The sequence below is a fragment of the Dendropsophus ebraccatus genome, chromosome 6 (assembly GCF_027789765.1).
Source record: "Dendropsophus ebraccatus isolate aDenEbr1 chromosome 6, aDenEbr1.pat, whole genome shotgun sequence".
Lineage (NCBI taxonomy): Eukaryota > Metazoa > Chordata > Amphibia > Anura > Hylidae > Dendropsophus > Dendropsophus ebraccatus.
Window position 1 is genome coordinate 130,543,323 of NC_091459.1, and position 144,179 is coordinate 130,687,501.

Here is a 144,179-nt window from a genome sequence, read left to right on the forward strand (position 1 = left end):
GCTTCTATGGTTCCACATGTCAGTTTTTGCCTACAACCACACGTTTTTCTTTGGATGGCTGCCATTTTGTGCCGAATTAATGGCTGTTGTTTTGCAATAACAGCTGTTTTTTGGGGGGTCACAAAATGACGTCCGGCCATTAAAGCTCCAAAAAAGATGTGTGATCGTGGCCTAATGGTGCTGTAGGGATATTGGGGGAGATTTATCAAACTAGTGTAAAGAAGAACTGTCTGAGTTGCCCCTAGCAACCAATAATATTCCACTTTTCATTTCTCACCGATTCTTTGGAAAATGTAAGGTGGAATCTGATTGGTTGCTAGGGGCAATCGAGCCAATGCAACTTTACACCATGTTTGATAAATCTCCCCCATTGTTTCTGCTTTAGAAGTAATTATCTCATTCAACTATAATACATGTTGAATTTATTACTAGCAAAAAACAGGAAAAGGTCACACATTTTTGTGCAAACCCCTAGTTTGTGTATACACTTTGTAGCAGTGATGTAGCTACTATGGAGGCAGACCGTGCAACTGCTTTGGGGCCCATGCGGCAGAGGGGCCTGTCCCAGAAAAGCATAGTCTGCCTGCATCATACTAGCTATGGTGCTGACAGCAACCAATCCCCACCGCAGACAGCAGCTGGCAGAGGCTCACACCAGCACCCCCTCCCAAACCAACATACTTAGGGCCCTATTACACCAAAAGATGTCTGACAGATTATCTGACAGATTTTTTCAGCCAAACTCAGGAATGGACTATAAACAGAGAACAGGTCATAAAGATAAGACTGAGATTTCTCCTCTTTTCAAATCTGTTCCTGGCTTTGGCTGAAAAAAAATGTGTCAGATAATCTGTCAGACATCTTTTGGTGTAATAGGGCCTTTAGACTAACCTTGTCCGATGTAGTCCCCCAACTCTCGTTCTCTGAGCTCCTTGGCACACAAGTGATGTCACTTCTGTGCCAGGGAACTGAGCAAACAAAGTAATGTTGGGAGGTTGCACTGGGCTAGGTGAGTATGTGGGGTAAGGGCTGTACAGGATTCATTGGGCCCATGGAGCCCCATGAACCCTAGCCACACCCCTGCTTTGTGGCTTTTAGTTGGCCTGCATCGGGGTTGCTAAGAGGGTGGAAAGGGGTTGAAACCTCCCCATACACCCTATGTATTATACCTTAAATTGTAGTTAAAATCCACTGGATTTCTGTGGCTACAACCTTAGATGCGCCAGACTTTTTGAGAGGCAGCCCTATAAATCCAGCGCAGTGGTTGGAGAAGTGGTGTGTGAAACATCGCTCTCTGTAAATTTCCCGATATATTCAGGTGTGGGGTTAACATGGTCAGATGTTTGGCTATTATACAATTTAAATTTCAACTCACTTGATTTCCTTTATCTTTGACTGCACCCAGCGAGCGCCAGGAGTGGAGCAGATAACCTTTCCCTCACTGGTGATAAATCTGAATGGAGAACAAGATTAGTAATTAATATCTATCTATCGTAGTTATATGAACCTCTGGTGGACACGTAAGTAGTCAGCACCTTATCTTTTAAAGGGAAAGAGTATGTTCACACTGGGGAAAACAGGCAGAAATTCAAGCTGAATCCCCGCTGTGGACGCTGGGAATAATGCCGCTCAATGAATTGACATGTCAATTCTTAGAGCGGAGAGCCCCAGAGTGCAGAGGCGCCCTATACATAACATTGAGTCAGTGAGGCAGATGTAGCACCATAGCCTGGCGGCCATCTTGTGTCAACGTGTCATGCTGTGAGGATTTGGGGGCTGGCTTAACAGGAGACGGGCGCTAGGACAGCTTGCAAATCTTCTCAGCTTTACACGTTGACTGAAGATTTCCACCCCTGTTTGTGACGTGGGTGCCAGCGGTCACATGATCTGTAGCTTGCTCCAATAGTTGAGCAAGCTACAGATCATGTGACCAACGGCACCCATGTTATACTTTGTCATGTGGTGCTAGACTACCCCAGTGCCGCACTACCCCTTTAAAGGAAATATGTAATCTGAAAATTACCCATTGTTTAAACAATTTATTTATGTTTTAGTATCTGGCTCTAATCAGTAAAAAGAAAATCTTACACCCCCTTTAAACTTATCCAAGTCATTCTGAGATTGTGACACTATGTACTATGTATCATGTTAGCAGTAAATTTTGATCGATACATTAACCCCTTTTTTTGTGCAAAAAATGTCATAAAAAGTTGAACAATTAGCATTTTTCTAGGTTTGAAATTCTACATGTGATAATTGATATTCACACTAATAATTGATATGTGATAATTGATAGTCACACTACACAAATGAGATAAGAATTCCTAAAAGCTCCTTTTACTTTTCAGGATCCTATATGGCTTAGAAGTTTAGCAGCAATTGTTTTCAAATTTCACAAACATTACTAGCAGCGACAATCTGGTACAGTAACAGGAGTGAAGATCACATACACTAACAATGGTGACAATCAAATATACTAATGAGCCGACAATTAGACACACTAACTAAGATCAGGTACAGCAACAGGAGACAGAGACAACTCAGCTACAGTAACTAGGGTGACTAAAGGGACAGTAATGGGAAATAGGGGAGACTATCAGGTACAGCAACAGGAATTACTGTTAGATACAAAAGATACAGAAACAGGGGCAACTATTAGGTACAGTAATGGTATGTACAGTAACAGGAGTTTCTATAAGTACAGAAATGGGAAATAGGGGAGACTATCAGGTACAGTAACAGGGGTGTCCATAAATACAGTAATGGTAGATAGAGGACACTATCAGGTACAATATTAGGGGTGTCCATAGTTAAAGCAATGGTAGATAGGGGAGACTATCAGGTACAGTAACAGGGATGTCCATAGATACAGTAATGGTGGATAGGGGAGACTAAAAGTGCAGTGATCATATAAAGTCTAAGAAATAACCTATGGCAGTAACACAAATATAGAGACCATTTCCACAGAAGAGTGGTGTTCAGGGCTTGTAGGCAGCATCTTTTACAAGCTGATTCTTGACTACACAGTAAGGGTTTGTGCACACTACAGAATCCTGACAGAACACCCGTCACGGATTCCGCAGCTTGCACCATCTCGTCGACACTGGCGGTCAAACGCATCTCTGCTGCTCTCATAGACTCCATTCTATGCACCCGCTCATTCTTCGAGCGGAGAGCGGTATCTGGCAAAGCCATAGAATTAAGCCTATGGTAAGCAGCAGAGATGTGCGCGGCCTCCAGAGTCCACCAAAGGGACCAAGCTGCGGAATCCGCGACAGGTGTTCTGTCAGGATTCTGTAGTGTGCACATACCCTAATAAGGTAAGACACAATGGAGAATTGTTTAAGTAAAGAAACTTAAAGGACTGGATACTTTACCTCTAATTCATTCCCTCCTCAATACTTACAGGACAGCATGAACACATGGATCATCTGCTTGTTGAATGATGAAATTTCGAAGTACAGTGCCAGGCTTGGGTTTGGCTGCTGAGACCTTGGTACAGCAAGTGTTAAAATTGTCTGTATATAAAAAATATAAGCACAGAGGGAGAATAGTTTCAAGAGTTGCTGAAGGATCAGGCTGTGTTAGACAATAATACAGATTCAAGTCATACAACCAATTGGTAATAGGTAGAATGTGATTGGTCATGAAAACTAGGATAAGAAAGTTGTCCATTATAAGTCTACTTACCGCTGGAGGCCACTTTGGTTACACATATGGCTAGCAGAGCCAACCCCAACAAGACTCTCATGGTGAACATTTTACTGTGTTCTCTTACTGCTGAGTCTCCTCTGTCCTCTGTGATCTCCACTTATAGTCATGAAAAGAGGAACTTCACCAATTCCATGGTAATACATTTGAACATTCTGATGAAATTTTACAAATTCTGCAAAAAAAAAAAAAAATTAAATAACAGAACATCCTAAAGATAGTAGAACATTTCTAAACTTTAATAAACTAGTAAAAAAAATATATATATATATATATATAAAAGGGGTACTCTGACCAGGACTACTTTTTTGGCAATGCCCGGGGGGGTGGGGGGGGTGGAGAGGGTGTGTGTAAAAAGAACGACATCTGTCATTGTGTGTGACAGTATAATATTGATAGTGTGCATTGTAGGGGGCTTTTCTTAGTTTATGGGGGGGGGGGGGCTTTTCTTAGTTTAGTGGATGCAGATCTTCTCCAGAGGTCAGGAGACAAATATCTCTGGGCATGGTACTGTAGAGGAGACATAGATGGATGAAGGTATGGTGGTCTGGATCAGATGAAATAAAAAAGAAACAACTGCATGGAAGACGTCACCTCCGAGTAAATGTTAGTCCAATCTCAGCCTCTCCCCTATTCTATGAAGAGGCCATGACTAGTCTATATAGAATTCTGCTGCGTCCCTTACTGAAATTCTCTGAAGCGCTCTCTTGCCCGATCTTACATTGGTTGCAGAGAGGAGCCACTGCATGCCAGGCAGCACAGTTGCCAAATCCATGGTAGAGTTGCCATGGCCGGTGACTATCGTGCGTGGGTCTCATTTATAAGAATATGATCTGCCCTTGATATTCAGCAGGTGTCAAATAGTTACCCCCAGCCCTGCGTCCAATTGATTGGGTGCAAGGGGAGCAACCGGAATCTAAAAGTCCTCTATGTTATGGTCGATAATCGTTTGGTGTAATAGATACTGTTAAAAGGCAACAATCAGACGACATGCGTGATGTCAGCTGATCCTGTCTTCTGGCCTTCACTCCATGTAATAGGAGCGGTGGCGGCAGAGCTAAAGATCATCTGGGGAATCTCACCCTCAACTCCCCTCTGTCCCCCGCACCTCCCTTTGCCCTCCCACAGCCCCTTCACGAATCGTGAATTTGCAGTAAAAACAATTGTGCAATTTTTTAAAAAATTTACACTAATCATGGGAAAAGTGATGCATGTAATATAAAATGTAATAAAACTTAAATTTTGATGCATTTGAAAAATGTGCACCAATCGTGTAAAACGTATATATATATATTTTTTTTTCCCACAAACTTTCTATTAAAAATTGCACAGTTCTAAAAAAATTTCTGCCAATTGTAAAAGAATTGTGTCATTTTTGGTAGTGAATTAGCCGTTAAAAATTGCTAAATTTTAGCCAGAGTCGCAGTAACATTGCATAATTTTAATATTTCTCAATATAAGCATAAATGTATGATGTAAAAAAAAATGAAATGATAGATGACACAATTATATACACACAACATATAGGATTGGTTCAGCTTAGAATAAAAAAAGACAGCTCTCCATGGTACAGGAAGTTCAGTGTGAATAGATGAGAGAATGAACAGGCACAGCAGGACGGAATCTCACCTGCTAGTGCTGTGCAAGCAATGAGGCATAACTCTCCAAAGAGAGAAAAGAGAGAGACATTGAGATAAAGGCCATGTTCACAAATTGTACGAACAACAGCCGTTGTTGCAGTGAAAATTGCGTTGATTTCAATGCACAACGGCCAGAAGTAATCGACATGTTCGGTGAACAACAGCCTATGTTTGCATTGGCTTCAATGTAACCCATTTTTCTTTGACAAGAACGGCTGTTTAATTGAAGACAATGGACGTTCTTGTCATAAAGAATATGTTGTGTGAATATAGCCAAAATCTCACGGATAGCAGCTACTCCTGTGTAGCCCACACCGGGGTATAATGTGACGGCTAACCTCCACTGCAAGGAAAACACAGTTAAAACGGGCACAGGACGTCAGTTTGAGGCAAACTGCAAAGTAATAAAATTTTATTGAAAATTCAATATAAAAATACTGATAAAATACACAAATACACACTTTGGGTTATGGCCTCTTCCTCAGTGAAGGGACAGATAAAACTAAATATACCACTTGTTAACAAAAATATTTTTTATATCACCTGTGCGGCGCGGAGATCCCGGTTTCCAGACATACAAATTGGGCAGGCACTGAACAGGGCATGTGAAAAAATTTTTGGGTTAGCAAGTGGTATATTGACTTTAAGATTTTTACATCAATAGACCAGCCCCGTTGCGGGGATACCGGTGCCGCGGTTCTTCTTTTTGAACTGCGGTCTGGTTCCCACCCACGGCGCCAGTCTATTTCCAGTCACCGGCCCGGCCTGAAGCACTGGAGACAGGCCGCCACCCCCAGTGTCACATTCTGCCCTCCCCTCTGTGACGCAGCTCCATTGGTTCTAATGGGAATGAAACACATTTTTATGTAACAGAATTACACGAGGCGCCATCCTCCCGACTCCTTTTTTCTTCTTGTCTTATTTATAGGAAACCAATAAGTCAGGATAGCAAATCACAGGGTAGGAAGCGAGTATAGGCACACTATGTATAGGCTATAGTCAGCATCAGGCACAGTGAGTATCTGAGTCTTAACTCTTTAAAGGGAACCTGTCACCCCCCGTGCCGGGGCAGAGCCTGGCCGACCCCCCGCTAAAAACCGTCGGAATTATCACCGTCGGAAGCCTGGCGCGCGCACATCAGAGATAACAGGAGTCGTCATTCTCTATGAGCGTCGGACTTATCTGTGATGTGCGAGCGCCGGGCTTCCGACAGTGATATCTTGGTGGTGGGAGCGGCTCCAGGATCGGGACTAAGAAACTTCTTAGTAATCCACAGAGATCACCGGATTTCAGGGGACACTGCACAATGTTGTTGGGTCTCCAGGCAGTGGGAATTACCCAGAAAACTGGGGTTAAAGTTCCAATATTACATATTACTAAAGTTTCTATAGAAAAATGAGAATGCCACGCATAGATATTGGGGAAGCCGTAAGTAGAGATGATCGAACAGCGCTGATGTTCAGGTTTGTACGAATTTGAACAATCGGTATTTGACTCCCGCAGTCTTCCCGTTCTATGGGGAAGGTGGAGACAGCCCGAGTCCCGCCTGGAAAACAGGAGTACAGCCGATGGGCTAGGCTGTATTCCTGTTTTCCAGGCGGTACCCAGCTGTCTCCACCTTCCCCACGGAACGAGAAGACTGCGGGAGTCAAATTCCGATGATTCGAGTTTGTACGAACCTAAACATCAGCGCTGTTCGATCATCTCTAGTCGTAAGTGCTCAAAATCAATCCTCATTTATTAAGCAGAAAATGTTTTTCATTCTAAAAAAAAAGGACAGAAACAAATCTACTAAACTGCCCCGAAAGTAAAGAGCTAAGTGACTTTCAACCGACGATCACATCTTTTTAGTTTTCCTTTTTCAATAGATTTTTTCCTGTAAAGAAAAAAAAAACCTTTAGTATAATGGATAACAGAAAAAATAAGGAAAATAAACAAAAGCTGATGGATGGAATTTACTAATGTTGTGATATCAGTTTCCTAGCAGAGAATGATCTAACATTTTGGTTAACCTTTTTTTTTTGTGTACATGTTAGCAATTCTTTTCCATCACTTTTTTTTTTCCTTTAAAAGGTAGGTGGGAGCTTAGAGATAGGGGCGGGGCCTTCAGAGCCTGATGCTGAAAGGGGGCGTGGTCTTCCAACTGTTCATGCTGAAAATTAATAAATCTCTGCATGCATTATATAAAATGAAAGAGTTGGCTATTTCTGTAACGCCTATAAAATGTGTAATTTTTGCTTTCACATTTTACGTTTTTCCCCTCTTTTGGAGATTACTTGTGATCGCCTGAGGAGGATATAAAGAGCCCCCCTCCCCCCCAGAGCTTACGTTGTAAGGCTATGTTCACACTTTGTAAGTTTTGTAATAATCACGGCCGCGGCCGTTGTTGCCGATTTGCAACAACGTCCGTAATTACTATGGAACTGACATTGTGCTGCCATCTATGGAATCCCAGCTGGAGTGTATACACATAGTATACACTCCGGCCAGGATCCCTAGCGGCACTGCAAAAAAATTACATATCAGTTTTCTGCAGCCGCTATTCATATGTCAGTGCACACAATGGAGCGGCGAATTGGGATGCGGGCGCACACTGATGCCCCCGCATCTCAATTTATCATAAATAAAGATCATCCGGCCGGTACTGCAGTACCGGCCGGGATGATCTTTTCTGTCACCGACTGTTCCGTGTCTTACGCCATGTGAACATGGCCTAATGGTGCAGTAAGGACACTGGGGGAGCAGTCTTACAATAATCAATGTTTTTTAGACCCGTAGCAAGCAATCTCAGCTTTAAAACATTCATGACATCTGGCAAAATGAAAGCTGAGCTGTGATTCGTTAAACTGCTTGATAAATCTCCCCAACAATTCCAAAACCTTCCCAGATCCTACTTTAGTATTAGTATTTATCGTGTAAAACTATCATATATACAGTATATCTATATGCACCATAATACAAAATAAGGGGGTCTTTTTTATAGCGTAGACCAGGAAACAGTAAAAAAAATTATAAATTTTATGTATATATAATTTAAATACATAATATATATTTTATATATGAATATATAAATTTTGTGACTTTTCCGCACCGAGCCTCCCCATGCATGATCATTTAATTTAAAGTTCAACTCATCTGATTTCCTCTATCTTTTCCGGAACCCAGCGAACACCAGGATGGGTGCAGACAATGTTACCTTCACTGGTGAAGAACCTGAATGGAGAACATATTGCTGCAAAATTAGTAAATAATCGCTCCTCTCTTCTGTTTTGTACTGTAGTTATATGAGCCTTTGGTGGCAACATTTTTTCCATATAGTACAGAAACAGAAGAGGAGATTTTGATCCCCTACATCTCTATAGCAAACCCACAAAAGTAGAAGCAGTATGGAAGACATAATAGATCACAAGTCAACAGTGTAGGCTGTGAATATAACACTGGATCTTTCAGCAGCCTCTCTGTGTTTCTCTCCACTTTTACCTCCTTTTTACCCTCTGCTCTTTTCTATATGCAGCATACTGTATAGCCTGATCCCTCAGTGATTTGTGAGGCCACGTTCACACAGCGCAAGACGCCGACAGTTCTGTGACCCGTCCGGTGTCAGTGAAGTTTAACCCTGCAGTACCGTCTGGATAAACTTCATTTCTATTGAATTGGGATGCGGGCTATATACTACGTGGGGGCACAGAAAGGGACATTATTACTATACGGGGGCACAGCAAGGGACATTATTACTATATGTGGGCACAGGGACATTGTTACTATATGTGGGCACAGGGACATTGTTACTATATGTGGGCACAGCAGGGGATCCTACATACAGGGGGCAACCCAGATACCTACTGACTTTACTGAACCAAACAGCATAATTACTACTGTATGGGAGCCTACAGGAGAGAAAAGGGGTATAAAGTTGCGAGAAAAGTTTGGAGCCTAAGATGTTTGTCTGGCAGGTTGTGAAGAGACGGATTGTAGCTGCAAGAAATCATCATGGTGGTCTGGGCATGGTGGTCTGGGGAGAACATTATTTGGTAGGAGTGCTGCGCTGCTCTATGCCGCAATAACAGTAACAGTTCATGAGGAGCAGTGAGTGCCGCACTAGGTAGCAAATGTTTACAGTTTAGAAATAAAATGATCATATTAATAAAGTGAAGCGGGAAAGGCGGTGTCCTAGAATTTAAAATAACAGTAAATATGAAGTTGTGAACAACACCTCCCAGCATGCCCTGACAGCTATAGACCTTCAGGAACTGATGGGAGTTGTTGTTCTTCCTACAAAATATTTTTTTATTAATGTAAAATTAATACCCCAGAATTATGTAATACCTAACACCATCAATTGTGAACTACAACTCCCAGCATGCCCTGACAGCTATAGACCTTCAGGAACTGCTGAGAATTGTAGCTGCTGGTATTGTCTAACAAGATTATATGGTATATAGTGTCTGTGCTGCAGTGACATTTTATCACATAATTTCCCCCGTACGGTAAGTGGGCCTGTGTGCGTTGAAATGCCGGAGCCGATTTTCAGTCCCAGTCCGGCTAACACTAATCTCCCATTATTACCCTACTACCCACCACACCAGGGGTACTGGGAAGAGCCGGCTACCAGTAGTTCTGTAGAGTCAAAAATGGGGCTTCTGGACTGGGCAGTGGCAGGCTGGTATTATTAACCCCTTAAGGACAAAGCCCAGAATGGTCTTAAGGACTGGGACAATTTTCAATGTAATGTTTTTGTTTTTTCCTCCTCTTCTAAGAGCCATAACTCTCTTATTTTTCCGGCTACAGGGCCATGTAAAGGCTTGTTTTTTTTCAGGAAGAGGTGTACTTATGGCGCCTTTTGATCTACCAAACCATGCATGACGGACCCCCCAAAATATATGGGATGAAATTGGGGGGAAAAAATACAATTCTGCAAATTGTGTAAAACTGACATTGTATCTTTATTCTATAGGTCAGTCTGAATACAGCGATATGTTTTATTATTTTTATTAACGGTAAAACTTTTTTCTTGCAAATAGATGTGATTACAGTGGAAGTTTTTTGGCCCTTTTTTATAGCGTTTCTATTTTTTCACGTACGGGGCTGTATGGGGTGTCATTTTTTGCGCCCTGACCTCTAGTTATTATTAATACCATATTTGTGTAGATTAGACATAATTGATCAATTGGACAGAGAGGAGGATCCAGCCCAATGCGTCGCATTGCGCAACGCAACGCGTTGGGCTGGTTCCTCCTCTCTGTCCAAACTGTGATGCTCTATGGTGCAGGTTGTATGTCTTGCCTTGCAGGCTTTTGTATTAATATGCTCTGGAAATTTTTGCACAGAGAATGAGGTAGCAGTGTGTAATGCATCATTTATACAAGGATTGTGTACTTACTTGCACCTATATGTCTATTTGCGCTAGTGTATTCATCTTGCTTCCCCTATCAGGGATATGGGCGGTTCATGTTTACTGCCAAGGACAGGGTGGATAGCACACCGTATCATTGGTTGTGCTATATGTTTGCATGTTTTTAGGTGTTTTTATAAATTTTCTGTTCTTCAATAAAATTATCATTTGCTAAATATGAAGTTGTGCTCCTGAGCTCACTGTAAAGCACCGCCAGACTCCATGAGGTACGGGTACAGCATGGGTCCTTAAGTGACAGAATTCCATGACTTAACTGTATGGCATGGGTCCTTAAGGGGTTAAAGAGGATGTACCATAAGGTACACTCTCTTTAAAATTACACATGAATCAAACGGCGCCGGCACAGGGAAGCCGGTGCCGCTGTCCTTTTTTTGAACCGTGGCCCGGTTCCCGCATTCTATTCATGGTAACCGAAACGGGGGTGATGCACTGTGGGAAGACGAGGATCCATTCTAATGGATCTGCGTCATGGAGGGGCGGGGGATTCCTTCCACTGGGAGTGGGCCGACCTGCCTCCAATGCTTCACCCCCGGCCCGGTAACCATGAATAGAACGGTGCTGTACACGGGAATCGGGCCACGGTTCAAAAAAAGGACAGCGGCACCGTTCGATTCATGTGTTATTTTAAAAATAGTGTACCTTATGGTACATCCTCTTTAAGCTGTGGAGAGGAAAAAAAATTGCTCTTCCCACCTGGTACTACTAGGCTGATGCTGTAAGGCAGGAGTAGAACACCCATCATTGTGACAGGTGTTCTGCTCCTTACAGTATGCAGCATCTTTACAGATAGCTGCTTACATTCTGGCAATCAAGGGGGGCCCCTGGGGGCCAGACTTATTTCACACTGCATCCATACCAGCAAGGAAGGGGGTTAAGTGCCCCCCTCCCTTGCTCCCTGGGCTGGGTGCAGTGCAATATACAGGCATCTTCAGGACACAGCTTGGCCCGGGGAGGAATGGGTTTAATAGCTTTAACCTCTGCCTCCCTGGGCCGGGCTACATACTGCACACTCACGAATTGGTTCCTTGGCACTGATTGCGGAGGTGTCAGACTTTCTTAGATCCCGCTCTCTGTTCCCAAGTTACGGCCTTCCGTACATGCTAATAAATCAGATCTGACCATCAGCATACTAAGAAGGCCGTAACTTATATTTTTTCTGGCAGCCCAGCCCAGGGAGGCAGGGTATAAGGCTATTAACCCCATTCCTCCCCATGCAAGGCTGCAGGGACGTTATTAACAGTGAGAGCTACAGAGCAATCTCATAAAATTGCTATAGCGCCTCACAGAGGCAATACATATCCGGTGATAGGTCCTCTTTATGCTTTCTAATGGTAAGAGTCTCTTTGTTGCCCATAGCAACCAATCACAGCTCAGCTTTCATATTCCCAGAGCAATGTGAGAAATAAAAGCTGAGCTGTGATTGGTTGCTTTGGGTCTCTTGTTATAAGACAGCACAATAACTTTCCCTTAATGTTCTTTGTAGCCCATAGCAACCAATCAGAGCTCTCTTTTCACTTTACCAGGGCAACTTAATATGTGGAAGCCAAGCTGTGATTGGTTACTATCTGGAAACAAGGACACTGTGTGATAAATCTACCGAGAGCCCACCGGGCAGAGTATACTGCCAGCAGGGGAGAGAAGAGCTGGAGAAGGAGAGTGACCAGCAGGGGGCGCTCCTGTGTGCCGTCCACCATGGTTGTAGTTCCCCTTTCCTTCTCACCTCACACAATAACGGTGAGCACGGCAGAGCGGCCATCTTTGGGGGGGCAGAGCTGACAGGTACAGTGTAAGAGAGGTGGTGTACGGTGTATATAGTGCCCCACACTGTCATATTTACACACTTATACCCTTGGGACACCTTACTCCATGCTGGTGTATACCAGATCCCCCCCTATGTCTCTTTCCTAATAACAAGAAGTACACATTTTTGCCAAATAAAAACATTTATTTAACATTTTAAATTATCCGCTGTCGGCGGTAGGGATGCCCCTCAGAGCGTGGTGTGGTGGTGGTGGCGGGGAAGCCACGGAGCAGCTCCTGGGATATCATGGCGATGCATCTCCTTAGCGCCTCGGTGCTGGTAAAGCATCGCAGTAATAGTCTGGTGCTGTTGATACAGCTAATGAGCATCCTGCAGGTGGTATTGATCCAGCTCAAGGTCTCACTGGCGGTTATGAGCCAGATCCACCTGTTGGAGAGGCTGGTCACCCACGTGAGAAGCTGAATAGTTGTTGCAATCCATACTAGCTTCTCGCTGACCATGCCCATCAAATGTATCAACTCACCGATGGTAGTTGTGGTGATCCAGCTGGTAACAGTTGTCCAGATGTGCAGGCAGCTGCTGTGGGTGAGGGTGGTCGTCCAGATGATCAGGTCGCTGGTGGTGCTGATCCAGGACATTATATCATTGGTGGTGGTGATCCAACTCAGCTGCTGAAGAGTGGCAGTGATCCAGATGAGCAGGTGGCTGTCAGTGAAAATCCAGCTCAGCAGGCGGCTGGTGGTGGACACCCAACTGAGCACATCACTGACAGCACTGATCCAGCTGAGCAGGGTAAAGAAGGCACTTTCCACGCTGGGCAGATGGCTGGTGATGGAGATCAGGCTTATGGGGTCTCCGGTGGTCACATTCCAGTTGAGCAGCTGTCCAGTGGTGGTGTTTGGACCCTGTAGGCTGCTGGTGCTGGAGCTGGGCCTCTGCAAATTTCTGGTGGTAAAGTTGGGACGCTGCAGGGTGGTGGTGGTAGAGTTCCACATGGGCAGGTCTCTGATGGTAGCATTTGCCCACTGCAGGTCGCTGGTGACATTATCCCAGCTGAGCGGGTCGCTGATGGAATTGCCCCAGCTCAGTGGGTTGATGAAGGGTTCAATCAAGGCTAGTGGGTGTCTAGTGGAAAGACAGCCCACCAGGATTGGAACCACATAACACAGGAGGTTGCCAAAAATAGCAAGACCCCTCTCAATCCTCTCCTCTCTCTCCATGGATTGACAAAAGTAAGAAACACTAGAAATAACTGGCAGTATACGCAGGCAGAACGCAAGGTAGTACAGACAGTGTGATCGCTAGTGAGTTCCTAAGAACAGAGAGTCTGGGGCTCTGCACCTTCTTTTCTAGGGCCCTGGGATGACATCACCAATTATGTCACTTACTTGATGTCACTGCGTGTCATGTTCTGATATGATGTCATGAGCGTGCCCAGACATGTTGTTGCCAGGCAACAGTGCAGACACAAGCTTGCCTGCAAGTGAAGTGAAAATCAACTGCCAGTACTAACGAGACAGACCATGTGACTGTGATTGAACTGAGCATGTGCAACGCAAGAAAGAGGATGCCTGGCTGGCTGTTACCTAGGGCAACAGGTTATGAAACTAAGCAGCACATGGGGGGGATGACTATGGAGTCTATGGGGCAGATTTATCAAACAGGGTGTAAAGTGAAACTGGCTCAGTTGCCCCTAGCAACCAATCAGAGTCCACCTTTCATTTTCCAAAGAGTGTGTGAGGAATGAAAGGTGGAATCTGATTGGTTGCTAGGGGCAACTGAGCCAGTTTCACTTTACACCATGTTTGATAAATCTCCCCCTATATCTCTGAAACAATACATTTAAGTCATGCTTGTACAATAGAAATATGTTTGATTTAACATAATGCATCACTATAGAAGTAGTTGTGACAAAACCCCTTTAAATGAGCGGGGAATGATCTCTAGCGCCAGTGACAGTGACAGTGAGCACACTCAATTTATATAAGAGGTCAGGATGGGTTAGTTAGCTGTGTAGGAGCTTGTATTCTTTTAAAGGAGTCTACCCATTAGGGGGAGGAGGCAGTGCTCCTGCAACTTCTGTACCTCCCTCCCCCCCCCCAAACGTTGTCTGTCTCCATGGTAGCTACAGCACAGCACCCACTGGCAGGGTAAGTATTGGGGGGTGCATACAGGATTTATGAGGCACCGTACAGTTTCTTGCTGTGAGGCCACATGGATCCTAGCTAGGCCCCTGGCAGTGATTTATTGCAGCAGTTACTGTTAACTGTGGAACCTTATGGGGTTAAATGGCGTGATGTGAGTTATCTCTGATCCCGGCTATTACAGCAGCTCGCACCTTCCAGTGATGGTGCAGCCTCTGTGCCAGCTGTGCCAGTACCTTCCCACACCTCTGAACCATCTCAGGTCCACTATTTGAGGACTGTACCTATTTGTCCCGATGAGCAATCAGTTATATGTAGCACAGTGTATCACTACGCTATAGGGTCCATTTACACAGAGATTATCTGACAGATTATCTGCCAAAGATTTGAAGCCAAAGCCAGGAATGGATTTGAAAAGAGGAGAAATCTCAGGCTTTCCTTTATGACCTGATCTCTGTTTATAATCTGTTTCTGGCTTTGGCTTCAAATCTTTGGTAGATCACCTGTCAGATAATCTTTCAGTGTAAATGGACCCATAGGCTCCCCACTCCGTACACTCCCCTTGTGGCCGCAGGCATCATTATGCCTCCAGGTGCGAGAGGCCGCTCCTTTCCTCAGGGCTGTGACACACGTCACTTGTGTGCTGAGAGGAGAGGAGATGTGGGACGTATGCTGCGCTTCAGATGGGGTGGGGGAAATGCCCACAGGAGCTCATCGCTGATCGTCCGGGCAGCCCATAGGATATACTATACTACACGGAGCTACGGCAGCAGATCGTTGCTACATAACTCGTTTTTGTCTTTCAACATGTTGAAAGACAAACGGCTTCAACAATCAGCCGACATGAATGATGTCGGCTGATCGTTGCCTCCCATTCCATGGGACAATTATCGGCCGTAACGGCCGATATCGGGCGAATACGGCCGATAGTTGTTCCGTGGAATAGGGCCTTAAATCCCTAAAGGGGTTAACCAACATTAGAAAAAATATAACTTTGCTCCAGAAACAGCACCACTCTTGTTCTCAGTTTGTGTGTGGTATTGTAGTCCAGTACCATTGAGGTAAATGAAGATAATTTGTAATCCCACACACAACCTGAGGACAGGGGTGACTTCGGATGTGTGTTTTTACCTGACTTTTGTGATGTTTATCTCTGACTGTGCCCCCTTGATCTTGTGTTCAGTTTTGTATTGAAACACTTTCCTCTTGAACCTTATTTAGTCCTTTTACTTATATAAAGGTTTCCATCATGCCCCCTTTCCCTTCTGTCCTCTAGAGTACAAAGATTTAGATCAGTCATGTCAAGCTCTGGCCCGCGGACCAAATCTGGCCTGCGGTGCCATTATTTTTGGCCCGCCAGGCAATTCAGAGTTTGAGTTACATAGCCCACTATGGCTACTATGGCTATGAGACTATGGGGGAGGGCTGGTTACTATATGAGACTACTCGGAAGGGCTGTCTACCATATAAGAGACTATGGGGGAGGGCTGGCTACTATATAAGAGACTATGGGGGAGGGCTGGCTACTATATAAGAGACTATGGGGGAGGACTGGCTACTATATAAGACTATGGGGAAAGGCGGGCTACTATATGAGATTACAGGGGAGGGCTGGCTACTATATAAGAGACTATGGGAAAGGGCTGGCTACTATATAAGAGACTATGGGGGAGGGCTGGCTACTATATAAGAGATTATGGGAAAGGGCTGGCTACTATATAAGAGCTATAGGGGAGGGCTGGCTACTATATAAGAGACTATGGGGGGGGGGGCTGGCTACTATATAAGAGACTATGGGGGGGGCTGGCTACTATATAAGAGACTATGGGGGAGGGCTGGCTACTATATAAGAGACTATGGGGGGGGCTGGCTACTATATAAGAGACTATGGGGGAGGGCTGGCTACTATATAAGAGATTATGGGAAAGGGCAGGCTACTATATAGGAGACTATGGGGGGGGCTGGCTACTATATAAGAGACTATGGGGGAGGGCTGGCTACTATATAAGAGACTATGGGGGGGGCTGGCTACTATATAAGAGACTATGGGGAGGGCTGGCTACTATATAAGAGATTATGGGAAAGGGCAGGCTACTATATAAGAGACTATGGGGGAGGGCTGGCTACTATATGAGACTATGGGGGGGGGGCTGGCTACTATATAAGAGACTATGGGGGAGGGCTGGCTACTATATAAGAGATTATGGGGGAGGGCAGGCTACTATATAAGAGATTATGGGGGAGGGCTGGCTACTATTTAAGAGACTATGGGGGAGGGCTGGCTACTATATAAAAGACTATGGGGGAGGGCTGGCTACTATATAAGAGACTATGGGGGAGGGCTGGCTACTATATAAGACTATGGGGAAAGGCGGGCTACTATATGAGATTACAGGGGAGGGCTGGCTACTATATAAGAGACTATGGGGGAGGGCTGGCACTATAAACAAGACTATGGTGGAGGACTGGCTACTATATAAGAGACTACTGGGGAGGGCTGGCTTCTATATAAGAGACTATGGGAAAGGGCTGGCTACTATATAAGAGACTATGGGAAAGGGCTGGCTACTATATAAGAGATTATGGGAAAGGGCTGGCTACTATATAAGAGATTATGGGGGAGGGCAGGCTACTATATAAGAGATTATGGGGAGGGCTGGCTACTATATAAGAGATTATGGGAGAGGGCTGGCTACTATATAAGAGACTATGGGGGAGGGCTGGCTACTATATAAGAGACTATGGGGGAGGGCTGGCTACTATAAACAAGACTATGGGGGAGGACTGGCTACTATATAAGAGACTACTGGGGAGGGCTGGCTACTATATAAGAGACTATGGTAAAGGGATGGCTACTATATAAGAGATTATGGGGGAGGGCTGGCTACTATATAAGAGATTATGGGGGAGGGCTGACTACAATATGAGACTATGGGGGAGGGCTGGCTACTATATAATAGACTATGGGGGAGGGCTGGCTACTATATAAGAGACTATGGGGGAGGGCTGGCTACTATATAAGAGACTATTTGGGAGGGCTGGCTACTATATGAGACTGTTGGGGAGGGCTGGCTACTATATAAGAGACTATTGGGGAGGGCTGGCTACTATATAAGAGACTATGGGGAAAGGCTGGCTACTATATAAGAGACTATGGGGGAGGGCTGGCTACTATATAAGAGACTATGGGGAAAGGCTGGCTACTATATAAGAGACTACAGGGGAGGGCTGGCTACTATATAAGAGACTACAGGGGAGGGCTGGCTACTATATAAGAGACCATGGGAAAGGGCTGGCTACTATATAAGAGACTACAGGGGAGGGCTGGCTACTATAGGAGACTGTTGGGGAGGGCTGGCTACTATATAGGACACTTGGGGGCTGGCTACTATTTGGGCCCTACTGGGAGGGCTGGCTACTACGTCGGGCAATTTTGGTTGGGTTAGCTACTACATGGGGCAATATTGGGGGGGTGGGGGGGTGGTTATAACCTGGGTTGGGGTTTAATCGTATCATAGCAATTTATCATCTCATTTATCATAGTGCACAGCGCTGGGGGACGCACACCACTGACCGCCGCATTCACGCTTCAATAATTATCACGGGTGGTCGCCACTTTGTCCAATTTTGGCCCACTGTGTATTTGACACCCCTGATTTAGATGCTTAAAGAGAACCTATCACCTAAACCTTACTTTCTCTACTGTTAATCTATCTCCCTGCCTATGTCTGCTTATGAAGATACAGAGTGCCTTTGCAGTCTGTATCTAATATTTTACCTAATCCTCGTTTCCCGGGCTGTACCGTCAGTACGCAGGCAGTCATCAGAAATTTCGGGTCCCCATACAGCCAAAAAGTCTGGGCCCCCATTAGCAAAAGCAATAATCCCAAAAATTTGCAATGTATCTTTAACTGATGTCTTTAAAGTGGCATGCAGACACAGTTGCTTTGACAGGTTGGCGCTCGCTTGCTGTGAAGACCAGGACGTGTAATAGGGGCTTAAAGGGGTTGTCCAAGGGGTGTAATAGGGGCTTAAAGGGGTGTCACAAAGTTATATAGATTTTTAATTTACTTCTATTTAAAATCTCAAGTCTTCTCATACTTATCAGATGCTGTATGTCCTGCAGGAAGTCTTGTTTTGTTTACATTCAGAAACAGTGCTCTCTGCTGCCATCTCTGTCCATGTCAGGGACTCTCCTGAGCAGGAGAGGTTTTCTATGGGAATTTGCTGCTGCTCTGGACAGTTCCTGACATGGACAGAGGTGTCAGGAAAACTAATTTTAAAGGTAAACTATCAGCAGGATTGTCCACAAGACCCTACTGATGTGTCACTGTAGCTGCCTCGCTCCTCATTCTGGCGCAGGTTTTCTTTGTGCTGCTGTTTTGAAGCCAAAATAAAAATGCAGATGTGTCTGCTTATGCATAATTGAGTATGTATATGTAGGTGTGCACTTCACAACCAGCGTGCAGGTGGGACGGTGCACTGAGGGACCCAGGAGCTTCCCCAGTACATTAACCCCTTTAACGACGCATGACGGATATACCCGTCATGCGGCCGTCGAGGGTAAACAGAGAGGGCTCCCGGCGTGAGCCCTCTCTGCAGCCCGCGGCCCCCGGTTGCAATGTGCAGCCAAGGACCGCGGGTATCAGCCGGCGTGGTCCAATCGCCGCGGACGGCTAATTAACTATTCAAATGCAGTTGTAAAAGCTGACAGCTGCATTTAAATAGTGTATGCGCCCCCTGTCCCTGGCGTCTAGCGGGGGATCTCCCCTCCGCGATCGCATCCGTTGTAATGTAATGTTGTTTTTGTAATAAAAAGCCACCTCCCCTAATAAAAGTTTGAATCACCCCCCCTTTCCCATTTTATAAATATAAATAACTAAACAAACAAACATGTTTGCTATCGCCGCATGCATAATGCATGCACACACTATTAATTTATCACATTCCCGATCTCGCACGGTAAACGGCGTAAGCGCCAAAAAATCCCGAAGTGCAAAATTGCGCATTTTTGGTCGCATCAAATCCAGAAAAATTGCAATAACAAGCGATCAAAAATAGAGCGATTTTAAGGAACATACAGTATATTTGTTAACAATGGTTTGATTTTTTTATAAGCCATCAAATTAAATAAAAGTTATACATGTTACATATCGTTGTAATCGTAACAACTTGAGGAACATATATAACATGTCAGAATTTTCCATAGGACACACTGCGTAAAAACGAAGTCCCCCCAAAGAGAAAGAATTGTGTTTTGTTTTTTCAATTCCACCGCACATATAATTTTTTTCTGGTTTCGCAGCATATTTTATGGAAAAATTCAGCCCGTCTTTGCAAAGTACAATTAGTGACGCAAAAAATAAGGGCTCATATGGGTCTGTAGGTGTAAAATAGCAAGTGCTATGGCCTTTTAAGCGCAAGGAGGAAAAAACAAAAACGCAAAAACGAAAATTAGCCTGGTCCTGAAGGGGTTAAAGGAACTAGTTAGCATTTTTATTTTGGATCAAACTGCTTCAAAACAGCGGCACCTAGAAAAATAAGGAGACCTGCACCAGAATGAGGAGCGAAGCGGCTGCAGTGACATATCAGCAGGACGGTCATATGGACGAACCTGCTGAACTTCATCTACAGAATCCTACATATACTGACAGTCATACATACAGGTTATATACTTGTACACACACACACATGCACATACCATACATCATATACACATAACAGCCATACCTGAATAAATTACATACAGTCACACTTTACATTTAGTTATATATGTCCAGGAGGAATAGCAGAACACCAGTAAAGGAAATAAGCTGCTGAATTTTTACTTTATAGGAAATATTGGAAATGCTTCTAATACTGGCCCACAAGAAGTCCTGTATATTATACATTAACCCTTTCACGCCCATGGGTCATTGATGCATGAATGCCCAGGTCATTTTTGGACATCAGCTTATGGGATCATAATGATCCCATAAGCTGATGTCCCTATGTCTGCCCCCTCTCCTCTGTCCCCTTCCGCTGTCACAATCTTGTGACTGCGGCAGGGGAGAGAGGGGAGGGGGCAGAGCACACGGCCGTGTGCCTGGCACACGTCCTGCCTTCCCTTCCACCAGCCTCCGTAGCCAGGAAACCAGATGCCTGAGGCTTCCGGTTTCCATGGCTATCATCGGGTTTCCATGGCTATCATCGATGGACACCGTCAGGAGCCCTATAGATGCTGCGGTCGTGCTGACCGCAGTATCTGTAGGGTTAACTCTCAGCACCAGAGTGCGTCTCCGGTGCTGAGAGTTTCAGCGGGTCCAGACCTGCCGCGGATGACACAGGCGCAGCTTCTACGCCTGTGTCATCCTACAGTGTAATTTAGGCGGGAGGGGGTTAAAGTGGTACTCTGGGCTAGGGGTATTTTCCGTATATGGCTGCGGAGGGGGTGTATATAGAAGCCACCAGGTCACTTACCTCCCCGGTTCCAGCGCCGGTTCCCAGATCGCGCCGCCCCTTTATCCCGTCCCGCTGTCGCTTCCTGGTGTGAGCTGCGGCTTGAGACGTGACGTCTCAAGGCAGCTCAGCCATTCAGTAGTTGTAGCAGGGTTCTGCCTCAGCCGCTGAATGGCTGAGCTGCCTTAAGACGTCCCATCTCAAGCCGCAGCTCACACCAGGAAGCGTCAGTGGGACGAGAGAACGGGGCAGCCATTGCTGTGTAGTAGCACTGAGTCTGCGGGCGGTGTGGCCCATAGCTCAGGAGGGCTATATCTGGTAGTAGTGGGGCTGCTGGACAACTTGGCTGATCCCTACCGTGCGCAGTTGTTGTTGTGGTTGTGGTCGCCACATGTGGCTGCGCCATTTTTAAGTTAGAGACCCAAACTTTTTCAGAAACCTTGACGTGGTGTGTGGGCCTATGCCGTTTGATCAAAATGTTACTAACTCCTGATGTTAGTGGTAAATGTTGCTGAGAAGCAGGTGGTCAGTCATAAGCATTGGGATGTGTGGCCATGTCTATTTTTTCTCTCCATTGAGTCCTATATGTAACTGCACTGTAATCACTGTATTGTCACTATATGGAGGCAATATCAGTCTGTATATTCAGTAGAAGTAATTGTGATATTTTTCACTCATTTGGCAGTGGTAATAGGTGGCCAGAATGTGGCGGTATATTTGCCCCGTTGTATAGTGTTATTAGTGTTATTATTAGTAATATTGGCCTCTACATACCAGGTTTTATTTAGTCACTCTGTAGTGGTAATATGTGGCCATGGGGTGGAGGTATTATCTAGCATTTATATAAAGTTGGTCTTGGCAATATGACTGGTAATATGTTCACTTGGTAATTGTATGGCTATGATTTACAATTATTATTACAAGAGATTTACATAAAAAAAATTAATGGGTGTTATTTATTATTGGCAGGGTGGAAAAGTGAGGTTTGCACAAAAATTGTTGAGTTTTGCCAGGGCAGGGAATGATAACTTCCCTTTCACTCCTCTTATGAAGTCTTTAAAGAGGCCATGTGAGCATGAATTTCATGGATTTTCTAACTAAAGTCAACCCACATTTAGATATGTCTGTCCACTCCAGGGCCAAGATATAGCTGGTTTTATTTGTATACAGATGAGCTAGAAGAGCCCAGGAAGGCGTTTCCCATTCCACAAGAGCCCGGCTCAGTATAGCCCATGGCCATATGGGAACATAACAACAGGATAAAGTCTTCTAACCTGCTGTTAGTTTCCCTTTAATATTGTAGCCTCTTTGGCAAAAGTGGCCATTGACATTCCCATATTTATATGTATTACCTACAGTATGACCATTCAAGTTTAGCTTCTCCACCTTTATACATCCTATCCTTTACCCTCCCATTTATATACAGGGTGGTCCAAAAGTAGGTGGATAGTATGTGTAATAGGGTTATGAAGAGGGAGATTTATCAAACATGGTGTAAAGTGAAACTGGCTCAGTTACCCCTAGCAACCAATCAGATTCCACCTTTCATTTTCCAAAGAATCCGTGAGGAATGAAAGGTGGAATCTGATTGGTTGCTAGGGGCGACTGAGCCAGTTTCACTTTACACCATGTTTGATAAATCTCCTCCACATACTCTCCACCTTCTTTTGGACCACCCTGTATATTTTTGAATATGAAGCAGACATAATACACACCAAATAAACCTCTAAGATGAAAATAAGAATATATTTATTTGACCGATTTTCACATACATTAACATTGGGGATAAAATTTATAACTTAGCAATGAACCAGGATTATTTGTGAAAACCTGCAAACCTGTCTATAGCTTATTACATTATATAAGTAATAAATAAAGTGTACGCTATACCTTTCCTGTAGGAAGGATGTGCTCTATAAATATAAATTCATTTTCCAGATAAACTAGCATGTTACATTGTAGCATGACTCTATAATACATACAATACTCTCATATATCTATATATCTATATATATCACAGATATCTAATGTGACTTTTGTATGGGGTCTCTGTCTGTGCAATAGTTTGTTTTTTTGTATCTTCCGAGTAGCGGAAACCTATATGATGATATTATCCTGGGGTTCAACAAAGTAAAATAAGTTGTGCAAATTATGTATCCTAATTTTTACAAAAAGATTTGTAAATATCCTATAAGGGTATTGTGTAATAATAAAGGGGGTACCCATGTTTACAAATGGAGATGAGCGAAGCAAATCTAACGAATTAGTCTGATTCACTTTCTTAATCGTTCGCTGTAATTCCACATTTGTTCGCTGTTATTCTGCATTCATTCCCTAATCGTTTAGTGTAATTCCACATTGTTCATTCTTTTGCTGGGATCAGTTGGAGTAAACGATCATAGTTACGAACGTTGTAAAAATGAGTGAGATTCGTTTGTATGCAATTCAAAAATATTTGCAAATTCATGTAAATATTTGCGAACTTCGCTAAACTAATTTCCGAGTGATTCGCTCATCTCTATTTACAACCCTCATCTATTAACCAGAGTGGGGAGGATTTCTGGAGAACCCAGTATTAAACAGGCAGCCCTTCAATATTAATGTGCACTGTGTAATACTTAACCTCCCCTATGGGGGCGCTGTAGGAAAAATTAACATTTGCTACCAAATTCCTCTAAAGTTCCCAGCTAATTGCTGGGGGTTTGCAGCTGAGGGACTCACATTATTGTTTGATGACATCACAAAGGCATATGAAAACTGGAAATTACAAAGTGAGCAAATGTCCCACACGTGAACCCAGTGTTGGACTGGCCCACCATAGGACCATAGGCCCCCCCAGCTTTAGAACCTGCACTAACATTGTCGTCTCTCACTGGTTCTTCATTGATGGACCCCCAGGATCATTTCCTCTGGTGGACCCCAGATACCCCAGTCCGACACTAAGTGAACCCTTATTTTCCAACTACAAAAATGATCACAAGAAAACAGAAATAACCCCCCCCAAAAAATCTATAAGAACCCTGCACAAAGATACAAGGACTGGAAGTAAAGGTTCTATGTAAATACACATTTATAAACAACAACCTTCAGCATTTTAATAAATAATAACATTTGCTTTCTAAAACGCAAAAAAACTGATAGAAATAAATTAAGTCAATGGCAATAAAATATGAAATTAAATATCTATAAATTACTAATAACTATTCTAGCTTCGGTGGGTATGTAGGAAACTTTCCTTCGGTCATCAGATACTTCTAGTCTTCGTTTCTTTTTCATTCATTGGTTTCTTTTTCATTCTTTTCCCTTAAAAGATAAAGATTTCCCTCAGTATAATACACAACAAAAACAAGATACTCAACAATCTAACATAATAGTGAATAGTTTTAATTTATGGCAACAAATTGTGTAAATGATAGCGGAGATGTATTCCATTACTCATAGGTTCCTCGTAAGATGTTATATGTACAGATGTACATATAACCGCCAATTTGATCGGTGGCATGCTTGGCTTTCAGTGAGACAATGGGAGGTACTGTATATACAGAAGTAGGGGTCGTACAGAAATATATAAAACAATTATTCCATCAGACTATTCTTTCTATGTTTAAGTGGAATGTGAAGCTTTTCTAACATTCCGATAAAAAAACATGAAAATTCATGTATCTTGTGGTTCATCTCACCTGATTTCCTGCATCTTCTCTTTGACCCAGCGAGCACTAGGAGTGGAGCACATGATTCTCCCTTCATTGGTGATAAACCTGAATGGAGCACATATTATAAAATTATTAGCTATTATGTAGCTATATCTAATTTTTGTACCTAAATTATCATATATTTAAGATGCCAGAAGTAAGAAAGCCACTGCTGAGCAATAGGGAACATATGGAAATCCAAGATGCCCGACACTTTTCTCTGCCAATGGAAGCCATCAGGGGAAAGAATTGTTGATCATAGTGGATTTCTACATTGTAAGCCACATTGTACACATTAGATGGTTGGCCAATCCCACCAAGTCATGCTAACATAGACAGTGACAAGTGCACCAATTCTGTTGATATTTTCTACCCTAAGAAACCATGGAATGTAGAAGAAACACAGTTTTTCATCCATGGCTACATAATGTCCAATGAAGAATTATATGATACATATTAGCATGATAAAGCTTATACAGACAGTGTACTGTACGCATATTCCCTTCCCTTCTCGATACTTACATGATGGCATTAACACATGGAAGATCTGCTTTTTGGATGAGGAAATTTTCAATGATGGTGCCAGGCTTGGGTTTGCCCGCAGAGACCTTGGTGCAGCAGCTGCTAAACTTGCCTGTGTATTCAATAGAAACATTTCAAATGTTACTGGAGAGTCCCATTATATAAGACAATAACATTAAACATTACAATAATATAAAGGAAACTTATGAATTCTACCAGTAGATTTCCTGCTTCATCTGTACAATAAATATGGCGGTCAACCAGCCGGCCTGGACTTCATGTAATGTCATCCATACACTACACCCATACTACTACACATACAATAAGTCAACTCTATGTTCTTGAGACACATCATGAAGTCTTCTAAAGCTTCTATAATGTCCATCATAACTTACCGGTGGAGGCCGAGCACAGTGTACATGTGGCCAGCAGGGCTAAGCACAGCAATACTCTTGTGGTGAACATCCTTCTCGGTTCTCGAACTCTCGTTCTTCCCTTAAAGAGTTTCCTGTGTCTTAGAGGCAGAGCAGCTATGTTGTGTGATCTTTACTTGGTGGCAACTTCTTTATAAGCCATGAAAAGAGGAACTCATTAGGCTAAAGGAAGTGATGACCTAGGATTTTCCATGCAGCGGCATCATCGACATCATCAGCACATTCAGGTGGAATTTTCATTGCCCAATGGCAAATCATTTTCTATTATATTTTCTTTGACTTTAAAGATGAGAATAAAACTAGTGTTTATTTCTATTGCTGGCTACTTATCTCATCCATAGCATGTTCATAGCATAGCAATCTCCGACGTAAACATTAATAACCTCCTATGTGGGCCAAAATCCAACATCCTTGTATCAGTAAAATGGACCTGTCAGCAGCACAATGGGGATGTCAATAGGCTTCATGGTTTGATAGAGCTGTTCAACAAGATTCTCTGCAAACATTTTTATTTCAAAAGTCCTGTGATGTTCCTATACTCACCGCTTGCAGAGTGGTCCTGGCCTATTGGTCACGGTACATGGCTGGTGTCCACCCTTATTCCTTGTGGCCTGGGATCCATGCTTCCGCCTCTACCGCCTATACTGCAGTTCCTCTAGGGTGTGCACAGCCTTCCTAGGCTGATAGGGCCAGTCTGCTCTTCATTATTCTTTCTCCACCTATCCTTTTTCTTCTGCACCTATTTAAAGCTGCTACGACTGTTCCCTTCTTGCCTGACCCTTGTTGGTTCTTTGTGTTCCTGAGCAAAGTTCCAGAGTTGTTCCTGTGTCTACTATTCTATGTATCCTGACCTGTGCCTGTTCTGTACTCTTTGCTTCTCCCCATGCTGACTTTGACCATCTTACCTACATTTGAGCCACCTGTCCTAGTTGACTATGCTGCTGCCCCATCCCTCGTACCATTCTGATTCTCCATGGTGGACCTGGTCTGCTTATTACACTATACATTCTGTCTGTTTCTCTAGTGCTTCACACCAGCACCGTCTGGTTCTTAGAACCAGTCACTACACGCACCAAGACAAGGCGTGTGGAGCGACCTGGTGTCTTCTAGCTGCAGAAGTCTACATTCTAGAGGGGGATAAACAGTGAAGACCCAGAGTGCCTGACAAACTGGTTTGGTAGTACAGCAGGTGCACATCCATTGCCCGTCCTCTACATCACAAGATAGTCTATTTTGTTAGGCCTCGTTCACATGTCAGTTTTTTGAGTGGAGAGGCGCGGAGAGCAAAGGCGCATGAGCCCTCCCATTCAAAGAGATTGAAGGCAGGATTCGGGGGGGGGGGTTCCGTACAGAATCTTGGTGCCAATTCCGTAGTGTGAACAGGGCCCTAATTTGCAAATATCGAGGGTACCGATGACAAAAAGTTGTAAAAGTGGGCCCTATGCCACCAAGAGGGTAAAGAGGGCAGTAGCCTTGACTTGGGGACTTGGCCTCCACACATATTGTATTGAGCACAATTTACACCTGCATACCTACACCCTAAAGTTATTTGGATCATTTAAATTAATCATATGTCAGTATGTAATTTCTATATTTTACCAACCTTCCAGAGAACAGAGCCCCCCCCCCCCCCCCCCCCAGCTATGAGGGACTGTCTATAATATTTATTTATGTGCCCCCCCCCCTCCAGGGAATATCTAGCTGGTGACCCTCAGCAATCTTTAGGACGGAGGTCAGTGCATGCTCAACTCTATTTACTGTCACTATTGGACTTCTGAACATAGTTTAATGCTTGACAATGCTCAGAAGTCCCAATGGGAATGAATGGAGCGGGGGTTGAGTGTGTGCGCTGCTGCTCTATTCTCTGCTTGGACTAATAATCTCTGTTTTTGTGGATCAGTGGGAGTCTCCTCAGTTGGACCCCTGCCGATCAGCTACTTTACCCTTATAAGAGGAAATTTTAATCTTATAATAACTCTATTTAATAAGTTTAAAAAGCTAAAAAAAAACCTTTGATGAGTCATTGAGACATATGAAAAAAAGATTTTATTGGTCATGTTCAGAACGTGACCAGTGAGGTGAACAAGCCGGGAGAAGCCTGTGCTAGACAAATACTGGATATTTAGTTCCATGGAATATATGTAAAATTAAATAACCTCCACATATTTGGTATCTCTATATAACATACATATATATATATAATGAATGGGGTAAAGAATTAAAAGTTTCTTTTCATCTTGAATTCCTTAAATTAAAGTAATATAACTTCATGCTAATGTTTTCACTTCTCTTTTTCCTCTACTTCTTGTGGGTTTTCAGTTTATACTATTACTTTTTTAAGTTGGTTACAAGTCTTTGCATTCTGGTCAGTATGACGTCCTTGCCCGCCTAAGCTGTTATGCCTTGTGGTATTATGTAGATAAGGTATGTGTGATCTATCTATCTATCCATCCATCTATCTATCTATTATCATCTATCTATCTATCTATCTATCTAAAAAAAAAATTGGCCACCACACTTAAATGTAAATATATATAGTGCAGATCTCACATACTATATAAAGCTACCATATACATGTAAATTGGAAATTACCTTGTCCAAACAGCTCAGATAATGCATAGTAGGAGTAGTAGTGGTCCAATGGTAGTGATAGTAGTGGTAGCAGGCAAAGAGTCCGATATGTCAGTGTAGCTAGAAAGTCCAATCTATTACTGTCGATTGGAATATTGGAATATTACTGTATGTAGAGTTCCCTCCAAGGCTGTTAGAATTGGGATGCCCCGGCTGGTGGCTATTCCCTACAAAAAAGCCGCTGTGAGCCAGAATCAAGATGGCGGGTTCGCGGAACCGAGTGACATCACTCTCTCCCTTTACGGATACCTGTAGAGTAGAGATGAGCGAACCTGGAGCATGCTCGAGTCGATCCGAACCCAAGCGTTCAGCATTTGATTAGCGGTGGCTGCTGAAGTTGGATAAAGCCCTAAGGCTATGTGGAAAACATGGATATGGTCATTGGCTGTATCCATGTTTTCCAGACAACCTTAGAGCTTTATTCAAGTTCTGCAGCCCCCGCTAATCAAATGCCGAACGTTCGGGTTCGGATCAACTCGAACCCGAACCCGGTTCGCTCATCTGTACTGTTGAGGCTAAAAAAAACAACAACCTCAAAAAACCAAGGACTCTTTGCCTGCTACCACTACTCTCACTACCATTGGACCACTACTGCTCTTACGCGTTATCTGAGCTGTTTGGACAAGGTAATTTTCAATTTCTATGGCAGCCTAAGGCTATGTTCACACTGCGTATGTTTCCGGCTGTAGTGTGAACCGCGAATATACGCACGTAGTTTTGAGGTTGATGCGTTCGCTTGAAAGTATACGATATACGCCCGCACAATGCACACTACGTATGAGCTTACGGCCGGATCATATGCGGCTCCGTGAAAAATGAACAAGACCATTGTTTGAGGACGGAAATCTTCCAACTCACGGCCGTGGATTTCCATGCGGTCCCGTACGAAGTACTTATTTCAGCCAAATTGAACTAGATTTTTCGATCCAAAACGTTCTGTGTGGTTTATTGGGCTGGGCGAAGATTTCCAAGTAAATGACCTGTTTCAGATCGCTTCAAAACAAGCTAGGGAAGCATAACTGTACTATGGGCGTATGTTCGTGGTTCCTACGCATCCGGCCGCATGTCTATTTTTCCCACGCCCGTAGTTTTAGCCGCACATGTACGGCGACGTATGAAATGCGGCTGGACTCATACGCAGTGTGAACATAGCCTTATATAGTATGTGAGGGAGGCATTATCGCACTTGTAGTACTGCAGCACATGTTTACTTGCGCTAGGCACTTTTTATTATTTATTAAGTCCACTGCATTCAGGAGAAAGGCGGGTCACCCCCAGCCTATTAGCTGCAAGGCTATCACAGTGCTAGTGTTTTTTTAACTTCTGTTGGGGGCTCCTATACAGTTGTTTCTCTGTGAATATATAATGTGCAATGTGCATAAATATAAATCACGCCAGTGCTCAAAACTTTCTAAAATACATAGAAATCCCAGTATGATACACTATAAGATAATCTCTCTCTATTATGAACGATAGAATATCTGTGTATGTAAATCACTACAGTATAATGGGGGGAAGAGACCGCTCACAGCATCTCCATGTAAATTTAGGGCAGGGGCCAGCGGGCATTTCTGAGGTTTGTTACGTAACCTGGACACATGATGCAGTATGCTTCTATAGAATAGATTGCCTGTTGGTGACTAATATCTACATAGGAGATATAGTGGTAAGGAGGAAAGTTTGTCACCACAATGTCGTCCCACATCCACTAGAGGCTACATTGCCTCACGAATAATACTGCAAAATCTCCACTACATAAAGTGCTCCGTCCTGGAGACAAAAAAAAAACATATGACAAGCAGATCCAGCGCTGCAAAAACATGGCTACTTCCCCCCCTCACTTGTCTCCAGTTCAGGTGAGGTTTTCAATTAAGCTTAATTTACTTCAATGGAACTGATTTTGAAACCCCACCCAATCTGGATACAAGAGAGGGGGAAAGTGGCCATTTTTTAGTAGCAATGGATAACCCCTTTAACCCCCCCCCCCCCCCCATATTACACTGCTGCGGCAATTAGGAAAGTGCTCCATGGCCAAAGATCCCACTTGCTGCATGTCTAGCATGTATGTAGGTTGATTATATTAAATATATATGACCTGGGCTGAAGGTTGCATTCTGCACACCCACCACTAGATGTCTCCCTATGGTGTCCTTTTCTTCCAATCACCTGCCAGCTTCTTGAGGCCATATATACTGGGGAAGCAGGCCATGTGGTTAGTTTAGTCTGTAGTGGTTGGTTGGGGAGTAGTGTAGAGAGGTTTCAGTAAGTGAGTTAGTGAGTATCTCAGTATAGTTCCAGTACTAGCCATGCTAGGCTAGTAACACCTGCAGTGAGGCTACTAAGGATAGGCAGTAAGCCTCATCCACACTGAGGGTCTATCTGGAACAAGACAGCAGTTAGATAAGTGCAAGTCAAGCCGAGAACTCTGCTAGGTTTCCTTAGGGGTCACCCCGATAGCTAGCTTTACTCAAAAGGTGGGGCCTATATTCCTAGATTTCATGTCACTCCATGCTCTTGACCAGCAAAAGGCGAATTGTCATAGCTGTGGATACAGATACTGTTATCACCACCAAGTCAAAGTGGTTAGAGCCCCTCCAGTTGAGAAAAAAAGGAATGCAAAAACAGTGTGAACCCATGTGGCAGTGACTAAAAGTCAAAAGTATTTCAAGCATTCAATTACAAGTAAACTCAGTCAGCAAAACCTCAACTCACTGTATTCTGCACCTTAATTGAATGAACTGTGAGTTACTGTGTACCGCTGCTTTGGGAAGTTTTACAAATAAACGTTCCAACTTTTTAAGTCTATTCTAGACTCCTCGCACTACACCTGCACCTCCCAACTTTTAATGGGCATGTGTCTAGGACTCGGGGAGGACACATACCACTCAGGCCCCGTAACAAGACCTGAGAAGGTATCCTACTACCTGCCCTAGCTAGCACCACCTGTCTGCCCTGGGTTACCACACTATGACATACTGATAGACTCCCCATGATGCTGGATATAGTATGTGTGTATTTGAGATATGAAAATCAGATTATCAGCCAAGTACAGAAGACTGTAATAGAGGCTCTTACAGGGTCATCTTTAAAACAACTTGTAAAGTCACCAACCAGAGGAAGGAAAGGTTTAGATTTAGTATTTCCTAATGTGGATTTCATATACAGACTCTCTGTAAGCAATCCTATGCCTGGGGGGAGCAGCCTGTGTCACTAGCCCTGCAGGTGTGGCAGCATGCGGCCTGTAGCTGACAGTGACTGAGTTATCCCTGTTCTCTCTGCTACTTTGTGCTGTGGCTGCAGCACTACTGACACAGACGGCTTTTTCAAGTCAGTTATCTTTTCTAAAATGTATCAGAAGAGACATTAGGAGAGGCTCAGTATCATCGGCACAGTATTGAAGGGAACCTGTCACCCGGCATTACGGCGCAGAGCCCGTCCGACCACCCAGTGCAGTCTTGGATACTTACCCTTTCTTGCAAGTCTCGCTCCTGGACCCGGTCCCGGGATGGAGATATCGCCTTCGGAAGCCATGTGCGGGCTCTTCAGAGATGTGTCCGAAGCCTTATAGAGAATGACGGCTCTAGTCATTCTCTATGGGCATCGGACTCATCTCTGATAATTTGCATACACCACGCGCTCACCTTCCGGTGCCAATATCTCCGTCTGGGGCCCGGTTCCAAGAGCGGGACTTGCAGGAAGGTTAAGTATGCGGGGCTCCACCAGGGGGTCGGGCGGGCTCTGCGCCGTAATGCCGGGTGGCAGGTTCCCTTTAAGTGATAGGTAACTGGGCCAGGATCAGAGCTTGTGCAGCCCTGCAGTTCCCAACACAGCCATTGGTGGCCGCAGAGGGGCCACATCACATATAAATGTAAAAAATCAGTCCATAAATGTAAAAAAAAAAACCCTGCAAGTTATATAACTTTCTTATATAACTTATAAACGTAAAAAAGAGTACCACAAAGCTGGGGTCCCTTTTGCAAAAGTGTATTTCTATAAGCATGCCCATATTTTCATGAACTACCTATGACTAGGGATGGTCCGAACCGAGTTCGGTTCAGGTTCGTACGAACCCGAACCCTCGGTAATGATTCCCGCTGTCTGCCCGCTCCGTGGAGCAGGCGGATCCAGCGGGAGGACCGCCTGGAAAACTGGGATACAGCCATACGAACCCGAACCTCGGCAGGTTCGGACCATCCCTACCTATGACCATTGAAGTTTTGGCTTCTCCACCTTTATACATTCTGCCTTGTACTGAGATTGTACTATCTATCTATCTATCTATCTATCTATCTATCTAGCAGATATAATACATACAACATAAACCACAAAGATAAAGATGACACAATATTTATTCGGCCAATTTGCACATACATTAGCATTGGGGATGAAGTCTATAACTCCGTTATACACAGGAACATATATGAAAACCTGTTTACAGCCAAGTCCATTAAATAAGTAATAAATAAAGTTACGCTGCGTCTTTCATCTAGGAAGAAGGTTGTGTTCTATAAATACTGTATGCATTAAAATATAAATTCATTTTCTAGAAAGCACATTGACATTATACAGTGTAACACGTCCTCATACTACATACAGTGCTCTCATATTGTACATGCGGACATGACTATGCTATGGCGGTTCTCTGACATCCATAGAAAATAATGGGTTTCAATGGTTACTGTTTTGGGACTATTGGACGCTGAGCTGCAGAATCTGTTGGCGCTACAAAAATAAATATTATTATTATTGGACAATAGAACTATTTAGGGTTCTTTATATTGTCCAAGTAGCCATAACCCGCAATAACTGAATTATATAAGGACTCACTTTTCTAGGGGATGAGTTTTTTTTTTTGTTTGTTTTTTAGCACCATAAAACCAAATTGGAAACCCAAATACTCTATACAGATGTGGGAACACTACATATATAAGGACTGTAAGGTACGGTTATGAGTAAATAACCATGTAAAATCCACATAAACAACAACCAATCAGAATTTAATAAATAATAAAATGTTTTTCCTTCCTAAAATTCATAAACGACAGGAATAAATTAAGGAAATGGCAATAATAATAATAATACTACCCAACCCCCAAATTAAATATCGATAAATTACTAATAACTATTCTAGCTGTGCAGCGTGTATGTAGGGAACTTTCCTCCAGTCATCACATGCTTTTAGTCGTCCTTTCTTCTTCGTTGTTTTCTTGTTCATTCTTTTTCCTTAAAAGAAAAAATATTTCCTTTAGTACAATACATGACACAAACAAGATATGTGTCCCTGCTTCTGTATGGTGAGCACCAAAGCATAAAATACTGTATACTTTGTTGTTAACACAGAAACATAGAAAATTGTTGGCAGAAAAAGACCACTAGGTCCATCTAGTCCATATACAGCCTAGCATACCATTATATATATATATATATATATATATATATATATATATATATACATATATACAGCCCAGCATACCATTATGTATATAGCCCAGCATACCATTATATAAACAGCCTAGCATACCATTATATATATACAGCCTAGCATACCATTATATATATATATACAGCCCAGCATACCATTATATATACAGCCCAGCATACCATTATGTATATAGCCCAGCATACCATTATATATACAGCCTAGCATACCATTATATATATATATATATATATATATATATATATATATATATATATACAGCCCAGCATACCATTATATATACAGCTTAGCATACCGTTATATGTATATATATATATATATATATATATATATATATATGTACAGCCCAGCAAACCATTATATATACAGCCTAGCATACCATTATATATGCATACAGCCCAGCATACCATTGTATATACAGCCCAGCATACCATTATATATAAACAGCCCAACATACCATTATATATACAGCCCAGCATACCATTATATATACAGCCCAGCATACTATTATATATATGCAGCCCAGCATACCATTATATATACAGCCCAGCATACTATTATATATACAGCCCAGCATACTGACAGGTTGTCTCAGCACCTCGACAATACCATTATATATACAGCCCAGCATACCATTATATATACAGCCCAGCATACTATTATATATACAGCCCAGCATACCATTATATATACAGCCCAGCATACTATTATATATACAGCCCAGCATACTATTTATACCATTATATATACACAGACCAGTGGATTGAGTCAGGGAGCAGTGTTGTACTTGGCACTACGCTGTACACATTTGCCATTCCAGGTGTGATTTTATAGAACTTTTTTTTTCTTCTTCAAATTTAAGCTTTCCCATCCTTTTGGAGACTATTCTTCTCAAAGTAATTGTTCAGAAATATATAAAGCAATTATTTCATCAGACTATTGTTTAAGTGTGGAGGTATAAAGTGCAATGTGAAGCTATGACAACATATTCAACAAGGTCAAACATTTTCTATGAAAAGTCATCTCGTTTGTAGTTCAACTCACCTGAGTTCTTGCACCTTCAGTTTAACCCAGCGGACGCTAGGAGTGGAGCACATAATGTTTCCATCATTGGTGATGAACCTGAAACGAGACAGATATTGTTACAATTTATTCCATCTATCTATCCATCCATCTATCCATCCCTCAACTTGTATACATATAGATATATACCTCTAAAACTGACCATATATTTTAGATGCCAGTCCAGCATATAAGACGTGAGAACACTGTTGCTAGACTCTTCTAAAGATGGCTTATCTCCCCAAGAACAAAGTGATTGATGCAAAAACCCATGTGGGCATGTGGAAATCCAACATACCCGACTCTTCTCTCCACCAGAAGGGTTGAGCACATAGGACATCACATTAGATGGTTGGACAAATCCTTCAAAATGGCAAGGTTTATGCAACTGTAGACCACCATCAGAGTGAGGGTTGTTTATATTGGACGGCCTATATTAGTGATTGACTATGGGGATTACAGTATTTGATCCAGGTTTGAGGTATAACAGGAAGGAGAGAGCAGTGGAGAGCAGGAACCATAAGACCAAGAGCTGCAGGAGATTGGGATGGAGAGTAGGATTAGTTTTTTAAGTCCATTATTAAGCTTTTAAATTTGTATGCACTCTTTAGCTGAAGATAGACAGTGGGTAGTCTTAAAGGGAATCTATAAGTAAAATGCTAACCTTAGGCAGCATGAGTTGTCTACTTAAAGAGGTTGTCTGGGAATAATTAATACTTGGCCAGGATGCCAGGGATGTGGGAGACATGTTGGTAATGCATACTTACTTATCCTGTCAGTGTCATCGGATGTTATGAAAACACAGGAAGCAGTGCAAAGCAGGCGGCCCGGTGGAGGAACGGGATAAGTAAGTATAAATTACCAACATGTCCCCAGGCAGCCTGGCCAAGTAGTCATTATTCCCAGACATCTTTTTTAAGGAAAACAATGAGTTAGGTTGCATGGTGATATTACATAATGTCCAATGAAGAACTACCTGATACATATTAGGATAATAAAGACCATATGGACAGTGTACTGTACGCCCATTCCCTTCCCTACTCAATACTCACATGACAGCATGAACACATGGAAGATCTTCTTTTTGGATCATGAAATTTTCAATGACGGTGCCAGGCCTGGGTTTGCCTGAAGAGACCTGGGTACAGCAGGTGCTAAACTTGCCTGTATATTAAATAAAATAAAAAACAGGAGTTGTTGGAGAGTAACATCATATAATACAATAATAATAAACATTACAATAATAATAAGAAGCCTATGGATTCTCCAAGCAGATTCTTTGCTTCAGGTGTACAACAAAGATGGCTGCCAAACATGGCGGTCAACTAGCCGGCCTGGACTTCATGTATTATACTCCATACACTTCTCCCATCTACAAAACCAGTGGATAGAATATAATACAACCAACGTATGGAATAAAAAATATCTATAATTTTTTAGGTGCAAAAGACCAAGTGAGATAGAATATAAAGTAGAATATATCTAGTAATATTTATAGAATCATGGTGAGCACCGGATGTATGACGACATTGTCTTCATCCGTATCCATCCCTAAACACTATAAAGTCTTCTAAAGCTTCTATAGGCTATGTTTACATACAGTAAGAGACCGGCCGTTCTGCAACTCCGGCCGGGTCACGGAACGGCCGGGATCCCATTCAACATAAGGCTATGTCACACACCGCAAAACTACGGCCGTAGTTTTACGTAGTGTGAACATAGCCATAATGTCCATCATAACTTACCAGTGGAGGCCGAGCACAGTGTACATATGGCCAGGAGGGCAAAGCACAGCAATACTCTTGTGGAGAACATCCTTCTCGTTTCTTGTTTCTCGACCTCTTGTTCTTCCTTCAAGGAGTTTACTTTGTTTTCGAGGCAGAGCAGCTGTGTAGAATGATCTTCACTTGGAGGCACCTTCTTTATAAGCCAGAAAAAGAGGAACTTCAACCGGAGAAAGGAAGTGATGACCTAGGATTTTCCATCACCATCATCAGCACATTCAGGTGGAGTTGTCTCCGCCCAATGACTAATAATTTTCTCTGATTTGTTTAAGTTTGTAATGACTACAAGTGGTTTCTTTTTTTCTGTTTTGGGGTTTATACTCTCATCCACAGAGCAATTGCCAGCATTTTCATTGATATCCTTCAATGTGAGCCAAACTCCAGCCCAGGTCCTTGCATCTGTGGAACACTATGGTTGGCCGGTCACTTGCCAGATGGTGTTGTGTGACGCCACTACTGTGGTGGTTGGTCGCAGTGTAGCTAAGCTGGATGGTAGGTTGTCATGACGCCAGTGCCGGTTGGGCACACAGGTATGGGGGCACACCTGCTTTTATTTTGGGAAGGCTGGCTATACCCTTCCGTGTGGTCGGTGACCTGCTGGGCTGTGAGGGGGTCCCTTGGGTACTTATCACGGAGGTCCGGGGTGGAGCTCTGCCAAAACCCCGCCAGGGTTGCCATTTGTATTTTCAGTAACTGCTTCTTCTTACCTTCTGATAGGGGATGGTGGAAACAGGAACAACTATGAGGGGGACAAAACTGTATAGTGGCATCACTATGCTGGTTCCTCCCCTCACTAAAGTGTGGCAAAGCAACAGGGGTGGGTAATAGGAATGTTCCCTGCCTAAAATAGTGTATGATCAGGACTAGAGATCAGCGAACTCACAGGAAGTTCAGGTTCGCTCAATCCTGTACGTGGAGCTGTGACCCACCTGGACTATTGGTGCTCGGCCTCCCACAGAAAGGTGAGATGACCCAAGGATGGAGTAATGACTGTGTAGGTGCCGGAAGAATAATCACTGAGTCCTGTTACCATAAATAAAATCTCCTTTACTTCAGGAATACTTAGTACAGTACCAGATAATAGACTTCTGACTTGACTAGACTCAATCTGCATTAAAGAAGAGCCTCATTAAAGAGTCTTGAAACACAGGACTGGCCAGATATCCCTCTGGGAAGGACAAAGCCAAGGGGTGGCTCCTGTAAGGAAACCACCAAAACCACCATATTAAGTGGCCCTATAAGTCAATATAATGACAAGGGAAAAACCAAGGCCAGGTATCCATCCACATATAGCTTTTTCGGGGTTTTGCCCCTCATCAGTGTGGAGCAGGATTCTGGCTGGGTGGGAGCAATGCCTAGTAGAGCCATAAGAGAAACAGATCGCTGATCTCAGGGAGACCAGCCAAATAATAACACTGCCGGCTGATTTAATCTGCGTTAAAGGAGAAGTCCTGTGAAAATTTTGGAGAGGATGATGGAAGGGGGCACAGGGCACTGGAGGGACACTGAGCATCCCTCTGCCATCATCCTCTCCAGCAGCCACAGCCTGCACAGCTCTGAGAGTCGGGTCGTGACATCACCATTTTGTCCAGGAAGTGAATCCTTGATGCAGTAGTAAGTGCAGGGAAAAAAGTGTATGTTGGTGACTTGTATAACTTTTGAGGGGCAATATAATACTTTAATAAAAATTTTTGCCGGACTTCGCCTTTTAGAGGTTTTGGGGCAGAAGAGCTGTGCTGACTTGGTTGCGTGCTGAGAAGTAGAGTGAGTTTAGAGCAGTAGAGAGGAGTTTGGGCTGAGTGTCCAGAGTAGTAGAGAGGAGTTTGTGCTGAGAGTCCCAACCCAGAGTAGAAGTGTGCTCTGCCAGAACTGTAGAAGAAGAAGAAATAGGATACTCAAGAATACTTGCAAGTAAAAGACTACTTGTGCCCATGTTTCTACCTTTGTTGTCGCTGCACCTTCGTTTTTGCCCTACAGTGTCGGGTGACCCGTCCTCCTAAGGTGACACAAGCCCCAGACCTTGTTACCTGAGTTGAGCAAGGTGGCCAAGATTACCTGGTTACTTCTGTGCTGCGAGATAGAGTACATAGGCTTGTAGCAACTTTGTTCTATCCCGATCAGTTCCTCTTGCTTCAGGATACTGTCCTGCACTTTTAGAGACGTTCAATGGCGTGGGTTGGGGTGATCTCGGACTTTTCCTTTCCTGAATGGTTTAGCACTGCATAATAAGAATAAGTGTTGCTTTGAAAAAGAAAAGAGTCTCTGTGTTTCCCATACGTCTGTCCACTACCACACACCCGACTAAACTACACTGGACTGACTAAGTGTAGGTGTGTACTTCCTCTACCCATGTGACAACTTCCTACAGGGTGTGTAATACCTCCTGTGAGTGATGGAGAAGAAAGTGCAGAGAAAAGAAAAGTGAATAGAGATGAAAAAAAGGAGCAATGATTGGCAGATTTTTCTTCTCTATCTTTCCTATTCAGTATTCTGAACTACTTAGACTTAAAGCAATGCTGACACTCCCTTTCGGGTAGGTCTTGTTTTTGGCACCATCAGGTACTGTGTCTGCCTTAGGCCATGTTCGCATGGCGTATGAGACCAGCCGTTCTGTGACCCAGCAGGGAACGGCTGGTCTCTGCAAAGATCATCCCGGCCGGTACTTAAGTAGATCTTTCCGGCCGCAGTGTTCAGATGCGGGCGCATCAGCGCATGCCCGCATCAGAACCCTCATAGTGCACAATGAAGCAAGCCCCCCGAGCCGCTTGCTTCATTGTGTGAATTGACAGGTCTTTCTGGGGCTGCTATTCAGTGAGTTGCGGCTGCAGAAAACTGACATGTCAGTTGTTTGCGGCGCTGTATGGGATCCCGGCCGGAGCGTATACTATGTGTTTACGCTCCGGCCGGGATCCCATAGAAAAACATACGCTGTGTTTAAGCGTACAAAGCCAATGGCAACAACGGACATACTTTTATGCTGTGTTAACATAGCCTTACATTGCAAAAATACCTTTGAGAAAGGTCCAATTGCTCGTTCAGGTAAAAATAATGCTCTTAAGAATTGGTGGATAGTGATACCCAAGGTGGGGCTCTCAGCCTTCAGTCTAAGAGAGGGGACTTTGTTAAGCTGTTATGCTGTCATTTGTGTTATTATTTTATTTTTTTTGCGCCAAATTCATAAATGTGGTGCATGCCCTGTTTAAACTAAAACCCGACCATACTAGAAGAGGCAGGTTTTTGGAATAGAAAACTTGTCAAAATAAATGAGGGTTTGCTTTGTTAATCTGTCGGTTGTGGCGGGTTTTAAAGGACACAACCACAGCACATCCACTTGGTGGGTTTTTGGACAAATATGACGGGTCTGTCAGGTTATTGGTCACATTGTGTCATATACCTTTAGTTAATGTGTCGATACACTAAAAATGTACAGAAACCTGACAATTTGCTGCCAGGAACACCATAGTAAATCAAGCCTAGTATTCCAGATGTGGTGTCACTAGAGCTCTGTACAGCGGTATCATAATCTCCCTCTTCCTACTGGTTATACCTCTAGCTATACAGCCCAGCATATCATTATATATACAGCCCAGTATACCATTATATATACAGCCCAGCATACCATTATATATACAGCCCAGCATACCATTATATATACAGCCCAGCATATCATTAGCTTTCTCCACTGCCTGGGCTGCCATTTGTATTTTTAGGAACTTCTTCTTCTTCTTCTTCAATTATGAGGGGGACAAAACCATAAAGTGGCATCACTATACTGGTTCCTCCCCTTACTGAAGTGTGGCAAAGCAACAGGGGTGGGTAATAGGAATGCACCCTGCCTAAAATAGTGTATGATCAGGACTAGAGATCAGCGAACTCACAGAAAGTTCAGGTTCGCTCAATTCTGTGTGTTCGGCATTTGACTTCTGGTAGCTGGAAATAAGGCTGCCTGAAAAAACATAGGTACAACCTATGACTGTGTCAATCTTTTCCAGACAGCTCTAGGGCTGCATTCATCTTCTCCAGCCACTGGGAGTCAAATGCAGAGAAATCAGGTTGAACCTTAAGTTACTGTAAGTTCGCTCATTAGGGGCCGACTTCTCACCGGTTTGGAGAGGTAGTAGTGATTTTAGGAAGTTGAGAAGTGGAAAAGCATCTGGACAGAAGCATAATTAGAAATCGCTGGGCCCCATAGCTATTTTTTTGATTACCCCCCCTTCTTGACTGACCACTAAGCTATCAAGTGTGGTCATAACTGCTTAACTGAAAGCACTCCTGATGAAGGGACATTTGCAGATCCCGAGAGGCCTGCTCGGCCACCGGGTGCTGCAAGTGATGACAGCTAAGGGGGCCTAATGTATTGCAGGAGCAGGCAATTGGGCCCCCTGATGCGATGGGCCCCATAGCAGCTGCAAAGCTGCTATAGTGGTAGTCAGTTACACCCCTGCATCTGGATCCCTCTCCTGACCTTCTGGCTTAGGTGGCTAAGAGTGTGCTGGTACCAGGCACCTCCTGGAATAGGTTTCATTTTTATCATGCCTCTGCTTACTCTTCACTATGTACAGCTATGATCCATTTCACGATTTTTTAATGTCATATATATTCTTCTACATTAAATGCATCATAAATCTAATTTCAAAAGAAAAGCTATGCGTCATGCAGAATGAGCTGGTAAGCTCACATGTCAGTCCCCAATGACCCGGCATACAGTACATCATCAGGCGTGCATAATGGATCCGAAAAGAGAGTCCACTGTATGAAGATATGAAGCAACAGGTTATGTTGTAACTTATGGGAAGTCAAATCACATGATGACAATCCTCTAGCATTCTCCTTTCTTGGAAAGAGCTGCAAACAAAAAACATCGATTGACTTTTCCTTTTCCTTTATAGTTTTAGGCAAAACTGTAAATGACTATGAATTACGTGAATAATTGTATTTCTATACATGGTTAAGATCAACTCACTTTCATCAGAGTTTAGATTATATAAGCGTTCAGGAGAAAAGGGGAGAGGGCTGGAAACTGGATTATCATTGAGTTGACATTGAGCAGAATGCAATAGGTTTGAATACAAGCAAGCCTTTAGGGTCAGTTCACACTGAGGAATCAGCGTCGAAATTCTGAGTGGAATCCCTGTCACGGACTCTGCTCTCCGTGGATCTCCGCTCAAAGAATTGACTTTTACCTTACATTGAGATGCTGAGGCAGGGGGAATTCCGCTTGGAATTTCAGCGCTGAATAGTCAGTGTGAACTGACCCTTAAACTATGCAGTGAAGGTCCCCATTGAATGACTGCAAACAGAGGAAACTGATATAAATATATTGAAAAAGTTTATAACTTTGGTGGCAGCTTCTCTCTACCGGCATCTACTTCCTTACTGCTGCTCCTGTGCTTCACTCTCCTTTACCGCTCATGTAATACTAGTGGATGTTCTTGTTGCTCCCCTCAGCCTCCATCACATGGTCTGCTCCCCTCTTGCTGTCCCATGGTCCCAGGTTCTTCTGGGTCTTACCATAAGGCCTCTTTCACACGTTCCATGACTTTTCTGGGCTGCAAAACTTCCTGATATGTCTTTTCCGTGATCCGTGGAAAATCACCTGTATTTGCATCCTTAATTGCATCCGTTTCTGCATCCTTAAAATGTGAACGCGACATCCGTAAAATAAAAGGATCCCATAGACTTCTATTGGTAATCCGTACTGCAATCACAATCTGCACTAGGACATGTCCTTTTTTTATGCAGAATGGATTACGGATCAAAATGAAAAAGGACTGTGTGAATAGTCCTATATAAATCAATGTGCTCTAAGTTGGACTGCTAGGAGAAAACTCTTATCACCTCCTCCCGGACTTGTGTCTACAGCCAACCGTGGCGTGTATAAATCCCCTTATTACTTATTAAACTATCGTAATAACCACACAAGATAACTTTACTCCTTTGTTGGGCGGAAGTATGTCCACCCATTATCCTGTGCCTGAGCATTGTTGTGGTTTCTAGTGTTCATTTGTCAAGGTACTCTACAAGTATATCTGATGCAGCTTTCCAGGCCCATATAGTGCATTGCCCCATGTCTGGCCAATGGTCGTCTGGTTCACTTCTCTGCCTGTATCACTGACTTGGATTCTTGAACCTCTGTCACCTACCTCGACCTTTTTGCCCGTAACTGTCTCCCCATGATCCTCGTGTAATGTGCCAAGTCTCCTGTGTCTGTCCCAGACAGTGACGAGTGAACATCCTGATGTTCGGTTCGGATCCCGAACGAGAACATAAAAAAAAATAATGATCGTGATCAGTTTGTGTTCGTTGAACATACAGTACATGAACAAATAACGAACATACAGTAGAAGCGTACATTTCGGTCTCGCACATGCGTACAGACTATCAGGTTCAAAGCGTAAATTACGCAGTTGCGTATGTTCGCAAGTTCAAATATGTTCGAAAGTATTGTTAGAACCATTCCAATCATCGAAAAAAAAAAAATTGTGATCGGCGAACATGAGCAATTAGCGTCATGTTTGTTTTCAAACCCTCTTGTACCACACACTAATACCATCTGGTCCTCTGGGCCATTTGCTTCCCACACAAGAGCCAGGCTTCTGGATTGACCTAATACTCTTTATGGTGCGTTCACACCTACAGGATCTGCAGCTGATTTTCTGCAGCAGATTTCATTTAAATAACTGAACACAGCATCAAATCTGCTGCAGATCTGCTGCAGATCCTGTAGGTGTGAACGCACCCTTAATGGGAGAAGTCAAGCTTCCATAAGGTAGGCTAATGGGTGAAGGCCTATAGATTACTTAGACTCTACTCTAGAGTATGGGCCACCAAAGCAAACCGGGTGAGGTAGCACAGAGGGTCCACACCTATTGGTTATTACTACTTTTTAATAAATAGTGAATATATTTTTTTGTACTGAAACCATAACCAGAATATGCTGAAACCATAATACACCTGAAGAATATTAGAATTCATTCAAACTTGTGTTTGATGAAGATAAGGAAACTGGACTGTTAATTCTGATGGGACTGATGTGAAAGTATTCTCTGCGGAATATTTTGTTGTTATATAATGGTATATACTGTATATAGTAATCAATATATCCACATGACCATATCATGTCCAAGTATCATTCTTTTTATATGAAGGAATTTAATCTGTACTTTTTTTGCAGAAAATAATCATGCAATTCCCTCATCTTGCAAAGAATCATCTTCAGAAAGACAATAGGAAATATCAGGATGCAGATGTGAAACTGCCACATGTTCAGTTTCTTACCAGAAGAGATCCGGCCGCAGGATGAAGTATTTATTAATAAAAAAAAAATGTGACTCTCTGACTAATCTCCGAAGTTGTTGTAGGCCTAGACTGACCATAGTTCATTGACTGTAAAGCCAAAAAAACTTCAATGAAATTGAAGAAGTCACAGACGAAACTCAAGGATGAAGACAATTTTGCAAATTCACTTCTAAGAATTGTAAATTCAGTGCTCAGAAAATTCGGTTTTAAAACTCTCTCTTCTCCAAAAGAAAGCCAAACCCAACCCAATCAGAGTCTAGTTCAAAAAGATGATGCATACATCTGCAGTTTCAGGTTTATTGCCTCTCATTAGTATGTAGGATCCCCTGCTTTGCCCCCATATAGTTATAATGCCCCCTGTGCCCCCACATAGAAATAATGTTTCCAGCTGTGCCCCCATATTGTAATAATGCCTCCTGCTGTGCCCTATATAGTAAGATTGCCCCCTGCTGTGCCCTCTATATAGTAAGATTGCCCCCTGCTGTGCCCTCCATATAGTAATAATGCCCCTGCTGTGCCCCCATATAGTAATAATGTCCCCTGCCCTGCTGTGCCCCATATGGTAATAATGTCTTTAGCTGTGTCCCCATAGTAATATCCCCTGCTGTGCCCCATGTAGTAATAATGCCTCCTGCTGTGCCTCCATATAGTAATAATATCCCCTGCTCTGCCTCTATTTAGTAATAATGCCTCCTGCTGTGCCCCCATATAGTAATAATAATTCCTGCTGTGCCCCCATAGTAATAATGGACAAAATACAGAAGGACAGCGCTCCATAGCGCGGATCAAAGGTATAACAGACAGGGAGGAGACAGCGTGTAAGGAGACACTCACCTGGTGGGGTTGTGCTATAGGTAGAGGCACAACACTCGTCAAAGCATGTATAAAGGACCGCAGCCACTCCCGCTATCCCAAAGGAATGATATGCATAAAAACCTCCAACACCAACGAAACACGGATCAGAGGGGGCAGGTCCGGGAAGAATGGAATAAATTAATATTAACGTATAAAATATATATTTATTGAGACTCGATGCGTTTCGGAATCGCACCGGTTCCTTTCTCAAGAGGAATTTGACAAAGGAAAGGAACCGCTGCGGTTCCGAAACGCGTCGAGTCTCAATAAATATATATTTTATACGTGTTTCGTTGGTGTTGGAGGTTTTTATGCAACCCATAGTAATAATGACGCTTCACTGCTGTGCCCCCATGGTAATAATGACCCCTTTCCTGCAGTGGGTGCCCCCTAGCTGTGGGCGACCCTTGTGATCTCCCGACTCACCTGGTAATAGAAATGACCCTGGTAAAAGGCTGATTGACCAGAAAAATGTCTTAGTTACTTCTCCGGCTGGTTACAGATTCTGAGAGTCCCAACCCAATTTAGTACTGTGCTCTGCCGGAACTTTAGAAGAAGAGATACTTGAGAACTTAACCCTTTAAGGACATGGCCCATTTTCGTTTTTACGTTTTCGGTTTTTCCTCCTTGTGTTTAAAAGGTCATAGCACTTGCATTTTTCCACCTAGAAACCCACATGACCCCTTATTTCTTGCGTCACTAATTGTACTTTGCAATTACAGGCTGAATTTTTGCATAAAGTACACTGCGAAACCAGAAAAAAATTCAAAGTGTGGTGAAATTGAAAAAAAAAACGCATTTCTTTTATTTGGGGGAAATGTGTTTTTACGCCATTCGCCCTGGGGTAAAACTGACTTGTTATGCATGTTCCTCAAGTCGTTACGATTAAAACGATATATAACATGTATAACTTATATTGTATCGGATGGCCTGTAAAAAATTCAAACCGTTGTTAACCAATATACGTTCCTTAAAATCGCTCCATTCCCAGGCTTATAGCGCTTTTATCCTTTGGTCTATGGGGCTGTGCGAGGTGTCATTTTTTGCGCCATGATGTGATCTTTCTATCGGTACCTTGATTGCGCATATACGACTTTTTGATCGCTTTTTATTACATTTTTTCTGGATTTGATGCGACCAAAAATGCGCAATTTTGCACTTTGGGATTTTTTTGCGCTGACGCCGTTTACCGTACGAGATCAGGAATGTGATTAATTAATAGTTCGGGCGATTACGCACGCGGCGATACCAAACATGTTTATTTATTTATTTATTTGTTTACTTTTATTTAAAACCTGGGAAAAGGGGGGTGATTCAGACTTTTATTAGGGGAGGGGGATTTTTACTATTAACAACACGTTTTGTTTTTTTTTTACACATATACTAGAAGCCCCCCTGGGGGACTTCTAGTATATACACTTGGATCTCTCATTGAGATCTCTGCAGCATAGATATGCTGCAGAGATCCATGAGATCGGCACTCGTTTGCTTTCGGCTGCTGCAGCCGGAAACAAACGAGTGCCGAGCCGAGGACGGCGCCATCTTGGACGCGTCCCCGGCCGGCATCAGACAGGGAGATCGCTCCTCCGGGACAAGGTCCCGGAGGAGCGATCTCCCCCACTAGACACCAGGGAAACGTTGCCTCCGGTAATCGGAGGCAGCTGTCAACTTTGACAGCTGCCTCCGATTAGCTAATTAGCGGGCACGGCGATCGGACCGTGCCCGCTAATAGCGGCGGTCCCGGGCTACACGCGGCACCCGGGATCGCGGCACTTCAAAGCGGGGCCGCCGCGCGGCCCCGCTTTGAAGTGCTAATGAGGACATAGGACGTACCGGTACGTCCTATGTCCTTAAGAGGTTAAAGGGGTATTCCCCTCAAAATTATTTTTGCATTAATACGTTGCCCACCCGTAGCTTTCCATTTTTCCAATATAAAGTTATTACGGATTCTGCACAGTTTTGCTGTTATCCAGCTGCATTCACCCCTACGGATTGCATAGAATCATCAGACCTCAGTCCACACCGACACACTCCCTGCTCCTGGCCCCCACCCTCCGTGTCGGCATCACGTGTCCTCAGTCCCAGCACAGTGAAGTGACTGAGAACACTGATGCGGTGGCTGCTGTTACAGAGGGAGACAGTGATCAGCGCAGCTGTGACAGCATCCCTCTCTAACAGCAGCCACCCGGTCACTGCCAGCCCAGAGCTCACCCCCTGTGTCCAGAGCCTCCCGGCACCATCCAGCACTCACCAGCAGCACACAGCCCCCCGCCCCACAACCAACCGCCCCCCCATCACCGGTGGTATCCCTCACTCACCGAGGCAAAGCCGCTGCACTCACCCACGGCACCCCCCCCGCGGCAAGCTCCGCCCCCCATCGCCCGTGGCAAGCTCCGCCCCCGCGATCGCCCGCGGCAAGCTCCGCCCCCATCGCCCGCGGCAAGCTCCGCCCCCCGCGAGCGCCCGCAGCAAGCTCCGCCCCCCCAATATTCCACGGCTCTGCTACACCGTCCCCCCCAACTCAGCTCTGCTACACCATCCCCCCAGCTCCGCTCTGCTACACCGTCACCGCTAACTCAGCTCTGCTACACCGTCCCCCCCAACTCAGCTCTGCTACACCGTCCCCCCAACTCAGCTCTGCTACGCCATCACCGCCAACTCAGCTCTGCTACACCGTCCCCCCCAACTCAGCTCTGCTACACCGCCCCCCCCAACTCAGCTCTGCTACACCTTCCCCCCCAACTCAGCTCTGCTACACCGTCCCCCCCCCCCAACTCAGCTCTGCTACACCGTCCCCCCCAACTCAACTCTGCTACGCTGCCCCCCCCCAACTCAGCTCTGCTACGCCGTCACCGCCATCTCAGCTCTGCTATGCCGTCACCGCCAACTCAGTTCTGCTACGCCGTCACCGCCAACTCAGCTCTGCTACGCCGTCACCGCCAACTCAGCTCTGCTACGCCGTCACCGCCAACTCAGCTCTGCTACGCCGTCGCCCCCAACACAGCTCTGCTACGCCGTCGCCCCCCAACACAGCTCTGCTACGCCGTCACCCCCAACTCAGCTCTGCTACACCGTCATCCCCAACTCAGCTCTGCTACATTGTCACCCCCAACTCAGCTCTGCTACACTGTCATCCCCAACTCAGCTCTGCTACACCGACACAGCCATCTCAGCTCTGCTACACTGTCATCATCTCCTTCATTGTCTCAGCTCTGCTACATCGCCATCATCAGGCAGAAGCATTGCATGATGGGAAATGTAGTTTCCTATCTTGGATATAGATCGGCTTTTAGAAAAACATGTAACTCAGGAACAGCTGCAGCTAGAAATATGGGAGACGGCTCAAAATACTCAGGGGGACTTGGTGAGTAAGGGCAGTTAGGTTTGGGAGCATTTCATTTTTTTTAGCTCTTGGGGGGAGTACCCCTTTAATACTTAAGAGAATACTTATGTCTGTGTTGACCTTTGTCGCTATAAACCACCTTCTGCCCTGTAGTGTCTAGTTACCCATCCGACGAGGATGACACAATCCCCAGCCTTGGTTACCTGAGTTGAGCTAAGTGACTGAGCATGTCCCGGTGTCACCTGCATTGCGAGATAGAGTACGTAGATGTTTGTGGTAGCTTTGCTCTATCCGGATCAGTTCCTCAGTTTAGGATACTGTCCTGCACTTTTATAGATGTTCACGGCATGGGTTGGGGTGTTCTCTGATTTGTCCTTCTTAAGTGTTTAGCACTTCATCTTGACTATACATATTGCTCTAAGAAAGAGGGTCTCTGCGTTCTCCATACGTGTCTGTCTACTACCACACTCCAGACAAGACTGACTGAACCCTAGGGATTGTGTTGTGTATAGAGTGCAGGGATAGGCAGAGAAAGAACGACATTTCTCATAGGCTGGCACAGACCATGTGGTACAGAACAGAAACCCTTAAATGACTACAGCTGTGAGACATATAACAAAGGTTAAACATAACAGTGACACCTTGTGGTAAAAATGGAGAAGGCAACTTCATTACCACTGAAGGGATAGCTTTGCGACAGGTGCCTGAAGTATTAACTGTGGGACACCACACATGACCTTTTAAATAAATGATTGTCCATCATAAACTTAGGGATCAAAGGTGGAAATGGAAAATGGTTCCTCCATCATGAATACCCTTTCTAGCTTACCGATTAACTACCCAGAAGGATCATGATCTTCTTCATGATCTGCCAACACGTAGCTTTAACATGCTCTGCAGGGGATGGGCATTCTCAAGCTTAGCATAGCAGGTAGTACAACCCACCCCACTTCCTTTATTTTGTCTTAATCTCTCTGTTGCTACAGACAGAATTCCCCTAACAACAGACAATGGACAGCAGACTGCAGAGAAGGGAGACATCTAGTGGCCAAGATTTTACCACTATTTTGGGGGGGTCACTTTTGGGAAATTAAGTAATTAACAAATATGTTAGGGATCCTATAGGCGATCACATTGAGGGAAGTTGTTTGAAATGTCAGTGAAATAAATTATGCAATAAATTATACTTAAATATTAAAGAGCAGCACTCACCACTTGTGGATCAAATGAACGTCCCAGTGGTTATTGTGACATGGGTGTAAAGAAGGACGGGTGTAGCCAGGTGACGGCCATTTCACGACAGATGATGCTTCGCCATAATTTTTACTATGGCCACAAAATTACAACAACATTTCTTTAGAACCTCCATGCACATACATTATGTAATTATTATTTAGGAATTCTTGTCGAGAGAAATGAAGGTAAAACTCATTGCCACAGAGAGGGAAACCCATGTCTGCAAGATGTTACATTACAGAAATGCAATGATGAAATCTTGGAAATCCTTCTCCTGTATTCTGAGCACCAGAAGTTATTCAAAGTTTTTCATAGGGGAACTGGGATTATATAACAAACCACCAAACTGAAAGCAGCCGACATGATCATGTGCCGCTGTTTTGACATATTTGCAGAATTTATACTATGTATATGTGGCATGTTCAAGGCATATGTGTTGCAAGAGAGTCCTGGAAGACTGATATCTCTTCTGGCTTATACCGATGAACAGATGTTTCAAGGAGATTTTTCTTCTCAGTGTGAACTGTAGGTAGTCTTGGGTGAAACCTACCATCTGCATCCATGAGATTCACCATGGACATGGTCCATGTCTGTCCCTAAGCAAAAGTAGCAAAGAGAACTATTATAGGGTACTGCTGCAGTCTACAAGTCCTTAGTTACTCATTTTAGAAATTACAAGGAACTGGAAACTGTCAAGGCCTAAAGCGGAAATAAGAGGTGGCGTGGATTGATGTTCTCACTCCCCTGGTCAGCCAAGAACTAACTAAAAATTTCCCGCTTTCTAGGTAGGACTTGGCTTTGCAGGGATTGGCTCTAACCTGGAAAAAAGTTGAACCTGGGAGACTTCTCTCTTAGAGCGTTCTTCAGCTTGAAGTTGACTATGGGAGTGTCATGTGACCAGAATCTTTGCTTTCTTGATATAATTAATACCTGAGTGTATTCTGGTTTAGCAATATGTAGCAGTGTGAGAAGTAAAATGGCATTTCATACAAGAATTGTCACAGTCTAAGATACTCAGCAAGATATTCTTTAGCCACGTGACAACTCCATGGGGGAGATTTATCAAAGGGTGTAAAATTTAGACTGGTGCGGACTACCCACAGCAACCAATAACAGCTCAGCTTTAGGCAGTGCTGAAAGGAAAGCTGAGCTGTGATTGGTTGCTGTGGACAGTTTGCACCAGTCTAAATTTTACACCCTTTGATAAATCTCCCCCCATGCCTTCAATAGCTGAGGTACAGGTACCGGGACACTGCAATGCAACCTATGTTTTTGTGTCTTATAACCTGTGTATGACTTGCATGTGTCCAGCATCTAAGTAGTGCAAATGCTACAAGTGTAAATTTTCGGGCCTGGAGCAGGTACAGAGGTTGTCTAGCATGTGACTGCCACTTATGAGTCCTCTTTTGAGCAGTTATATGTGTTGGTAGTATTTTTATGATATTGATCATGGTGCCTGCCAATGTGCGGATGACACAAGAGCAGCATGTGCTCGGCATGTGAGTGGCACATTTGTATGAGGAACAGATGCATAAGGGACAATGACCAGGCATGAGTTCGTGGTTAAAGGGATATTTAACAAAAAAAATATATATATTTCAAATCAATTGGTGCCAGAAAGTTACAGAGATCTGTAATTTGCTTCAGTTAAAAAATATCATCCAGTACTTATCAGCTGCTGTTTGTCCAGCGGGAAGTGAGGTATTCTTTACAGTCTGGAGAGCAGGATAGGTTTTCTGTTTCAATATATTTTATTGTAATTTTTTCAATAGAATTTTGTAAACATAGCAAATTTTGCAAACAAGATAGACAAAATATATAGCATATTGTACAGATAAATTGTAAAGGATAACAAGGAAAAGTAAACAATAAACATACAGTGGTGTATTATCTAGCGATATATCTTAAGAGTTATTCACAAAAGTGAAATAAGTCTGCATGTAGCAGGATAGGTTTTCTATGGGTATTTGCTACTGCTCAGGACAGTTCCTGACATGGACAGAGGTGGCAGCAGAGAGCACTGTGTCAGACTGGAAGGAATACACCACTTCATGCAGGACATACAGCAGTTGATAAGTACTGGAAGACTTGAGATTTTCTAATAAAAGCATATCACAAATCTCTGGCACTTTTTGTGATATATATATATAGTTATGCTGATGACGAGGCAGGGGGGGCTGGCATGAGGGACGGCTCGAGCGGGGGTCGACAGCGAATACGTAAGTATAATGCACCACACTTCCGGGGTGGGGGGTGGGGGGGACACGGGAAAGGGGGCCATTCACTTAAATAACACACATTACAAAGTTTTATAACTATGTAATGTTATTTAGTGAATAAATGTTAAACGCCGCACTACGCCGGTGTCATAGACTTTTGTGTTGGGACACTAAATCAAACATTTACACCACAGATTTGTTGTCACATATAAAACAACATATGAAATAGATGCTGGGGTTAACCAGTGTGCAGTATTACTAAGCCCCGGTGTATGTTACAAGTGGTCAACCTCCAAATAGAGTCATCGCTTCCTCAGGAAGTCAGGCGTAACACTGTCTTCTACCTGCAAAATGTCCATTTTACAAATGGAAACTGTGAGAGTATAATAGCCACATAAAGATGAAAAAGTGTAAGCAGAGTTTCCACCTACTGTATATGTAGAATACATTTCTCCTACAGATTGATCATTTTAAACCTTGCTTTATTGTGTGAAATCAATAGGTGATTTACATTGTGTTAACCATATGCAAAGTAGCTCTCCCCCATAGGGATGTCAGCCTGCTCTCTGCACATTAATGGCCGCTTTATCAGTCTTAAAGGGGTACTTCGGCAAAAAATTTTAAATAGTGTTTAAAATGCTGAAAAAGCACTATATTGTAATCCGAATACTTCTTTTGCTTCTTCTTCCAGCTATTCTTCTGCGATTAATACAGCCCGAACTGCTTTGCACACAGACTCAAACTGTGTTTTGAAGCCCTTGGCGGTGACAGGTGTGCTATCTATTTTTGACCGGATTTGTCGTTTTTAAGAAATTACGTTTAAAGACTCTTAATTTCCCATAAAAAACAATGGCCCATAAGAAATAATGGCCACACTGTAAATGCTAACAGCCAATCACAGCACATATGCAAATAGCTGAAATATAGCAGCCAATAGAAATTCTAAGGTCTTGTCAGGCAATGTATCACACCATCCACAGTCACATGTCCACTATTGGCCAATAGAAGATGTAGAAGATGGAAGGTGCTTAACGATTTAGTCTCCTTGACATGAGTAAGATTGTCATGGTAACCGAGCAATGATCTTTACCATTATAAGTAGCAGAGGTCAGTCAGTGATGTAGCAGACGTCAGTCAGTGATGTAGCAGAGGTGAGTCAGTGAAGTAGCAGAGGTCAGTAAGCAATGTTGCAGAGCTGACACCCACATGACACAGCAGAGCTGAGTCCGTTTTGTAGCAGAGCTGATACCCGCATGACACAGCAGAGCTGAGTCCGTTTTGTAGCAGAGCTGATACCCGCATGACACAGCAGAGCTGAGTCGGTGTTTTAGCAGAGCTGATACCTGCATGATGCAGCAGAGCTGGATTGGTGGTGTAGCAAAGCTGATACCCGCATGACGCAGCAGAGCTGGATTGGTGGTGTAGCAGAGCTGATACCCGCATGACACAGTAGGGATGATTCGGTGATAAAGCAGGGGTGAGTCAGTGATGTAGCAGAGGTTAGTCAAATTAGCTCTTAAAGAGATGGTACCAAAGTCACTTTTGAAGGGGTGGTACCAAAGTCACTCTTAAAGTGCCGGTATCAAACTTGCTCTTAAAGGGCCGGGGCCACATTTGCGTATAAAGGGACAGTACCAAAGTCATTCTTAAAGGGGCGGTACCAAAGTTGCTCTTAACGGGAAGGTACTAAAGTCACTCTTAAAAGGGCGCCACCAAAGTCGCTCTTAAAGGGACATTACATAACTCACTCTTAATAGCATGGTACCAAAGTAACTTTTAAAAAGACAGTACCAAAGTAACTCTTAAAGGGACAGTATATAAGTCACTCTTAAAGGGACAGTATTAAAGTCACTTTTAAAGTTACAATATTAAAGTTGTTCTTAAAGGGCCGGGGCCAAAGTCACTCTTAAAGGGACAGCACTAAAGCTCTTCAAAGGGTGGTACCTAATTATTTTTTAAAGGGACAAAACATAAACTGGTCTTAAAGGGTCAGTATATACAGTAGGTCACTCTTAAAGGGTTGGCACCAAAGTTGCTCCTTAAGGGACTTTACCAAAGTCGCTCTAAAAGGGACAGTACCAAAGTCGCTCTTAAGGGTATATTCACACGGGCGGGCTCGCTGCGAGCCTGGCAGGTCCTGTCAGTTCCCATAAACTACATACTTGCTGCGGTCTAAACGACCGCAGCGAGTATGTAATTATACCGCGCTTAACCCCTTCTACTCCCGCCGGCTCCCCCGCTGTAAGCAGCATACATTACCTGTCCTCGCTGCACGGGTCCGGCGTCCTGCTCTCCCGCCCGGCCAATCAGTGGCTGCGGCTGGGCAACACACTAATTGGCCGGACGGGAGAGCAGGACGCCGGACCCGTGCAGCGAGGACAGGTAATGTATGCTGCTTACAGCGGGGGAGCCGGCGGGGGCAGAAGGGGTTAAGGGCGGTATAATTACATACTCGCTGCGGTCGTTTAGACCGCAGCAAGTATGTAGTTTATGGGAACTGACAGGACCTGCCGGGCTCGCAGCGAGAATCTCGCTGCGAGCCCGCCCGTGTGAATATACCCTAAAGGAAGGGGAATCAAGGGTTAAAGTTTTTCTTAAAGGGAAGTCACTGTTAAAGGGGTGATCTTTTCAAGCATTATGTATTTCACTGGAAATGAAAATCTAGTTTAGAGTTGTAATTTGCGTCTATTTAAAAATTTTAATCTTCCAGTACTTATCAGCTGCTGTAAGGAAGTGCAGGAAGGGGTGTATTCAGGAAGCATACGGGAAGTGGTGTATTCTTTCCAGTCTGACACAGTGCTCTCTGCTGCCACCTCTGTCCATGTCAGGAACTGTCCAGAGCAGGAGAGGTTTTCTATAGGGATTTTAAACTGCTCTGGACAGTTTCTGACATGGACAGAGTTGGCAGCAGAGAGCACTGTGCCAGAAGGGAAAGAATGCACCACTTCCTGCAGGACATACAGCAGCTCATAAAATAAAAATAAAAATGCCTGTAATTTGCTCTCAGTTTTCTTTGAGTTGTGTATTGTTATATGGTGTGTTTCTCTATTGTATACTGTACTATAAATGAGATCCAAAATCCATTCCAAGCACAGTGATCTTCATCAATGTTTACATATAGATTGGTTGGATGTAAGTATTGGTGAGTATATATATATATATATATATATATATATATATATATATATATATATACATATATATATGGATTTGTGAATGGCTTCCAGGACAATTGCTCCTGACAGAACTCAGAAGTGCACAGGACACCTAGCAGAGCGGCCTGAGCCTTCATGTTATAGTCATTTCTCTATGTGAACCTCAGAAACCTAAGGTGGGAGACACAAAGGGCAACGCAGTCCTCATTGCTATTTTCAGGTAGGAAATAAACCCCATCACTTTATTTAAAGCCAACTCTCTACCTCAGTGTGAATATGAGGAACAAAAACTATTTCCGTACAGTAAAAGTCACTACTTATGTAGGAAGAAAGCTTCAAAAGGGTTCACCACATGTAAGAACATGATTCAGAAAATTCTCAGGCTGAATGTGTTTATAGCCATAGTGCAGAGTCTTAAAGGAGCCGTCTATATGACATTGCTGGTAACTACAACATTCTCACTAAAAAGACAACACAAAACTGTGCAAATGCTAGTGATATTAAATGCTTTGTAAAATCAGGCAGCCTGCAGGGGGAGAGGGGAAACTGTTTTCAAGTAACTACTTACCTCTCCTCATGCCCTCAATGAGCGGCGGGAATAGCCATGGGACCTCTGCCGGGCTCTGGGATCTCTGGGGTGTTCACGTCATGACCCCCAGATGCATAGTTGCCAACAGTCCCGTTTTGCCTAGACTGTCCCGATTCTGAGGAGACAGCCCCGGCAAAACCATGTCCCGGGTATGTCCCGGGAAGCTCCGCCCCTGCAGCGGGAAGCCCCCGTCCCTTCCAGCGCGAGTGATGTCCCTCATGCAGAGCAGGAAGAGGAGTCCCTGGGGGACTAGAGGGACCATACTGGTGAGGTAAGTATAGCTTTTTTTTGTTTTAAATACAGATGAAGGGACAAGAGGATGCTGAAAGAGGTACTGGTATGATGATGAAGGGACAGGAGGAGGATGAAGGAAGAAGTAATATGATGATGGAGGGGCAGGATGACGAGAGAGGTAGTACTATGATGATGAAAGGGCAGGAGGATGAAGGGGGTAGTAGTATGATGGAGGGGCAAGAGGATGGTGAAGGGGTAGTATTATGATGGAGGGGCAGGATGATGATGGGGGTAGTAGTATGATGATGGAGGAGCAGTAGGATGAAGGAGGTAGTAGTATGATAATGGGGGAAGGAGGATGAGAGGGGTAGTAATATGATGATGGAGGGGCACCGAGGATGAAGGGGTAGTAGTATGATGATGGTGGAGCAATAGGATAAAGGAGGTAGTAGTATGATGATATGGGGTGCAGCTGCATCATATGGGTACAAACTACCAGTATGTACAGTCAGTCAGTAGAATGCTATCTCTGAGCCTCAGCCTGCTCTGAGTGGGGTGTGTAATATCCTGGGGGCCTGATATTGGGGTGTGTAATATACTGGGGACCTAACACTGGGGTGTGTAATATACTGGGGACCTGATACTGGGGTGTGTAATATACTGGGGACCTAATACTGGGGTATGTAATATACTGGGGACCTAACACTGGGTGTGTAATATACTGGGGACCTGATACTGGGGTGTGTAATATACTGGGGGCCTAATACTGGGGTGTGTAATAAACTGGGGACCGAATACTGGGGTGTGTAATATACTGGGGACCTAATACTGGGGTGTGTAATCTACTGGGGACTTAATACTGGGGTGTGTAATATACTGGGGACCTAATACTAGGGTAATATACTGGGGACCTAATATTGGGATGTGTAATATACTGGGGACCTAATACTGGGGTGTGTAATCTACTGGGGACTTAATACTGGGGTGTGTAATATACTGGGGACCTAATACTGGGGTAATATACTGGGGACCTAATACTGGGGTGTGTAATATACTGGGGACCTAATACTGGGGTGTGTAATAAACTGGGGACCTAATACTGGGGTGTGTAATATACTGGCAACCTAATAAAGAGGTCTGTAATATACTGGGGACCTGATACTGGGGTGTGTGATATACTGGGCACCTAATACTGGGGTGTGTAATAAACTGGGGACCTGATACTGGGGTGTGTAATGCTCCTTTTGTGTTGTTCTGACTGTAAATTTTAACTGGAAAATTTTGAACCCACACCCATGATAGGCCACACCCCATCGAGACCACACCCACAATAAGCCACCCCTTTTTTAACGCTAAAGTGTCCCTGGAAAAAATTTTCAAATGTTGGCAACTATGCAAATGACTCATTTTTTTCTGAGAAGAGTGCAGGGGAAGAGTCTAACAAGACCTGGGCCTTTTTTCCCTACAGTCCCCATAGCATCTTAGTCTGGTAACAGGTTTGCCAGACTACTGGGTCACTCCCTCTATGGGCACTGGTGTTTCTACAATGGTGGCCGCTGAACAGCCCTGCGCCATGTAAGTTAGGCACCCACTTAAATCCCACTTGTATACTAACTGCTAATGGTAATTGTTAGAATTTTGCTGGGGAGCAGCAGAACAACAAAGTATAGCATGGGGAGGGGTGGCCATATTTGTCTCTTCCATATATTCCATAGTGTATGAGTTCACGTGGTGATGCTTTTATCATCCCTATAGTCAGACGGATAACTTCTTAGTAATTGGTTTATTCTTAGCAAATTGCTGAGATTCATAAAGAATAGGAAATCACGAAGGAAGGCCTTCAGAAGAACAAGGTCTTGCGTCATCCTATACTGTAAATTAGGTTCCCCATATACAGAGCGGATCCCTAATATCCGATGATATCACCCTGACCTCGGCTACGGCACAGTGAGTCAGGATGACAAGTTTACGGTAACCCCTGGCCTAGTGGAAATGATCAGACATGTCCTATCAGTAATATTACAGTATATAGGGGACTTCATCTTCCTTACAAACCAAATGGATGTCTAATAAAAGATATTATATATAGAGGATATAGAGACTGGGGAGGGGGGGGGGGGCATTTATGACGCTATCTTACGGACAGATTCTCCGTGTTGCCCATAGCAACCAAAAACAGCTCCCATAGCAACCAATCACAGCTCAGCTTTCAGTTCTCACATTGTTCTGGTTATTGAAAGCTGAGCTGTGATTGGTTGCTATGGGAGCTGTGATTGGTTGCTAAGGGCAACAAACTGAATCTTACTCTAGGATAGTAAGCGCCTCTCCAAGTAACTTCTTTGAGTGGAGAGGCTCTGAGAGAGGAGGCGCGCGAGCCCTCCCATAGACAGACTGTATGACACTGAGGCAGGTGGAGAGTTCCGCCGCTTTTACTCCGTGTGAACTGGTCCTTAGACTAACTTTCTTTTGGACCCATGAGCCTTGAGTCATCGCTAGGGACAAGAGGTTGGCATTATGTTCTTTGGAACTTTGGTGCCTATAATTGTGCCAGAGCCTGGACGCATTGACCTTTCCCCCCCTGGTCAGCTCTTTCCCTCGCTTGGTCGGCTCTTTCCCTCCCTTGGTCGGCTCTTTCCCTCCCTTGGTCGGCTCTTTCCCCCCCTTGGTCGGCTCTTTCCCTCCTTTGGTCGGCTCTTTACCCCCCTTGGTCGGCTCTTTCCCTCCCTTGGTCGGCTCTTTCTCTCCCTTGGTCGGCTCTTTCCCTCCCTTGGTCGGCTCTTTCTCTCCCTTGATCGGCTCTTTCCCTCCCTTGGAAGGCTCTTTCCCCCCCTTGGTCGGCTCTTTACCCCCTTGGTCGGCTCTTTCCCTCCCTTGGTCGGCTCTTTCCCCCCCTTGGTCGGGTCTTTCTCTCCCTTGGTCGGCTCTTTCCCTCCCTTGGTCGGCTCTTTCCCCCCCTTGGTCGGCTCTTTCCCTCCCTTGGTCGGCTCTTCCCCCCCTTGGTCGTCTCTCTCCCTCCCTTGGTCGGCTCTGTTGACTCTTTTAGAAAAACTGCCTCATACATGCCGGTTTGAGACAGGTATAATTATGGTTATATCACACTGTTGATCTTATAGCATGATAAGTATTATGGATTCTTATAGTAACATACTGCATATGTCCCCAAAGTTCTTTTTTTTTTTTTTTTACATTACACATCCCCAAGTAGTATTAGCCGACACCAAAACATTGTAAAATTACTACTAGAAGGATGCAACACTCCAATACTTCACTATTCTTTTCTTACAGGGCTTGTCCAAGCCTAAAAAATCTTGGCTGCTCTCTTCCAGGGACAGCACCACTCATGTCTCCAGTTTGGATGTGGTATTGCAACTCATTTTCATTGAAATGAATGGAGCTTAATTGCAAAACCACCACCCAAACTGGAGACTGGAGAGGTGCCGTTTCTGGAAGAAAGCAGACGTGTTTTTCTAATTCAGGATATTCCCTTTAAAGAGTATGGCAACCCTATCTATATATCCTATTAGGGCTGATAAATGTGTGGGATCTCCTGCTTAGGGTCTCTTTTAGCCAGAACAGAGAGGGACTGCAAAGATTGTGTCTATAATTGTGTATGGAGTGATCCCAGTATGTGGGCAGTCATACTCAGTGATTGACAGCTGTCTGTTTACAAGCGTGCACTGACTGGAACCACCCACTTGACTACTGAATGGAGAGATTTACTCTCCATTGGGTATGTAAGTATGGAATTAAGAAAGGAATGTTAAAGGGGATGTCTGTTTTTCTATAGATTACTGGGGAACTATCAGCAGGTCAGACAAATCTAACCTGCTCATAGGTCCCTAGTGGGCACGGGGCGCCAAGGTATGTCTCTTATCCTTATCCTCAGTGCCGTTCCCGTGCTGTTTATTCTTAAATTCTGTAAGCTGTTAGGACCACTTGGGGCCAGGGCTACCACCCTCACGGAGCACCTATCCGGCCTGCCCTGGATAATCATTGGGGGGGGGGCGGATTACAGTGCCGGGCAGGGTTACGGCCGGACCAGTGCTCAGGGGGGTGGTAGCCCTGCCACAAGTGCTCCTAACAGCTTACCAGGCAGAGGATTTCATAGCTAACAGCATGAAAATGGCACAGAGGATGAAGGTAAGACACATACAGTGGCGTAGCTACAATGAAGGCGACTGCTATGGGGCCCCTGCAGGAAGGGGGCCTGAGGAAGCCTGCCCTGCCTTCATGGTAGGTACCCCGCTCCCCCAGGGGTCCAGAGAGGAAGAGGGACCCCCACTGCACTGTTAAGCCCCCTCACTGTAGTGTCGGGTGAACGGGATGAACAAAGGAGCAGGACCTGCCAGATGGCACAGGAGAGGGATGAAGGACCTTTGGGTCACATGACCCAAAGGTCCTCAATACTTCTATGTGAAGATCAGCCCGGACTACAGGAGGAGGAGGGGGAAGCCTGGGAGCTGTAAGTGCTGTGTATGTGTGTCAGTGTGTGTACATATGTATCTGTGGGTATATGTATATGTCAGTGTGTGTATATATGTATCTGTGGGTATATGTATTTGTCAGTGAGTGTATATATGTATCTGTGGGTATATGTATATGTCAGTGTGTATATATGTATCTGTGTATATATTTATATGTCAGTATGTGTATGTATCTGTGGCTATATGTGTGTGTGTATGTCAGCAATGTCTGTAACACTGGCGTATATGTGTGTGTTTGTTTATGTCAGTAGTGTCTCAAGAGATTGACAGGTTTGCTCCCAAAGATGTTCTGCAGCAGCTTCTATTAATGCTGGGCTCTAATAAAAGAACCCACCACTAATATCTGCTGCATTTTCTTTAATTTCTGGTTGAGTATTCCTTATTACACAGCTGATTTTCCTGTGTATAGTCTACTCATGGTGTATACATCAGCACTAGTGTAATCACATTACAGCGTATATATGTGTGTATGTCAGTGGCGTATCTGTATATACGTTAATGGTGCCTCTCTGTGTGTATATGTGCGTCAATGTCTGTGTTTGGCGGGGGGGGGCGTACAGGATTCATGGGGCCCCATACAGTTTTTTGCTATGGGGCCCCATGAATCCTAGCTACGCCCCTGGACACATACATTCCTCCTCAGCGCCCTATGCACACTAGGGAGCAATTAGCAGGTTAGATTCGTCTAACCTGATCAAAGTTCCCCTTTCACAATGCTGGAACAACTTTTCTTAGAACTCTGTTGTTACATAGTTACATAGTTAATACGGTTGAAAAAAGACACATGTCCATCAAGTTCAACCAAGGAGGGTGCTGTTCCTTTTTTATTTATCACAAGATTTACAATGATATTGAGAATCAGACTAAATCATAAGGATGCTGGTGCAAAGAGTGTTGAGCCATTGCACAATTGTCCTGCTTCATCTAAAACGTCTAAGAATGAAGGGAAGAACTGCCTCAGCACTACAGTTACCAAATTCACAAAGTAAAAACTGTGGGCGTGCATTGTAAATGTTTTCTGCATGTATTTTGGTGCATAATACACATGACAACATATGCTAAAAAAAACTCTGGGGAACATAGCCTTAGGCCTTGTTCAATGGTTGTTTTTTTTTAAGGATTATTTTGGCGGGAGAAAAAAAATAAACTGCCCGTTTTTTGAATCATCATTTTGAATCATCTTTTTGGATTAGAGAAAAATTATCTATTTTAATGTAGGGGATATAGTGACCAGTTTAATGCTTAAAGTGACTCTGTACCCACAATCTGACCCCCACACCCCAAACCACTTGTACTTTCGGATAGCTGCTTTTAATCCAAGATCTGTCCTGGGGTCCATTCGGCAGGTGATGCAGTTATTGTCCTAAAAAAACAACTTTTAAACTTGCAGTCCTGTGCCAAACGGCTGGGGCCTAGAGTATCTGTGCCCTAACTTTGCACCACCCCTCCGTCCCTCCTCCCCACCCTCTTCATCATTAGGAATGCCACTGGCAGAATTTTTCCTACACAGGTGCCTTAACGATCCAGCCCACGTGCAGTGTTCACACAGGTGATGAATAGGAGACAATCTGCCTGGAGCATTCCTAATGATGAAGAGGGCGGGGAGGAGGGACAGAGAGGTTGTGCCAGCCTAACGCACAGACACTTTAGGCCACGGCCGTTTGGCACAGAGCTGCAAGTTTAAAAGTTGTTTTTAGGACAATAACTGCATCACCTGCCGAACGGACCCCAGGACAGATCTTGGATTAAAAGCAGCTATCCGAAGGTACAAGCGGTTTGGGGGGGTCAGATTGTGGGTACAGAGTCGCTTTAAAATATGTGCTGGACTATGCTACATCTAAATAGGCGTAAAGCAAATATACTACCTTAATGCCTATATTAAGTGTTACATATCACCAGATCTGTACCGCTGTGCTGAATCAGCGGACACTGTCTTTTTTTGAATCAGTTGTCCTGTTCTTGTTATTTTAATTGGTATTGTGATATGCAAATCAGGTCATTTGTGCACAGTCCAAAGATATCTCCTCCCCTCCGAGATGACATGCGAGCCTCTTCTTCTGCTCAGTCCTACCTGCCCAGCTGGATCACCGAGCAATAATCCTAATGGGTTATCCCACCTCCAGTATCCGGCCCGGCCTGTAAGTACTGCTCTGTGATCCAGCAACACTGACAGGCCAGGCAGGATACTGGAGGTGGGATACCCCGCTCTGATTACTGTGATCAGGCTGCACTCACAGGCTGGGCCGGAACTGAGGAGAAGAGGAGGCACATGCGCCATCTTTGGGGGGGGGGGATGTCTTTGAACTGGTCTTCCCAAGCTTACCTCCTGTGCACAACAGACCTTGTTTGCATATTGGAATACTGGTAAAAATAACGAGAACGGGACCACCGAAAAAAGAACCACATCAGCTGATTCAGTGCAGCGGTGTGGATCTGCTGGTATGTAACACTTAATATAGGCAGTAAGGCTACACACAGTATTTTTTGCCCAGTATGCACAGGTTTTGGTTGCAGAATACTGAGCAAAAATTACTGGGTGGGCTTTAAAAACAGCCTGAATAATGTGTGCACAGAGAGCTGTATAACCGTTGAGTTCAAAAGAACTAATATGTAAAAATACCGCTATGTTGAGCAATAAAGCAGACTAAATACTAATACTGAGATTAGTATTAGTATTTAGTCTGTTTTTTTGCTCAACATAGCTACATACTAATCTTGCTTATAGTCCTACCCTTATCAATAGGTTATGTCCATACGCCCCCCAATGCCACCTATTGGAGGTAGCTTTCCCTTCAGGTCAGTGCCTCACTGACAAGTTTGTCTTAAAGCGAATAGATCGGCGCCAGCATAGGGAAGTCATTGCCACAATCCATTTTTTGAGCTGGGGCTGAAGCACTGGAGGTGGGCCGGGCCACCCCCAATGGGAGGAATCCCCCACACCTCTATGACATGGCTCCATTGATTCTAACAGACCTGCGTCATAGAGGGGCGGGGGATTCATCCCCCTGGGGGCGGCCCAGCCCGCCTCCAGTGCTTCATCCCTGGCCCGGTACCCGTGGATAGAATAGCGCCGTACACGGGAACTGGGCCGCGGTTCAAAAAATGGACCGCGGCACCGGCTTCCCTGCGCCGATCTATCTGTGAGTCATGTTAAAGCGAATGTATCTGATGGTACATTCACTTTAAATAGAATCTGTACCCAATCCCAACTGCCCCCTAACAGATGCTACTGTTGCATAGGTTTCCTCAATCCAGACCATTTCCCGGGTCCGTTTTGCTGCTGGTGCTGTATTCACTTAAAAAAGCACTTTTATTTTGGCTATGCGGGGTCAAAGAAGTGGGCCTAGAGTTACCGTGCCCTAGGCCTACAGCGCCTCTCTCTTCTTCTTCCCTGCCTTTCTTCATAGTAGCCATGCCCCTGGGCTGGATTATGTTCTGAGCCAATGAAGGAGAGAGAGTTGACCATAACCCTCTGAATTAATGAAAGGAATAGATCAGTTCCATATTCTCTTCCACTTTCATTATTAAATTATTTACAGAATCCTTTACTGAAGAACTTATGACCTGGAAGGAACACCCTACATGATGTGTGTATGATTAATAGAGATGTAATAAGTTGGTGGAAAGAGGAAGGAAGAGTTTAAAGGCTATCGGCACCTTTGTAGACATATTGGATTTTATTATTATAATTATCATTATTTATTTTATTTTTTTAAAGCCTTTTTGTGTGAGGTAGGAATAAGGGGGAGCACAAACAGAGGTCATTGGACTACTGGAAGCTGCGATAGGGACGGTAGCGAGATATCAGTTTAGAGACAGGTTGTAGATGGCCTTCTATGTGATCTATGTGGTCAGTAATTTCAAAAGAATTTGTTGGGCAATGGAAAGCCAGTGAAGCGATTGGCAGAGGGGAGAAGTAGTAGAGGCAGAGGGAAGGCAAGGGGAGTGGTAAGGATGAGGCAGCAGAGTAAAGGATGGAGGGGATAAGGGTGTTGGATGGAAGGCCAGAAAGAAGGATGTTGCAGTAGTGTATATTGTGTGTTGGATCTTGCAATATGGGCTAATAGGTCATGGTACACTGATCAGTTGTACCCATCCAGTGCGCCATTTCTGTGAAATATTGTGTTTTATAACCATGCAAATAAGGGCTTTGGTCTTACTTTACCCCTCAAGGCCCTGTCCGTGAGTGCAGAAGATAAACATTCATCTAATACAGGACTGTATCAGTGCTCATTGCTTCCGACTAGTGTTGCACGATGCACCAAAATATCGATACTACTATCGATATTCCGGGCAAAAAAACGATTTGGTACCAGGATTTCCTGATATCGACTTTATTTTGAGCTGCCTAATAGCACAGCTTAAAATAAAGTACAGTGCAGAGAACACGGCCGGCGGCTAGCTGAGCGCTGGCGGTGTTCTCTGTGTGCCGCCCCCTCCTCAGCCCGCGCACCCTCTGCTCACAGCCGCGCGAACTTCAAATAGCTGACACTCTGCGGTGGCTAGTGCCGGCTAGTTTACTGAGTGCATACCGCTGTCACAACTGACAGCGGCATATGACAACTCCTGAGCAGCTCCAGGGGTGAGAAAAGAGTGAGAAGCCTACGGAGAGGGTTAACTTGGACTGAGGAGGAGGCATGGACAGAAGGTGAGAGAGACAGCAGCTGCACGGGGGAGGGCAGACACACAGGAAGCGCTGCAGGAGACGCGGCCCTCCCCGAACAACAGCAAGTGATAGATGTGGTGCCGAACACTTAATCACCAGCACTGAGGCACCCTCCGCTGACCCTGCCTGAGTAGAAGGGCTGTCACCCTGGGAATGCTTGTCTTATCCGGGGAGAAAGGTGAGCGCTGTGCTTGCTGAACATTTAGAATGACTGCAGCTGTACAGTCTGCGCAGTCTGTGGTACCGCTCTCCACACGCTACAGGGGTGGCCTGGGTGGCCTGCTCTCTGTGTTATTGACAGACTGAGACACCCCTGGTGGGCATACACCTTCCTCATAGCTCCTCCACCTGTCCTTGTTGCAGGGCAGCATTATAATAATGACAGGGCCTTATTGGAGCCCCCTACACACTGGAAGCTGCCATAGTGATTTATATGGAGCCCCTTACACACGGGGGGCTGCCATAATATGTGGTCAGCAGTCCTCTATAAACTGGTGGCTGGCATGGTGTACTTAAGAAACTGCTAGTGTGCATCTATCCCCCTCCAGGAGCCATTGCAGTGGCCATTCATGTCCCCCTGGTCCCCACTGATACAGTGGCAGTAGATCTGCAGTAGATCTGCAGTAGAACTGCAACTCCCAGCATACCTCCTTGTGCACAACTCCCAGCAGGTATGTTGGGATTTGTTGTGCACAATGAGGTATGCTGGGAGTATGCTGGGAGTATGCTGGGAGCTGCATCCCAGCATCATAGCCGCAGTTTGGTCGGGGGGGGGGGGGGGGGGGGGGGGGGGGAATGTCATTACATTTGTATTTTTTAGCATTTTTTTCCCAAACTTTATTAAGTATCGAACTGGTATCGAGTATTGAAATAAAAAATCTGGTATCGGTATCGAACTCAAAATTCTGGTATTGTGACATCCCTACTTCCGACAAGCTCCTTAATGACTCCAATGGGGTCCTAACAGCTAGGATCTTGACCGATCCTGAGAATTAAAGGACTGTGGCAATGGTTTAGCAACTGCATGGAGTTGTGCTGGGATCTCCTATATGGTGGGGGGGCAGAAGTGCAGGGATCTGTGAATGGGACACACACCAAAACTTCAATGTTAATAAGACATTACTGTGGTGTGTGAATAAGGTCTGATACTTTCTTTCACTCAGTCTTGATAGTGTAAACCTGTGTAGGACCAAAGGGTAATGTGTCTCCTTGAGGAGAATGTCATAAAGCAAATGGAGATTTACAGGCCATTAATGTTCCATTGTGAATTAACAGGAGGATGATACACAAAGCATCTCTCTCATCACCTTTTGGAGGAAGTTTTCCCATCAAGTCAGTGTCTGACACAACTAGAATTGTAAGCCAAGTCAGGCAACTCTCCCAAAGGAGAGTTTTACCCACTTATAGGCAGCTGTTTCCAGGCTATTGATCTGTACTGATGAGGGGCAATACCTCCAAAACAGCTGTCCACAAATGGGTACAACTCACCTTTTGGAGAATTGTCTGGCTTTGCTGACATCCATAGTCTTGTTTTAAAGCGAATCTGCAGCCACCCCAACCCCCCCCAAATTGTTGTATAGCCTTCCTCAATCCATACCCTGTCCCAGGGTCCTCTTAGCTGCTGGTGTTATTTGCATAAAAAAGATCTTTTATTCTAGTGGTGTTGGGTCAAAGAGATAGGGCCTGGAGCTGCCCTAAAACACATTGCCTCAAGATTAGTCAAGATTCCAATTGATGGGGCCCCATTGGAGTTATCAGAGAGCTTGTTGGAAGCCATAGGCATTGATATAGTCCTGTATTAGATGAATGTTCATCCTTCAGTGACTTATGGCCACTTACATAAAACTTCTGAGCAGCCATTAACTCACTGCAGACAATGAATATACATCAGTAGACGTTTTACAGAAGTGAGTAGGTCACGGCACTGAGGGGTAAAGCAATGTTCCCCAATGCCCCCACCAGACGGGCATAACTCATCAGTGTACCATAACCTATCAGCCCATATAGCATGATACAACCTGCTGAAATACACACAATGCAATAGGTCTGCAAAGGTGTCTTTAAACTCTTCCTTCCTCTTTCCGACAAACAATTTATTACGTCTTTATGAATCATTCAAAGATGGTGAAGGGTGTTCCTTGCAAGTCATAAGTTCTTCAGTAGAAGATTCTGTGAACATTTCAACTTCCAATATTTAATAATGGAGCATGAAAGTAAAAGAGAATATGGAAGTGATGTATTTATTTCATTAGCTCAGAGGTCATGGTCAACTGTTTCACGTTGGTGGTAAATTAATAGTTTCCATGAATTTCTCTGCCTATCTTTAGGAACCATTTTAGGAACCATTTTTAGTATTTCCAGACAAAGCCGATTGTCTCCCTTCAGCCCTGTTTCTTTACAACGGCTTTTGTTAGGGTAGGATTGTCCCACCAGGGTACCAGAAGATCAATGGGCCCCAATTGTCTGCATAGGACAGCACCATTTGGGTTCTACTGGGGCCTATTTCTTAAAGGTTGAACTTATATGTTGTGTGTGCACATACATGTTGTATTAAAGGGGTATGATATTGAGGAATGGATTCAGGTTTGTGTGGGGCCACTATCTCACCACTAGAACCCAAAGCCTGCCTGACCACCTGTTTCGCCTATGGCTTTGCATGGTCTTCAATAAAGTCAATAGGAGTCATGGAAAAAGTCAAGCCAGCAACTCCCTTTGCCAGCATTGCCACTTCTCTGCCTCTTCTCAGCTGCATAGGATATCTAAACAATAATTGTGGCACCCCTATATATACATTACCCATATACATAGTACCTGAACATAAGCAGAAAATTTCTGGGAAGGGCAGATAAGAAGAATCAGGCAAGGTAATAGAGAACCTGTAGTATGTGCTTCAAGTGTCCTGCATGTAATCCAGCTTTACCTGTACTATTCTGGATCCCTCTGACATAATCTGATTGTAATTGTGGAGGAGGATTAGACAAAGGCCAATCTATTGCATTGATGCTACGTTTACCCGAAACGATAATTCGCCCGATCGTACGATTAACGATGTTGGAGTAACGATTTTTTTTTTCATAACGATCAGTGTTTAGAAGGTATGATATGTCGTACGGAAAATTCTTTTAAGCCTATCTCACTGTTCACATGGAACGATCTGCAATTTTTTTGCAAACGATCAACTACGATTTGAGAAGTTGTTGAAAGATCAAAATGAACGATTTCTCGCTCGTCGTTCGCTTTGCAAATTCACTAAACATGGTGGCCGTAATGGCAGAAGCACCTGTTACTTTACAGAACTCTCTTTTGGCGGGAGGAAGGGATTATCCATAATCCCTAGCGCCCGTCCAATCAGCTGCGATGTCAGCCCCTTCCCTTCTATATAAGGTGATTGGCTTCCTGGAGGCGGCCAGTCGGCTGTGTATAGTGGAGAGCAGGTTGCAGCGGGGAGAGAAATACAGAGAGATAGGGACAGAGAGGAGAGAAGGGTGGATTGTGGGTGGTTTTCTGTGGGAGCAGTGAAGCCATTGTCCAGTATATTAAGTAATTGGGTGCTGGGTGTGCATTATAGGAAGTCACAGTGAACACAGGGTCCATCTTAATACCTCACTGGGTTCTCATTTACCAATGTCCACTGCTGTCCTGGGACAAAAATTGATATTACGCCGCTGATCCACTAACGTCCACTACTGTCCACTGATCCACCAACCTACACTACTTTTTATCCTTTTTGGATAGAATGTTCAATTGAGAACATTTTATATGTATTATATGTAGTAGTAAGTGATAAAATGCAGCATGCGTTCAGTTCTTTAGTAGGTTTTAAGTTTAATAGCTGCACTTATACTTATATGTCAAGCTACTTTTACAAAAATTGGTTTCAGTCATATTGAAATCGTTTTCTCTTGCGTCATATTTCCTTCTCGTTTCACGTCTAGCTAAATGTGGAATCCAGCCGCTCCTCCTTAGACCTCTGTTGCCTTCAGTTTCTAGAAGGATTAGCTGTAGCGTCCATTTTCAGCCATATACATTCTCATTGTTGTCACTCGATGGCAATCCTGCCCGTTACATCTTACTGCTCTTTACAGCATAGAGAAATGCTTAAAGGGGTTATCCAGCAAAAATCCTTTTCTTTCTGATCACCTGGTTTCAGAAAGTTTATAGATTTGTAATTTACGTCTATTTAAAAATATCAAGTATTCTGGTACTTATCAGCTGCTGTATGTCCTGCATGAAATGTTGCTTTCTTTTCAGTCTGACACAGTGCTCTCTGCTGCCACCTCTGTCCATGTCAGGAACTGTCCAGAGTAGTAGCAAATCCCCATAGAAAACCTCTCCTGCTCTGGACAGGTCCTGTCTTCTGTATGGTAAGACTTGAGATTTTTAAATAGAAGTAAATTACATATCTATATAACTTTCTGAAACCAGTTGATGTGAAAGAAAAAGATTTTTACTGGATAACCCCTTTAACTAAACACATGCCTATATTGCCCTGACTTTTGACCTTTTCGCCTTGTAACCTTTGATCTAAATGTACAGTGTAGGCTCGTAGTAGCGTATACTTTTATTGAAAAGTCCATTGAATTCAATAGTAAAGACAGTGTATTTGTATATGGGTTTAAGGCGGGATTCTTTTTTGCTGATTTTATTATGTGGTCAGACTTTACATTTGGGTGCGGTGTATTTTAGCTGCTTTAGCAACCTTTCGCTATCCAGGAATCGTGGGAATTAGAGATGAGCAAATTTGCAGTATAAACTAATGGAAACTTGTTAGCTCAGCGGTTGGTTTATCAGCTGGCAACTTTGGAACTCCATGTCACTCCGCTCCGGGTGCTGTGAAAAGCTGGAACCAGTCCCGGGAAACTAGGGAAAGGCAGCAGGCTGATAAGCCGACCGCCAAGCTAACAGGTTTTCATTAGTTTATCGTGTAAATTTGCTCATCTCTAGTGGAAATTATAGTTTTGGCTGGAGGGCCACAGGTTTAAGCTTTTTATATAGTATTTATCCATCTTCTGTCCTACACCTAAACCCGCTTCCGTTCCTGATGTCGTCACTATTACCAAACCAGGTCCTGATCCCTTTTTATAACTATCGTGACTGTAAGGGGTAATATCAGAAGCGACACTAACCCCGATATAGTATTGAGCCAACATGGGCCTGAACACCACCGAAAACTTTCTATTGTAAGTGGTTAGAACATATTCATACTTTCTACATTCTGACAGGAAGACGATGAAAGGAGGAGAACTTGTGAGTTTCCACTACAGGAACCGCACTTGTATGTTTGAGGTTCCTGTCACCTTTTATGCACTTGTCCACTGCTAGCACAAAATTTCCACTTTTGAGGGGCTTCATATGGAGGGGGAACTTGTCATACCTATATCTGGAAAGCACCACTTCCTCCTACCACCCCTTAATTTATAATCAGGCAGCTTTTCATCATTCAGACCATTCCTGTCTGTCCCATCAAGCTAAAAGATGAAGCTAAATCATATTCCTCTTCTCGCTTTTATCGGTGTGGTTCTGGCGGTCCGGGAAAGTCAAGGTAAGAGCTTGGAAGATACCTACATTATACATAAATATCCTATTATAATACAGATGTAGCTGAGCCTAACGTGTTTTTTAATTGCTTATACATCCCTAAATGAGGATACCTGCAGTCCTATGTAAAACCCATTATAGATCATAGAGATGAGTTGCATATTATATATTAGACTGGCTATCGTGTATTGAGGATGACGACTGATTCTCACATGTAAAATCACAAGGCTTGTGCACACTCCCGGCGTTATGCTTCTCTTTCCTGTTTTGCCGTATCCAGATGTTACCGCATCTTTCAGTAATATTTCATCATTCTGTGGTGGATAAAGTGAACACAACAATGACACTACAAAAATCTGCACCATGTGTCACACAATGTATAACATTTAGTCACACATTAGGCTATGTGCACACTGCGGAATCCCGACGGAACACCCATCCCGGATTCCGCAGCTCGCACCCGCTTGTGGACTTTGGTGGCCGCGAGCATCTCCGCTGCTCCCATAGGCTTTCTATGGTTTGAGAGATTTCGCCATCTGCCCCAAGAATGAGCAGGTTCATCTTTGGGTAGATGGCGGAATCTGGAAAACCATAGAATGTAATTATGGGAGTTTCTCTGTGCAGCCGTCAGAGTCTGCGAGCTGCGGTATCCGCAATGGGTGTTCCATCAGGATGCTGTAGTGTGCACTTAGCCATAGACTGCAATGGAAGGAGCGGCACACGTGCGTCCATTTTGTCTGGCTTGTAAAATGGAGGTCCGGGTAGTTTTGAGATTCGTATTAGGATTCAGCATCGGACATATATGCAGTACCCTTCCTACTAAAACTAAAAACCTACAAAAAATGAGAACTTTACCCTACTAGTGGTGGCTTTAACCAAAGTCCATACAGCAAAAAAGTGATGGCTACCTTACAGCAATGCTACAGATTTCGGAATCCTAGATCCACAATTTTCTGTACAAAATTAGGTATATGCCCCACGTGGTTGTCACCTGTAGGTAGATACAATAATAATATGCCTCATACATCAGAGGTGTTATAGGGCTTGTGTCCACTTCTCCTTTTTGTTACCCATAGTTTCTATTACCTCCTGGAAAAATGCATCTTATACGACATCTGACTGGTATGGTGGATGTAGGACACAATAAGCTTCTGTTAGGGGTCAGGAGCAGGTTGGGATTAACATTTTAAGGCTATGTTCACACGCCCGATTTCTTCTGACTTTGTTTCTTTAGAATAGACGTTAAAATAATGAAAATATCTGTTATTTCCGGATGCTGTTAGGCGAACAACGTCCAGAAACAATAGCTGTTCACACAATGTAAAGAACGGTTGGCGGCTGTACTTTACTTTGTAGTCAATAGTCATTTGAATTGCAGGCAATTCAGTTGTAAAACTATAATGTATCTGCAGCCGGTCCCATGTCCCCCCCCCCCCAGCCCCCCTTAGGCATGTGCGTCTCTGCTCCATTCATTTCCAAGGCACAAAGATAGCTGAACATCATCACTACTATGGCCATATGGCCTGTAGAGCTGAATATGTGACCACCACTCCGTTCAATCAATGTGGACAAGTTCTCGTGATTGCTTGAATCCCCACAAATCTCTTCCACTCTCTGCAGTCTCTTTATAGAAAAGCCCTTTAAAAGGTCACTTTTGATATACCATAGCGACATATTAAGAGTTTTTTTTTTTAATCAACCAAGATCTTTTCACCCAATACCAACCTGAGGTTTCGAAATACATGACTAGGACTTTCTAAACATCTAAATATACCAGTTTCCCCAAAGCGAGCGTCCTTAACGTCATTCCTATGTGGCCACGTGTCATCGGGCATCCTACATCTGGGTGCTGAACGTTGTCAAGGGAGAAAAAAATATTTGTAGGCAGAGGATACTGACATGTCACAAGTCATAAGTTCACTTTCTGATGTCTCGCTGCTGTGTCACAGGAATCTGATTCACTAACCATGACACGGAGCAGAGGAACTGCCTGTCTATATAGGTATCTGACTCAACCGGACACTTCTGTAGAGGTGTCCTCCTTACGCCCATAGGTTCCCTCTTTATTAGTTTCCTAGCAGGGCTTAGTGTTACCAACGTCAGGGTTTTGTGGATAATCCAAAAGAGGAAACGAGGAAGCATTTACTGACCCGCTGGGTTTCGCGATATCCTTCCGTAAGCCACAAACTGCTTGGCAACGCTCTATAGACAGATTTGCAGGTCGTGTCTAGAAATGTTGTAATATTCTCGGGGCTCCTGGTTCTCTTAGCCTTCAATGGTTGTTTTTATTATATTTTTGGATGGTGCAATCAAAAAGTTAACTTATTATAGGTTGTAGTCTAGTTTAAAGAGATGTGTTTTCAGGTTGCCTTTGAAGGTCATGATGGTGGATGAGAGCCGGGTGTGTCGGGTAGTGAGTACCAGATTATGGGGGGTCTCGGATAAAATCTTGGAGGCTGTTGTGTGAGTTACAAACAAGGTGGGGGGGAACAAAAACGGAGGACACTGGAGGTTGTGTGAGGGACGAACAAGGGGGTAGCACAAACGGAAGTCACTGGAGGATCAGAGCTTGCGTGAGGGACGGTAGTGGGATATCAGGTCAGAGATATATGGAGGCATAGGTTGTCGATGGTCCTGAATGTCATGGTCAGCAGTTTAAAATGAATTTCTTGGGCAATGGGGAGCCAGGGTTGGGATTGGAAGAGGGGAGAGGCAAAGCGAGGGGAGCTGGATTAGTCGGGCAGCAGAGTGGAGGATAGACTTGAAGGCCACAAGGGTGTTAGATGGAAGGCTAGAAAGGAGGGTGGTACAGTCGTCCAAGCGGGGGATGGTGAGAACATGTACCAGTGGTTTTGTTAAGTCTGGGTTGAAAAAAGGGCAGATTGGGGGAATGGTTTTGAGGTAAAGACGACAGAAAGTGTTCCAAATCTGAATAGACAGAGAAGAGTCAAAGGTGACCCCCAATGCAGCGGACGTGGGGGTCAGAGTGCAGCCATTGATTGTGATTAGATGTAGGGGGGGGGGAGATGATTAGTTCTGTGTTGTCCATGTTGAGTTTTAGAAAGTAGGATTAGATCACTGAGTTGGATAAAGCAGCACAAAGTATTTCAGGAGCCTACAGGTTAACTTCCTAGACCCAATAGTAAATCTGTAACAGGGTCTCTTACCAACTATGTGCCGTGTATAATATTAGTATTCTTAAGACCCTGTTACTGTCGGCTCTACACCCTCTATAGCTACTCTTCTTATGACTTGGGGGGTTATATCTGAGATGGGAAAAGAGTGGAAAGTTACTGGATAGTGGAACATTGTACAATGCCATGATAAGGTAACAAGATGTGAAATAATGCCCGCCAATTCTCTTGCGTGGGATGGAGATAGCAGCATTGTTACCCCTAGAGCTGTTGTGCATGGAACATATTAAGCCCACCACACTTGTAAAATGACACATAGGTGGGCTTCAGTGAGCGCAGCCTGAGACCCTCATACCCATAAAGCTGTATGGAAATGATCGATACAGTCACATAACCGTGAGCCTTCAAAGGCTTGTGCCTCGCCACATATATTCCAGTGCACATGGAAATTATTGCTTGTGGTTAGGAGCAGCCTGTGAGTTGCACACATGACTGGTGAGTCTACACAAAGTGTGAACTTGTGATACAGCAAGTGAAAAAATGAGATGTCTGTAGGAGATTGCAAGAAAAGGAAACAGCTACTTCTGCTATAAAATATTTCCTTATTGGTTCCTCTAACTTAAAGGGATATTCTAATTTGGTTGCATTATAAGTTAGCACCTGATAGAGCTATAAAATGAAAGAAAGGATACTCACCTTACCTGGTACCAGGTCCAGCGTCAGTACTCCAGTCCACCCACTCCCTCTTTTTACGTACCCTCCCTACTGTCTTCTAATAATGCGCTCTCCCTGGTGTCCTGATGACATGCTCTCTCTCTTCTAATGATGTCCTCTCCCTGCTCTCTTAATGATGCTGCTCTTCATGCTCTCCTGATGATGTGCTCTCCCTGCTTTCCTGATGATGTGCTCTCCCTGCTTTCCTGATGATGTGCTCTCCCTGCTTTCCTGATATTGTGCTCTCCCTGCTCTCTTGCTGACCTGTCTTCATGCTGTCCTGATGATGTGCTCTCCCTGCTTTCCTGATGATGTGTTCTCCCTGCTTTCCTGATGATGTGCTCTCCCTGCTTTCCTGATGATGTGCTCTCCCTGCTTTCCGGATATTGTGCTCTCCCTGTTCTTCTAATGATGCTGCTCTCCCTGCTCTCTTGATGACCTGTCTTCATGCTTTCCTGATGATGTGCTCTCCCTGCTTTCCTGATGATGTGCTCTCCCTGTTTTCATGATGATGTGCTCTCCCTGCTTTCCTGATGATGTGTTCTCCCTGCTTTCCTGATATTGTGCTCTCCCTGCACGCCTAATGATGCTGCTCTCCCTGCTCTCTTGATGACCTGTTTCCATGCACTCTTCATGACCTGTCTCCATGCTCTCCTCATATTGTGCTCTCCCTGCTCTCCTGATGTTGTGCTCTCCCTGCTCTCCTGATGTTGTGCTTTCCCTGCTCTCCTGATGACGTGATGACCCTAGCGTCAGTGATTGGCCTTAGTGTGTTCAAACAGCACATCATCAGGGCAAGTAAAAAGAGGAATCAGGCAGACCAGAGTGCTGTGCTAGGTAGGGTGAGGTGGGTATTCTTTCTTTTTGTTACATTACTACCCATCCGTAAATTACTTTTTAAATACAGTAAATCACAATACCCCTTTTAGGACGTTGTCCATCTCTTCTATTGATTTTGTTGTCTATCTTTTATATCGCTCTCTAATTTGTACATGTATTATACAAATCAAATCAGAAAATTCTAATTTACTCATTATGTTTAGTTGGATAATAGCGTGTACATGAAATTGTCGGTATCACTGCAATGCTATTGATCACATATTCTGATCCATTATAATTTCTTATATTATTTTCAGGACTGGGATTCGAACATAAAGACCCGTTTCCTTGTTTAGAAGTGCAAACCAAAAGAGTGGACATTAAAATCCTGCAGAGTTACTCAGTAAAAAACATTCCCTTCCATGCAATTCTGTAAGTATCCAAGCTGAAATGGCTGAGATGAAATACATAAAGTGGTACCTCAGAGGAAAGATTTTTTTTTTACGTCAATTTGTGGCAAAATTTTATTTTACTTAAAAAATGTAAGCCTGTCCAGAGCAGGAGAGGTTTTCTATGGGGATTTGCTACTGCTCTGGACAGTTCCTGACATGAACAGGATAATTTTCTTGCAGGATCTGGTTGGATGGAATAGCGTAGTATACAAAGTCTAATATTTAGCTGTATACCAGACAAACAGAAGCCAAAAAGACTTTCTTTTTGCCCGTGTCTGATCACGACCCCGATGGACTGGTTTAGCATGTACCTTCGGAGCTTTTCCAACGTACACACAAAACAGTGCAATGGTGTGGACTGGGCCTTATATAAAATTCACTTAAAAATGAGTTAGTCAGTCCCTACGCATTTTCCCCAACAGTTGTGAGATCATCAGGGGAAATAGTATGAGGAGCAATATTGTTGTAATAGACATATTGTTGGCTTGATATATAATGTTCATACAGTCCTGAATTATAGACCCCAGATTTGTTCAATTATACAACTTGGAAGCCAGTGCTGATGATTCTAGGGGAATCATCTCTGTACTATTTCCCCTGATGATTCTACAATTGGTGGGGGAAATGCGTAGGGACTGAATAACTTTCCTTCCTAGGAGCTAGTCCACTATAAGTGACTTTGTATTGCTATTTGGGGAACATATGGGAATTTGAGGGGTACTTACTGTATCTCTATTGTTAACACACCATCTTTTTAGTTTAGTGGTTGTTAGTTTAGTTGACCATGTAATACTAATCCGTTATATAAATGTTTCTTTTTATTAGTTTTTCTACTAAAGATGGTATAAAGATTTGTGTGGACCCCGCTGCTCCCTGGGTGAAAAGAGCTATAAATATCCTGGACAATCGAACACAAAACCAATCACCCGAGTCAGAAGTAAGTGGAAGTAAGAAGTCGGCAAAGAAGCCAGCAAAGAAATCGGCAAAGAAAGTGCAAAGAAAACAGAAGAGGAAGACTAAACCAAACAAAAAGGCTGCGCCATTGAAATCCATCATGGCTGTTCTCACCACCCGGACTCCCGCCGTGAAGCCCTGAGCAACCTAATACTCAAATGTCACTGGAAATAAAATAACATGGCCACCAAGATTACTTCTATTAATAAATGTCAAGTCTTCCAGTACTTATCAGCTGCTGTATGTCCTGCAGGAAGTGATGTACTCTGTCCAGTCTGAAGAGCTGCTGCTCTGTACAGTTCCTGACATGAACAGAGGTGGCAGCAGAGAGCACTGTGTCAGACTGGAGAGAATATATCACTTCCTGCAAGACAAGCGGCAGATATATATATATGCGTATATATATATATATATATATATATATATATATACGTATATATATATATATATATATATATATATATATATACGTATATATATATATATATATATATATATATATATATATATACTGACTTGAAAGAAAAAAACTTTTGGTAAATAACCCCTTTAAGTTTTTGATTGATTCTTTGATTCTTCTGAATCCGCTCCTGGTTTTATCTTGCAGAAATAATAATAATAAAAATAATAATTTTGCATCAGTCTACTAGAAAGTGACAATACATTTAATGGTTGGTTGTTAGATAATATTCTAAGTGAGTCTTAAAAAATTAAATATTGTAATACCACTTGCACCACCGACTTCAATACCTACTTGTAATGTGTTTTTTTAATATATATATATATATATATTTGTTTATTGCAGTATTTATACTATCTATATATGCACAATTCAAGGGGTTATCCAGTGCTACAAAAACATGGCCACTTTCCCCCTCTCTTGTCTCCAGATTGGGTGGGGTTTTGAAACTCAGTTCCATTGAAGTAAATAGAGCTTAATTGCAAACTGCACCTGAGCTGGAGACAACAGTAGGGGGAAAAGTGGCCATGTTTTTGTAGCGCTGGATAACCCCTTTAAGGCTGGAGATGGTGGAGCAGCCTGTTTAAGGTTTAGTATGGTCATTTCAAAATCCAGGGGTGTGTTCACACGTTCAGGTTTTCAAATGCAGTTTGTGAGTCCAGAGCCGAGAATAAGTTTTATAAAGTCCTGATTTATCCTACTAATGGTTGACTTTGGCTGAAATCGTAGAGGTGGAATACCGCAGTACAGAAAAACATCACCGAGCTGTCCTTTGTGAATAAGACTAGAGGTGAGCACAACATCGAGGATGCTCGGTTTGTCTGAATCCGATCATTCAGCATTTGATTGGCTGAAAAAGTTTGGAAAATATGAATACAGCCATAGGCCACAGGTTGTGTCCATGTTTTCCTGAACTCCCTAGGGCTGCCACTAACTTCTTCAGCCGCCAGTAATCAAATGAAGAACGATCGGACTTGGACAAACCCAAGCATTCTTTAGTACTCACCTCTAAATAAGACACAGAAGGAGATTTATCAAACATGGTGTAAAGTGAAACTGGCTCAGTTGCCCCTAGCAACCAATCAGATTCCACCTTTCAATCCTCACAGACTCTTTGGAAAATGAAAGGTGGAATCTGATTGGTTGTTAGGGGCAACTGAGCCAGTTTCACTTTACACCATGTTTGATAAATCTCCCCCCTAATATTTTTCTGCCATGCAGATATGGCGCATTACATGTCTTATTGATAATCTCAGTGATTCGCTGACATGATGAATGTGCTGTAAATTACTGTATATCATGTAAAAAATATTGTTTAATGTTATATTATAATAAACTATTTACCCAGCATTAGAATTACTTTATATCAACACTGGGGTCCGGGTTATGTTGTTGTTGCTGCAGCCAGAATATACTAGATAGCTGCAATATCCACAACCAGACTAGCCTAATAACAGGACTATGCTACTTGTCATTTGGTCATGCTAATCCAATGCCGTCACACTAAGATGATGGTGTGTACAGATGAGCAAGTACTAAAATGCTCGGGCGCTGGAAAGTCGAGACGAATATTTCCTGATACTCGAGTGCTCGTTTCGAGTAATGAACCCCATTGAAGTCAATGGGAAACTCAAGCATTTTTGCAGGGGACCAAAGCTCTGCACAGGAAAGGTTGCGTGAAAACTCCTAAACTTCAGAAAATGATGGAAACAACATGGAAATAGACAGGAAACAGCAGGGGCAGCATGCATGGACGCCTCTGAGGCTGGCTAATCGCAACATTACGCCAAGAGAATCTCAGCAACAGGATAAATTGACTACTGACAGCTGCACTACAAGTCCTAGCCAGCAGCCAAGAGTAGCAAAAAAAAAAATGTTTAAAACATTTTAAGCCCTTAGAAGGACTGTAATTCCCTGCCTAACACTCTCCCTTACAGACAACAGCTCTCCCACTAACCCCTTCCAGCCTGCGTCTGACGCGAGCATTGCGGTACCTGATACTTATATGCCCAGGTCATCTGATCTGGCCAGCCAATCGCTGCTATCGACATGTAGGATTCCCACGTGATGCTAGGAGGTCCCAAAGCCTCTCCTGCATGATGATTGGCTGAGAAAAAGCCGCCAAATATGCAGGAAGAGGAAGATGCCACTGTCTTGAGTATCGCAAGATGCTCGTCCGAGTAACGAGCATCACCGAGTACCTTAATATTCACACTAGTACCAAGCTCGGACGAGCATGCTCGCTCATCAAAATGGTGTGTACTTTACGATGAAAACCAGGTTTATTTTGAAATAATGTTAAAAGGGAATCTGTCACCGAGAAAATGCTATGTAATCTATCAGCATCACATTATAGAGCAGATGGAGCTGAGCATATTGATATAACTTTGTAGGAACAGTTCAATGTAACTTTATTTATTGAGCTCTCCATGCCTAGGAGTCCAGTGGGAGGTCTTATCAGTGAGTAACACTGCCCACTGGACTCCAAAAGCTTTTAAACAATAAGCAACTACTTTACAATACTCAGCACTGCTTAAAAATGTCCTCCATGATGCTGCTGCTTTTGAGGGTGTGCTCTAAAGATAGAGGGACGCAGGATAATTCGTAGCTAAACTGAACAACTCAAAAGTGTCATGCAGGAGGGAAAACTGGTAAAAAAAATCCATATACAAAGGTCAGAAATATTGCAACTGCTCGTTTACTGTATACACACATCACAGTTTATCCTAAGAAGTCAAAGGGGTGAAAAGTTAAACAGATGTGTAAATTACTGTTTAAAAATCTCAAGTCTTCCAGTACTTATCAGCTGCTGTATGCCCTGCAGGAAGTGGTGTATTCTTTACAGTCTGACACAGTGCTCTCTGCTGCCACCTCTGTCCATGTCAGGAACTGTCCAGAGCAGGAGAGGTTTTCTAAGCGGATGAACAGTTCCTGACATGGACAGAGGTGGCAGCAGAGAGCACTGTGTCAGACTGGAAAGAATACACCACTTCCTGCAGGACATACAGCAGCTGATAAGTACTTGAAGACTGGATATTTACACATTTACAAATCTGTACAACTTTCTAACATCAGTTAATTTAAAAAATGTTTTTCTCCAGAGTACCCCTTTAATGATGCCCCATGTCATGTTGAACTAAAGGCAGGGGTGTAGCTATAAAGGATGCTGAGGAATCAGTGGCCCCCGAGCTGAGGAGCATGAGGGGGTCCACAAAGTCCCTTATCCATATGAGGAGGCCAGTACTAATAATGAAGTTCAGGGGTCAGTGACAGATTTTTTAGCGAGCCCACCGGCTTCAAGTTACACCTCTGACTAAAAGAACGTGTCCCATCTTTCAAGTGGAAATTGCCCAACATACCGTCTTGCCATGTCCAGTTCTGTATCTCCAATTCGCTATAATGATGAGTAATCTCTCTTCCGGCAATCGGAATGCTATAAATATCTATAGAAGGAAAAACCCTTTAATTTAAGAAAACAAACATCGGAAACTTTCTACTTCTACAAAATGTTTCTATGATCCACAGTTTAGATGATTCTTTATACTGTATTGAATGTCTCCAGGGATGTGGCCCCTTCCTCATTACACAGAGCACTTACATTACTGAAATAGTTATATACTAGACATTAGGATACACTCTCTATACAATAAGTGATTATACTGGGATGGATTAGGAAATGATGGGTCATAGCTCATGTGCCGGAATGACCATCACATAGAGGTGACTGTCAATGGCTGCCATGGTACTGTCATAGGGCTGTCAACAAACACGTCACTCAAAGTGTTCCTGAGACCGCAGCGTCCCCATAGACCCAAGGTTAATACGTGATTAATCCATCTCCCCGATGAATGTGGAGACAGTACACCGTCTATGGACCTACACGCCTGCCATTTCTTGACTAGCAAATGTAAACCACACTTGCCATGTTAGGATGATGGGCGCTATTCGTAGGACATAACATATGCAATTATTGAATAAATGTCATTTAGACGGATGCCATTAGATGGTAAGTCTATTACAAAATGGAAGGAAACCATGACGTCCTAACTAAGGCCTCTCATCTAACTGGGTTTTCTAGGGTTGCTGTTCTGCTCAATACAAAGAGTGTCAGTTCTGAGATGGTTGATAAATGGCTGGCGGGGCCGTGTATTTCATTATGTGGCCCACACGCCATCTGTTTGCAGATATAATCAGGAATCCTAAACTGATGCTATCACATTAATGCGATTGTGTGCGGTTATCCCTTGTGGTGGGACATGCGACCTGTTTACTATATGATCCATCCCCAGATCTCCTGTATAGTCCTGTCCTCTGTACATTACCGTGCCTGGTGCTGAGCGGGTAGACAACATCAGACACGATACAGAAAGGAAACAATGGAAATGTGCAGGCCTAAAGAGATTTGTGTAGAAAAAGTTAAAGAAAATTTAAAATGTATCTATAGATATAGAAGAAATTATATAAATGGGAGACAAGGCTGTAGATAGATATGAATATATAGATAGGAGATAGATAGATAGGAGATAGATAGATAGATAGATAGATAGATAGATAGATAGATAGATAGATAGATAGGAGATAGATAGGAGATAGATAGATAGATAGGATAGAGTATATATAGAGATTAGATAGATAGATAGATAGATAGATAGATAGATAGATAGATAGATAGATAGATAGGAGATAGATAGATAGATAGATAGATAGATAGGAGACAGATGTTGTGGTATGACGCCACTCTGGTGGTGATTGGCCGAGATACAGCTGGACCTTATTATGTTGTCACATGACGCCAGTGCCTGGTGGGCACACAGATGTGATGGCACGCCTACTTTTAGTAGATAAGGCCGGTTGTGCCCTATTCCCCTGTGGTCAGTGTCCTGCCGGGTTGCTACCGGGTCCCTTGGAATAATGTCACAGATGTTGTAGTCACATATGGCCAGAGCGGTGTAATGGCCCTCCCGGATAGTAGGACCCGCCACCCACAGAAAGGGGAAGTGTCCCAAGGTTGCGGTGTATATGCTGTGTAGTCAGGGGTCTGACGAAGCGCGCAAGCGCGAACCAGCTGTTACCCATTTACTAGGTGCTTGGCGTCCTGCAAGAAGCCCGCAGATGTCCTGTTAGTTTTTAACCACAATGCTACAATAAAGAAGATCACACAAAAGGGTGAGTGCCCTCTCTATTCTCTTTTCACGTTGAGTTGGTTAACTACTTGTAAATGTGCAGCAGGTAATACAGAGGAGCTTTGATATACACTTGACAAAGTTCCAATACAGACTTGAACATAAGACAACCAGATCTGTGAGATAAGTGCTGAGTAGGAGATAGTTGTGTCAATAAGGTTGTGCTGAGGTAGAGTAGCAGAGAGGAGGATGCCGTGAGAGTCTCAACCCATGTAGAAATGTGCTCTGCCGGGATGTTGGAGGATATAATAGAATACTTGTAGAAGAAGAAGAACACCTGTGCCTGTGTATTGACCTTTGCTTTCACTCTTCACACCACCTTATGCCCACTAGTGTTGGCTGAACCGTACTAATGGGTGACACAGACCTTGTTACCTGGGCTGAGCGGAATGCTGAGGATTCCCTGCTGACACCCGTGCTGCGAGATGGAGTTCATAGGCTTACTGCAACTCTGCTCCACCCGGATCAGTTCCTAGCTCTGTGGCTCTATAGTGGATACTATCCTGCACTGGGACTCCTCCTTGTCCACGGCGTGGGTTGAGATTATCCTTTGGCTGGTCCTCTCCTAAGAGGTTTAACACTGCATAGTGCTTTGTGTGGGTACTTGTGAGAAATTTGGTAACAGTGTGCTGTCCTGCTACCTACCCATGTGGGGTACTGGCTAAGACTGAGCTCTGGGGACCTGGCAGAGGGCCAGGGCCCAGACAAGATCTAGCTTGCGTCCTTCCTCCTCACCGTCCCGAACGGAAAGCTCTTGCTCCTCCCGCACCCAAGGGATTAACTTCCTCTCCAGCGTGTAGAGTGCGCTGTGATTGGGTGAAAAGAGTGCAACAGAGGAACAGAGAGGAGAGGTGATAGGAGACAAGAAAGCAGAAATCCTACTGGTTCACAGATTCTGGTACACATAAACACGATAACCCTTTGCAAATCTTCAGCTGTGCAGCTTCCATATACCAATACATAATACAGCACATCTAGTGGTCAACTCTTAATACTACTTTCACCATAACAAGACCACGAAAAGTACAGACTTTTGCAAAGGGTGTATGCAATAGGGACACCACAGATAGATGATAGATAGATAGATAGATAGATAGATAGATAGATAGATAGATAGGTAGATAGATAGACAGACAGATAATAGATAGATAGATAGATAGATAGATAGATAGATAGATAGATAGATAGATATGAGATAGATAGATAGATAGATAGATAGATAGGAGATAGATAGATAGATAGATAGATAGATAGATAGATTATAGATAGATAGATAGATAATAGATAGGAGATAGATAGATAGATAGATAGATAATAGATAGGAGATAGATAGATAGATAGATAGATAGATAGATAGATAGATAGATAGATAGATAGGAGATAGAAAGATAGATAGATAGATAGATAGATAGATAGATAGATAGATAGATAGATAGGAGATAGAAAGATAGATTACATTAGTCACTGTTCTGCTGGGTGCCATGGGTGTGATGGATCAGGCTCCGCCATCTTTTCTTTTCTCTCACAGGAACAGTAATACAAAGATGACAATGCATGTGTGACTGTGGACTTACACTAGTAGTACAATTCTGTGTGCAGGGTCATCTATGGTGGGTATACCTCTGAGGTTAGGCTGAGTTTGGATCAGTGCCAGCCTCCTCTTACCAGTGATCCCATAGGGTCCTCATCTATTATCCAACTGAACTTAGCTTCACTTATTTATTCATTTTTAAAGTATTTACTTTTTTGCAAAAACAGCGCCACCCCTGTCCTCAGGATATGTGTGGTATTATAATTCAGCTTTATTCACTTCAATGGAACTGAGCTGCAAAACCCACAATAAACGTGAGGATGAGTGTGGGGCTGTTTCTGGAAGAAAGCGGCCATGTTTGGATAAGCCTGGATAAACTTGCTCTTCTGTAAACTGAGATGGTTAGGTCAGGCGGTGTACAAGTGACTCTCCTGCGCTTTCTCTCACATTTCTTTTCACATGCAGTCTCCTTGCAGGAAAACAGAAGTGCAGCTCTGTGGTTAGCTTTGCTTCTGCTATCAATAAAGGAATATCAGGGAAATGGTGCTGACATAGATTGAAATACAGTGAGTGTTGATGAGACTTATTCTTCTAAAATCTGATCATATTCTGAGAAGGGAAAGGGAGAACGTGTCCGCTCTGTAACCGCATGTTGGTGACTGACGGGGGGAGGGGTAGTTTTCCCATAGAAACGATGAACAATTGAAAGAAAAACTTTTATAGGGAGTTTTTAGCAATCCCTGCACTCTAAGATCCTCGTAACTTTAACCATCATGGTGGCCTTCCCTTCAATGCTCACCCATTTGTGCCGTATAACCCTCATTCTTCTTAAAGGGGTACTCTGGAGAAAAAAAAAATAGTTTTCAGATCAACGGTTATCAGGAAGTTATACAGATTTGTAAATTCTATTTAAAAATCCCAAGCCTTATCAACTGCTGTATGTCCTGCAGGAAGCGGTGTATTCTTTCCAGTCTGACACAGTGCTCTCTGCTGCCACCTCTGTCCATGTCAGGAACTGTCCAGAGCAGTAGAGGTTTTCTATTGGGATTCGCTACTGCTCTGGACATGACTGCAGGACAGATAAGCTTGCTATGAAACCCATCCACCACCCTGTTCCCAGAAATAATACTCCCAGACATTTTGGTGAAAAGGCCACAGCGGCCATTTATTAACCAATTATAAAACACTTTATTACACTTTACAAATATAATAAATAACTGTGCTCAGCCAATCGCGGCTGAGCAGCTGATGACGCGGCAGAGGGTGGCCGGCACTTGGGACGGTCTGAGCGGTTCGGCCGTCCGTCCGAAGATGACATCATTGGCACAAGATGGCGGACGGGGTCGGCAAGAGACAGGTATGTATAGAGCACTACACTTCCGGGTCTGGTGTGGGTGGGGGGAAACACGGGGAAGGGGGCGATTCACTAACATAACATACATTACAAAGTTGTATAACTTTGTAATGTGTATTATTTAGTGAATAATTGTTTAGTGCCGCACTACCCCTTTAAGGTGCCCATATAGTTGAATACTGCAATGGACTGTGTTAGTGAGCAGTGCTTTTTAACAGTAAGCTCTTACAGTTAAAAGTGTCATCGCTTATCTTTTGCCTGTTCAGCCATTAGAGGCCAGTAGGCCCCTCTATCTCCAGCACACATACATGTATGATGTCACTAATTCTAAGTGCGTGTGTACCAGGGGGAGAGGCACTGCCAGGCTCAAGTGGCTCAGGCAAGAAGCTGCCCTTGGCCTAGAAAAGGGGTAGTCAGAACACTGGAGACTGCAGGGGAGACAGTCTATGTATTATTTCTTTATTTATCTTGCTATTTCCCCCAAGTTGTTATGACCTCACGACTCGGGGGGGAAATGTTTGTCTCGGCTGATGGGCTGGCCGTTCAGCCAATCAGTGACTGGAATGGCGTCCCACCCTAGTCACTGATTGCCTGAGTGGCCAGTCCATCAGCCGAATCGTGACGTGTCAGCACCAGAGATCCTGGCGGGGGGCCCAAGGCCGGTCCCACCGCTCACCAAGGGCACTGGGAGAGGTAAGTTCCTACTCCTGATCGAATTCCCCTCTGCCCCTGCCAGGTTTTAAAATTGGCCGGACCTCTCCTTTAAAGGGGTTATCCAATGCTACAAAAACATGGCCACTTTTCCCCCTACTGTTGTCTCCAGTTCTGGTGCGGTTTGCAATTAAGCTCCATTTACTTCAATGGAACTGAGTTTCAAAACCCCACCCAAACTGGAGACAACAGTAGGGGGAAAGTGGCCATGTTTTTGTAGCGCTGGATAACCCCTTTAAGCCTGACAGGAATATGCATTCTCTAGAACTGTCAAATGATCCCTAACAAATATCAATAGGTTATACCCATCTAACATCAGGTACATTTCCATGGCTACACAAGTATATATAAGTAGAGTATACGGCTTCATTTATCTGTTGCTATTTTTACAGTCAGAAGAGGATGTGGGGTAAACAGGGAAATTTTCTCTGATAGAGAAGAGCGGATGTCTATGGGTTACACAATGCTGCTCTGCAGTCGCTCAGCATGCCGCTTATGTAACTCTAAGAAAATCATAAGAAATCACAAAGATTTACATCATTTACCATGTCCGAACATGTCCTGTTATGTTGGGGTTTTGATAAAATTGGGAAAGCAGATTGACAACTACTACGGCCACAATTATTGTTCCCATTGGGGTTGTCGCACATGGCAGCTCTTTGATGATGTGTAATAATAAATCTACTTCACGTGGGATCCATTGACAGAACACAGGCTCCCATAAAGGAAGCGAGAGGAACTTTAAAGGGAAACTCTAGAGAAAAAAAATAGTTTTAAATCAATTGGTGTCAGGCAGTTATATAGATTTTAAAAAATTAAGTCTTCCAGTACTTATCAGCTGCTGTAAGTTACATAGTTACATAGTTAATACGGTTGAAAAAAAGACACATGTCCATCAAGTTCAACCAAGGAGGGGATGGATACAGGGAAGGGGGAGGGGTGATAGGTTCTATACATATGCATTTGTATTATTTTGCTCTAAGAACTTGTCTAGCCCTGTTTTGAAGCCCTCTACTGTTGTTGCTGTGACCAGATCCTGTGGTAGACTGTTCCACAGATTCACAGTTCTAAGTCCTGCAGAAAGTGGTGTATTTTTTCCAGTCTGACACAGTGCTCTCTACTGCCACCTCTGTCCATGTCAGGAACTGTCCAGAGCAGTAGCAAATCCCCATAGAAAAGCTCTCCTCCTCTGGACGGTTCCTGACATGAACAGAGGTGGCAGCAGAGAGCAGTGTATCAGACTGGAAAGAATTCACCACTTCCTGCAGGCCATACAGCAGCTGATAAGTACTGGAAGTACTTTTTTTTTTTAAATAGAAGTAAATTACAAATCTATATAACTTTCTGACACCATTTGATTTAAAAGAAAAATATTTTCACTGGAGTACCCCTTTAAGGCTAGGTTCACACTACGTAAGTTTCCGGCCGTAGCACGCTCCGTGAATAAGCGGCCGGAGATTTACGTATCGTATGCGGCGCCGTAAAAAATTAACCAGACCATTGTTTCAGGACGGAAATGCTGTAACATGCGGTCCCGTACGGAGTGGTGATTTCTTCATTTTTGCACTTTGATTTGCCGATCCAAAAGGTTCTGTGGGGTGTCCGGGGCTAGCCGAAGATATCCAAGTAAAAGACCGCTGTCAGATCGCTACGTACGCGGCTCGGGAAGTAAGTTTGCGGGCGTAAGTTCGCCGACCGTACGTAGCCGGCCGCAACTTGCGTAAATCCCGGCCGGAGTTTTACACGTATATGTCCAGCCGCTAAAAATATGCGGCCGGACATATACGTAGTGTGAACATAGCCTAACTCTGTGATATAGCATGCGAAAGAACATGTCACAAACAAACGTTTATATACCTCACTATGGAAATGGAGACATATACAGTAGAAAGCAGTAGGCCCACAGGGCTGCACTATTACGGCTTATGATCTGGACATTTATATTAAGTGGGAGTTTTGTTACTAAAAATAAAAAGGTTTCCTGATCCCCTTCTAGATTTGAGCTTCTTGAATAGAAGTAATTTACAATTTTGTGTAACTTTCTGACACCTGTTGATTTGAAAATATATTTCTTTCTCCAGAGTACCCCTTTAAGTGACATTATGATAACCAGTGACAGATTGAAGTTTGACACTCCGGTTTGGCATAGAAGAAAAGCCTCAACAGTATATGCAACAAAGCCAGCATCCAAGTCATCATTGTCAATATGGGGGGGATGCTTCAAGCTGTTTATACACACACTTGATAATTTGAGAACTTAATGCTGCGTTTACGCGGAGCGATAATTCACCCGATCGTACGATTACCGATTTCAAAGTAACGATTTTTTTTAATAACGATCAGCGTTTAGACGGAACTATATATCGTACGGAAAAATCGTTTTCCTATCTCGCACATAGGTTAAATCGCTGAACGACTGTTTACACGGAACGATCTGTGAATTTTTTGCGAACGACGATTTAAGAACATGTCGTAAGATCAAAATGAACGATTTCTCGCTCGTCGTTTGATCGTTCGCTGCGTTTACACGTACGATTATCGTTCGAATTAGATCGTTATCAAGCAAATTCAAATGATAATCGTTCCATATAAACGCAGCATAAAGGGAACCAATTAGGCCCTTTATCGACCTCTCTTCCTGTCAATCATCCCCGCACTGCTTGCCGACAGGCAGACAGTGGTGACTAGTCCTGGACGATTCCCCACCCAGATGACAAGTTGTCGCCCTTCTTTTTGTCAGAATAAAAAACTTCTTTTGCTGCTTGATAAAGCTACTGCTGTAGCCATGGTAGGTGCCACGCAGGGCCGCTTTAACCAGAGGGCACATGGTGCACGTGCACCGGGCCCACTGATTAAAGGGGCCCACCCTGCGCAGGGCCGACTTTTGCTCTGTGCGGCCAGCAGCCTGCCAGGGGGGCGCCATCGGGATGGGTAAGTTACCCATCCATGGCGCCCCCTGCAGGGCCCCCCCGCCTGCTCGTAACGAGCGCTCATAGGTACAGGCAGCAGCAGCGGCACTGACAGGTTGGGAACCATTGGCTCCCTCCCTGTCAGTCATCCTTGTTGCCGCAGGCAGTGCTTTGCCTGCGGTCACAAGAGGCCGCTCTTCCGTAGTGGTATCGGCGCTGAGTGACGTCACTCAGCGCCGACACCGCGAGAGGGGAGAGCGGCCTCTTGTGACCGCAGGCAAAGCACTGCCTGCAGCCACAAGGGTGTAGTGATGAGAAGAGGAACGCGCGGACCCAGGTGAGTATAAAGTGTTTTTTATTTTTATTTGCTTTATGGGAGGGGGGAGCACAAAGGGGGGCAGCACACAGCGGGGGTCTATACTACTAGGGGTGCCACAGGGGGGCCTATATACTACTGGGGGGGGGGATAGGGCGCATAAATAACTGGGGGGGGCACACAGGGGGGCTATATACTACTGGGGGTGCAAAGCGGGTATATAACTCGGGGAGGGCACAGGGGGGCTATATACTACTGGGGGTGCAAAGGGGGTATATATAACTTGGGGAGTGCACAGGGGGGCTATATACTACTGGGGGGTGCACAGTGGGGTATATATAACTGGGGGAGTGCACAGGGGATATATATAACTGGGGGAGCGCACAGGGGGTATATATATAACTGGGGAACGCACGGGGGGTATGTATAACTGGGGGAGTGCACAGGGGGGTATAAATAACAGGGAGCACAAAGGGGGGCTATATACTACTGGGGGGTGCACAGGGGGGTATATATAACTGGGGGGGGCGCACAGGGGGTATATATATAACTGGGGGAGCGCACAGGGGGGTATATATAACTGGGGGAGTGCAGAGGGGGGCTATACACTACTGGGGTGCACAGGGGATATATATACAACTGGGAGGTGCACAGAGGTTATATATAACTGGGGGATGCACAGGGTATATATATATAAATGGGGGGTGCACAGGGGTTAAATATAACTGGGAAAGCGTACTGGGGGAGCACAGGGGATATATATACTACTGGAGGGTGCACAGGGGGGTAAATATACTACTGGGGAATGCACAGGGGGACTATATACTACTGGGGGGAGCACAGGGGATATATATACTACTGGAGGGTGCACAGGGGGACTATATACTACTGGGGGAGCACAGGGGATATATATACTACTGGAGGGTGCACATGGGGGGTATATATACTACTGGGGAATGCACAGGGGGACTATATACTACTGGGGGGAGCACAGGGGATATATATACTACTGGAGGGTGCACAGGGGGACTATATACTACTGGGGAGCACAAGGGATATACATACTACTGTGGGTGCACAGGGAGAGTATATACTACTGTGGGAGCACAGGGGATATATATACTACTGGGGGCTGCACGGGGGTATATATACTACTGGAGGATGCATGGCGGGTATATATAACTGGGGGAGCACAGAGGGGGCTATATACTACTGGGGGCAGCATCTAGTGGTCTATAGTACTGGGGGCAGCACACAAGGGGTCTATATACTACTTGGGGCAGCACAATGGGGTCTATATACTACTGGGGGGTGCACAGGGGGTATATATACTACTGGGAGCAGCACCTAGTGGTCTATAGTACTGGGGGCAGCACACAGCTGTGGGGGAGCACAGAGGGGTGTAACTACTATATAGGGGGAAAGAGGGGGCTAACAACTATATAGGGGTACATAGGGGGTAACTATTGTATAGGGGTACAGGGGACCTTACTACTGTATGTGTTGGAGCCTAAAATGTTTCTCTGGCAGATTCTGGAGAGAAGATTCACAGCCGGGGAAGACTTCAAGGTGGCCCATGTTGGATGGAGTGAAAGAAAAGGTGAAAGACTCTGATGAGAGAAGACGCCCCCTGTGAGTAAATGGATGTAACTGTTATAGGGCTGTAGTGATAGTGGTCATGGTGTGGCGGTATTATATAATGGTATCATTGGTGATATCGTTATGAGGTAACTACCATATGTATTGGGGCTCTTAATACAGTGTGGGGACATTTTCAGGGGATTGTACTGTGTGTGGAGCTCCGATTCTGATAACGCTGGGTTGGGGGGGCCCACTCTTGCGGCCTGTGCACTGGGCCCACCAATGTATTAAAACGGCCCTGGTGCCGCGAGCTGCACAGTAGATCTATACGGTGCTGGAGGGAACCATATCAGCACAATCGTAGTGAATGGTTCCCTATAAAGACTCATCAAGGTATAAAACAGCTACTTTTCTTGAAAAAACAAAAACAAAAAAACAACAAGCGCCACTCCTTGTCGACAGGTTGTGTGTGGTATTACAATTCAGCTAGCTCCATTCATTCAATGGAAATGAGTTGCAAAACCCACACCCAAACTGAGGATAGGAGTGGTGCTGTTTTAGGAAGAAAACAGCCATGTTTTTCTAAGCCTGGATAACCATTTTTAAGAAGCACACCAGGTTTGTCTGGACAATATCATGCACACTATATTAAAGGGGAGGTGGTGGAAATTGAAGCGCCGGGCCACCGTTTCAGCGCCAGTGCCCATATCGAGCCGTCTGGACTCCGCTACGGCCAATGATTGGCAGAGCTGCCCTGAGACGTCACGTCTCATGCGGCAGCTCTGACGGGAGTACCGGGCGGCGCGTTTCGGGCACCGGCACTGGAACGGGGGAGGTAAGTGACTTCCGGCTTCAATTTCCACCCACTCCCCGGCGATCCTCAAAAATACCCCCCCGGCCCTATAGAGCAGGTTTTTATGGTGTGTAGGCGGGGGGGGGGGGGAGGGGGTGAAAGCGTACGCCAGGGGGAGTATAAATGGTAAGATCTTGACCTGTAGGTTGCTGTTGCACTTTTTGTTGTTGCTGTTGCACTTTTTGTTTTTGTTCATATCACTAGTCATATAGCACCATCTGTTTCATCCCAGTGCAGCTTCATTCATATGTTTCATCACTGTAAGTAGGTCATGTGATCGCCAGTCTGAACCAATCAATGTGTTTAAAGTGAATCTGTCAACTGCAATTCAGGTTCCAAACTTCTGACACTCTTAGATAGCTGTTAGGTCAAGAAGACACATGGTACCTTTCATATATCTGTCTGTGCTTCCATAATGTAGAAAAATACTTTAATTCTTCAGGCAAGGAAGTGGTCTCACCTGGGTCATCTGACCTCCTGTAAATTACAGGATGACATCACAACCTATCAGATTCCTCCCGGCAGCTCACAGGAACCCACAGCAGGCTTATGGGCACCTTATTATCAATCGGTTTGTCCATGTGCACGAGGCCTATCTGGGCTTGCACGAACTGAGCATATAAACCATGTACAGCAGCCGCCCACCCGAACACATGTGCTGGACTTTGACTACTACTACTATACCATCAGCAAATAAGAGAAAAGCATCCATTTATATAGATAAACCCATAACGTATATGAGTATTCCACTTAATGTATCAATGAAACATAGATATTTTCTTCCCATCTGCTCAGCAGCCATCAGCCTGCAGTTTGCTCAACTCCATTCAGGCTACAAACTATCGAAAGAATAGTGGTCAGCAGAGACCGAAAGAAGGAAATTCGGATTTCCCTTAATTCTTCCTTCCCTATTTCCTTTCTTCTTTTTAGATCAAGTATCAAGTCTAAAACTTTGCATATATCTTCTCATGATGTCTGTGTATTTGTTCTTTGGAAAGTCTTAGATCATCGAGATGTCCTAGGATTATTTTATATCATCTACTTTCTGAGATACTTCTTATAAATATAATAAAACTTTTATTTAACTGTTACTGTGATTGGTGGTGGTGGGTCCTGCTGTAGAGACCCCCACCGATTGTGGGAGTGCAGAGTCCTAAGCGCTGAGCTAAGAGCTTCATCTCTTTGTTTCTGCCCATGGAGTACATAGAGTACATAGTCTCATAGAGATAGAGACTAGAGATGAGCGAACCGGGTTCGGGTTCGAGTCCATCCGAACCCGAACGTTCGGTGTTTGATTAGCGCTGGCTGCTGAACTTGGATAAAGCTCTAAGGTTGTCTGGAAAACATGGATACAGCCAATGACTATATCCATGTTTTCCACATAGCCTTAGGACTTTATCCAACTTCAGCAGCCACCGCTAATCAAATGCCGAACGTTAGGGTTCGGGTGGACTCCAGCATGCTTGAGGTTCGCTCATCTATAATAGACACTATTATGGAGTCTGGACTATATTTTAGACAATCGCTGTTTAGTGATAGAATGTCCATGTGCCTTGAAAGTGACAGTAGAAGGTTTGGTAGGTAAGGATAGTGACATAGGAGAAGGGTTGGTAGGTAAGGATAGTGACATAGGAGAAGGTTTGGTAGGTAAGGATAGTGACATAGGAGAAGGTTTGGTAGGTAAGGATAGTGACATAGGAGAAGGTTTGGTAGCTAAGGATAGTGACATAGGAGAAGGTTTGGTAGGTAAGGGTAGTGACAAAGGAGAAGGTTTGGTAGGTAAGGATAGTGACATTGGAGAAGGATTGGTAGGTAAGGATAGTGACATAGGAGAAGGTTTGGTAGGTAAGGGTAGTGACATAGGAGAAGGTTTGGTAGGTAAGGATAGTGACACAGGAGAAGGTTTGGTAGGTAAGGATAGTGACACAGGAGAAGGATTGGTAGGTAAGGATAGTGACATAGGAGAAGGTTTGGTAGGTAAGGATAGTGACATAGGAGAAGGTTTGGTAGGTAAGGGTAGTGATATAGGAGAAGGTTTGGTAGGTAAGGATAGTGATATAGGAGAAGGTGTGTTAGGTAAGGATAGTGACATAGGAGAAGGTTTGGTAGCTAAGGATAGTGACATAGGAGAAGGTTTGGTAGGTAAGGGTAGTGACACAGGAGAAGGATTGGTAGGTAAGGATAGTGACATTGGAGAAGGATTGGTAGGTAAGGATAGTGACATAGGAGAAGGTTTGGTAGGTAAGGGTAGTGACATAGGAGAAGGTTTGGTAGGTAAGGATAGTGACACAGGAGAAGGTTTGGTAGGTAAGGATAGTGACACAGGAGAAGGATTGGTAGGTAAGGATAGTGACATAGGAGAAGGTTTGGTAGGTAAGGATAGTGACATAGGAGAAGGTTTGGTAGGTAAGGGTAGTGATATAGGAGAAGGTTTGGTAGGTAAGGATAGTGATATAGGAGAAGGTTTGGTAGGTAAGGATAGTGACATTGGAGAAGGATTGGTAGGTAAGGATAGTGACATAGGAGAAGGTTTGGTAGCTAAGGATAGTGACATAGGAGAAGGTTTGGTAGGTAAGGGTAGTGACACAGGAGAAGGTTTGGTAGGTAAGGATAGTGACATTGGAGAAGGATTGGTAGGTAAGGATAGTGACATAGGAGAAGGTTTGGTAGGTAAGGGTAGTGACATAGGAGAAGGTTTGGTAGGTAAGGATAGTGACACAGGAGAAGGTTTGGTAGGTAAGGATAGTGACACAGGAGAAGGATTGGTAGGTAAGGATAGTGACATAGGAGAAGGTTTGGTAGGTAAGGATAGTGACATAGGAGAAGGTTTGGTAGGTAAGGGTAGTGATATAGGAGAAGATTTGGTAGGTAAGGATAGTGACATAGGAGAAGGTTTGGTAGGTAAGGATAGTGATATAGGAGAAGGTTTGGTAGGTAAGGATAGTGATATAGGAGAAGGTGTGTTAGGTAAGGATAGTGACATAGGAGAAGGTTTGGTAGGTAAGGATAGTGATATAGGAGAAGGTTTGGTAGGTAAGGATAGTGACACAGGAGAAGGATTGGTAGGTAAGGATAGTGACATAGGAGAAGGTTTGGTAGGTAAGGATAGTGACATAGGAGAAGGTTTGGTAGGTAAGGATAGTGACATAGGAGAAGGTTTGGTAGGTAGGGATAGTGACACAGGAGAAGGTTTGGTAGGTAAGGATAGTGACATAGGAGAAGGTCTGGTAGGTGAAGATAGTGACATAGGAGAAGGTTTGGTAGGTAAGGATAGTGACATAGGAGAAGGTTTGGTAGGTAAGGATAGTGACATAGGAGAAGGTTTGGTAGGTAAGGATAGTGACACAGGAGAAGGATTGGTAGGTAAGGAGAGTGATATAGGAGAAGGTTTGGTAGGTAAGGATAGTGACATAGGAGAAGGTCTGGTAGGTAAGGATAGTGACATAGGAGAAGGGTTGGTAGGTAAGGATAGTGATATAGGAGAAGGTTTGGTAGGTAAGGATAGTGATATAGGAGAAGGTTTGGTAGGTAAGGATAGTGATATAGGAGAAGGTTTGGTAGGTAAGGATAGTGACACAGGAGAAGGTTTGATAGGTAAGGATAGTGACAGGAGAAGGTTTGGTAGGTAAGGATAGTGACACAGGAGAAGGATTGGTAGGTAGGGATAGTGACCCGGCCGGTCTCTTATGACGTGTAAACATGGCCTTACATACATCCTGCTGCGAGTATGTAATCTCATTGAAAATGACAGGCAAGGGATCCACAGCGGAATTTGCTGTGAATTTGCAGCGTGAAATCTGCTGCGGATTCAGTGTGTATGAATGTAGCCTAACTGAATGTAAACCTGCCCGGGATAAACATATATCTATCCTAAAATAATAAGAAGGGAAATACTAAAAGGGTAGACTAAATGGACCAGGGGGGCTTTTTCTGCCGACAGTCTTCTATGTTTTTATGTCCAAAGGTTTTGATTGGTTATGTAAAATCTCTATCTATGTCTATGCAGAGGATATGGAGTTCTGTATCAGAAAAAGCAAAGCTCCAGCTGTTCAGGCATGATGGGAATTGTAGTTTTGCAACAGTTGGTGGGCAGCTAGTTCGATATCACTGATATAATATAGAAAAAATATATATTTGATTTTAAATACACTTAACACGTGAGACAATATGTAAGTTAAACAAATCATTTTATTATTAGAATGTATAGAAAACAGTAATGGAAGAGACAAGTCATGGCATCTCCAGTGTAGGTAGTGATAGTATAGCAAGGTGGCGTGTTCTGTAGTTCTTAGCAATCTTATCATTGTCCAGTAGATGGCGCTAAAGTCCCTGCAATCCACAGAGAGGTAGCTTGAATTTTCATAGCGGAGGCAGAAAAAGACCAAGGTTGTGCTTTTATGTCATTTATTTTATACACTTCTCACTTTTCTCCTTTGTTCGCCACTTTGCATTGTGTATTTCTCACTTCTTTTTGCAGCAAGGACAAATTACTATTATTCTAGATTTATAAAGAGCTCTTGATTCCAGAGGGTTAACATACAAGTCCAAACGTAAAATCAAGTACAAACCACATGAGTGATGGTCTGTGAGAGCCAGTTGTGTTAGGGTAGTGAATTTCAGAGTATGAGGGAAGCTCGGGAGATATCTCGAATACGGTTGTGTGAGGAGTAGATTGGGGAGGTGGGGGGGTGGAGCGGACGGCGAGTGGGGGTGCAAGTGGGAGGTGCAAACCACCAGTGCCCTGTCACTGTGTGGGCGGGACATGCAGGCCGCGGCCGAGGATAGTGACAGCGCCTGATCCAGTCACTGCTGCACCAAGACACTGTCTCTTGGAGAGGGGGGACTGTCACTGTGAAGGGTCTAGGTGGGAGGTGCAGGTGGCTGGTGCCCTGCCACTGTGCGGATGGGACATGCAGGCAGCGCCCGCTGATAGTGACAGCTTTTCATCATGTCACTGCTGCACTGATGGGGGCCCCACTGTCCCACGGGCCTTATAGCAGTTAAGTGGTATGCCTCCATTGATGGCCTTGTATGTCATGATTAACAATTTAGGGTGCGTTCACACGTACAGGATCTGCAACAGATTCGATAGCTCAGATTTGAAGCTGGAGATTCAAAGCAAATCAATTCTGGTCCATCAAATCTGCTGCGGATCTGTTGCAGATCCTGTACGTGTGAACGCACCCTTAGGGTCCCTTTACACTCACACACCGGATCTGCAGCAGATTTGATGCTGTGTTAAACTTAAACTGAATTTGTTGGGCAATGGAAAGACAAGTGCGAGGGGAGAGCTGAATTAGTTGGGCTCCAGAGTTGAGGGTGGATTGCCTAGGGCCATGTCTAAAGGTGCATTTACACGTAACGATTATCGTGCGAATTTGCGTGATAACGATTGATTTCTAACGATAATCGTACGTGTAAACCCAGCGAACGATCAAACGACGAACGAGAAATCGTTCATTTTGCTCTTTCAACATGTTATCAAATCGTCGTTCGGCGTTCGCAAAAAATTCGCAAATCATTCCGTGTGAACAGTTGTTTGCCGATTTAACCAATGTGTGAGATAGGCTCAAGCGATCGCAAAACGATCGCAAAACGAATTTTCCGTACGATATATCGTACCGTATAAACGCTGATCGTTATGAAAAAAAAAATTGTTACTCCGACATCGTTAATCGTACGATCAGGCCAATTATCGTTTCGTGTAAACGCACCATAAAAGATGTTTTTTCGGAGAATAACTCCATCACCTGCGGAACGGACCCAAGAACAGATCTTGGACTAAAGGCAGCTATCAGACCGTTCCATGACGTCTTCCTGCAACTTAGTTAAAAAAAGTAAAAAATGTAAAAATCACCAAAACATATAATAATAACAACCTCTATATTGTGTATTCTTGAAAATGCAATGACAGTTTTTTAAGGTCTCAGATCGGATGACATTCCGGCAGAAACACCACGGTGTCCTAGAAGTTAGAGACTGATGAAAACCAGAGGCGAGGACCAGGGCAGCTAACCTCAGAATATTGTCCAGAGGCCGCCCTGACATGTTGTGTGTGATACAGCGCAGGTTGTGGGGCCGGAGGAGGCAAATTGATGATGATCGATGAGCAGAAGAAATTGAGTCAATGCAAACAGAATCAATTGGTCACAGGGGAAGCGGCTTCTCAGCTCCTTTCAGTCTCCTCGGTCGGGTCTGTAGACATCGTCTTCAGAGAGCGGAACCTGCAGAAAGTACGGCTTACAGTAAAGCTGCCCGACCTCTATGATTCTTATGTAATAACGTTTGGCTGAATAAACAGAAGAAAATTGCTTTTAAGGATGAGTGAGGAGAAATCCGGGATCTAAACATGATTAATAATGACACGCGGGTGATTTATTACCGCTCCCTTAAAGGGACATCTTCATATACCTGTAAACCATCGATTAACAACGATGGGAAATTCTTGATTAAAGTTGTTTCCGCTAAGTGAAGCTCCATTAGTTATTACATCTAAAACCCACTGGCTGTGTCTTCAAAGAGCGTCTGATGGGGGAGTTCAATGAGGGCTTAATATAGATGGATGAACGGGAATAAGCGCTAATAAAGGTCATTTAGGATCTGCCGGTGTACGTACGCATGAGGCCCAGATACACAGAGATTGGGTTATAAAGTACACGCATGTCAAACGCAGTGTCCTCGGCCCGCTGCCTTCTTTATGGGGCCCATGACGTACTCATGTACCCATAAACTTGTGAAACAGGTTTTTACATGCAGCAAGTATCCTAAGTTTGCAAGGAGTCCCTGGGCAACAAGGTGGATCCCCCCCACTCCACTCATCCTTTCTTTATGATGCAGCAGGCCTGGCCCAGCCATAGGGTGGATCAGGCGGTGGATCTGCGGCACACTGCTGTCATCAATGTGCCGGCCCCATTATCTTACACACCTAATGGGGGCATCGACTTAATGATGAGGAAACTATCTACCTACTGAGGATATTCTGGAATTACCTATGAACTGGGGGCACCTATCTAATGAGTGGGCTACCTACCCTCCCCCCAGCAATCTATCTACTCCTACCCCCCAACCCATTTACCTACTGACCCACTGACTATGCAGAACACTAAGTGCTGGAAGGGACTGGCTATTATGTAACTTGGTCCTAAAGGTCAGCTTGGTCCCTTACTTAGGCGGCACACACAGTTAGCCCTAAGGCTGGTAGCTCTTGCTGAAAATGAGTGTCACACCACTGTTCAGAATATATAGACTCTACATAGATTTCCATACAAGTCATGTCACTACTAGTGTGGGTTGTGCACTTGTCTATGTGTTATCTTACAGTAGGTCTGGAAACATACAGTATATATAACTTTCTTATCACGCCCCTTATCATAACGGCCATGATGTCTGTATTACTAAGCTCTGGGCCTCTTGTTGCCGCTCTTTCGCAGTCTTTGGTAACTAGCCCAAACTGGTAGTGGTCCAGTATAATAGTAATAATATGAATTTTATTCTTAAAAATCCCCAGAGTGACACCTTTTTAGTCTGAACTCTGCCCCCTCGCCATACCCTCATCCATACCACCCCACCCCTGCTTTTCCTACAGTAAAGAAATAGTGCCTCCTATTCACTCTAAAATGATAGTTCATGGAAAAGATTTTTTCTTTCAAATCAACTGGTGACAGACTGTGCCGGAGATTTGTAATTTACTTCTATTAAAAAAATCTTCAGTCATCCAGTACTTATCAGCTGCTGTGTGTCCTGCAAGAAGTGGTGTATTCTTACCAGTCTGACACAGTGCTCTCTGCTGCCACCTCTGTCCAAGTCAGGAACTGTCCAGATGTCCAGAGCAGTAACAAATCCCTACAAAAAACCTCTCCTGCTCTCCAGACTAGAAAGAGTGCCACTTCCTGTAGCACATACAGCAGTTGATAAGTACTGGAAGACAAGATTTTTAAATAGAAGTAAATTAAAAATATCTGCCACTTTCTGGCACCTTACAACGTTAGCAAATTAGTTCTTATTACTGTGAAGATTCACCTTGTCTGTGATTGGTTGAAGGCAAATCTCAAATAATCTACTATGAAACCACACACAGGAAGTATGGATTTGTATGATTCAATGAATTATTTGCTCAGAACATAGTTGTGTATGTAAACAGTGGACACATTGACCCCTTACCCTGAGAACAGATCATCAATGCATAATCCTAGGAGTGCCCCTTTAAATGTACAGTGGTGATGTCGACAATTCATTTAGAATACAGTGGTGCCTTGGATAATGTGGTGCCGAGCATAATTCCTTCCGGGGCCGCGCTTGTAATCCAAATCCACTCTTAAACCAAAGCAAATTTTCCCATAAGAAATCATAGAAATGCAGACAATTGGTTCCACACCCCAAAAATAATGATTTATTATTCTGAATAACATGGAGAGGATGGGAAACACAAGGGCTGACAGAGACTGCAGGGAGCAGGAAGGAATGAGCAGGGCAGATGTGGGCACATACATGCAGCACTCTCTGTCCGGGGAGAGAGGGGTTACAGCTATGGAGAGATTACCACAGTTCTGTCCTCTAATGCAAGCCCCAGCCTGAAGTGGATCTGCTATGATTTGGAAGGTGAGGGAGACTTCCTGGGTCAGAGTACAGTGCTGTAGACCCAGCTATGCAGACCATGCCCCTCCCCCACTCACCCTCCCACCCAGTTCAGGGAGCTCTTAAACCAAAGCGATGCTCTTAAACCAAGTCACAATTTTGAAAAACTGTGAGCTCTTAAACCAAAACGCTCTTAAACCAAGTTACTCTTAAACCGAGGTACCACTGTATACATCTACAGAAAATTTGGATTGCATTTCCCATGCAGTCCACTAGATGGCATCAGAGCGCTGCAGAATGATGCTGATACATTGCTCAAGCACAATTGCTGCAATGTAACTGCTTCCAAATACTTATACATACACACATTTATTATATTATACATGATACAAAGTGGTTGTTACAGTGCAGTAGTAGTATATTATATGGTGCATAGTACAGTGTATGTGTTTTATCTCTGAACTTGTAAGTGTTCCGGGAAACAGGCATTTCTTCTTTTTGGTGTTTGCCTATTACATCATGTAGCAGCCCATGGGACACCGAACAGATCGCCTGCTGCCATATTCCGCCTTTATATTATGTTTCTTAAATCATACCTAGTGACATTTTGGGATAAGCCGCTATGTGTTTCCATAAGAAGTAGCTCTATGTCTGGACATTATTTATTGTGCATGTAACATTTGTTAGCAGATTTCTGCTCTGCAAGTTGTCATTTAGCTGTATTTCTCTCTGCAGTGTGTGTGTGTGTCCAGACACTCCCCCACCCATCTCCCTCCCCGCCCCTCCATAGACTTGTATGGCTTGTAATCTGATCCCTGAGCTGCTACAAGTCATAATAACCAATAAACAAAAGTAATGTTTAGCAGGGAGAGAGGGATGCTTGAGATCAGGAGACAGAAGCATTTTTGTCCTATAAGATATATTATATTTGCTTGCTTGTTATATTGTCATAGTGATAGGTCAGAAGTTTAGAAAAGATCTATGAGACATTCTGTAAATCCATACTTTACCTTTCCCACTTTTCCAATGGCCTCGGCCTTGCGCAGAGGAGGGAAAGAAGTGGCTCAGCTGTTTGTTTTGGTGATCGCTGGGGGTCTCGGCACCTGGACACCACCAATCAGAGCAAAATCAAAGATTCTTAAAACTATAGTTACCTTTTACATTTTTTATCTCGTTTTAGAGTGACGTATAAGAAGGGTCGTCCTGTATCTGTACGCCTTCTATTTGCATCATGAAGCCGTAGTTCACACAGGACATATCACAGGTTATTAGTCAGATCTTGGACTTACTGGAAGTTCTTATGGGTTTCAATAGACAACTGGAGACGATCTATAGACTATCCATAGACAATCAATATAAAGGCGCCCATACATCTTATACGAAGGATGGCTGAACCTGCTGGTGGCCTCTGAAGGCAGATAATGTTGGTGGAGATAGGGGTCTGGTGTACTGGATTTGTTTCTGCTGATCTTTTTGTTCTTGGACAAAGAAGCTGATGCCAGAGTCATCGGGCTGAGGCTTATCCTTCCTCTCTGCATAGAGGAGAGGTTGGGAGAGATAACAGACTATGGGGGAGATTTATAAAACATGATGTAAAGTGAAATGGTCTCAGTTGCCCCTAGCAACCAATCAGATTCCACCTTTTATTTTCCAAAGAGCCTGTGAGGGATGAAAGGTGGAATCTGATTGGTTGCTAGGGGCAACTGAGCCAGTTTCACTTTACACCATGTTTGATAAATCTCCCCCTATATGTACCAGCAGTGCAGGGTACTGCAACTTAGTCCTGTGCATTTTAACAATACAATAATTCAGTGCCGTGCATGGTTGCAGCTCTCAGTATAGGGAAAACATGGGCAAAGCTGCAGGGCCTGCCCAGGTGCTGTAGCCCCTTAAAACAGCTGATAGGGGATGTACCAGGAATTGGACCACCACCGAACCAGTATTAAAGGGGTTATCCAGCGCTACAAAAACATGGCCACTTTCTCCCTACTGTTGTCTCCAGTTTGGGTGGGGTTTTGAAATTCAGTTCCATTGAAGTAAATGGAGCTTAATTGCAAACCGCAACAGTAGGGGGAAAAGTGGCCATGTTTTTGTAGCGTTGGATAACCCCTTTAATGGCCTATTCTGAGGATAAACCGTAATTCTCAAAAATAAGTCTATACGGTGCAGTAGTTATAATAGGTCCTTTTCAGGCGGTAGCCTGGGACCATGAGCTCCTGGGGGGCCCATAGTCACCCAAAAAGACTTATACTTTCAGTGGTGTATTGTTTCCTGGCTACAGTTCTGCCATGACTTACAAAAAAATCATAGCAATTTTGCACAAATCAGGGCATCATGGCATTATCTATTCTGTACTATGAACACCACACTATTGCTTCCATAGTTACAGTGGGATGGGGGGGCCTAGGCCTGGTGAACAGCTCGGGGCCTATGGTAAAGTTAATCCGCCCTTGATACAGTGTGTTATATGATATAGCACAGTACCACCATCAGATCTAGAGGAGTATACAATGGGAGGTTACAGGGTTAATAGTACTTCCCTGCCGTGTCCTCACTCCTCCTCGCTGCTTTTGGCCATAGGCAAATCTGATGAGTATTTCAAGGTTTTCTGCTGGTTTGGGAGTTATAAGAGTAAGAGAACCTTCCCTCCGGAGTCCTCAGCGTCAGTAGAAGTTGTCTGCCTTCCTGTATAGGCCCCATAAAGGGGTTAATATTATACGATGCCTGGGGAGTCATGTTCATTGTGCTTATAGTGCAGTTTTTCCCCCGCTCATCCACACCTAATCTGTTATCCTATTCTAGGAATATGTGTCATGTATCATCAGACTTGTGGAAAGTAAGAGCATCTGAATAGAGGCATGTGTACATCCTAAGTGGTCTAATAAAACTAGCATGTGCGGTGTTAGAATACAGCATGGCAAGCAGAGATTGTGATTCTTTTCAGCGATTTGTATTACTACACAATGTTACACATTACATGCTGCTCACACCACCTGGTGTTCAACAACGCACATGACAAGTGATGTAATAATGGATAAATCCACTCTAAAGTGACTCATTTATTAGGTCGGAGACGGAGAACCTTCGGCCCTTTAGCTTTCGCAAAACTACAATTGTAGTTTTGCAACAGCTGGAGGGCCGAAGGTTCCCCACCCCTATATTAGGTGGAGAAGTCTGAAGTCACAGATAATTATATGATCAACTTCATAATTTCCACATATCCTAGAGAGCATTGAAGAGAGCATGTCACTAACAGTGCTCATTGATGTCTTCTTCAACATTGCCCCTATGGCATCATCACATGACCTTGCACCCAAATACCCAATGTCACTGTACCTCAATGAACAGTAAAGTGATCAGCAATGACATCTCCAACTAGATACCCTACGGTGTCCTAACACTGGGGGATCCCTACTGGTTCCTCTTGTCTATCTACCCTTCCCATTCTGAAGCATTACTGTGGACACACCATATTAAAGGGGTATTCACCTTAAACTTTTCATATGTTGCTGCCCACCGTGAGACTAACAATTCCTTCCATACTTGTTATTATCTATTCAGTTTCCTTCTTCCAGTTCTCAGCTGCTGATTTCTGCTGAAGACACAAAAATCTGTGTGTGAGCCTTTCTTCTCCTCCTCCCCCCTCCCTTCTGAGACAGCTGATGTAAACAAGTCTCTGTCAGGCTTTATCTGCAACATTGTAGCTTCTTTGTAAAGCTGTGAGGATTAATCGCAGCGGGTTCATTAGCAACTTGACCCCAGAATAACCCTCCCCACCTTACAAAGAAGCTACAATGTTGCAGATAAAGCATCTCAGAACTGGGGAAAGGAGACTGAATAGATCATAACAAGTATGGAAGGAATTGTTAGTGTCACCATGGGCAGCAGCATATCAAAAGTTATGTTTAAGCGGAATACCCCTTTAATATAATATTACTAAACTTGCCCATTATGTTGACTTCATTCTGAAGATGGTGCACCTATTATAACACATCACATGGACCCATTATAACCCGTTATGCTGGGTTTACACGGAACGATTATCGTGCGAATTTGCACGATAACAATCGAATTCGAACGCTAATCGTATGTGTAAACGCAGTGAACGATCGCACGACGAGTGAGAAATCGTTCATTTTGATCTTTTAACTTGTTCTTAAATCGTCGTTCACAAAAAATTTGCTGATCGTTCTGTGTAAACAGTCGTCGCGCGAAAGTCCCGCCGCCCAAAGTCCGGCCTCTTCAGCACGGCAGCACTGAAGAGGGGATCCGGGAAATTCAAACGGCCCCTCTTCAGCCAATCAGTGCTGAAGAGGAGCACTGATTGGCTGAAGAGGAGCCCTTTGAAATTCTTGGCTCATCTCTTCAGCCAATCAATGCGCTGAAGAGGGGAGGCAGGGATTTGAAAACCTGCTACGTGGAGCAGGTAACGTATGCTCGTGGCCGGGGCGGCGGGGGCGATCGGAGCGGCGGCGGGGGCGATCGGAGCGGGGGGCGATCGGAGCGGCGGCGGCGAACGGAGCGGCGGGGGTGGCGATCGGAGCGGCGGGGGTGGCGATCGGGGCGGCGCAAGGGGCTGCGGTTGAGCGGGGGGGGGGCTGGCCACGGGCGGGCCGGGCTGCGGGAGCACGATCGCAACACGATTTTTCCGTACGATATATCGTACCGTCTAAATGCTGATCGTTATAAAAAAAATTGTTACTTCGAAATCGTTAATCGTGCGATCGGGCCAATTATCGCTCCGTGTAAACTTAGCATTACATGGACCCATTATAACCCATCACATGGACCCATTATAATAACCCATTACTAGCCTATTTTCTCCACCCAACCTAATAAGTGGTGCAAGGAAGAGGACCAATGCTGCGTTTACACGAAGCGATAATTTACCCAATCGATCGTTTAACGATTTTGAAACAACGATTTGGTTTTTATAACGATCAGCGTTTAGATGAATAAATCATTAGAAAAATTGTAGATGCGATCGTTTTTAAGATTGCTTAAAGCGTAACTGTCGTAACTTTTTTTATTGCAGAAATCAGTAGTATAAGCGATTTTAAGAAACTCTGTAATAGGTTTCATCAGCCAAAAAAGCCTCCTTCTGTACTCAAGAAGCAATCTCCCAGCCTCCCCCCCTGACTTCTTATCTGTGCATTATCAGGCAAATCCGTCTTCATTACAGAGAAGCCAGTGAAGACGGGTTCTGCTCTCTCCATTGTAAGCCTATGAAGGGGGGAGGGGCTGAGGGAGATGAGGGAGCAGGAAGAGGTGACATGAAGATCAGCTGTTTGTAGACTCTCTGGGCACCTAAAACGCTAAATTCAGGTGTCAGAAAGGTCAGTGCTTATCTATGAACTTACTGAGAGAAGATTGCAGGGTGTTGTGCTGTGCTGGACTCCTCCGTGCTCAGTCACTCCTAACAGCCCCTCCCCTCTCCATAGCCACATAATGGAGACAGAAATCCTGCTTCATCTGATGTGAGGGGGGAGGCTGGGAGATTGCTTTTTCAGTAGAGAAGGAAACTTTTTTAGTACATAAAACCTATTATAGAGTTTCTTAAAATCGCTTGTACTGTTGATATTTAATGTTTTGAGAAAAATGACCCTGAAATGACAGTTACGCTTTAAGCCCATCTTTTAAATAGGGTGAATACTGTTTACACTGTTTACACGAAACAATCTGCGAATTTTTAGCGAACGATGAACGATGATGTTAAAGGATCAAAATGAATGATTTTTTGCTTATCGCTTGATCGCTTGCTGTGTTTACACGGACTGATTATCGCTCATAATGCGATCGTTCTTGCGAAAATTCAAACGATAATCGTTCCGTGCAAGCGCAGCATTAGGAAACATGCTCTGGCCTTTCAATCAATGGTGTGTAGACCACTACTGATCTGATACTGGGGTCTATCGTAAAGATTGGCCATCAATATCATCCACAGAAAATCTTTCTAAATGAGATGTGTTGGGCAATGTCACTGGTGTTGTCAAATGTGACACCTTCCTCTACTGACATAGTGACACATTTTCACTTCTTTTCACAGTATGACATTATTTCTTCTCCTCCATCTTCTTCTATCCTCTGCAGCATGTTACGCTCTCACATCTGCAGCACATCCTATCCCTCCATCCATACTTCCCCCAAATCAGCACAGCCCTAATGCAGCCGGATATCACATTGCCCCATTTTTATTTTTACCCCTTTTACACCTAAAATCACAGCTTTTCTTCACTCACTGTCACAATCACAGCTTCCTTCCCCTCTCCTAACATCACCCCCCCCCTCCCCCACCTACTGCAGCAGCAGCACATGAGCTCTTCTGTCTCCTCTCCTGGTGCAATCAGTCATTGTGATGTTTAGACAAGACATGGTCAACTATATCCCTCTAAGTAAGGGTGTTATTCCACGGGTCGATGGGGGTCCGATAATAACTGTAAACGAGCGCTGATCTACTAGATCGGTGCTCGTTTTTTGGGCCTATTACACGGCCCAATTATCGTTTAACAAGGGCTGCATGGACATCTTTACAGATGTCCTTGCAGCCCTTGCTTAAACTGTACACATTACCTATCCATGCTGCAGGGCTGCTCTGTGCTTCTCCCCAGGTCCCGCATGCTGCAGCTTCAGAGTGGCCTGTCTTAGCTGACAGGCCGCACAGCCAATCACTGGCCGCGGTGGTCCCAGCCTGTGATTGGCTGAGCAGCCTGTCAGCAGAGACAGGCCGCTCTGAAGCTGCAGCGTGCGGGACCCGGGGAGAAGCAGAGCGCAAGAGGAGCCCTGCAGCATGGACAGTTAATGTAATCTGTTTGCATATTGTCAGCCACCGGCCGCGCATCGTTATTACACACAGTGATGCGCGGTCAGCGCCTGACAATTATAGGTCCAAAGCCATATCAACGATCAGCCGATGACAACGGCTGTTTACTACACGATAATCGGCCAGATAGGGCCGATTCGGCCAATTATCGTTCCGTGTAATAGTACCCTAAGGAAAGTTCCCTGCCAGGCCACAGTCAACAATGGAATGGGTACCCTATATATTACCAGAGAGAAGTGCTTAATGAACAATGTCACAGGATAGACCCCCCTCCCCATATACATTACAGTAAGTCAAGAATCTGCGGTTGCAGTTAAAAAAAGGTTCTTTCAAATGGTGACTGTGGTTTTTTATTTAAAAAAAAAAAGTTCCATAAGTCAGTAGTATAAGCAAACAGAAGAAAGTTTGTAATATATTATATGAGAGAAAAAAATGCGTCTTTAGACACTTATCAGGCTCCTTTCCCGCTATTCATTCATTTACTATGAAAATAAGTTCAAATTGATTCTAAAGGGTCCAGTGTGAGGTCTTATCATTGAGTGACACTGCCCATTGGACACCTAAGAAAAGAAAAAACAGGGATTTCAAACTACTTTACACTGCTCTATAATGTCATCCATACTGATACTACCTCTTAGGGTGGGTATAGAGACGTAGGAGAGTAAAATTGCTGTGTGTGTGTGTGTGTGTGTGTGTGTGTGTTCAGTTGGTGGAGACATCATAGCAGCTAGTCTCTACTTTAGCTCTAATGTGTTTCTAATGTGATCTTCATGTCTATAGTGTATTCTTTTCTCTTTGCTGCCACCTCTGTCCATGACAGGAACTGTCTGGAGCAGTAGCAAATCCCCATAGAAAACCTCTCCTGCTCTGGATAGTTCCTGACATGGACAGAGGTGGCAGCAGAGAGCACTGTGTCAGACTGGTAAGAATACACCATTTCCTGCAGGACATACAGCAGCTGATAAGTATGGGAAAACTTAAGATTTTTAAATAGACATAAATTACAAATCTCTATACCTTTCTGACTCTAGTTGATTTGAAAGGAATATTTTCAATGTTCCCCTTTAATTTTGTCTAGTCTTCCATGTCCGGAGTGGTTTCCTTATTATGGTTCTCCAGCACCTCTCATGCTCCCTTCTACCAGAATCCCTTATTACAGCGCTGTCTTTTAGGGACAGAAGGATCAGATACCTTCCCATGGTTTATTCCGGCACATTCTCCTGCATATCAATGGATTCGTACCCAGGGCAAACAATTTCAACCGTTTTGTCTCCACTTTTCCATTTGATTAGGTAAATCATTGACTGAATATTCGTGAGAAGGAAACGATAACAGATTCCGATGAAATTGTCCTGAAATATAAATTACTTTTGTGTCTCCTCACAAAGGATTCTGGGCCGTAAATTATCAATAAGAAGCATTTTCATCCATTAGGAGAACTTAATAATGTAAAGTCTGTGTTCAGGTAAATACGGAATAAAAGCCGTCTGGCTGCTCCCTCACTGTCAGGATTACTGGGGGGGTGGGGGGTGGGGGGTGGAATGAGTTTTCTCAGATGTGCGCCGAACAAAGAAGAAAGAAATGTTAAAATTGACTTCACTTACAAGAACAAAGCCCGCTTATGGCGGTAAGGCAATGTTCACACAGCTTGTTTGTCTTATGTAAACATGTAGAGAAAAAACATAGGGTAAAAAAGATGCCGCTATATATATGAGCTGTTACAACACTGTTGTCAGATCCTGTTGGCTTTGCTATGGGCTGGCATCGTTGTAATCAGATGTGGTGATTTATACGTATATAGATTTGCTTTAATAAATACCACTTTATACCTGGGGGTGGCGCTCAAACCAGGGTCCATTTTTTTTTATATCTGCTTCCATATGCTACTATTAGGCCCCTTGACTACTGGGAGTATTCTGAATGTGCACCATTGATGCTGGCAGCCATTTTCTACAACTTTCACATGGCACCTACCCCTACAATAAGGGTGATAAGCATAAAACTCAGGAGGCACCCAGGTGGGAGCTGAACCCCCCTACCCCTGAGTGACCCCCAGTATAGTTATATTCACAGGATTATGTTATTATTCCCCTTTCTTTTGGAACTAGATAATACTGCTACACCATCACTGAATAACACCATCATACCATTACAAGATAATACCACTACACCATGACTGTATAACATCACTATACCATCACAAGATAATACCACTATACTATGACTGTATAACACCACTATACCATCACAAGATAATACCACTATACTATGACTGTATAACACCACTATACCATCACAAGATAATACCACTATACTATGACTGTATAACACCACTATACCATCACAAGATAATACCACTATACTATGACTGTATAACACCACTATACCATCACAAGATAATACCACTATACTATGACTGTATAACACCACTATACCATCACAAGATAATACCACTATACTATGACTGTATAACACCACTATACCATCACAAGATAATACCACTATACTATGACTGTATAACACCACTATACCATCACAAGATAATACCACTATACTATGACTGTATAACACCACTATACCATCACAAGATAATACCACTACACCATCACTGTATAACACCACTATACCATCACAAGATAATACCACTACAACATGACTGTATAACACCACCATACCATAACAAGATAATACCACTATACTATGACTGTATAACACCACTATACCATCACAAGATAATACCACTACAACATGACTGTATAACACCACCATACCATAACAAGATAATACCACTATACTATGACTGTATAACACCACTATACCATCACAAGATAATACCACTACACCATGACTGGATAGCGCCATCATACCATGACAAGATAATACCACTATACTATGACTGTATAACACCACTATACCATAACAAGATAATACCACTATACTATGACTGTATAACACCACCTTACCATAACAAGATAATACCACTACACCATGACTGGATAGCGCCATCATACCATAACAAGATAATACCACTATACTATGACTGTATAACACAACCATACCAGATAATACCACTATACTATGACTGTATAACACCACTATACCATAACAAGATAATACCACTATACTATGACTGTATAACACCACTATACCATAACAAGATAATACCACTATACTATGACTGTATAACACCACCATACCATAACAAGATAATACCACTATACTATGACTGTATAACACAACCATACCAGATAATACCACTATACTATGACTGTATAACACCACTATACCATAACATAATAATACCACTATACTATGACTGTATAACACCAAATTGCAACACCGGCTGTGATTAATTGGAAATTTACATTGCACTGAAGTCAATGGAATCCCGGCCGGAGTGTATACACTCTGTATACACTCTGGCTGCGATTCCAAGCAGCCGCAGTGAAAACTGACATGTCCGTTTTGTGTGGCCACTCTTCATTGAATAGCGGACGCACAACACTGACAGTTCATACAATGTAGAGTGCGACTCTGACCACACTTTACATTGTCGGCTATGGGTAGTTCTAAAGAAATGAAGTTCATCTAGCTGGTACTGCCGTACTGGCCGGGATGAACTTCACTGACACTGACAGAAGGGCTGGTGTCTAATGTAGTGTGAACCTGGCCTAAACTGGTATATCTTCTTATGTATGATCTTACCACCCTAGTGTGAATACCGCCCTAGGTACTGGACCTCCATTTACTAGAAAAAAAATACAACAGGTAAAATTGTCAATCAAAAATTTTTTACTGGCTGTACAAACTTTTACACTTCCTTGCTGTGTAGTCTTCTACAAGGCAATCATGTTAGGTTCTCCTGTAATCCTGTTAGCTAGCTGCAAGCACCTTCTTGGTTTTGATTGAAAAAAGAAACAAAAACTGATTCAAACCTGAAGTGCATGAATAATCCCATAACACATTGACTATATAGTCCGAGCACATGGGTAATATGTTATTCCGACGTTTCTTCTGATTTCTATTTGTTGTGTTTGTTATAGCTTGTAGTACACAGTAGAAGGAACCTATTACTACAGAAGAGCGAGGCCATCAGCAAGCTGCCATTGCAATCTGTTGTGTTCTTAACAGGGCCGGCTCCAGCTTTTTGTGGGCCCTTGGGCGACAGAGCCTCGGCGGGCCCCTTTGAGGAGCAAATCATGGAGAGACAGGCGAGGAAAGATTTGCAGCAGAAGAAACATGCGGCTGCTGCATATCTTTCTCCTCCTGTATCTCCTGATCTCTGCAGTAGTCAGGACTCTGGAGGAGTCAGACACAGTCACAGGATTATATATATATATCATGCTGGTGCTGCTAGTTCTCTAGTATACAGCTCCTTCTGTGTGTGTGTGTGTGTGTATATACATACACACACACAGAGCAGGAGCTGTATACTAGAGAACTAGCAGCACCAGCATTATATATATATATATATATATATATATATATATATATATATATATTTATAATATGAACATGGTGAGACCTCTAGTTCTCCTATATTCAGGCCCTGCAGTGATATACAGTGTGTGTATATATATATATATATATATATATATATATATATATATATATATATATATATCACACACACACACACACACACACACACACTGTATATCACTGCAGGGCCTGAATATAGGAGAACTAGAGGTCTCACCATGTTCATATGATAGATAGGAGATAGGGAAATAGATAGATAGATAGATAGATAGATAGATAGATAGATAGATAGATAGGAGATAGGGAAATAGATAGATAGATAGATAGATAGATAGATAGATAGATAGGAGATAGGGAAATAGATAGATAGATAGGAGATACAGATATCTAGTTGTTTTGTGTATAGAGGTCCTGCTGTAATATATATATATATATATATATATATATATATATATATATATATACTGCTGTAATAGATATAGATATATTACAGCAGGACCTCTATACACAAAACAAGTAGAAGAACCAGCACATACAGGACACTTAGTTTGCAGAGCCTACCTGCTGCCCTCAGGTCATGTGTCCGATCACATGACCCGTGACATCATCAAAGGTCCTTCAGACTCAAAGGTCCTCTTTCCTACTCGGCTGTAGGGAAGATTTGTGATGGAAGACAGGTGCTCGGGGGCCCCAGTATGGATCGGCGGGCCCCTAACTGTCACATGCGGCCTCTAGGGGCCCAGTCCTCTTTGTTACTACACTTTTTTTTCTTTTTTACTAACAAAAAAAATGTAGTAACAAACGGGAGTGGGCCCCTAGAGGAGCTGTGGGCCCCGGCATTTGCCCTACTTAGCCGGGTGCTGACGCCGGCCCTGGTTCTTAACCACCAAAGAGTCACCAAAACCTTTCAGCAAATGTCACTTTTTTATTGTTGGTTTTGGATTGATTTCTACAGCAAATGTGGCTGCAGCATAAGGCAGGTGTCTTAGGGACATATTAACTCCTAGGTGTTATATTTTTGAGTAACAGAACAAAAAGACGTTGTATCGCTTTATAATCCATATGCACAGAAGAAAAATTAAAAAGAAGACCCTCAACCAACTCTGATAGCTCAGGCTGCCCTGATCACACACCTGTTTACAGTTTCTTGATACTATGCCCTCGCATTCCTGAGAAAATAATTTTTTTCAATTAACTTGTGTCAAAAAGTTATATAGATCTGTTAATTATGATTTAAAAATTTCAAGTCTTTCATTACTTATCAGCTGCTGTATGTCCTGCAGGAAGTGGTGTATTTTTTCCAGTCTCTCTGCTGCCACCTCTGTCTATGTCAGGAACTGTCCAGAGCAGGAGCAAATCCCCATCAAAAACGTTATCTAACGGTTATTTTAAATTAACGGCTATTAATCATATATCGACAACCAATGTTTTAAAATAATGGCCGTTATTTGCCGTTATATGACGGTCATCCAATAGAAACGAACGTAATTTCAGCAGTGTGTCAACATAGCCTTATAATCAATTTTTAGCAATAGTAAAATATAGTGGAAAGGAAAGGTTTCCTCTGTATCTAGTCTGTAGGTGCCGCAGTCATCTTTGATGTGATGGGTTAAGCGGCCGGGTCATGAAATCAATAATAACTTAATTACCGGCAGAGAAGTGACTGGATGAGCAAGTGTTCATCCTCTCTGTTCGTTTCCTGTGAAAAAAAAAAAAAAAAGTGTGTGTGTGGGGGTGGGGTTGGGGGGGGCGGGGGGGTTGTAATTGTTTTCCATTGCCAGTCCCTCCACTCTCTATCGCCAACTAACAATAGAGGCAGGTGCTATCCTGATTCTGATATTCTGTGTATTTTGACCCACATGTCCTGGTCCCTGATTTTTCCTGACTACTGTTGAGCGGACATGTCAAATTGTTCAGGTTCGGCAATGTTCTCCAAACTCAAAGGCTGGCCCTTTGAGTAGGTTGTAGCCATGTCTTCCAGGACTCCCTAGGGTGACATCCAACTTATGCAGCCACGAGGACCTAAACACAGAGCATTCGGGATTGGAGGATGTTGCCAAAACTGAACAGTTTGACATTTCCACTCAACACTATTCCTGACCCCTTCTGTATTGTACCGACTCTCCTGTGATTGTCCCTGATTGCTGACCTGAAACATTGCCACCTGCCCCATCTGACTTGTATTGGACTATACCCTTGCCTCAACCCTGGGTACTATTCCTACAGCTGACTACACTTACTGGCCTGACCCACTGGAACTACACGTAGATACCATCTGATCTACTAGGCCAACTGCTACTTTTATTGGGACCATGCTTATGGAGCAACTTGATGTCTTCTAGCAGCAGACGTCCAGCTTCTACATCTTGAAGTGGCATAACAGGTTAAGGCCTAAAGAACACTACACAGCCGAGTGTGGCCCAAAGTGGTCCACATCTTCTGCCCATTACATTAGGTCTGAGCTAGATCCTCTAGAAGACTCCGATCCTCTGGCAGGTCAGTCCGATACTGCACAGATCTGATATTGATGACTTATCCTAAAGTTGTGTCCCACCACTGGTGCTATCTAGGGCACCTGAGCAAGTCACTCTCTCAAGTTCACAAGTGGGAGATCTATTACTGTGTTTTCCCACTAGATGTCACCACCGTTTGGTCTCACCTGTTGCACAGCTGATGTCATCAAGGGTAAATTGTTTTATACAATGTGCTGTGGTGCTTATTCTCTCTTATCCTATCCTATCTCTTCTCTCTCACACAAACACAGTCCCACTACTCACAGGAGGGTTTAGTTTCAGCCCCTGTAGCAGGAGTTTGTTCCTGGTGGGAGGAATTTCAGGGAGTTAGTAGTTGGAAGTTCAAGTGGACGGATGTTCGAGAGACTACCTACTTACAAGGTTCTCCTGCTGAATACTAGAACCAGTATGCAGTGCTAAGCTCACCTTAGAGGAGAGAAGCCAACTAGGAATAACCCTTGTCCACGCCAGGAACCTCTCTAAAAAAATGCAGGGCAGTATCCTGAAGCAAGAATAACTGACCCCAGTAGGACAAAGCTACTGTGCAAGGTCTTCGTATCCTACTGCGCAGTGCATGACAACTGGGAAACCTCGGAAGTCTGCTCAACCCAGATAACCGACGACTTGGGCTCGTATTACCCACCTAGGATGGGTGTCTCGCAACTAGGGGGCATAAGGGGGTTTAGAGCCACTATTGGCATTCGTGAGTACGAGTATCTTTTTACCTCTCTACCTTTACACCTGTTCCGGCAGAGCACATTCACTACATGGGCAGGGCTCCTCTGGCAACTCCTCTTTTTCCTTCTCCACAAAGCACCTTCTACTTCCACAAGCACTGGTTACCTCTGTGACAGCACTAACGTTGTGTGTCAAGATTTGCATTACTGTAGCACGTATACTGTTAAACTTAAATCTTACTTCATTAAAGTGTTATATTTGTGACTAAATGCACGGGACTCTGGTCACATCTGTCAGCACCTGCACCCACGCACACCACCGTATACACCGTTATTTCCCCTTTCTGTGAGTGTTGGTACCAACTACCCGGGTGGTTCTGTTACCACTCCAGGCTACTGTGACAAGTGCTCAAGTGACTCTCAACCATCCCGGAGGTTACCGACCATTGGGGTAAACAGCGGACATAACCATAGCCTTAACACACGAGTAAAACACGAAGAGCCCCCGCTCCGCATCACACTAAGGATAGTCCACCAGTAAAAATAAGGCTTAAAAAACCTTTAACAATACCAAATATGTTTGATGTGTGTTATCTAATTGTTTCCCTATGGGGAAAATGATGTACAGCAGATCCAGCACAGCGGTGTGGCTTCCATTATGACTCATACCCCAACATGTATGTATATAATGGCATATTGTGTTCATCTCGGTGTCCGCTCAGTTAATGTAGCATCCCAATGTGGCGGCACATTTATGCTGATATATTGTCAGTACTAAAGCGTGAAATATGTAAAATGGCAGTTCCCCCTATTATTATTAAATAGGAAAAATTGTTCCTTCTATATATTCCTTATATATTGTACAAGTACAGTCTCCTCTTTAAGCCTCCTCCACAATAAAAATCTGCAAAATCAGTATAATTTGTAGTCGAGGACTTTATTAGTGCCCAGGGTATGTTCTATTTAATCAACTCCGTCTGGTTTATGAGAAGCTTTGCGACTTCTGACTATTTATTGGCCACCTGTAGAGATCCAGGGCCGGTTATTTATGAACCTGTCAACGTGAAGCTCGGGAGCATCATTTCCCTTTGATCAGTAGAAGTATAGCTGAGTAATATCTGGGAGGGATGAGAAGCAAGTGCAATAGTCAGCTCATCCAGGTACAGGCGATGGTGAACGGACGGCAGCCAGGACATGCTGAAAGTCTGCAGAACGAGGATGGCTGGCACCCAGATACATAGCACTATTTTACTGGTCTAGATTCTAACACGTAATGCAAAATCACATATACAGTACAAAAGTATTAAACGCAAGTAACAGGCTTCATAGACATGTTGTGGGACACACTATCTCTGCACCATTATATATACCTCCTGCCTTGTCCATCATGTTCTGTACTGTACTACTACTATCCTACACAGCCGCACATCTCTTGTTGTATCCATCACTGTACTACTACTACCACATCCTGAACAAGTGAATAGCTGATTGCCGGCAGAAGGAGGGGCACTTCCTGTGTCATGCTGGCAGAGCAGTGTGATTAGCTCCGCCTACATTATACAGCATCCAGACCTGACTAGAAGAAGTCAGAGCACTGAAGCACAGCAGGAGCCAGGAGAGGTGGGTATTATGAGGGGGTGGGGATCATATGGGCTGCGTTCCAAAACCTGTGGCTGCAGAACAAGAACCCCCCATCATGTCTTGTTAACTGTTAATGATGGGAACTGTAGTTTTAGACCGTGTGGCTCTCAAGGTTGTAGAACTACAACTCCTATTATGTCCTACTAAAAGTTAATAGTGGAAGTTATACTGTAGTTTTGCAACCTGTTGGGGGGGGGGGGGAGTCAAAATTGAGCACCAAAGCCCATGATCCTTTAGCTATGCCCCTGACTACTGCTACTACTCTTACTACTAGCCCTGTATAGCCACACATTACTTGACTTATCCATCATGTTCTGTACTGTACTGAAGACACTGGTCTCCTTCTTAATGTCTGAGGAGAGATGTCCATCTGCCCATGGTATTAATCGTGTTGCCCTGCAGATACTAGACTTGGTCCTACATGACCCAGGATAGGCCTCGACTACCAACTTCTCCCTAGCTGCTCATGTTCGTGCTCTGAACCACTACTCCCTACTGTCACTTATTCTCTGCTTAGCTCAAATCTACTCCAAAAACTAAGTTCTGATTAATTAACACTTGCCCTGCCAGAGGGTTTCAAATACTAATTAACCAATTAGTGGGAGAAACTAATGTGCCACGTGTGCACTTTGGAAATCGGGGTTAACTTTGTATCATAGAGAATAAACATACAGATTAGAAAGGAGCCAACTCAAGCACATTCAGGTCCTTCCAAACTCAAGCGTGCGTCATTTCATTATTGGTGACTGAAGAATTTGGATGCAGCCCTAGGAAGCCCTGGAAAAGATACATACAGACATTGGCCATGGGTCGTATCTATGTTTTCCAGGCAGCCTTAGGGCTAAATCCAACTTCTTCGGCCGCCGGTAATCAAATTCCGCACACGGTTGACACGGACTGTGCACAGAACGTGTAATTTATTACACATAGCCAGCATAGGTAACAGCTCTGACTTGCTATATTGCTCATTGCTACATTTCATGACCGAATACTGAACATTGGATCCCCCAGCGATCCTGAGATTGGTCCAATATGGAAAACACTCAATAGTCTCCACAGCTCTCATACTCAGGGGAAAGAGACCAGGGCCAGGTACGGAGAACCTTCCAGTGCACTAAATTGACCAGTTCTCTAAACTGCTGGGTGGGTCCCTGTGGTCCCAGAACCTGTCAATAGGTCATAAAGCATTGTAAGGGTAAACCCCCTCCAAATATATATCTTGAAGCAAAGACGTGTTGTCTGCAGAAATGTCTAAGGAGTCCAGGATGCTGACTGTGAATACGCCATTGATTTCAATCCCGATGACAGTGACAAAGTCTGTAATTAGCTGAACTGTCCTTCCCCGGGTCAGGATCGATAAGATTGTGTCACATTAACCTGTTGTGGCCCGGAGAGGTGTATAACACTGCTTAGGACTGGAAGAACGAGAGGGTAATGTAAAAAAGCCTAATGTTACAGCAGGGAGGGTTCTGTTCTCGCCCTGTATCTGTAAGGGGAGCAGGGGGCAGGAGAAGAAGAAGGAGGCAGATTAAGGCTACATTCACATATTCCGTAGTTTTGTCTGTAATAGTGGATCCACAATTACGGACAAATTTAGAGCCTATTGATTTCAAATCGGCTGTTTACACTGTCAGTATATTTAGGGATCCACAGTTCACAAGCTCTTGTACGGACCGTAATTGAAGCACAAATTACCCAATAAAGTCTATGGGAGCGTCTATAATTTTTGCCGATCCGTAATGTTTACGGATGAAACATCCATAACAATCACAAATCCATAAAAAATAGTAATCATTTTAAACCATTCCCACTTATTTAACTATCACCTTCACCTCTTTTGGGATCTACAAAAAATACAGATTGCGGATGAAGAATGGATGGCTTATATTCACACCTCTCCCCGCTCTCTAGTCTTGGCGGACGCCGGAGCTCATGTGCAGGGGCTTGCCTCCACTATTACTTTTGCCCCCTAGATGCCTCATCTGTCCACTCTCCTGCTCCATCTTGCTATGGTTGGCACTCACATCCCCGCGCACATGCCGGCTCTTGCAGATTTAAAGGACCAGTGCACCCTTTATTTTATTGGTTAAACACCTACACTTACTATAAATGTGCACCTACCCCTGGTAGGTAAGGATAGTGACATAGAAGCAGGTTTGGTAGGTAAGGATAGTGATATAGGAGAAGGTTTGGTAGGTAAGGATAGTGATATAGGAGAAGGTTTGTTAGGTAAGGATAGTGACATAGGAGAAGGTTTGGTGGGTAAGTATAGTGACATAGGAGAAGGTTTGGTAGGTAAGGATAGTGACATAGGAGAAGGTTTGGTAGGTAAGGATAGTGACATAGGAGAAGGTTTGGTAGGTAGGGATAGTGACAGGAGAAGGTTTGGTAGGTAAGGATAGTGACATAGGAGAAGGTTTGGTAGGTAAGGATAGTGACATAGGAGAAGGTTTGGTAGGTAAGGATAGTGACATAGGAGAAGGTTTGGTAGGTAAGGATAGTGACAGGAGAAGGTTTGGTAGGTAAGGATAGTGATATAGGAGAAGGTTTGGTAGGTAAGGATAGTGATATAGGAGAAGGTTTGGTAGGTAAGGATAGTGACATAGGAGAAGGTTTGGTAGGTAAGGATAGTGATATAGGAGAAGGTTTGGTAGGTAAGGATGGTGACATAGAAGCAGGTTTGGTAGGTAAGGATAGTGATATAGGAGAAGGTTTGGTAGGTAAGGATAGTGACATATGAGAAGGTTTGGTAGGTAAGGATAGTGACATAGGAGAAGGTTTGGTAGGTAAGGATAGTGACATATGAGAAGGTTTGGTAGGTAAGGATAATGACAGGAGAAGGTTTGGTAGGTAAGGATAGTGACAAAGGAGAAGGTTTGGTAGGTAAGGATAGTGACAAAGGAGAAGGTTTGGTAGGTAAGGATAGTGACATAGGAGAAGGTTTGGTAGGTAAGGATAGTGACATAGGAGAAGGTTTGGTAGGTAAGGATAGTGACATAGGAGAAGGTTTGGTAGGTAAGGATAGTGACATAGGAGAAGGTTTGGTAGGTAAGGATAGTGACATAGGAGAAGGTTTGGTAGGTAAGTATAGTGAAATGGGAGAAGGTTTGGTAGGTAAGGAGAGTAACATAGGAGAAGGTTTGGTAGGTAAGGATAGTGACATAGGAGAAGGTTTGGTAGGTAAGGATAGTGACATAGGAGAAGGTTTGGTAGGTAAGGATAGTGACACAGGAGAAGGTTTGGTAGGTAAGGATAGTGACATAGGAGAAGGTTTGGTAGGTAAGGATAGTGACATAGGAGAAGGTTTGGTAGGTAAGGATAGTGACATAGGAGAAGGTTTGGTAGGTAAGGATAGTGACATAGGAGAAGGTTTGGTAGGTAAGGATAGTGACAGGAGAAGGTTTGGTAGGTAAGGATAGTGATATAGGAGAAGGTTTGGTAGGTAAGGATAGTGACATAGGAGAAGGTGTTCTAGGTAAGGATAGTGACATAGGAGAAGGTGTTCTATGTAAGGATAGTGATATAGGAGAAGGTTTGGTAGGTAAGGATAGTGACATAGGAGAAGGTTTGGTGGGTAAGGATAGTGACATAGGAGAAGGTTTGATAGGTAAGGATAGTGACATAGGAGAAGGTTTGGTAGGTAAGGATAGTGACAGGAGAAGGTTTGGTAGGTAAGGATAGTGACGTAGGAGAAGGGTTGGTAGGTAAGGATAGTGACATAGGAGAAGGTTTGGTAGGTAAGGATAGTGACATAGGAGAAGGTTTGGTAGGTAAGGATAGTGACATAGGAGAAGGTTTGGTAGGTAAGGATAGTGACATAGGAGAAGGTTTGGTGGGTAAGTATAGTGACATGGGAGAAGGTTTGGTAGGTAAGGATAGTGACAGGAGAAGGTTTGGTAGGTAAGGATAGTGACATAGGAGAAGGGTTGGTAGGTAAGGATAGTGATATAGGAGAAGGGTTGGTAGGTAAGGATGGTGACATAGGAGAAGGTGTGTTAGGTAAGGTTAGTGACATAGTAGAAGGTTTGGTAGGTAAGGATAGTGACATAGGAGAAGGTTTGGTAGGTAAGGATAGTGACATAGGAGAAGGTTTGGTAGGTAAGGATAGTGACATAGGAGAAGGTTTGGTAGGTAAGGATAGTGACATAGGAGAAGGTTTGGTAGGTAAGGATAGTGACATAGGAGAAGGTTTGGTAGGTAAGGATAGTGACAGGAGAAGGTTTGGTAGGTAAGGATAGTGATATAGGAGAAGGTTTGGTAGGTAAGGATAGTGATATAGGAGAAGGGTTGGTAGGTAAGGATAGTGACATAGGAGAAGGTTTGGTAGGTAAGGATAGTGATATAGGAGAAGGTTTGGTAGGTAAGGATGGTGACATAGAAGCAGGTTTGGTAGGTAAGGATAGTGATATAGGAGAAGGTTTGGTAGGTAAGGATAGTGACATATGAGAAGGTTTGGTAGGTAAGGATAGTGACATAGGAGAAGGTTTGGTAGGTAAGGATAGTGACATATGAGAAGGTTTGGTAGGTAAGGATAGTGACAGGAGATGGTTTGGTAGGTAAGGATAGTGACAAAGGAGAAGGTTTGGTAGGTAAGGATAGTGACATAGGAGAAGGTTTGGTAGGTAAGGATAGTGATATAGGAGAAGGTTTGGTAGGTAAGGATAGTGACATAGGAGAAGGTTTGGTAGGTAAGGATAGTGACATAGGAGAAGGTTTGGTAGGTAAGGATAGTGACATAGGAGAAGGTTTGGTAGGTAAGGATAGTGACATAGGAGAAGGTTTGGAAGGTAAGTATAGTGAAATGGGAGAAGGTTTGGTAGGTAAGGAGAGTAACATAGGAGAAGGTTTGGTAGGTAAGGATAGTGACATAGGAGAAGGTTTGGTAGGTAAGGATAGTGACATAGGAGAAGGTTTTGTAGGTAAGGATAGTGACACAGGAGAAGGTTTGGTAGGTAAGGATAGTGACATAGGAGAAGGTTTGGTAGGTAAGGATAGTGACATAGGAGAAGGTTTGGTAGCTAAGGATAGTGACATAGGAGAAGGTGTTCTAGGTAAGGATAGTGACATAGGAGAAGGTTTGGTAGGTAAGGATAGTGATATAGGAGAAGGTTTGGTAGGTAAGGATAGTGACATAGGAGAAGGTTTGGTGGGTAAGGATAGTGACATAGGAGAAGGTTTGATAGGTAAGGATAGTGACATAGGAGAAGGTTTGGTAGGTAAGGATAGTGACAGGAGAAGGTTTGGTAGGTAAGGATAGTGACATAGGAGAAGGGTTGGTAGGTAAGGATAGTGACATAGGAGAAGGTTTGGTAGGTAAGGATAGTGACATAGGAGAAGGTTTGGTAGGTAAGGATAGTGACATAGGAGAAGGTTTGGTAGGTAAGGATAGTGACATAGGAGAAGGTTTGGTGGGTAAGTATAGTGACATGGGAGAAGGTTTGGTAGGTAAGGATAGTGACATAGGAGAAGGTTTGGTAGGTAAGGATAGTGACATAGGAGAAGGTTTGGTAGGTAAGATTAGTGACATAGGAGAAGGTTTGGTAGGTAAGGATAGTGACATAGGAGAAGGTGTGTTAGGTAAGGATAGTGACATAGGAGAAGGTTTGGTAGGTAAGGATAGTGACATAGGAGAAGGTGTGTTAGGTAAGGATAGTGACATAGGAGAAGGTTTGGTAGGTAAGGATAGTGACATAGGAGAAGGTGTTTTAGGTAAGCATAGTGATATAGGAGAAGGGTTGGTAGGTAAGGATAGTGACATAGGAGAAGGTTTGGTAGGTAAGGATAGTGATATAGGAGAAGGTTTGGTAGGTAAGGATAGTGACATAGGAGAAGGGTTGGTAGGTAAGGATAGTGACATAGGAGAAGGTTTGTTAGGTAAGGTTAGTGACATAGTAGAAGGTTTGGTAGGTAAGGATAGTGACATAGGAGAAGGTTTGGTAGGTAAGGATAGTGACATAGGAGAAGGTTTGGTAGGTAAGGATAGTGACATAGGAGAAGGTTTGGTAGGTAAGGATAGTGACATAGGAGAAGGTTTGGTAGGTAAGGATAGTGACAGAGGAGAAGGTTTGGTAGGTAAGGATAGTGACAGAGGAGAAGGTTTGGTAGGTAAGGTTTGTCTGTTTGGTGATAACACAATAGGCAATATGGTTGATATTCCTAGAGGGGTTAGTAATATGGGAAATGAATTAGCTTTGCTAAATAAGTTGTCCAAACAATGGCAACTGCAGGTCAATGCTTCTAAATGTAAAATAATGCACTTGGGGAGCAGGAATCCTCTATCTGAGTAACATTTCGGCAGTTCTGTGTTAGTGAAGACTTCAGGAGAGAAGGATTTAGTTGTAGTGATTTCTGACACCTCACAAAGCCAATCGTATGCTGGGCTGTATAGCTAGAGGACATCATAAAGTTATTGTATAAAATACAAACTAAGGCTGGGTTCACACACAGTATATTTTAGGCAGTATTTGGTCCTCATGTCAGGTCCTCATAGCAACCAAAACCAGGAGTGGATTAAAAGCACAGAAAGGCTCTGTTCACATAATGTTGTAATTGAGTGGATGGCCGTCATTTAATGGCAAATATTAGCTGTTATCTTAAAACAACGGCTGTTGTATTGTAATAATGTATGGCAGTTATTTACCATTATATGGTGCCCATCCACTCAATTTCAACAGTGTGTGAACAGAGCCTTTCTGTGTTTTCAATCCACTCCTGGTTTTGGTTGCAATATGAGGACCACAATACTGACTGAAATATACATAGTGTGAACCCAGCCTTGATCAGTACAGAGGACTGGGCCCATTTAGATTAAAAAAAATTACTATGTTATATAAGTTGTAAAGATAAAAACTTAGTTTAACATCTATCCAGTAAATACCATCTAGGTCACAATTTATTTTCACAAAAATAAAATGAGGAGGAATTTTTTTTTTGTCATTTGCTTTATTAATCTTCCTACTTTGATCCCAAAACTAATCCCCTACCACTGTTCCTATCGTCTTATTAGGTCAAATTTGTAGAAGTAATGAAAGGAACAACTAATTGAATAGAGGAGTGGGATCAATAAGGGGAGTGACTGGGGGGGGGGGGTTGTTGTAAAGGACAAGCAGTGCTCTAAAGAAGAAGGAAATGAATATAATCTCATAGGTGAAGCAGGATTGCTTGGCTAGGAGAAGGGCGCATGGCCGTGGGGAACACTGGAACACTGTATAGTATTAGCTTATCGTATTTCAAACTTCACAAGCTCCTCACATTTAAGTTTATACATTTATATAATACTTCTGAAGAAATAAATTATTTGAGTCATTTTTTGGGGAAAAAATTTATTACATTTTAGCAGATTGGAAAAGACCCAAGTACTAAACTAGCGCGAAACTCAGTTGCCCAACGATACAGAGGAAACCTCTAAATATGTCTGAGTATTAAAGGGGTTATCCAGCGCTACAAAAACATGGCCACTTTTCCCCTCTCTTGTCTCCAGATTGGGTGGGTTTAAAACTCAGTTCCATTGAAGTAAATGGAGCTTAATTGCAAACCACACCTGAGCTGGGGGACAAGAGAGGGGGAAAAGTGGCCATGTTTTTGTAGTGTTGGATAACCCCTTTAAGTATAAGGAAGGAGACACCAAGTGTGTTACTAAAGGGGGATTCAGAGGGATCTTAGGGCCTGATGGGGTCGGATACCACTCAGTAGAGTACCAGTTTTATTATACTTGTGCTGTGACATGACTTGGGTTATTAGCCCTTATAGCTGTGATATCATCTGATTTACTATCCCTGATGTATGACATCACCGTGTGTATGTTGTGACATCATTGTGACCTTCCCTTTGGTCAATTCATCATGTGCTTTTATATGACTTTCTATTTTTCCCTTTGCAGAGGATTTGCTGTTTATTTAATATATACCAACACCAATACCAATACCTTTTACATATTATACCTTTACCCTTTAGTTCTGTACTTCCTGGTAAAGAAAATGTATTTCTTTCCCTCAGCTCTCCAGCACAGTTCTCCACCCTGCCAGTTATTCTTCCAGAGCTGTTTCGGCATTTCACTGCAGCCTGTTGTACTTCAGGTTGCAGCACCTGCTGTATTTGCTTCCTGTCTACTCCTCTTACTGTGGCATCATTAATCATAAGGCTATGTTCACACAACGTATGTTGCAAATTGCAACAACGTCCGTGATCTATACAGCACACACGTTGTATATGAAAGCATAGGATCCCGGCCGGAGTGCAGGGCCGGCATTAGGGGTGGGCAAACAGGGCAATTTCCCAGGGCCCCATCATCAAAAGGGTCCCCTGTAGGTTATGTCCTTTGATCTGACAGCAGCAGCTTGGAACACATAAAAGTAAACCTGGCTGAAGCTAAGTGCTGCCGAGGTTTACTACACAGAGCACTGAGCAGTAACAGTGTGTGCCCCAGTGCCACCTTAAATGGCCGCCTTAAGAAACTGCAGACCCACCTCCTTTCCCCTCAGTGCAGTATTGTTCTAAGGATGTGTGATGTGTAATGTATGTGGGATGTTATCTGTATTGTTCTATGTATGTGTGATGTGCTTACTGTGTACTGTATATTATATTGTGTTTATATACAGTATATGTATGAGCAGATCTGTCTATCTGACCGACAATTTCTCTCTCTCTCTCTCTCTCTCTCTCTCTCTCTCTTTCTATTTTTCTATCTATCTGAGTATCTATTTATCTATATTGCAAATACTCTGCAGCATGCCAAATTAATTGAAGTAAATGTGTGAATTTTTTTCATTGAAACGTCGCATTGTATGCTACACTTAACTATTGTTTGTTTGTAAGTTTGATGGAATAAATTTACACTTTTACTTCACTGAATTTGAAAGATATCCCGAACCCGTGGCTGAGTGATCTGGTGGCACCAACCTACTGTACATACTGCTTTACTATCTGTTGTATTTATTTACCTATCTGGCTATTTATCCATATATACAGTATGTGGTGGAGGTGGGGTTATCCATATATACCATACATGGTGCGGGTGGGTTTATCCATATATACAGTACATGGTGGGGGTGGCTATATTCATATATACAGTACATGGTGGGGGTGGCTATATCCATATATACAGTACATGGTGGTGGTGAGTTTAGTTATGGGTTATTGTGTTAGCAGGTTGTGTTGAACCGCATCTAAAAAAGCAAAAGTGGGAATCTTTAATGCATCCCTATAAGAGGGCTATCATAGTAATGCATTGGAGACACTGACTCATCGCATAGGACAGTGTTCAAAAGCCCTGGAGAAAGAATAGGAGTCAGAAGAAATGTGACATAGGTGCCAGCTGCACACTTTTTATGTCCCCCTAGGGGACTTTAACATTTTTACAGTACATTATATACACTGATCATTGCTATGCCATAATATAGCATTGATCAGTCTAATCTGCGATCATTGCATAGAGCCTGCCTGTGGCCATAGCATAGCATTGATCAGTCTAATCTGCGATCATTGCATTGAGTCTGCCTGTGGCCATAGCATAGCATTGATCAGTCTAATCTGGGATCATTGCATTGAGCCTGCCTGTGGCCATAGCATAGCATTGATCAGTCTAATCTGCGATCATTGCATTGAGCCTGCCTGTGGCCATAGCATAGCATTGATCAGTCTAATCTGCGATCATTGCATTGAGCCTGCCTGTGGCAGATTCTATACACTGATCGCCGATCAGACCTACAGAAGGAAGGTAAGGGACCTCTGGCAGTCAGATAAAACAATTGGAACCCCTACAGTGTCCCGATCAGACAGTGACAGGAGCGCAGCTGCAGGGGTTACTGGCGGGCCACTGTGCGATCACATATAGCAGCCGGTCCCCACATGCCATGAAGTGAGCTCAGTTCCTGAGCTCACTTCATAGTGCCACTGGACCCACTGGCGTACAGGTACGTCATGGGTTCTTAAAGGGTTAATCTCTACATAAAGATAATATTTGTTCATCGGATAGTATAGCATATTGTTTATTCAATACTATACATATACATTATGGAGGCCCCACTTTAGCTTTGCCCAGGGCCACAGTTTGTCTAAAACCGGCCCTGCCGGAGTGTGTAAACATGGCATACGCTCCGGCTGGGATCCCTAGCGGCACCGTAGAAAAATGACTTGTCAGTTTTCTGCGGCTACTATTCATTGAATAGTGGCTGCAGAAAACACAATGGAGCGTGTGGCTCCGGCCACACGCCCCATTATGAGCAGTTGGGAATTTTGATACGGGCGTGCATGGATGCGCCCACATCCGAATTCAGCGTCGCTAAAGATCATCCAGCCTGTACTGCAGTACAGCCGGTACTGATTTTTTTCTGAAACCGGCCGTTCCGTGACCCGGCCGGTCTCTTACAACGTGTAAACATAGCCTAAGGCAGCATGCTGCACTCAAACCTCACTCTCCCTAAATGTCCCAAAAATGTACAATTTATGTATCTTTGTATATGACAAAAAGATGGTGATGTAAGCTGGAGGGGCTGGTCACAGATGGTGACATCACTAAGGGGTAGGGCTAGAGCTCAGAGACAAGATCCAGCCAAGCCTCCTGAGACAGCAGAGGATAATAATGTGTTGTCTCGGGAAAGAAGACAAAGAGGCGGGACACCACTGAAGCTGCCGATTGGATGAGCAGAGTCAGAGAAGCACAGCAGTCTACCGGATCTGGTGCTGGCGAATAGAGATGGCGTGTGAGCCCAGGAGGTAAATATAAGCACCCACCCCTGCCCCCCCTCCCACCACAGAGAGTTTTTTTTTTAGCTTGGTAACAATATAAAAAGCTAATGCACACATACTGTAAGCCCTATGCATAACAAAAACTGGAGAGTTAGCGTAGATTCACCCCAAACAAACAAAACAAATGCACTCAGGCTGCAAAATCCAAATGTCAAAATCTCAATTTTATTTTACCAGTTTAAACTCAGAAAATAGGGTCATATGTTAAAAGCATAAAAACACATGAAGTGTCTAAAAAAACCTTTTTTCAGTGATAATATTTAAGCAATGACTCATATAAAGGGGTTTGTTTTTTTCTCCTCTCTTTCCTGTTTACCAAGTAAAACAATTTTTTTTTTCCAGCCATGCTATAGTACCAGCGTCCTTGGGGTTATGTCTGCCAAGTTTTTTTAGATAGTATCATTTGGAACACTGGGTCTAACGTGATTCTTTGTGGATGGACTATATAAGTGACCCAGACTACCATGGAGAATCATAGTAGTGTGGTGCTCCACCACAGGTGCTACTGGTCTATACATCCCTCGCAGAAGCCTGTACTGTAAGTGTAGTGAACAAGGGGTTATTGTTTGTTGGGAATCTGCGCACCAATAAGAGCTCTTTTCTGTTATTCACCTATTTCTATTCTATTTTCTTTCTCTGCTCTTTTTTCTCCACCACTCACAGGAGGTATTACACACCCTGTAGGAAGTTGTCACATGGGGAGAGGAAGTACACACCCACACTTAGTCAGTCTTATACAAGTCTTAGTAGAGAGAGGACATGCGACAAGACGGTCCCTGCTGTAGTCCAGCTGGGCCTTGGCTCTGCCAGGTCCCCCTCACCTGTAGTCTAGTCTGGAGTGTGGTAGTGGACAGTTGTATGGGAAGCACAGAGACTCTTTTCTTCTCCGAAGCAACACTTTTATTAGGCAGTGCTAAACCCCTAAGGAGATGACAAGTCAGAGTTCACCCCAACCTACGCCGTGAACATCTCTAACAGTGCAGGACAGTATCCTCAAACAAGAGGAACTGATCCGGATAGAGCAAAGTTGCTACAAGCCTACGTACTCTATCTTGCAGCGCAGGTGTAACCAGGAAAACTTGGCCACCTTGCTTAACACAGATAACAAGGTCTCGGGTCTGTGTCACCCTAGGAGGACGGGTCACCCGACACTTTAGGGCAACAGGTGGTGTTCTACTTCTTCTTCGAACGGTCCGTCAGAGCACACTTCTACCCTGGGTTGGGACTCTTAGCACAGACTCCTCTCTACTACTCTGAACCTTCAGCACAAACTTCTCTCTACTGTTGTAAGCTTACTCTACCTCTCAGCCCGCAACCAAGTCAGCACAGCTCTTCTGTTCCAAAACCTGTTCCAAATCTTCCTTAACGCAGATTGTGTCTAGTCAAGTCAGAAACCTATTATCTGCTACTGCACTAAGTATTCCCAAAGTAAAGAAGATTTTATTTATGGTAACAGGACATAGTGATTATTGTTTCATCACCTACACAGTCATTACACCATCCTTGGGTCATCTCCCGTTTCTGTGGGTGGTGGTACCGATAGTCCGGGTGGGTCACAGCTCTACTCTGGACCACTGTGATAAGTACCCAAGGGACCTCCTCACAGCCCGGCAAGTCACCGACCACAGGGAAAAAGGGTATAGCCATCCTTTCTAACATAAAAGCAGGTGTGCCCAACCACTACAGTAGCATCGTCACACAACACCATATGGCAAGTGACCAGTTGTTCATAGGGCTACACCACAATAGTATGTACAAAAGTCACCTAGTATTGTGTTTACCCCTGGATGGAGAGGTGAAATTTATTTTCATTTAAAGGGGTACTCTGGGGAAAGAAATGTTTTTAAATCAATGGGTGTCAGAAAGTTAGGTCTCTGTATGCATCCCCCATGTAGTATTAGGCTCCTCCTTGCAGCTCCAATATAGTGTTAGGCACCATGTGCAGCTTCCATACAGTAGATAGACCCCATACAGTAGAAGCCCCCCATGTAGCTCCCATAAAGTAGATAGTACCCATATGAAGGCCCCCAATACAGCAGATCACTTTTACTTTTCTTATCCTGCGGCCTGGGCCATCATGGGAACTTCTTCCAGCCCTAGCTCATCAGGCAGAATCTGACAACCAATCAGACATGTTAGACTCCTCGTTCTTGCACCATCCTCATCTCTTTCCAGACTCCCCATCTGTATTGGCCCCTCTGGGCCCTCATATAGTGGGTAGGCCCAACTCTGTCTCCCATAATGTGTTAAGCCTTCTTTATGCCCCATATAGTATGTCACCTCTGTGCAACCCTAATATCCTCTGGTGAGACAGTCCGACACTGATGCTACCCATAATACAACTATTGCTCCTCCACCAGCTTTGTTGACAGGACTTTCCCAACCAGGGGCAGATTAATTGTATCTTGGGCCCCGGGCTGTCTTACCACCCTGGGCCTCCCCACCCTACTGCACAGGTGCACTGATGCAGGATTCTAGAGCAAAAGGCTTGCTCACATCAGCGTGCCCTCTGCGCAACCCCCTATAGTAGAATCCCCTGTGTAGCCCCACTATAATAGATGGTCCCCTGTGTAGTTCCCCTTTAGCAGATGACCCTCTGTGTAGTCACCCCTTCAGTCCATGGCCCCCTTTGTAGTCCCCCATTTAGTCCATGGACCCCTGTGTAGTCCCCCATTTAGTCCATGGACCCTTGTGTAGTCCCCAATTTAGTCCATGGACCCCTGTGTAGTCCCCCATTTAGTCCATGGACCCCTGTGTAGTCGCCCATTTAGTCCATGGCCCCATGTAGTCACTTCCTTAGTCCATGGCCCCCTGTGTAGTCCCCCATTTAGTCCATGGTCCCCTGTGTAGTCCCCCTTTAGTCCATGGCCCCCTGTGTAGTCCCCCATTTAGTCCATGGCCCCCTGTGTAGTCCCCCATTTAGTCCATGGCCCCCTGTGTAGTCCCCCTTTTAGTCCATGGCCCCCTGTGTAGTCACCCCCTTAGTACATCGCCCACTGTGCAGCTCCCCTAAAGTAGACACATAAAAAAAAGACATTAAAAAACCTCACTCCATTGCTGCAGCTCTCATCTTGTGTCTTCCGGCACAGGCAGCCTGTTTTATAGGGGCTCTCTGTGCCAGGAGTCCCAGCCGCCTGTCAGTGCTCCGCCAAATGATTTTGGATTCCGGGAACGTCAAGTCACAGAATGATGGTGCTGGAGCGTGGTGCGTAGTCATGCCATGACGTCAAACATCCGGCTGCTGAGCTCCATTCAAAATAAGCCTACCTGAAGTACCCCTTTAACTCTCCCCACTGCCGCCATCTTGTATTCTTCTGTATTTATGGTAAGCCTGTAAACCTGATGTACTAGCTACTATGATATACGCTATCTATACAATTGTAATAACCGCCTTTGGTCGCTTTATAAACACAAAGCAAGGATATGGGAAGAGATAAAGAGCAAGGGAACGGAGAGAGTGAACCATGACAATCAGTTCCATAACACCAAGCCAGATACGGGTAACTCCCGCCATAGTACCGATATAGTGTCGTAAAAGAGCAGAATAGTTCTGGATTGGATGGAAGTGTTCCAAGTGTTACTTAGCTGATGCCAGAAGCAGGATAGTTTGTTTCCAAGCAGCAAGTCTTAAAGTAATCGCTGTGTGAGTAGACCAATTTTAGAAGATGGAGCAGTAACTCGTAGAAAAATAGAGCGAGAGAATAGAAAGGGAGATTTCCAGTTTACTGCAAAGCAATTTAACAAAGAGGGGAAAAAAAACATAATTTTTTTTTTGAATATCTAAATGTTTCCTACTGAAAACACACAATTATTACACAAAAGGAAGGGATGGGGATTGCCGTAGCATTATCCTATCGGCTAGCATCACATTTCATTAACCCCTTGAGTTGAGTTGATTGATTATATTTTGTTGAACATCATTTGCTATATACTGTATATGTATATATATATACTTGTCTCCTCTTGATATGCTGCTTTTTACCTCTCATTAATGACAGCTTGTTGTCTAGGTTACAGACCACTGCTCTTCTCTAAAAGCATATACCATATAACTATAATGTAGATATATGGAGATACAGGGGGACATTTATTAAGTCCAGCACCGACAGTACGCTGATTTATGTAGAGGCGCACTGCCTCTACATAAATCCCGTGCACACCAGTGTGTGCGCCGAGGAAACCTACACCAGCTCAGAACTCAGGTAGCTTTCCCTTTTATTTTTCGGTGAGAAAAATGATAAATTAAGCGGACCCAGAGTCCGCGCCCCCCATTTCGCGCCCTCCACACCCCCTCCCTGCCCCCCTGGCGAAGCTTGCGGAAAATGGGCAGATGCGAAAATTTATTCGCACCTGGCCATTTTCTGCCGAAAAATACATACAATATAGATAGATATAGATATATACCCTATGGGAGAGATTTATCAAACATGGTGTAAAGTGAAACTGGCCCAGTTGCCCCTAGCAACCAGTCAGATTCCACTTTTCATTCCTCACAGACTCTTTGGAAAATGAAAGGTGGAATCTGATTGGTTGCTAGGGGCAACTGAGCCAGTGTCACTTTACACCATGTCTGATAAATCTTCCCCTATAACTATATATATACATCTGCCAGATCACTGCTTCTAGAGCAGAGTGGTGGTCTGTAACCTATACAATAAGCTATGAACAATGGGCGGGAAAGAGCAGCTTATCAGGCATAGAAATATTGGAATATTTTACTTGGCAAGCCCTACAAGTACAATTATATTAGCTGAGATGGGGATAACCCTTTAACCCCTTATGATATGTATAACACTCTGGAATCAATAAATAATAATAAGTATTTGATATCACTGTAACGATTTGTTTTATAAATCTTTTAAATTATGTTTGGTTAAAAAAAAAAAAAAGAAATAGAAAACAAAAAGAACAAAAAAATCCGTTTTTTCATCACTATTAGTTACTAACATACTTGTACCCCAAAATGGCACCGCAAAATAGAAAGCTGAATACTGTACATCAGTCATGTCAAACTCTGTTCCGCTGTGCCATTATTTTTGGCCCGCCAGGCATTTCTCAGTTTGAATCACATCTGGCCCGCCATCGCATTAAATTATAATTTGGGTGGTCCAGACAGCCGCTTGGACCACCCATATTATAATCCTGTAGGCCACAGGCAGTTTTTAGCCTGTGGCCTAGGAGTTTGTGAGCGCCGGTGTCATCACATTAAGCTAATGGGACAACCTGTCCCCCCTGGACAGCCCCCCGAACCCACCCTACCTCTTGATACATCCCTCTATACTTACATAAGAAGATGAGTGGGCAGCCGTATCTCCGCGGTTGGACCAGCATCAGGAGTGAGACCGGCAGGATAGGGTAAGTATGGGGGGCTGTATTTAGAGGTAATGTGTGTTCGGGGGGCTAAGAGACTATGGGGAGGGCTGGCTACTATATAAGAGACTATGGGGGAGGGCTGGCTACCATATAGGAGACTATGGGGGAGGGCTAGCTACCATATAAGAGACTATGGGGGGCGGGCTGGCTACTATATAAGACACTATTGGGGAGGGCTGTTAACTATATGAGACTAAGGGGGAGGGCTGGCTACTATATGAGACTATGGGGGGCTGGCTACCATATGAGATTATGGGGGGCTGGCTACTATATATAAGAGATTATGGGGAAGGTCTGGCTACTATATGAGACTATGGGGGAGGGCTGGCTACTATATGAGACTATGGGGGAGGGCTGGCTACTATATAAGACTATGGGGGAGGGATGGCTACTATATATGAGACTATGGGGAGGGCTGGCTACTATATAAGACTATGGGGGAGGGCTGGCTACTATATATGAGACTATGGGGGAGGGCTGGCTACTATATATGAGACTATGGGGGAGGGCTGGCTACTATTTTGGACACTTAGGGGTCTGGTTACTATTTGGGCACTATTGGGAGGGCTGGCTAATATGTGGGGCAATTTTGGTTGGCTTGGCTATTCCATGGGTTGCGGTTTAATCATATCTTAGCAATTTATCATGTCATTTATCATAGTGCACACCACTGGGAGATGCACACCGCTGACAGTACCAGGAACAACGCACGCTGCTCTGACAGTGCAAGCACGGTGGCATTTGCGCTTCAATAGTTATCAAAGTTGGCCCCCGACTTTGGCCGATATTTTAATTTTGGCCCACTGTGTATTTGAGTTTGACATCCCTAATTTAAACATTTTTGTTTACTACGGTAATGCCATCATATACTTCTACATGACCAATCCGACCAATTACAGGCCTCCGCAGTCTTGTGGATGTACATGATGTCATTCTTTTAATGAAGTACAATGAGGACCTTTAGATCAGCAGCAGTGAGGATATATCAGGTGCAGGGGTGTTTGTTTTCTGTTTGGCCACAGTGGGACAGTATTATTGTATAGTGGAATAGGGAGTACTATTACTGTACGGGGCATAGGGGGCATTATTACAGTGTAGGGGAATTATAACATGGAGCCATTAAGGACATTGTGACTACATGGGGGTACTATTACTGTATGGGGGGCACAAGGGGATTATTATAGTGTAGGGGTATTATAACAGGAAGGCATGAGGGACATTGTGACTACATGGGGGTACTATTACTGTATGGGGCACAGAGCATTATTACTATGTAGGGGCATTTTAACATGGAGGCATGAGGGACATTGTTACTATATGGGGGTACTATTACTGTATGGGGGCACATACCATTATTACTATGTAGGGGCATTATAACATGGAGGCATGAGGGACATTGTGACTATATGGGGGTACTATTACTGTTTGGGGGCACATACCATTATTACTATGTAGGGGCATTATAGGATGGAGGCATGAGGGACATTGTTACTGCATGGGGGTACTATTACTGTATGGGGGCACAGAACATTATTACTATGTAGGGGCATTATAGGATGGAGGCATGACGGACATTGTTACCGCATGGGGGTACTATTACTTGTTTGGGGCATAGAGCATTATTACTATTTGGGGGCATTATAACACGGAAGCATGAGGGACATTGTTACTGCATGGGGTACTATTACTGTATGGGGGCACAGAACATTATTACTATGTAGGGGCATTATAACATGGAGGCATGAGGGACATTGTTACTGCATGGGGGTACTATTACTGTATGGGGGCACAGAACATTATTACTATGTAGGGTCATTATACGATTGGGTCATACAGTACATTGTTACTGCATGGGGGTACTATTACTGTATGGGGGCACAGACTATTGTTACTATGTAGGGTCATTATAAGATGGGGCCATAAAGGACATTGTTACTGCATGGGGGTACTATTACTGTATGAGGGCACAGACCATTATTACTATGTAGGGGCATTATAACATGGAGGCATGAGGGACATTGTTACTGCATGGGGGTACTATTACTGTATGGGGGCACAGAACATTATTACTATGTAGGGTCATTATACGATTGGGTCATACAGTACATTGTTACTGCATGGGGGTACTATTACTGTATGGGGGCACAGACTATTGTTACTATGTAGGGTCATTATAAGATGGGGCCATAAAGGACATTGTTACTGCATGGGGGTACTATTACTGTATGAGGGCACAGACCATTATTACTATGTAGGGGCCTTATAACATGAGGCCATAAAGGACATTATTGCTGCATGGGGGTATTATTACTGTATGGGGGCACAGACCATTATTACTGTGTAGAAGTTTTATCACATAAGGAGATGAGGAACATTACTACTGTATGGGGACACATTGGGGACATTGCACGCGGGCACAGGGGGCAGTAAAAACATGCCTAGGGGCTTGTGCCTCGGATCTTTTTAGACTATTGCAATGGCCCAAAAAGAGGTGAGGTTTTGTTTTGTTTTACAACTCTTTTTTCACATTAAGCCAAAAATGGTCTGGCATTCAAGGGGTCACATTGTATATAAAATATAAGTGGGCTCATTTAAAATTTATTGGCAACATTTTACCTATTTTGTTTTCCGATTTTTCTTCTCTTTCAGTAACATGGCAGATGGTGAGATCTCACAGGACACCCACCAGGACTGATGGGGTGATACGTTAGGAGTTTGGAAAGGGCCGCCCTGCTTTCCTCTTATAGGATTTTATATGTGTCACATAATGGGCAGATTGCCTATGGTGTACTTTTTTAACTATGTGAATGAGGTCTAATATCACACTGCTTGTATTCTGGATTTGCCATTGCCAGGCTTGCCATGTTCTCTTGCTCCTTTGTTTTTTTCTAGTGTTTTCTCTGGATTCTTTATTTTTCCCATAGTCCAAAAATCAGGACTGAACCTGGAGTTGTGGCTGCGTTGTTCTGACATTGCTCATCCGCAGTGTGTACAGCCAGATGCATCATGGTGAGTTAAGCCAAGTGGCTAATGTAGCTCTGCTCTTAGCTCTGCTAGTATAAATCCCATTGGAACAAAGAAGGATGCACCTGCAGAGCACAACATATGAAATCTATACCTCAGTGTGTATGTAATATCAGGAATAATATACACTGTGACAGCTGAATGACCTTAGGATATACCAGCGTAGTGCACTGTCCTCTTCATGACATGTAAGCATGGCCTTCCTGTGGGCTACATTAAGGGGGTTCTCCGCTGTAGACAATCTCTTCTTGTCAGTGGGGGTGTAAGCAGTTTCTAATTCTCTCCTTGCCGGAGCCTCAGTCATCAGCTGTAATTTGTGGAGAGAATTGGCTGTAAGTGTTCAGATTGCCTACAGCTCCACCACAGGCACAAGAAGGAATTACACAGTGCACAGTGGGCTGTCCATGTAATGCAGGACTAAACAGGTCCTCTCTCTCTCAAATGATACCTGTGCCTTAGCTGGTGGCTCTTTGCAAAGCTATAAAAGCATGTTTTCCTTCCAAGCTCGTGTCATAGAGGCTGGGTTGAGCTGCAGCATGCATGCCTTCTCCATCCCCCACCTGTAAAGCTCAGTGCTGGAGGCTAAGCAGGGAGAGAAAAGGCATGCATGCTGATGCTCAGCCCAGCCATTAGGACACAAGTTTGGATAAAAAGAACATGATTTTATAACTTTGCAACGAGCCATCAGCAAAGAATTTGATTTTATTCATTGTAACCTCCTGCTGCCACCTCACCGCCCTGTGACCAGCTGCTCCCCTCACCATGTAGACTGTAGGCCCTCACAGGCAGGGTCTTCTCTCCCTTTGTACCAGTCTGTCATTGCCCTTGAGTTTCTGTTACAATTTATATGTTAACCCCTTGTTATAGGCCCACAGAGCACTTTAAAAATATGAATCAAACAATAATAAATAGAATAGAAATGACCTATCTCATTACAATGATCTGATATAGATGGGATATACATACAAGTTTACTACTATACATGTCTATGGGCTCATATAGTTGGGATTATTCTATTGCTCCCTGTGGCCACATTGTGAATAAGATAATATAAATGCTTTACTTTTCCTGCCCTTTACCTTAAAGCATACATTTTGCACAGTAAATTGGCAATATACTATATACAGTCAGTATATATGTATCCTGTGCCTTCTTTCCTTGAGGCTGGGGTCTTGGGTTCAATTCCAAACAGAAGATTTCTTCCAGATCGCCCAGTGTCTTCTGCGACACTCTAAAAACATACCGAGATTACACTCTGAGACAGATCCTATATATAATCTGTGTATAGCGCTATGGAATATGTTAGTGCCTTATATATAGTAAATGAGTAAAAAAAATAAAAAGAAACCCCGTAAGCTGCATTGCCATACTTTTTCCATAACCGTGTGCGACTGCAACAGCAGACATGATGCACACAGAGGGTTAAAGATTACAGCTGTCTGCCACTTGATAGTATCTGGCGGTCATGTGTTGTGCTGCCTGGAGCTGGGATTCTGCACATACACACCTATGCTACAATAGACAGTATGGATAGGATTTATAGGAGCCCTATACATACTATGTATAATCTGCACACCATCCCCATGGGTCTACACCTCCATCCCAGGAGAGGAGGTGGAATATGTGGGGGATCTGGAGTCGGTCCACATAGTATTCATGGCGGTGTGCGGAGTTTTGCTTTGTAACCGTACACAATCTAGGAGCTCCATTGAAGGATTGTTCACGCTGACTCTCTGCTCAGCCATAAAATACAAGCAGCCTTAATACAATAGGAGGATAATACACAGGGAGGGGTTATGGGAACAGAATTCCCATCCAAGCTGTGCTTTGATGCCTGCCCTCCTTACTGCTCCATCTCTTCCCTCCTCCCTCTCTCTCTCTCTAGCTCTTGCTCTCTCAGCCTCTCTCTATAGCTCTGTAACTTTGCTGGTTCTGCACATAGCCTCGATATGTCTTTCTGGTGGATTTATCCTGTCTTGGTCACTCTTTGTACCCTATTCTATTCCCAGGCTTTGAGGACATACCCATCCAATGAAGGTAGGGGGGCTCTAACATACGTTCTTCATTGGGGTACCAGTATAGGAGTGATGGATAGAAAGACTTAGCACACCTGCAACATCCATCTATCTCCTATCTATCTATCTATCTATCTATCTATCTATCTATCTATCTCCGATAGAACTTTTAGTTTACTTTGTCTCAAGGTTCGTGAAATAATCTCGATTCTTGACCCATACTGGTTCTCCAGAACTACTGTACAGTAGACGCACCATGTGCAGGTTACTGTATCAGATTCTGGCTTTACCGTTATGCATTGGGGAAACACCTGCTATAGAGACTCATTGCTATTCCTGCACCCCTATAATCTGGTGGTCTTCCACACGTTATCCTATAGGAGTGTTTGCTGTGTGATGGTATTAAGTCTTTCTCCAGCTGTTTGCTTCATGCTGTCAATAGTCCATGTGGCTGTGTGATAAGAGTCCTGCCCATGGAGTACAGTACATTGTGAATGGTGGGGGATGCAGATAGACTTTGCTGACTATATTTTATACATCTACACATATATATATATATCACCTGTATAGGATGCCTTTACGCTTTCTTGCAATCTTTGTTCCGGCTTCTTATGATTTCATCTGGACGGGACAGTGGGGGAAGGTTTAGTAGCCCCTTGTGGCATGTATTATTGATAAGTCCTAGGAGTGTGACTGGCTGGAGACAGACAGAGGAGATGTATGAGGGCTCTGCCAGTCTTGTGTATGTGCTTTATCTGCACTGAACTGTCTACCACAAGCTCCGGGAAACCAGCAATTGGGTCCATGTGTCTTTAGAAGAATTGGGATATTTATAGGGAAGCGAGGCTGAAAATATCTACGTGTATGGCATATTGGCAGCCATGGTTTATTGGGTCAATGGTATCTATATATATATATATATATATATATATATATATATATATATATATATATATTAATGTATTCCTGTAATTTTCCATCTGAGAATTCCTTAGAATATAATATATAAAATATATCATATGGCATGACGGCTTTCTGTCTGCTGACTGACGCTGAGCACACATTTTCCTTATATATTATCCTGCCATTGGTATTAAGTACATTGTGTAGGATTTCATCCCTCACCAGTAACCGTGTGGTGTAGTGCATTGGGTTATTCCCATAGGATGTGCAGATGTAGCAGAGCTGAATGTGTTAGATGTAGCAGATGTGAGTTTGCCCTGTGGTTTCACACCTACAATTACTGTATTATCACCATGCACACACCTTGTAGCCCCATAGAGGTAGATGAGGCCCTGGGTATATGAATGCTAGAGATTTGTTTCTTTTATGGCTATCAGATAACAGTGTCTTGCACGCCTAATAAACCATATGAGAGTGCATGCAGACACGTGTGTAAAGGTTGTGTAATAGCGAACCCCATTGACTTCCCTTTACAATCCTGAATGAATGGGGGGTTTGACTACAAAAACCACCACTGTGGCTATTCCATAACACTGACAGATGGGCATATACAATACAGTTATATAACTGCCTGCTCAGTACTAGTACAGTAACATTATGCTCACCTGGTAACAAACTGGTTAATGTATTGAGGTTATCTATAGAAGGGGATGAAATGTCACAACTACAGAAACATAGTGAGGACACTGTTTATGTCTGACCCCAGTATACTGTTATTATTGATCGTCATCAACATCCACACAAAACTGTCAATAAGCTAATTTAATAAGGTGGACTATAAAAGTACTACATCCTATACAATACAAAGCAGTACTATACCATAGCATAGCATAACATGCTACTGTATACTATATCATACCATACCATACTATACTATTCTATGCCATACTATATTATACCATAGCATAGCATAATATCCTATCCTATACCATATCATACCATAACATACAATACTATATTATATCATGCCATACTATACTATACTTTACTATTCTATACCATATTATACCATATCATATCATAACATGATATACTATATCATACCATACAGTACCATTCTATACTATATATACCATACTATATCATACCATACTGTACCATTCTATACTATATATACCATACTATATCATACCATACCATACTGTACCATTCTATACTATATATACCATACTATCATACCATACTGTACCATTCTATACTATATATACCATACTATATCATACCATACTGTACCATTCTATACTATTGTATACCATACTATATTACATCATACCATACTGTACCATTTTATACCATACCATACTGTACTATACTGTGCCATATCATAATATACTATATAATACCATACTGTACCATATTATACTATTCTATACCATTATATATTATATCATACCATACTGTACTATACTATTCTAAACCATACTATATCATACTATACTAAACTATTCTACACCATACTATACTGTATCATACTATAATGCACCATAGTATACTATTCTATACCATATTATATCACACCATACTGTACTATACTATTCTATATCATGTTATATCATACCATTCTATAGTATTCTATACTATATCATAACATAATATACCATACTATACTATACCATACCATACTGTTTCATGCTATTCTATTCTTTTCCATACTATATCATGTAATACTATACTGTATTTTACTATAATATTCTCTTTCATACTATATCATATACTGCAATACTATACTGTATCTTAATATACTATTCTTTGCCATACTGTATTATTTCACACAATACTGTATCATACTATACCATATTATACATTCTTATACTATTCTTTACCATACTGTACCATATCATACTATACTACAGTATATTATAGCATGCTCTACCATACTATACTATTCTATACCAGAGGATACCATACTGTACCTTACTATACCATATCATTCTAAACTGTACCATACTATACTATTTTATACTGCACCATATTATACTATACGATATGATACCATGCTATACCATATCATTCTACACTGTACCATACTATTCTATACTACACCATATTATACTATATGATACCATACTATACCATATCATTCTACACTGTACCATACTATTCTATACTACACCATATTATACTATATGATACCATACTATACCATATCATTCTACACTGTACCATACTATTCTATACTACACCATATTATACTATATGATACCATACTATACCATATACTATACTGCACCACACTTTACTATTCTATCCAACACCATACTATCTCATACTATACTATTCTATACTACACCATATTAAACTATAGTACACCATGCCATACACCATACCATACTTATCTAGCAACGTTTTACACGTGTCTGCATACAGTCCACCATAACCCTCAATAACATGATAGTGACTTAGTGTAGTGGGCTGAAGAGGTGCAGTGTAGCTGAGCTGAGTTTGTCATTCATCATGTCTTATTTTAATATCAATGTGATTCCTTTATATGGGGCAATATGTAATTCCAGTGCAAATGTAAAGTGATGAACTGGGAAAAGTTACATTACAAATTCAGCACTGCTACATCAGTAATTGTAAAAAAAAGGATGGGACAGGTTGAGCAGCAATGGGAGGTAGAAAAACAGAATAAATATTATTATTATTATTATCATAATAATCATAATCATCATCATTATGGTTGCTGTCCTTTCTACAGCCAGATATATAGTCACTAGGGGCTTCAGGGGGAGTCCTTACCATATCAACCCTTTTCTAGTATCCCTCCCAAAATGTGGTTCCCCAGCTGTTACTAAACTACAACAACCAGCATGCTATATATATATATCGCACCCTGCCTTATACAGCAATTGGATGTACTGATCAATGTAAAATGAACAGATTGGATTCTATAGAAATAAAAGTTTTGTTGAAAAGTTACTTCCTGAATGGGCTGAGATGCAATACCAGATGTAACCACTGTACAAGAATGGCGCTGTCTCTGGAGAAAGCAGCTATAGTGTTCTATTATAATAGTATCAGAAAGTTTAATGTACGAGCCCCATCATAATCTATACTAAGTTCACATAGATAAAGTTATTCCCTCCATTCCTCCCCCCCGATGCTATTCACATATAATACAGTACTTACAGTGATGCCTAGAAAGAGATACAATTGACCTTACATTGGAATGTTACTTCATATTCACAGATTATCCTTGAAGTCAGTGTGAACACATCCAGTACCGTGCCATGAGATTTTCATTATGAGAATGATGTTATATGAAGGGGCTGCAATATCTACAGTATAAATAACAAGAATGAATCATTACCATCTTCCTGCCATGAAAAGTGGCCATAGATGTGCACCTAGTGTTGGGAATTACAGGTGGTCGGAGAAAGATGGTGTCTAGGTGGAAAAGTGGTCCCTATTATTGTTATTGGGCTACCCAACTTAGTGCTAGTCCTCGCCTCTCAGGTCTTGGATCTTATAGATATAAAACTTGGATGTCTGGGATTAGATGGAGAGTCGGCTGGTTGCCCAGAAACAGCGCCCCTCTTGTCCATATGAGGTATAGCCGCGGGACTAGAGTGGTTCTGTTCTGGGTAAAAAGCAAGCTAGAGTGTACAATATATGTGGATACATTGGGGCCCTACAAGCAAGAACAACATACTGTTATTAGAGAGAAGGGAACCCGTCACTATCTCTAAGGGCCACTGAACCAGCAGAATGCTCTTATTACACTCCCTATTACACGAAATGATTATCGGACGTTACGGCCAATAATCGTCAAGTGTAATAATAGGCAACGATCAGCTGACAAGAACAATGTCTGCTGATCATTGCTGTCGTTTGTCTTTTAACATGTTAAAAAACAAACGACAATGATAGCAGCGATCTGCTGCTGTTGCTCCGTGGAATAGGAGTGGCAGACTGCCGCTATCCTCTATGGGCTGCCCGGACGATCTAGCGATCACCCGGGCAGCCCCCAGCACGACTCCTCCTGCACTTACCCGCTTGCTGCCGAGGAATAGCGGCGTCAGCGACCGGGGAACAAGGAGCAAACGAGAGCTGACAGCACTTGTTTGCTCCTCACAGTCGCCCCGTGTAATAGGGGCTTTATGCAGTTGGGGTTTAGCACCTGAAAACTTTCAGTATCAAATTTGCATGTCCCCTCATGTTTCGGTGCGGTGCTGTTAAAATCAACCAGATTCACTGTTTTCCAATCAGTGTCGCGTTCCAGACATATTGGCCAAAAAGTTATATGCAAATTAGCTTGCTTGGTGCACTGGAGGCTATCCCAATACCGGGCATTTTGCCTGCTTGGTCACTGCTCTGTTTATTCTTGGTGTGACTACCAAAAATTAGTAAACATTCAACTTCAACCATGTTGGAAGACTCATAGGTGGTGACCAAAGTGATGGCAGAGCATGTGCGCTGCTGCTCCGTTCACGTGGGTGACAATTGACTTCTGTTCTCCTGATCGGTGGGGGTCCCAGTGCTTGGAAGTTATAGCGGGGCCCCATAACCATCTTGGTTTTACTATGCATCTTTGGTATATGTTGGAAAACAGTTGCAGGTGTAAAGTATACAGCATGGTCCCATTTAGCATAGTCTACTAGAGACTCCTAGATCCGTTCTCTCTTACTGAGCCCATACACTGCCCAATAATCGGTACGCAAGGGTTGCACAGACATTGTTAACGATGTCCGTGCAGCCTTTGTAAAGAAAAAAAATTGGCTGCTCAGCCAATCACTGGGACAGTGCCATGGCGCTTTCCCGGTGGTTGGCTGAACACCCCGTCACGTCAGACAGTACCAGAAGCGGGCTGAAGCTAGCAGAATGTCAGGGAGCGCAGAGAGGTAATATTCAAATGCATTATAGTTAGAATAACGTAGTATTCGCTCATCACTATACATCATCTGCAGTGTTGAGCGGACCTGACAAAATGTTCTGGTTCCGCAACATTATCCGAACACTCTGCGTTCGGGTTCGGATATCGTTGCGGAACCCGAACGTTTTGAAAGGTTTGCTCAACACTAGTCATCTGTGCTTATATGCCCCACCAGTATTCGAGGACAGTATCGGCCCCTCCTTGGTTCACTACATTACAAAGTGTACGTACATTGCAATTTACCGAGCCTAGGCAATTACCATTCATTACCATGTTTACTCTCAGTCTAGATTGTTTCTTCTTACTAATGATTGTGTGAAACTATTTTGGAGCCATCGCTGCGTGGAATCGGCTAAATTTACCGTCTTGTTTATACGTCTGTCTCCCTAACGCTCCACCGATGTCTATAGGGAAACCCGAGGTTACAAGAAGTGCAGCCAGTGTACCAGAACAAAGCTTTCCTACAGCAATACATCAGCCCGGAAAGCATACGATTAAATGAACGTCTCCGACAGCTCTACGTCCATACAGTGATGGAGAAGAGACGTTCACATGCATTAAAATGGAAATAAGGTAGAGGCGGACATAAGTGCGGCATGTAAATCCATTACCATAATACAACTATTTAATCTGAATGAAACAAGAGCGCTGCCATGTCGGAGAAGCCTTGGGTTTCTATGGTATTGTGTGAGTAAGTAACCACTTTCCATGATGATTGGCCACTAGAGACACCCCTCCATTACAGTCTATCAGATGCATAATCCACCGAATAACTTCATGGCCGTATGTTTGAGAACCTACAATATACCCAGGCAGATATGGATTTCATGTAGTGAGTGGAGATGAGCGAGTTGGCTGAAATTTGTTTTGAGTCCCATTTGGTAAAATTGGCCTTGGATTGGATTCTGTACACGGATCCGCAGCGGATTTCACGCTGCGAGTTTGCAAAGAAATACGATGCGGTACCTGTTATAGTGAAGTTCTATGTGGTCACATACCCGCAGTGGAATTTTCATTCCGCTGTGGCTATGTGACCCGGCCCCTTTAACCCCCAGCCGCCCACAGCCCGTAGGCCCGGCCCGAAGCATACATTATCTGCTTGGCTCCGCGGCTGTGTGTGTGGCTCCCGGCTCCCCTCACTCCCCATCAGCCAATCAGTGCATGTCAGCACTGATTGGCTGATGAGGAGCAAGGGGAGCCGGGAGCTTCACACAGC

The 144,179-nt window shown here is 43.6% G+C and overlaps 5 protein-coding genes and 2 long non-coding RNA genes across 13 annotated transcripts in view; 2 read left to right on the forward strand and 5 right to left on the reverse strand.

Moving 5' to 3' along the window:
* LOC138795099 (C-C motif chemokine 19-like) overlaps nucleotides 1–3,882 on the reverse strand; it is a 4,385-nt gene extending 503 nt beyond the window's left edge. Inside the window, exons 1-3 of the mRNA XM_069974056.1 lie at nucleotides 3,691–3,882; nucleotides 3,407–3,518; nucleotides 1,376–1,453 (exon numbers count right to left, since the gene is read on the reverse strand). Of these exons, the coding sequence (XP_069830157.1) occupies nucleotides 1,376–1,453; nucleotides 3,407–3,518; nucleotides 3,691–3,760 (260 nt within the window). The 5' untranslated portion in view covers nucleotides 3,761–3,882. The remainder of the gene's footprint in view (nucleotides 1–1,375; nucleotides 1,454–3,406; nucleotides 3,519–3,690) is intronic.
* Nucleotides 3,883–22,871: 18,989 nt separating this feature from the next.
* Nucleotides 22,872–25,842, reverse strand: LOC138795100 (C-C motif chemokine 19-like). Its single transcript, XM_069974057.1, has 4 exons — nucleotides 25,718–25,842; nucleotides 25,323–25,434; nucleotides 24,789–24,866; nucleotides 22,872–24,411 (listed from the first exon to the last, which is right to left on the reverse strand). The coding sequence occupies exons 1-4, from the start codon at nucleotides 25,785–25,787 to the stop codon at nucleotides 24,381–24,383; spliced, it is 291 nt and encodes a 96-aa protein (XP_069830158.1). The 5' UTR covers nucleotides 25,788–25,842; the 3' UTR covers nucleotides 22,872–24,380.
* A 6,896-nt stretch (nucleotides 25,843–32,738) lies between these two features.
* On the reverse strand, nucleotides 32,739–37,119 carry LOC138795101 (C-C motif chemokine 19-like). The gene is made up of 4 exons (XM_069974058.1): nucleotides 36,635–37,119; nucleotides 35,942–36,053; nucleotides 34,872–34,949; nucleotides 32,739–33,610 (listed from the first exon to the last, which is right to left on the reverse strand). The coding sequence occupies exons 1-4, from the start codon at nucleotides 36,702–36,704 to the stop codon at nucleotides 33,556–33,558; spliced, it is 315 nt and encodes a 104-aa protein (XP_069830159.1). The 5' UTR covers nucleotides 36,705–37,119; the 3' UTR covers nucleotides 32,739–33,555.
* Nucleotides 37,120–42,822: 5,703 nt separating this feature from the next.
* LOC138796072 (uncharacterized) lies at nucleotides 42,823–84,382 on the reverse strand. The gene is made up of 3 exons (XR_011363708.1): nucleotides 84,338–84,382; nucleotides 80,184–80,267; nucleotides 42,823–42,908 (listed from the first exon to the last, which is right to left on the reverse strand). It is a non-coding gene; the product is annotated as an uncharacterized lncRNA (long non-coding RNA).
* Nucleotides 57,882–76,757, forward strand: LOC138796068 (lymphotactin-like). Of its 3 annotated transcripts, none has more exons than XM_069975968.1 (3): nucleotides 57,882–58,108; nucleotides 75,276–75,390; nucleotides 76,236–76,757. In XM_069975968.1, exons 1-3 carry the CDS (start codon nucleotides 58,078–58,080, stop codon nucleotides 76,504–76,506), a joined length of 417 nt encoding a protein of 138 aa, XP_069832069.1. In that variant the 5' UTR covers nucleotides 57,882–58,077; the 3' UTR covers nucleotides 76,507–76,757. The 3 variants fall into 3 exon arrangements, with proteins under 3 accessions (XP_069832069.1, XP_069832070.1, XP_069832068.1); XM_069975969.1 differs by lacking the exon at nucleotides 57,882–58,108 and adding an exon at nucleotides 64,128–64,931; XM_069975967.1 differs by lacking the exon at nucleotides 57,882–58,108 and adding an exon at nucleotides 69,525–70,295.
* Nucleotides 84,383–97,128: 12,746 nt separating the features above from the next.
* On the reverse strand, nucleotides 97,129–101,443 carry LOC138796070 (uncharacterized). Its single transcript, XR_011363707.1, has 2 exons — nucleotides 100,847–101,443; nucleotides 97,129–97,486 (listed from the first exon to the last, which is right to left on the reverse strand). It is a non-coding gene; the product is annotated as an uncharacterized lncRNA (long non-coding RNA).
* Nucleotides 101,444–137,061: 35,618 nt separating this feature from the next.
* LOC138796073 (ephrin type-A receptor 3-like) overlaps nucleotides 137,062–144,179 on the forward strand; it is a 195,604-nt gene continuing 188,486 nt past the window's right edge. For all 5 annotated transcript variants that reach the window (XR_011363709.1, XM_069975978.1, XM_069975974.1 and 2 more), the window contains exon 1: nucleotides 137,062–137,149. Coding sequence is in view for 4 of the 5 variants with exons in the window: in XM_069975978.1 (XP_069832079.1) it covers nucleotides 137,062–137,149 (88 nt within the window). In the remaining variant the exon portion in view is untranslated. The remainder of the gene's footprint in view (nucleotides 137,150–144,179) is intronic.

Bases quoted from the DNA above. Each gene is read 5' to 3' on its own strand.
- LOC138795100 (XM_069974057.1), bottom strand. From the start codon at position 25,787: ATGTTCACCACAAGAGTATTGCTGTGCTTAGCCCTGCTGGCCACATGT. The intron at 25,435-25,717 runs GTAAGTTATGAT...TTGAATACACAG, and splicing joins ACTGTGCTCGGCCTCCACCG to GCAAGTTTAGCAGCTGCTGC. The intron at 24,867-25,322 runs GTAAGTATCGAG...TGCTCCATTCAG, and splicing joins CCATGTGTTAATGCCATCAT to GTTTATCACCAATGAAGGGA.
- LOC138795101 (XM_069974058.1), bottom strand. From the start codon at position 36,704: ATGTTCTCCACAAGAGTATTGCTGTGCTTTGCCCTCCTGGCCATATGT. The intron at 34,950-35,941 runs GTGAGTATTGAG...GTCTCGTTTCAG, and splicing joins CCATGTGTTCATGCTGTCAT to GTTCATCACCAATGATGGAA. The intron at 33,611-34,871 runs GTGAGTTGAACT...TTTTCTTTTAAG, and splicing joins CTGAAGGTGCAAGAACTCAG to GAAAAAGAATGAACAAGAAA.
- LOC138796068 (XM_069975967.1), top strand. From the start codon at position 70,229: ATGAAGCTAAATCATATTCCTCTTCTCGCTTTTATCGGTGTGGTTCTG. The intron at 70,296-75,275 runs GTAAGAGCTTGG...TATTATTTTCAG, and splicing joins GGCGGTCCGGGAAAGTCAAG to GACTGGGATTCGAACATAAA. The intron at 75,391-76,235 runs GTAAGTATCCAA...TCTTTTTATTAG, and splicing joins ATTCCCTTCCATGCAATTCT to TTTTTCTACTAAAGATGGTA.